Source organism: Leiobunum rupestre, chromosome 3, assembly GCF_980474605.1.
Source record: "Leiobunum rupestre chromosome 3, qqLeiRupe1.1.hap1, whole genome shotgun sequence".
NCBI classification, from domain to species: Eukaryota; Metazoa; Arthropoda; class Arachnida; order Opiliones; family Sclerosomatidae; genus Leiobunum; species Leiobunum rupestre.
This window is the reverse complement of record NC_143386.1, coordinates 14,499,305-14,621,200: the sequence shown is the minus strand read 5'-3', so window position 1 is coordinate 14,621,200 and position 121,896 is coordinate 14,499,305. Positions and strand designations below refer to the sequence as shown.

The window sequence follows — 121,896 nt, the reverse complement described above, 5'->3', positions numbered from 1 at the left end:
TTGCCTTCCGTATCCTGAAGCGACCACAGAAATCTCATAGGCAACTAGAATGCTGCCGTGTAACTGGCAAATGGACAAAACGCCGTGGCAGACGATAGCCAGTTGTCAGCCAATCAGAGCTCAAAGAGTGGTTCTGCCAAGAGTTTAACGTCACCAGAGAGAATGACGTCACCTAGCTCATTATTTTTCATTACGTTACCAAAACCGAATTTGATCATAATTCTTCAAATACGGCGCTCTCGGAGAACGACAAGTTTTCTGCAGGCATAAAGTTTTTAATTATTTTTAATATTTTTTTTTACAAAAATGCCTTCGCAGTGTTTAATTCCGTCGTGTAAAAAGCGTCGATATTCCGGTCATTTTCAAGTAATAAAGATTAGGCCTCGGCTAATAAACGGCAGGAAATCCGAAATTTAGATGTTCAGGCTAAATGTTTATGAAGCGCACCTGCAAATGAAACGGAGCTATCTTCTTCCAAATAGGTTTACAGATTCCTTATTACAAATATATTTAAGAAAACAAATATTAAATTTAATACTTTTACGATTATATTTAATGGCGTTTTCCATTGGGTGGCTCCGAGCGTGATCCGGATTTGCCTTCTACGTCATCGCTCTACCACGGAGAACTCCGCTAGGTGCTCGGAGGACTAGACTTCCAGCCCTCCCAATGGAATACGAATCTTTCTCGGAGTCACTTTGCTTAAAAATTGCTCTTTTTTGGTTGCCCCGTCCCTCGAGTTGGGGCAGCTCGGATCAATCCGCGAGGGAGCAACAGTGCCAATGGAAGACGTGCCTCCTTTTTGGAGTTGCCCTTTTGGTCCCAATGGAACACGTTTTATATTTAGGAGCGCTCCAGGGCGCTCAGAGGACTCCAATGGAAAACGCCATAAGTTATTACCCGCAAGCTGTTACGATCTCAAAATCGAAAAAAACCCAGCGAAATTCTACGGGAATTTCCCGAGCTTGGCTGTCGATTGCATCGTCTGCAATTGACTCCCGCGAGGGCGAGAGTAGCGGAACCACTCTACGGCCTCTCATTGACTGAAGGTTCAAAACGAACTGGCGATAAGCTCGGCCGTAGCCGGTAGCATTCTAGTTACCTATGAGATTTCTATGGAAACGACTGATCATTCGATCATTAGGGTGGAGTGAAAATGGCAAAAAAAATTCGAATTTTAATTAGCTAGATATGTCAAAGGGAAAGGCTCATTTCCCCTACTTGCCATTACCCCAACCACAAATGCTCCATTTCCCCAACTGTTCTTATTTCCAACCGTTCATTTCGCCAACTAGTTTTTTTAATAACATCCTACAAGTTCCCATACACATTTTCGGGCGGCGACTTAATCTGTCTATTATTTATAAGGTTCAAATTTCGAATTTGTCTGTAGCAGACGATATATAATAGGCCCAAGCTAGCGCCGTTACGCCACCTAGACTTGTTTCGGTCGCGAATTGAATTGAATATTTTTCCAAAGTCTAATATCTAGACCTGCTTTACTTTTGCTCTCAAGTAGCGGCTACAAGTAGGCTGATTTGATTTCTTTTAGGGGGAGGAGCTTTCTTTTCCAGAATAAGGGGGCTTTGGAACCACAAAAACATTATTTCTTAGGATAAATAAATACAAGCTTGCTGTAAAATTGCTACCACTATTTAGATCCTTTGAATTAAAACCCCACACAAAAATAAGCGGACACAGCCTTCATTTTTGGTAATCGTGAAATGTCGGCCGTTATAGAGTCCTTAACTATTCGAATGGTAATTTTAAATAGTCTTTGTTTTAACCATGCAAACTCATCTTAAGAAGGCTTGTTATACTTTCCAAGCTTTCTTTTATTGTATTTCAAAGTAATTTATTGTGGTAGCTTTGGGTATTTCAGTCGAAATCAAACAAATAAATTGAAAATGTCTAAAAAGGATCAAGTGTTAATATTAGAGCCGTCAAATGAACTTCATTTTAAAGGTAAAGAAATCTCTTCCTTGTTGTTTTTTATTGATAAGCCTTGGTTAAAAGCGGCTGATCTGTGCCACATCCATTTAGACTAGGCGTTAATATAATTTGAGATTTAACAGTATGGTTTTCTCGTTGCAAATATTTGTTATTAATGGAAAACTTAGTTTTTCGAATGCACTAATATTCGAATTTATAATTAGCTAGTTACTGTATTTCCATTGCTTTTGTGGGAACTAGCTACACTTGCTTATAATTGGTATTAACTGTGCCAAGTGGTGTGGTGCGGTGGATTCTGATACGTCATAAAACTATTTTTAGAAAATTGGATGCTGAATTACTATTTAACAATTTGTATTATTAAATTTTAAGAGCTATGTTAAACTTAATGAGCTATGTTAAACTTAATGTTCAACTGGGTGGTTTTAAAATATGAAAGGGTGTTTTCTCTAACTTACGTCCTTTATATTTAAGTATGATGAAAGAGCTTAAAAAAAAACTTAAAAGTTACAATTAGACATCTTGTGACAATTTACAATCATATAATCAGACTAGAACACATTCTTCCGCCTTGATTTCATTGATGGCATGCTGAGTTGATAAGATGGTTTTCATCAGTTGTAGATGATGTAGATTTGAAATTTGGTTCTGGTGTTTAATTTGTAATATTTTTAGCTTGAACCTAACTCTTTTTGGTTTTATAGCCTAGTTCTTTGTAGTGTAGACCTTGTCTTATGATGTGAGCTGCTCTCAAAATATTTCCTGAAATGGCATACACCCATATATTATTTTGTGTTAAATCATTTATCTTTGTTAAAATTTACTTCTTCAATTGAATGAATGGGTGGAGCTGCAATTCTGTTGGTTAAATTAATCAAGCCTATCTTGCAGTGTAATGATTAACTAATTATGGATACACTGCGTGTTTCATATACTGTTTAAAAGATGTATTAAAGCATTGGAAACAGATTACTTTAATGGTAATTTTTGAATTAATTCTACTTGCAAAAATTTTTTTAATAATAATTACCAGTAAATAAAAATAAAAATCTGTACCTTATTTGCTGCAGTTTGCCATGTTTGTTTCTCATTGTGGATTACATTGCTTAGTTCATGTAAGGATTAAATAACCTTACATTGGTAGCTCCTGCATGTGGATTAATTTTGTTAGGAGCCTTATTAATAAATTTCAAAGGGGCTTTTGAACAGTTTGGTGCTCAACAACCTTTACATCATTAAGTTATCAGAACGAGCCATAAAATCAGACAGAATTTCTGCGGTTTTCAATTAATGCTAACTAGAAATGAAATTCCAAATGTCACTACAAAATCTCATTACGCTTGAGGATTTGTAAATCTGGAGACCTTTGGTGTTGATGTAGGTCAACAAGGCTCCAGAAGTAAGAAGCATTTTTCACCAGAGAACCATCCTTGTTGCTTAATCCACGACGCATAGATGCCATAAATGAAATGAACAAGAGATATAGTTTTCCATTATCACTCTGTAGTTTCAAATTACACCTTAAGTGTGCCAGAATGTTATTTTTTTCATTGAGAGCTTGTTGGAAAGTAAAAAAAGAGTGTAAAGAATATGTCATAAATGTTCAAAGTTTTTGCACTCCAATGCCAGCAAGTGTGGCGTTTTATAACTCATCTCTATGCATGATTTAAGATAAGAGAGAAAATTTGCGACTAGATAAATTAACTCACAGATTAAAGAGAATGCTTCCAATTCTTAGCTTTGAAGTCGATTCTGAGACTAGCTCTCAGTAGATATTTCAAAAGGTAGGGCTGATACACTTTTGGTCTTATATTCCTTTTGGTTAAACTATTGTCCTGATAATGTCACAACAATGCGTATAAGCAAGAAACATAGAAGAAAAAAAATCTGCCTCGACGCTGTGTCAGTGTGCCATTAAAATTTCCAACTTCTCTGTCATGTTCTTCTTTTCCCCTTACATTTCACGGGCGTAACACTTAGAAAATGCGTTATTGGTTAGTTCTCCCGAATCCCTACTAGGGTCGCTAGTGTTGCGGGTACTATTAAAAAAAAAAATATTTAAATTTGAGCAATATGATTGGCTCGCTGGTATAGGGGTAAGAGGGAGGTTGGAGAATTTCAAAGATTTCAGGAAATGGTAGAAGCTAGGGGAGGGCTCTCAAGGCAGACTCTTATTCTTCTATATCTCTTGATATAAGTGTTATTTAGTGTTGATCAAACTATATTTTTGCATTAAAACCTACAATAATTTTAGTAGAATTATCATTAGCTTTCAATGCTCAAAAGGGAATCTTATTTGATTTATAATCTCACCTATTTCTTAGGTCTAGGATATAAGTGGGTGTGATAATAATAATTAATAATGTTCAGGAGTTTATGATTTACGTCTTTCGAAAGAAGTACCCAACTAGGCCATTCAGATATGTACATTGCATCATTTCTCAAAACCAGGGTGACCACACTTCCTGAATTTCCATTTCCTTCCTATAACCTCCTATAATTTGTCAATTTTCCTATTTTTTGTACTTTGCACTTTGATTTCAATGTAGTTTCTAAGTTCTATAGAACTTAGAACAGAAAGGCGTTCAAAAACAGCCCGCCTTTTACTAAAGCACTAATTTCATTGGTATTTATTTAAATTAATGTAATATTACTGTAATACATTCATATAGTCACAAAGTCTGTCATGTTTTTATATTAAATGTTGTATCATAAATTAACCAAAGTTCCTTTAAAAGCATTTGTTTTATCTTTATAAAGTTTATATTCCTATAATTTCCAATATTTACTTAGAAATTATTCCTTTAAAATGACTATGAATTTCCTATTTTATCTGTAACAAATTGGGAGGATTTCAGTTTATAAAAATCACGCTGTTTAGAGATATGGTTATTAACCGATGGAATTATATTAGAAATCAATGTATGACAGTCTTCTTCAATTTTTCTTTACCCTGATGAGTCAAAGGGGTTGAGCATGTGCAGGTATATGTTTCAAGCAAATAGCATTAGTAATTCTCTTGTAAGATATATATTATTAACTTCTATTATTAATAATAATTAACAACATTAAAAAAGCTATTTTGTAATCATATCAATAAATCTTAAAATAAATTGATTGGAGAAACTTACACGGTTCATTGTATAAATTGGAGTGTGCTGGTTCGGGAGGGATAATTTTATTGGTTAAGACAATGCAGATAAATATTTCTAAGCCCGCATGGTTCAATTTGATCATAATGAATAGTTACTCGTGCAACGAAAAAGTGTGATTCACGCTTTTCGAATTTAAAAATCCTTCCTTTTGATGGTTTTTATTTTAAAGCCAATAATTTCTATTAGCATCTTTAAAATGAAGGCTTTTTTTTTATGTTACTTGTGAAAAGTTGTAGGAGGTACTACTTTCATATCTTAAATTAGCAAATTATTCTCTAAATTAGCCCTTTCAATGGTTGACCAAGTTATTAAATTAATTTCAGTTAAGATTATTTTGATGGAACTATTGTTTATAAATCTGAGTACTAGATACCGTTAAATCTGAATGCTAGCACCATTTTAGAAGAAATTTTTTTGAACAAAATTGGGTTGACCTTTGTGAACCAGGAACTATTTGTATTTAGAGGTATTTGAGGAAGCCATCCATATTACAACATGTTTTATCAAAGGTTTTTTGTTTACGGTAAAATTTTATATTATTTATCCAAATAATCAGGGAATTTTGTTGACAAATGTTAAGGAAACTCCAGCAGATTTTATCTAATGGAATGCTCAAAGCACAAGCTCGTATTCGACTAGTACCATTAACTATGTAAAGGAAACTGTTACTAAAATTGTGTTGAGTTAATTTTTTGAAATAACAAGAAACCGTTTGTTAGTAATAGTGTTGTAAGTCGGAAAATGACCATGGCCTTTTTTCCTGTAAATTTTCCGTATTTTTCTGAAAAAAAGTGTTCATTCCATGATTAGTCTAATATATTATTTGTAAATTTAAATGCAGCGGCATTTTCGCCTAATTTTTTCGAATCTGAAAGTGAAACTAAACCTCTAGACTAGTTTAAACTGATTAACAATGTAACACTATTAATGTTTTGTAGTATGTTTACTTATATTAGACATTTTATAGCGATAAAAAGTTAAAAATATAAAAAAAATCATCAGGGTTTATTAATTTAATAAAGCTAGTATTTATTTATTTATATACATATTATAATTAGTTAATCAAATCGCTGGGGAGTGTATTTCTATATCCACTAGCTACATTCAGTACAGAGGGAATCCACAGGTAAGCTCAATATGAGCTGTTTCCCATTTGCCACTAGGTGGCGCTACCTATGCCTAATAACCTTTAGCCCACTGTCGTCTGTTAAAGTATCTGCATTCCGATTCATACACCCTAGATGTCCTAACAAATGGCTTTAGAGGTTTCGGCTCTACTTAGTGGTTTACTGGCGAGGTAATCCCAATAATTGTGGGGGTCTTCCATACAGATCGCGCTGGAGGTTGTATTCCCTTGAAGGGAATTATGCGGCTAAATTGTAAATGTTGAAACTATTGTAGTTGACTTCTTGGGCTAGAAAGGTTATAATCTGGTAATCAACAATTCGAGAAATACTTGCCTCAGCGCTCGTGACTTTGCTACTAAGTGGGGAAGATAAAAGCGAGACGGTTTCATTGAAGTGTTATAAAGATATGAGTGGAACATATTCACTTAATAGAATTAAATACTTGTATTCAATTTTAAACTAACGTTTAATAGATTGTGTTATGGCCCAAATTTTATAATCCAATGTGTGTCCAGAGATATTGGAGTAAAAAATTCACTTGTTAGTTTTAAAGTGTTGGTTGCACGAAAAATCGATAGTAATAAAAACGAATGAATGCGGGCTTGTTTTGAAGCCCAAGACGTTCTCTTTCCAAAAATGTCATTGTCGAAACAAATTTCCAAGCCTAAGTTTATTAACTTGGAGTCCGAAACTGACCTTTTTCGCTCCCCAAAATCCTGAAATTTTCGGCGATTTTCTCTCCTCCGTAGCATGAGCAATTTGGGGCAAATGAAAGCTGTAGTTTTATTGATAAAATAGAAGGAACTGAAGTGGAGGGATTCTGTTTAGTTGTAGAAGTTTTCAAACCAGAGATTTTTAATCGTAATATTAGGCTTATCATCGAAATAAAAATTGTTTTAAGAAGAATTTACAAGGAGCCTTTGGTTTCATATCGTTTTTCTACTACGTAGGCTTGTGTATGCCTATTTCAATTACTACTGCGTAGGACTTCTTCCTGGGTGTTAAATCAACCCGCTTTTAATCCCAGATGTAAAGAAATGTATTACAGACAATTGGCCAATGATACGCTTCGCATTTTCTGACGTCATGGGTGCCGAGAAGAATTTTAGAAGTCTGGAAATTCGCCGAAAAACTCCTTTTATAATAATTCATAGACCACTTAACCGATTTTGATGAAATTTTCTGTACTTGCAACCAACACTTTAAACTATTTGTGAAATCTAATTATATTGTTTGGCAATTTTTTGTATCTGGTCTTGAGGGACAACCTATAGTTCATTTTTGTGTAATCCTTTATTTATATTTCTTGTTTGTGCTCTAAAAACGTTAATTTTAAACTCATTTTAGAATCGAGGCTATTGATAAAAGTGGCAAAATGTTTGTGGGCTGACTTCATATTGTAAATTTAATTTCATATTTTTTCTTTTCAGGTACTTTCCAAACTATAGTGACTTCATATTTAAAACTGGCGAACCCCACAGATCAAAGAGTATGTTTTAAAGTAAAAACAACAGCGCCTAAGCAATATTGTGTGCGTCCAAATAGTGGTATTATTGAAGCAAAGGATTCGGTCCAAGTGGCTGGTAAGTAGCTCTTCAAAATTAATAATTGAAATTGAAGGTTTCTAAAGTGCGAGTCGTGACCCTGAAACTGGGGGATATTAATGCCGGAGCGCTGCTGGATACGACCCCAAGACCACAAACTCGTAAATGTTCCAACAGCCCTAAGATTTCTAAGTTAATAAATTAAAGTTACTTAATATAAAATAAAAAATAATTAAGCCAGTTACGTAGGTTTTGATAAATGTTGTGTTGCTTTTCACAGCACTGAAATGAAAATTTACATTCTTGTTATAGATTACCAATGTATGATATCAGCTACTTAACACACACTTAGACATCAAAACTTATTTGGGTCCATTAACCTGGCCCGCCCTAATAAGCATAACTAAAATAGCATAGCCTATCAATACGCATCCATTATGCACCATTACGCACCGTTAATTTCAAATTTAGCACCAGTGCCGTTTTCACGGAATTTATTTTTTTAAATGGGCGGGCCAGCTTAACGATAGCCCGCCCAATTTAGAATTAAAAAAACAGCCTATCAATACGCACCCATTATGCACCATTACGCACCGTTAATTTCAAATTTTGCACCAGTGCCGTTTTAACGGAATTTAATTTTTTTAATGGGCGGGCCAGCTTAACGATAGCCCGCCCAATTTAGAATTTCAAAAAAACAGCTTATCAATACGCACCCATTATGCACCATTACGCATTGTTAATTTAAAATTTTGCACCAGTGCCGTTTTGAAGGTAGTTAATTATTTAAATTAAATGGGAAGTATTTAAATTGAGACCTCCGTAAGCACGGAGATTTAGGTTGTTGGAAGACGGTTTGAAATACCTTAGAATTAAAATTAAGCGACGTTATTGCAAATTTAGGTTATATGACAATCACAGCTATTCAAAAATATAATTTTTATGAATATCGGACTTCAATTGAGAAACGGTTTGAAGACTCTTAGGCGAAAATATAAAACTACGAAAATTGGAGACCCGTAAATTACCGCGAAAGCCATACTTAAAACTAATATTTACTAATGGAACCGAAGATATAAGTCCACTGGATCCTAACCTAACCAAAAATAGTTTTTTTTTAAGTTATCGGACATAATTTTCAGTATGTCAGGCTCAGATTTCAAAATTATGAAGGGCGATCGATGCCGGTATGTGTACATTCGAACGAGTTAACATTTACCTCCCTATCCCTTTAAGCTAATTGTCCGACACGGCGGCATCGGCATCGGCTACATTGTAAGTGAAACTAGTACAAACAAATCCTTACGATTGTGTGTAAAAACCTAGGCGCAGTGTAATTTTGGGGCACTTATACCTGAAATTTCAAAAGTGGGGCCCTAAAATCAGTCCAAATGGGGGCCGTTAACAATCGTGCGCCTAATGGGAAAATCCCCACTGTGCTTAACAGAGCCGTTCGCTATTTTATGAGGAACTAAAGAGTTATAAATAGTAATCATCGGGAGCAGAAGGTTGAAAACCCCTGATCTAGACTAACAATATGAACTTGAAAAGTTGATCTGACTCGTAAAACAGTGTAGTGCAAATTTCATAAATGGTGAGTCTTAATGGTGCACAATGGGCGCGCCCTATTAACTTGGCCCGCCCGGATTCAAATTCATACATGTAAGTCTCGGCGAACCAGGGTGGGGCATAATGGGTGCCAATTGATGGGCTACTTTTAAGGCTGAAAATTTGAAATGGGCGAGCTTCATTAACTTGGCCTGCCCAATTTGAAATTCATATATCTCTGAACCCAGTGTGGTGCAAATTTCAAAAATGGTGGTGCATAATGGGTGCCAATTGATGGGCTACTTTTAAGGCTGAAAATTTGAAATGGGTGGGCTTCATTAACTTGGCCCGCCCAATTTGAAATTTATATATCTCTGAACCCAGTGTGGTACAATTTTCAAAAATGGTGGTGCATAATGATGCATAATGGGTGCCAATTGATGGGCTACTTTTAAGGCTGAAAATTTGAAATGGGCGGGCTTCATTAACTTGGCCCGCCCAATTTGAAATTTATATATCTCTGAACCCAGTGTGGTACAATTTTCAAAAATGGTGGTGCATAATGATGCATAATGGGTGCCAATTGATGGGCTACTTTCAAGCCGGAAAATTTGAAATGGGCGGGCCCATTAACTTGGCCCGCCCGGATTCAAATTCATACATGTAAGTCTCGGCGAACCAGGGTGGGGCATAATGGGTGCCAATTGATGGGCTACTTTTAAGGCTGAAAATTTGAAATGGGCGAGCTTCATTAACTTGGCCTGCCCAATTTGAAATTCATATATCTCTGAACCCAGTGTGGTGCAAATTTCAAAAATGGTGGTGCATAATGGGTGCCAATTGATGGGCTACTTTTAAGGCTGAAAATTTGAAATGGGCGAGCTTCATTAACTTGGCCTGCCCAATTTGAAATTCATATATCTCTGAACCCAGTGTGGTGCAAATTTCAAAAATGGTGGTGCATAATGGGTGCCAATTGATGGGCTACTTTTAAGGCTGAAAATTTGAAATGGGCGGGCTTCATTAACTTGGCCCGCCCAATTTGAAATTCATATATCTCTGAACCCAGTGTGGTGAAATTTAGAAAATGGTGGTGCATAATGGGTGCCAATTGATGGGCTACTTTCAAGCCGGAAAATTTGAAATGGGCGGGCCCATTAACTTGGCCCGCCCGGATTTAAATTAATACATGTAGATCTCCGAAACCAATGTGCGGCAAATTTCCTAAAAGGTGGGGCTTAATGGTGCATAATGGGTTGGTTCGCCGGTTTTTAAATATACGCCGGAAAACTAGCCTGTCACAAAGCACCCGTGGTGCAACGTTACGCACAACCTTCTTTATAATTTGCACCTTACCAGTTTCTGAGATATACGAAATACGGACTTAAATCTATATTTTATAATTTAAGATTTTTCAATGAAGAATATTTCAAAATCATTTTTTGCTAGTTTAAATATTAAAAAATGTATCTGAGGAGTATGAACTTTATTTTTCAATACGGGTGGAAATTTAAAAAATGAACTACTTCTGTATGTGGAATACTTTAACTACACCCTTACTAGTGTAAAAGTATCTTTATTAGTCAAGTAATTACCTTTTGAACTACCGAACTAAATATCACTAATTTGATAAGAACAAAATTGTAATAAAATATGAAAAAGGTTTTAATTTAATAGAATAAAGATCGTTTAGTGCGTTTTTGTTAAGCTTTAACTGGACGTTTTTTTTCGTGGCTAGTTTAATAATATAATCTATTTAAGTTGTATAAAAAAAAAGATGGACAATTGCAGTTTGATTTTCGCTACAGTCTTCTCTCTGGTTTTTCAGATCGTCATAAATCTCCCATTTGTCGTTAGGTCGATGGGCATAGCAAACATAATGTCCAGTTGTACCAGTATTGCTGCCTCCACGATAAACAATGAGTCCCCTGATTTTAAACGAAGCTTCGCTAATGGAAATATGTTTCTGAACATCCTTGAGTTGTATGGCCATGTCATCCTCGCAATCGGTTCTACTTTGAGAATGGATTGTTTGTATAAAAAATTGCGATTGTGGTGCATCGTAATTAATCGTTCGTAATCCTGGGCAGTCCGTACATTCTGTAGGTTCGCGGAACGTTTTGACAATTTTATCCTCTAAAGAATGTATTTCTGAAGCGCTACATTCTAGTAACAAAATTTGCCTCTGACGTTCTCGGTTTCTTTGGGGGCATGCCTCTTCAGAGCAAGAATTATGTTTGAGGAAACTCGACTCGTCGTTTAAAAGCTTAATGGTAAGCGAAGCCACTGACTCTTCGAATTTTAGTCTAATAATATTAAATGCAAATGGCTCAGCTTGAAATACTGTTTTAAGTATGAAAGCTCCTTCTCTATATATGTGTGCTGTGATGCCCTTGTCAAACATTTTTCCTGAAAATTGTAAAAGAACGTTGTTAGAAATCTCTGTACGCTCTTTCATAACGTCACTATCACAATAGCTAACGCAAATTAACTGCGCTAGACTATCAAATTCACAAGTGTGTGTTATAGAAAAAAGCTCCTTCTTAATATTGACCGCTTGCAGGTCCGGTCTATTACTGTTTTTCAATAGCCCAATGGGGAGATCTTGACCAGGGTTACTCCAATCGGTCCTCAAAACGTTTTGATGGGGTTCCAAGTATGAGGATCGAGGAAGCTTTTTGGAGGGAGATTTTGCCTGGTTTCGCCAATTTTCTTTTTCAAATTTCTCCGTTAGCTCTTCTCTTTCTTTGTTGCGTTTTAATATGCATAATTTGCAAATTCTCACTTCCCCGTATCCTTCAGCATCGTCTTCTAGCGGATAGCTACAGCCTATTAAAGCGTGAACTGGCACCTATTGGGGAAATTTGTACTTTAGAGAAAACAAGATTTAAGTCATTTGAGTACACACAATCCCCAGGACATTGTAAATTATAACGTATGTTAAAGAAAAATTTTATTTGAAATTCAATCACTCTGTACATAAACCGCAAAGAATATAAGAACGCTGTGCATAAAGCGCAAATAAAATCTTAACCACCCTGTACATAATTCACGAAGAATATCTTAATCACCCATAACCCTCCTGGTGTAAAAAATAAAGTGTAAGGCTAAATGGCTAATTAACTCACTTAAAATATTTTTTCCTACGCGACTGCAATCTAAGATAGATTTGGGCCAGAATTAACTATTATTCTGGTTTTCGATCAAATCGGACTAAATTTAAAAACATGCATAGATTTAAAGCTGAAAATAAGGAAAAGCAATAAAGTGGGCTAAAGTGCCACTGCTCGCACCCCTATCCCCAAAATTATAAAAATCCCGCCGAGGATATAATAATACGGTTTGGGTCCACTTGCGCAGTTATCATTTGCGCAGTTTCCATTTGCGCACTTCCAACTTCCGCAGTTTTCGTTTGCGCACGTTCCCAATTGCGCGTTTCCCATTTGCGGAATTGCTATTTGCGCAGCTCCCCATTTGAGCAGTTTGTCATTTGCGCAATTTACCATTTGCGCGCTTTTTCCCGATTGCGCAGTTTCCCGTTTGCGCGGTTTCCCCGTTAAAATGCTGCTAATACCTTAGCACCACTTTTAAAATGGCTTCTGTCGTAGGACAATATATGTCCTCTGTAGTAGAACACCTATATGAAAACGGCGCGCCCGGCTAACCTAACCGTTGCGCGCTTCGCGCGCTAGCCTTGATATAACTACCTCTATATTAAAACTATTCCGTTGAAATGGCCTCCAATATAGGACAGTAAGCGTCCTGTATTTCGTAGGAATGGCCTCTGTCATAGGACAGTTACGTCCGATGTGAGAGGCCAATACCAAGATATTTTGATAGAATTGCCTCTGTCGTAGAACACCTCCTATATGAAAACATGTGCAAATGAAAAACATGCGCAAATGATAAACCGCGCAAATGGAAAATATCTGCGCAAGTGGAAAACTGCGCTTACGGAAAAACGCGCTAATGGAAAACCGCGAAATTGCATTTGCGGAAATGGGAACTGCGCAATTGGCCCATTACCTAATAATACCTATCGATTGATATATCACTTGTCTTTGTACATACTGCGAACAATCGTGCGAACACCGCCAGCAGCGGCGGCTACACAGCTGTGGAACTTATTACATACAATTCCCTAAGGACTGTGTGTAAAACACGTTTTAAAAAAATCGTATAGTCAATATTACTTTGCAGTAAAAGCAGTGTGCTCCATTTTCGGGTGGGAAATTTCCTAAAGTGCAAGTTACACATGTATCCATTTCGATTTTATCTTTTTCAAAAGAAAATTATATTATGTAAAATTTTTTTGGTAAAGGTAAATGTTTACCAAAGGAATCCATTCTACGAATATCAGCTGTAGTCTTTGGGTTCCGTATGGGTTTCGAGTGTCGAACGGATTTCGGCTGTTTTACCATTTTCAGGTGTCATTCTGTCTTCGAATGCCGTACCGTCTTCAAGTGTCGTACCATCTTCGGGTGCCATACGGTTTTCTGCTGCTTTACCGTCTTCCAATGTAGTACGGGTCTTGTCTGTATCATAAGTTGACAATTATTTATTATGGGAAAGGAAACCAGCAACAATGTTACAAACAGGGTTCCCAGCTATTACTATTTACATATGTTAATAATTCTTAAAAGTTAACACTCCACCATAGAGCTAATCCAGTAAACGATTTATTTATTACACTACAAATTCAGATTCGGTATATTTGACTTTTTTATACCTCTCTACGTAAGAAATTTCCATGAGCCCTTCATTGAAATTAATTTGGGTTTCAGTTAATTCGTCAACTCTAATTTGAAAATACACGGTTCTTGAGATTATGGAAGTGGCTTTCAACTGACGAACTACTCCCTACGGAATTAGGGGAGTCTAAATAAATTTTCATAACTCCAGTCCATAAAGGTATCAAACGAGCCATTTTTTGAATGTCCTTGACAATTTGAGGCAAAAATTGTTGGTTCCCCGTCTTTCCAACTTCTTTTGGGTCTTTCAACTCTTCAGAAACCTCTAATTTGATATTTTCAACCTAATATTCAAAGGATGACTTTGGGTTCATTTCATTGACATCTCTCAAATCAGGGAAGTCGGTAATTGTCGGGTATTTCACCAGTGCCTATGCTTTTTCGAAGCCACTGTTTTTTCGTCTCGCATATTGTCGGCTCATGTGTCACTTCACTAAGGCCTTCTGTTTCACAGAGTGCTACGGTAAATATCGCACGAATTATCTGTTGTAGGTCTGAGAAGTCTTCGCACTGGATGGCTTGTCCTAGAGCGCATAAATAAAAGCACCGGGTGCGTTTTATTTGATGTTTCAGACTTTTGAACTGGGTCATATTTTTCATTACGTGCGCCACGTCGCACCGAACGTAGCAGCTCGGTAGTGGTTCGGAAATTTCTCTCGCATGGAAAAAGTGCGCTCCAACATTTACGTAGGTACTGGCTTAGTGAGGTACAGTCGGCCAATGCCTTTGTGACCGCATACCAAAGTGCCAGCGACATATCGGTCACAACTTCTTTTGGAGCAACGGCTCCTGACCTGACCCACATTGAGAGCCACGTGTAAATAGTCCGAATCATGACTCTCTGACCGCATGTTGCAAACAGAGCACTGCTTCTTTGCTGACGGATCATTTACTGTGACATCATTATGAAAAATATGACCGCTCTCGTTACCCCAAGGTCTCTTCAACGTTTTGACCACGCCGCCCGTCACGTCAATGGAGATTTTAAATTTCCCTGAATTTACAATAACAAAGATCTCTGATTATACTGTTAAATGGTCGAATTCCCATCATCCGATATATTGCTTCGACCGGGTTGGAACTCATTCGACTACGTTGAAGGGCCTCGTGTTTGGCGACTCTCATCACGTTTAAGGACGGAAAGTCCTTTCGTTCGACGTCGCCAAATTTAATAACATCCTGGGCTCGCAAACTCCTGTATGCTCATGGTGCAACGTTTCCTCGAACGAGTTCTTCTACAAGTTCCTCGCGAACTTCGCCGGACAAGTGTCTTTTAACGTTTTCCGAATGGGGTGCATTATATTGGCCCTTGTACTCGCATTTGACGTGTACCCTTCCGGTTAGCGGTGGTTCGTCCTCAATGACCCCCACGAATACCGAATTACACTCCTTGCATTTTCCTTTCATGCAGGCATAGACGCCCCCGGAACGATGTACGGTAGCTCTTTTGAATCCTAATTCACAAGGGAGTTTAGTGTGCTCATAAAAGTGCTGGTATATGATGTGAGTCCAAGAACCCGGTTTCAATACCGAATGAACCTTCTGACGCAATTTTCCATATAAGACGTCACAGGGTGCCATCTGAGCATATTCTTTTTCGGTGAGGGTTAATGTGATCTGGATAACTTTTCCATCGCCAATTTCTTCCTCGCTATTTAAATCAGAGGATTCGTTAGATGTTCCGTCGGATTCGGTGTCTTGAGGGTTATCATTAATTTCTTCATCGTCGTCTTCTCTATTTTTATTCATCCCCAAATCGACCCAAATTCCATACTGGTTCTTTTTGACAATAGTGTATAAGGCATCGGGAGTGAGGCCTAATCCTTCTTATTCCGCGCTAACATTTTTCCATACTTCTTTTCTTCTCCCAGTTACAACACCATTCTGATATATTTGATCCGCGTATTTTAAAATAGCTTGTTTAATCAGCTCAATTTCAGTTTCAGGTTTTTTCTGGCGCCCGACCATATTTGTTAAAGTAATTTTATAATTATGTGAGAACAAAAGACTTACTGACTTATGCACAAAGCACGAGAATATTTTAAAAAAGCAGCCATAAGCCAATTACAACGGAACTTGCACCGTAATGCTAAACATTGGTCTAAGGTCGAGCCTCGCCATCTAGTAAACGCGCTGGGGGGACGAAAAATCGAAAACAAAACTGACAGCAGCAAAAGGTTCAAGGTTCAAGGTTTTAGTTCGCCTTTCCAATTTACTTACCGCGAGCCATCCACTGGTAGTATAAAAATTAAATTGAAAAATATACAATAGGATTTATTAGGCAGATATAAACCCCATAAATATTTTACATAAGCCCAACGTAGTTGCAGTATATAGTTATACAAAAACCACTTTTTGAAATTAGAGAAAATGGTGTTTATTCTTTCAAATAGTAGAGCTATCAAGGGACATATATTAAAATTATTATACGATACTTACTTTACAAAGCAACAATCTATTAAATAAATTTTTTGATTATTTATCTGAGAATTTATATGGAATTTGGATTTATTATCCATTATCAAATAAATGGGAAAATTCCACATAAATACTCAGCATAAAAATACATAAATATTATTATTTAATAGATTTTTGCTTTGTAGAGTAAGTCTTAAATAATAAATTTAATATCTATTCCTTGATAGCTGTACTATTTAAAATAATAAACACTGTTTTTTCAGTTCAAAGAACTATTTTTGGTATAATATTTGTCCTTTTGTAAAATTGGGGCTACAATTAAAGAAAAAAATAAAATTAATAATCTATCGAAAGACTCAGTGGCGTAACTATCGTCAAGCGGCCTGGGAAAATTTGAAAGCCTTTGATGCCCTTCTCCACAATCTCGAATTATTTTCAGAACACGTGCAGCACCAGGAGTTTCGAGGTGTAGACTAATGAATAATGTCTTTCAATTGTGGCTCCACCTATATATTTCTTAAAATTAAATTTGGCAAATATGTATAAACCGAAAATACTATAATTTATTTTAAAATATTTTTTTATAATTCAAGAACCTAAAAATTAACTTTGGGAACCCTCTTCGGGGGGCCCTCAAGTCTATTTGTGGGCCCCTCAGTGGCTTTAGCCTATCTCACTTACCCCTAACGCCTCCAATGTCTTAAAGTCTACCTGCACTGTCTCCTATTTTTCACGATGCATCTCCTTATAGCACCTTCATTTTCTGTTTTTGTGGGTATGACTTAGTTTATAACATCTTTGACGTCACAGATGTTAGTTAAAGGGCCCCACCGGCGTTTGAATTTCGTCAGTTTCCCGCGCCAATTGCGGACATAGGGAAAGCTACAACACGTCGTCTGCTACCTGATTTTTTGGGTGAATTTTTCAAACACCAGTGGGGCCCTTTAAATTGGCGGCCTGGAATGTAACTCAGATTTAACTTATGAACCTATTTAGGCTACCGCAGCGCTAACCGTGAAAAAATTATTCCCTAGTCGAAATTTTTGTTTTTTACAGAATAGCGTAGATGGATTAAAAATAGTTTCACACTTTGTTATTTTGAATCATGATAAGTTAATCGGTGCCCTCTATTTTGTAATGTTTTTCTGGCTTGAAAGTAGCTCATCAATTGGCACCCATTATGCACCATTATGCACCACCATTTTTAAAATTTGCACCACACTGGGTTCAGAGATATATGAATTTCAAATTGGGTGGGCCAAGTTAATGAAGCCCGCCCATTTCAAATTTTCAGCCTTAAAAGTAGCCCATCAATTGGCACCCATTATGCACCACCATTTTTGAAATTTGCACTACACTGTTTTACGAGTCAGATCAACTTTTCAAGTTCATATTGTTAGTCTAGATCAGGGGTTTTCAACCTTGTGCTCCCGATGATTACTATTTATAACTCTTTAGTTCCTCATAAAATAGCGAACGGCTCTGTTAAGCACAGTGGCGATTTTCCCATTAGGCGCACGATTGTTAACGGCCCCCATTTGGACCGATTTTAGGGCCCCACTTTTGAATTTCAGGTATGCGCCTAGGTTTTTACACACAATCGTAAGGATTTGTTTGTACTAGTTTCACTTACCATGTAGTCGATGCCGATGCCGCCGTGTCGGACAATTAGCTTAAAGGGATAGGGAGGTAAATGTTAACTCGTTCGAATGTACACATACCGGCATCGATCGCCCTTCATATTTTTGAAATCTGAGCCTAACATACTGAAAATTATGTCCTATAACCTTAAAAAAAACTATTTTTGGTTAGGTTACAGGATCCAGCGGACATATTTTCGGTTCCATTAGTAAATATTAGTTTAAGTACGGCTTTCGCGGTAATATACGGCTCTCCAATTTTTGTAGTTTTATATTTTCACCTAAGAGTCTTCAAACCGTTTCTCAATTGAAGTCCGATATTCATAAAAGTTATATTTTTGAATAGCTGTGATTGTCATATAACCTAAATTTGCAATAACGTCGCTTAATTTTAATTCTAAGGTATTTCAAACCGTCTTCCAACAACGTAAATCTCCGTGCTTACGGAGGTCTCAATTTAAATAATTCCCACTTAATTTAAATAATTAACTACCTTCAAAATGGCACTGGTGCAAAATTTGAAATTAACGGTGCGTAATGGTGCATAATGGGTGCGTATTGATAGGCTGTTTTTTTGGAAATTCTAAATTGGGCGGGCTATCGTTAAGCTGGCCCGCCCATTTAAAAAATTAAATTCCGTTAAAATGGCACTGGTGCAAAATTTGAAATTAACGGTGCGTAATGGTGCATAATGGGTGTGTATTGATAGGCTATGTTATTTTAGTTATGCTTATTAGGGCGGTTAACTTAATGGAGCCAACTTATTTGTTATTTATGGTATGATTTTGAGACTAGTAAATGCAATACCACTAGTACTATATAATAAATATAAAATAAAATAGTGAAATTCATCTAAAAAACCCTCATCAATCCTGATAAATCATTCAATTTTCAGTGATGCTACAGCCATTTGAGTACAACCCTGATGAGAAAAATAAACACAAATTTATGGTTCAAACTATGTTCGCTCCTGAAGGGGATTTCAACCAAGACACGCTGGTATGACGTATTATTTAAATATATCACTATTTTATTAAATATAAAAAGCTAAAATTGTTACATTTTAGTGGAGAGAAGCTAATCCAGAAAGCTTCATGGATTCAAAACTTAGGTGTGTTTTTGAACCATTAACCGAATCGTCTAATCGGGTAAGTTTATTTTTCTTTCAAAATTGAAATTCTGTTTGTGAATAGTAGTTTTAAGTTGGGAGGAAATATTCATTGAACAAAAACTGTTCCTTATCATCAGTGCTTTTATTTAAATGTATATTGTAACGTAATATATTCAAGAATATTGGGTGAATGGCTCATGTTGAGACTTTAGCGTTGCTCCCAATCCCCCTTATGATCGAAGAGTAAGTTCCTTCCACTAAAAATTAAAATTATCCCGGTTCTCATTGGTTCCCTAAAACGTAAGTAATCTGATGTGATTGAAGCGCACCTTCTTGGTTGGTCTCAACAGTCATTCTCCTAACTACAAAAATACAAAGGTCTACTATGTGTAGTAAATACAAGGAAATGGGAACATTGTTAGTCTGGTAAATGGGTTTCCCTTAAATCATCACCCACGCCTCCCAAGATTATATGCTACCAGTACTTTGACAAGAAAGGCGCTAGAGCTTTGTCAGTATAAAGATAAACCAGTTTTATTTGTTGAGTAACATAAATAAATTTCGATTAATGAATAATATCATCCTGTTTCTAGAAAGGTGATGTAACAACTAATTTAATTTTAATAAAATTAAAATAGCTGTCAATTAAAATGCAAAGCTACATTTAATGAAATTTGACAATTTTACTATGGCTTAGAGATAAATTTGGTTATTTTTAAATACAGTAAAAGGTTAGTTAGTTAAAACCAACCTGACGAGTCTTCTCTAAAATATAAGTAAAATCATTATCATGCCAGTTCAAATGGTAATAGTTGGTGTAGGGAGCTGTTGGCTCGCATGGCATAAGGGCTTGCCACCACACCACGCAATATAAAACCTGGCTGTCTGAAATAAAGGCATTAAGTCACTAGCTGACTTAGACCTATGGTGCCATTGGTGGTGCCTTGGGGTATTAGCCTAACTGAATTTTATTCTTAAAATTATCAAAAGAGAGAAAGATATTTACAATAGTTCCTTTAGTGTAGCAATATTATAGTTAAAGAAAATTTTTGTTTGCCGCTAAAGTTTTTTTTTTTACAATTTCCAAAACATGTCTCGCATGTGCTCCATTGTGCTTATTCTTTTAATTCTCTTAAGATAAAATATGATTTTAAGATTTAATTTTTGTTATTTATTAATACATCCTGTTAACAAACTGAAGAAATCTGTTTTTACCTGTTTTTGACCTTGCATGTTAACGCGTTTGTTTGTTAGCTAATTTTTCCCGATAGTGGCCATCATTTATTTTAAAACATGACTTTCAATGGGAGCGGTTTAATTTGTTAAGTATTCAGGTTAACAGGAAATATCTGACCATTACCTTGTTTGTCTTGTTAAACGTCTAAGAAAAACAGTATATTCTATGTTACGCTCAATACATTCTTGGCTTAATTCATTACACCGTCATACTTCAATAGTTTATAAATATTTCTCCGATATCGAACTGGTAACTAATTGCATATATACCAATATGAGAAAAATCAACCGCTGAATGGTTTTTTAAATAATTCAGAGTAGAAATTGATAAGTTGTATTGCCATGGCCTTTAGTACCAATAAACGTTGTTCTAATCCTGCGTATATTTAATTAGAACAACATAGATCCTGCTACAGCAAATGGTGAGGAGAAAATAACACCAACAAAAGCTGTTTCAGAAACTCAACTTAAATCATCACCTAAGGTCAGTTGCAAATGTTTTAACTCTTTGCATGAATGTCAAAGGAAGCGATGACTTTCTCTGTTATAATTAATCACGCAGTTTGTGGTAATAATAAATATAACAGTATGGTACTTTTAAATTGGTTGGTTTGGTTTGTAAAATTTATGCATAACGTGTGTGTGTCATAAATACAAGTTCTTGATTGGAATTAGTTATTAACTGCATTCCGTTTTAATAAAAATATCATTTAGAAATAGTTAATATCACATTTGTAGGGCTCTAGTTAAAAGTTTTGAGATAAAATTACTGTAAAGATAGTCGGTGCTAAAAGTACAGCATTTGATTTGAGTCACAAATTACTCAATGATAGTGTGGTGCTTTTCTAATATCCTCAGTGACAGTGTGAAGGGCATAAAATTACTCAACAGATCAACAAAAAATTCGGTATGTGCAAGCCTTGATTTTTGGTTTTTGAGGCGAGTTTCAGGTATGAAAAATTTCCCTTTTCGAGTATCAACCCGAGCTTTTATGCTTAGCATAAAAAGTGGTTTTGAGTACTCGAATAATTAGGCTTAGCTCTATGAAGAGGGGTTGCAAGTACTCTATAGATTTAGTTTAGAAAGGCTCTGAATAATTGGGTTTATTAAGTAAAACATTTTTCAAAAATAAAACCAGATTTATTTTAAACTAGTATCTTCACTTTCATCACTAGGTTCTACTATCTCTTCATTAAAAGAATATTTACTACCAGAGCTTTTACGTTTATTTGAAGCCGTATTTGTGGTCTAAATTAAAAACTGTACATACAAGGGATTAAAACAAGGAAATTAATAGTGGACTGATGAACCTCCAAACAACTGACAATAAACAGCTAGGGGACCCTACATTATGCAACATGGTTTTGGTTTAGTTTTCTACGTTTAAAATCAGTGATCAATCAGAAACAACTAGGACCTCACAAAATAAGAGATCTTAAGGCGGGACCAAAGGGAATTTTTTCTAGTAGCTTTTCCATTTTTACAAGCTTGCGAGTTTTACCTTGGTAAGAATAATAGTTTTGGTACTACTTTTATGGAATTTTTCTATTTAAAAAATATTTGAGGAATAAGTAAATCATTTGTTGGTTTTTCTTTTGTACTGTTACCCCAAATACTAGGGTGATTAACTAGTTGGCCGTGAATAAATTACAATTTAAATAATTTATTTTTAGACCTGACTTTGAAATTATCCGTTTTGGAATGCACTCTAAATTGTAATTTGGTCTGTTGTAACGCAAACGGAAACAAATGATAAATTTTTAAATTTAGCAGCTGCATTTTTATGTGAAATTGATTGATATTCATTTGAAGCACTTAGTTATAAGTGTCATCAATCAAATAATGTTCAAGCAATATCCAATTTGAAAGTACCATCTGAGCCTTCAGTTAACGTGATACTGGTTCTTCTGGTTTTGAATCTATTCAACTTCACTGTTCTTGAACTAAAACCATACCACGCTTTTTGTGTTTTGTCTTTTCTCGTGTTGTGCTCTTACAGGGTCATGAGACACCAAATAATGATGAAGTTGTTTCGGTCAATAAAACACCGTCCCAGAAGTCCTCACCAAAGGTAAGGGGGCTATAGTATGACCCTTTAGGTGCAAGGGGTGTATTAGTGAAACTCTTAATTGCATTTTGTTCTAATTTGTTACTCACTATTTGTCTTGCATAGTATTTTTGTTTTGTTTGTTGCACGATTTTACAAGTAGATAACATTTGCGTTTAAAGCCTAATCTTTTTAACTAACCCCTAGTAGGCTATTAAAACTTCTGAGATAGAATAAAATAATTTAATTTAAAGCCAAACCTATGAAACTTCTTAATCATTTTCTAACTTGGCGAAAAATAGTCCATTCTAAAAAATGGTCATTGCTTTACAAACTTATCTAAAATGAAAGATGTGTCGACAAGATTTAAATATTCCATTATTTGGTATGAAATTGCTATATTTGGCAATGCTGGAAATAAAGCCCTCACCAAAAAATAAGTTGGATTTCAGTTTGTATTTAGTTGGTTTACACATTATTAGTTGATATTAACTTGGTATTAAGTAGGCTCAAGTTGTCAGCATATTTCAAGTTACTTGATGAAGGGGTAATGAGTTGTTTGCTTTTATTTGGATTAGATAATAATTTATTTTTTATTTCGAAAGATGTTATTCAGTTGGTAGGAAAATACTTCTTTTGCTAAGTTTGTAATTAGTTGGTTTTTAGTAGTCAGGAAGTTACATATTATTTTTAAGTTGTTTTTTAGATGTTCCCCTAGTAGGATTTAAGTTGGTTTTAAGTAGTTAAATGTAAATGTTGATTCTGGTTTAGTTGGAAATAAGTTGATTAATAAAGACGATTTAAGTTATTTTTTAGTAGGCATTTGTCTCAAATACAAACTGAAAACCAAGTTGAAATACAAGTTGTCGTAAGTGGTTTTCAGCCAACTTATTTTTTGGTAAGGGAGTGGTCAGATTATTATACCATAGCCAATAGTGAAAGTAAGAACCACTTAACATAAAAACTTATTGAGGTTAACGGTAATAGTTAGTGTAGGGAGCTGTTGGCTCGCTTAGCATAAAGGGCTTGCCACCACCCTCCTATGGATTGTAACCCGGCCACCTGAATTAATAGCTTTAAATGTCACTCTATGACTTAAGTGGTGCCTTGGGTATATTGACCTCCCTTACCAAAAAATAAGTTGGCTAAAAACCACTTACGACAACTTTTATTTCAATTTGGTTTTCAGTTTGTATTTGGGACAAATGCCTACTGAAAAATAACTTAAATCCTCTTAAATAATCAACTTATTTCCAACTAAACCAGAATCAACATTTACACTTAACTACTTAAAAGCAACTTAAATCCTACTTGGGAAACATCTAAAAACCAACTTAAAAATATTGAAATTTCCTGACTACTAAAAACCAACTAATTATAAACTTAGCAAAAGCAGTATTTTGCTACCAACTGAATAACAACTTATTACCCCTTCAACTTGTAAGTTGAAATATGCTGACAACTTGAGCCTACTTAATACCAAGTTAATATCAACTAATAATGTGTATACAAACTAAATACAAACTGAAATCCAACTTATTTTTTGGTAAGGGCTATCTGATTATTATTATTAATATTAACCCTAAAAAGGCAATTGTGAATAGCTTAACTTTCATAGATCTTTGTAAACCTATTAGTAAGGGTTTATTTTTTTCACTGTATTTAGAATGGTAGCATATCAATATACTTTTTGTCATATTTTCAGTAATGTTCATATAATTATTATTAATAATTAGGCCAAGAAATTGAGTGCTTTAGTACAGAGTTAGGGCTGTGCGAGTTGTGGTTTTAGGGAATCGAGTCAGTTATCGAGTATCAAATATTTTTTCATAGAGTATTCGAGTCGAGTAATATTGAAGTCAAGTCGAGTAATCAAGTACTTGATTAAGGGGAAACTTTCTCTTATTAGAGTCGAGTAACTAAAAAAAACCTGAATTAATGTTTTTAACGAGTTGGGTTATCGAGTACTTGATTAGGAGCTGGTTTTATTCAAGTAATTATAAAATTTAATTTAAATGGAGTATAAAGTAACTTTCAATGGTGAAAAATATTCCTTTAATTTAAATGAACCACAGTTTCCGCAACTTTGTAGGTACCGTTTATTGTCTCCCAAAAAGTTGTTAAAACCCCTCTTTGAACTTTGAAGCCACGAGGATAGAAAAAACTGAGGTTTGGAAAATAAAGCACTAATATTTGCGTTAAACGAACATAGTTTATTTTGTTAAATAATATTAAAACTCATATATTTACAAGCTATGTACAATAAGTTAGGGAGAACATAATTTACGAAGTTATCACTAGAAGAGCTAGTCCAGAACTGACTGATTAGACAAATAGACAAAATAAACTGCATGATGACGCCCCCTAGTGGTGGTAGGTCAAAGTGACAACGTTTACACATCACAAAAACTAATACTTGATGAGTTTAGAGAGCAGCTTATTTGAGTAATCAGGTACCCGAATATGAAATTTTTTGGTATTTAATAATCGACGAGTATTCTCCAATATATTCGAGTTCGAGTACTCGACCTCAAAAAAGGCAGAGTACTCGCACAGCCCTATACAGAGTGCTTTAGCTTATTTCCTTATTATTGGTAATTGCAGGTAGGCAGTGCAGATCGTAGGAAAATTGAAGACTTAGGGCGCTCAAAGGATGGGATTGGCGACAGCAATGATGTTGATGGCAAGGTAATTTTAAAAGGGCTATTGAAATAAAATAATACCTGTATTGGTATCAATAAGTTTTTAATCCAATATCCAGTATTAGTTCGTAAGCTCTGGCTAGAATGAATCTGTAGTGAAGCAAATCAAACTGCAAAAATTAAAAGTGTCAGTTTGTTTATAATATTAATAAATGTAACATTTTGTTTCAAGTATTGCCTTTTGTCATAAGCTTGTAAAGTGTTTCACAAGTGTGTCAGTTCGCATGTGAAATTTTTACTAAGAGCTATTTCCAGATTGACTAAACATTTTTCATTGAGTCTCAGCTTAGACATAACGCCAAATACGTAGTCTATACCATGTGGTCATAGTGAACGTATGCATGTAAATTTAAATTCTTCTTGCTAGAAGTGCTTTGTGTATGATGTCAATTCACACACGGCTATCAGTAATTATTTCAACTAACTGACACAGTTAAAGAACAAAATGATGAACTTGTGCTTTTGTTTATGCTAAATTATGACTTATTAAATGTGGTGTTGATAATCTTTGCATTTTTTGTAAAAATCCTTATTTTAAATGAAATGACACTAATCATACAATCATGGACGAACTACTGAAGGATAGTTCTAGGGCTGCTTTTCACTTCACGCTAATGGGGTTAGTTGGCGATTTTTTCACCAGGGTGTGTTGACTCAGACTTCAGGGGCAAATAAAATTTCACATCACGGAAGAATTTTCAAGTGCCTTAATTTTTTAAGCATTTTGAATTTAAGAAATTTTGTAATTTATATTTCGGTTTTGGGAATTTAAGAAATAGAAAACATTTTTTATGTGTTCTCTATCGCTATAAAGATTACCAGTGCTACGTCCTTTAAAAATGCAATGTGTCTTCATTTCAACAAGTTACCTAATCAGATGGTCATATCCAGTTAAGTCCGAGGGTTAGTGTAATAAAGATGTTCGGTGATGCTAGATTTAATCTGAAACTACATTTGTTAAATTAAATTGCAATGCTAGGCCATGTTAAAAAAAAGTAACGAATGTAAATCGCTTCAATATATACCTTTAATTAAAGAGTTGTTAATTAATGCTGGGATGATAAAATTTGTAAGTTGGCGCAAATTTCTCCTTTCAATAATTCCACACGTTACTGACGTAAAGCTCACGTGACTTAAGCCTGAAAAGACGCTTAGACACATAACATTCCTTTCTCTTTTAAGAAAAAATGCCCCAAATCACGAGTCATACTTTTTCAGTAGTGTTGTAGAAGGCTACCCGAGAAGTGTCCTTCAGTAGTTGGTCCATGCAATAATACACCATATTCCCTATTAAGCTGAAATGGTGACTTCCATTTCAATAAAATCACATTGGTTATAGGAAATATATAGCAGATTTTTGAAAACTATGGTTTAAGTTAGTAAATGTGGTAAAATATGGATTTAACAATACCATAAAAAATGTTCCTGCGTTTTTTTATTTGTAACCAAATGTCTCGGATGAATTTACGATTCAGATTCCATTTTAAATTTTTTGTCTAACTCTGCTTATTGGAAATGTTTATAACTGCATGTTTCCTAATTTTTAAACTTAATTTTTGTCACAGGAAAATTTACGGCAAAGACTGCGTGCAGCTGACACGAGCTCTGGGGCAGTACGTAGTGGACCCACCCAAAGATTGAAGGAAGAGAGTGATAGGCTCAGAGGAATGGGTAGCTCTTACGGAGATACCAAGAGCTACACTCAACAGCCCCAATCAACCTTCAGTAGCCTGCAAATTATTATTATCGTCGCAGCACTCACAATGGGAGTTTTGATTGGAAAATTCATGTTGTAAAATTAATCTAACAAAACTTAAAAACAAGCAAGAAAACAGCCTTCTTCTTTGGATTACATCCAAACAAAAATAATTCCGTTTTTCCTTGTTTTCCTTTAGATCTATCACCCAAAAAATTATCTCGTCAAATTAAAAAAAAACTTGTGTACATTGCCTACTGATTTAAAGATTTTAAATAATTTAACCTTCCTCAATCTGTCAAAATATTTTCATCACTAAAGTTTTTTGTAAGATGTGTATATAGTTACGCTCGACTTAAGTATAAAGTTGTTGAAGCAGCAGCAAAAATGGAAGTGATGTCCTTTTAGTTAATAGTTAATGAACAATCCTTTTGAATTTAATTTTTACCAAGTTTTGTAATAGGTATAAAAACAAGGTTGCGTGAAATTTAATAAAAATACTAGTAAATGGAGGGGAAGCTGAAAATTATTCCTACGAGATTGTATCTTTTAATTAACATTTTATTAGTTATAATTAAACAAAAAGTTTATTCTACCATATCCTATATAATTAATAGCTTCTAAAATCGCACACAATATGAAGTATATTTTTTGTGATGGTTCTTCAATCGAGTTAAAATCAACGGAGGCTTTACATTACTCCGAAAACTTTTGTGATGCTGTAGATTTAAAAGATATAAGCCTAAGTAAGGTTTGTACAACAAATTGCGCAAAAGATTAGGTTGTATGTTAGGTGAGGTACGAGAGAAACAAATAGATCTAGTTGAAACCCAGCTCAATAGTAAGCACTTACCAAAATTTGAAATCGGCTTGTTACACTTAGATTATAATTTTTCACTAGCAGTCACAATTTTGTTTAATGCTTTAACATAAAAGTTCCCTCATCATAACTGTTTCTTATATGGTATGTTTGCTCAGGTGTGAAAAAAGTGGTTTTCAAAAATTGGCAACAAAATTTGAAATGACTGGAGATATAAGTTAGTCACTCGTGACTTTAACCTATGTATAACTAACTTGATATATCTGTAAATTAAGAAATGTAGTAATTATAAAAAAAATATATTTAAAAGGGAACGTTGGTTTGTTATTGTAATAGTTTTAATCGTTCTGGTCATATAAAGTGTTTTTACACCAACTTTATTGTTCAGATCATAGGCTTCTAAAATAATTCAGATCTACATAAATTATCTTTTGGAATGTCAATTACTTAGTTATATAAACGATGTTTTGATGCAGTTAACAGATTGTTAATTTTTATAACGAACAATTTTTATATAATAGGTGCCTGTATTTGTTAGAATAGAACCATTTAGCTAATTAGTCCGATTACACCCCTTAGGGCTGCAGCTTAGGCATTTTCATATACACACAGAAAGATACTGATACACTGTACACTTCGTAAAATATTAGCGTTATTTCAGCTTGATGAGTAATTAACATTCCGTAAGGTATATTTTTGTAGTGGACAATTCTTTTTATTGTAGGCTTTTTAATTTGAACTCTATAGTATAAATTTCCTTAACTAAAATGCCCCCTTCGACTTTGCACTAGTTTATTTTAAAAGTCAAGTCTCTCTGGATACTCTGACAAGTCCCTCCAGTTTTTTTAATTTCGCTCGTTTTACATCATACTATGCTGCTTTTACCATTGTTTTGTACAGTGTAATTTTTCCTCGACCATGTACGCAGGAATCTTTTTTACCTTAAGAATCCTGAAAAAAAAATGTACTACTTGTACAACATTGTATGGAAGATGCATTAATAAAGTTAGAATATCTGATTTCTTTTGTTCAATTTTCACTTAGGGAACTATAGGGAAGTTCTTTTCAATTGAAATAGCACCACCTAGTGACATGTTTGGGAAATTCAACTTCCAACTAGCTGTTATTTTATGCTACTTTTTTTAAGGAGGTGCTATTCTAGAGTAGTGACGAATTGTAGTGTTTAAAACCATTAGTTTAGTTACCACATTTATGTCTGTACCAGAATGACTATCTATATGTATGGTCTAATTGGATACACATATTAAGGTTAATCAACATATTTTGGAAGTATTACTGGCAATTTCCAAAGAATACAATATGCTTTCTCTGGGTTAAGTTCTCATCCAGCCAAACTCTAAACCTATATTTTTTAATATTTTAGTTAATTCCATGTCTTTCTACAATTACGCTATTTTTCTATTTATGTGTAATTTTTATACTTTAACCATTGCAATAACTGGTTTTGATATAGATGGCAATCAAAAACTACAAAGAAAACATTTAAAAAAATTACATCTGTTATTGTGTCATGCAGATTCGTCGCTAGCCCTGCAAATTATTATTATTATTAAAAAACATGGGTTTTCACTTCATAAGTATTTGAAACCTTTAATTTCTCTATAATTTCTACAGGAAGTATTTTATATTTTTGAAAATCTCTCAAAATACAATCTAATAGAACCAAAATCACTTCTCCTACATCATAATCATATACCCTTTGAGCGCCTAATTGGTTGTTTGGTGCATTCTTCATAGAAGTAATTTGTAATATCTGGCTGTAAAAGCCAACCACCCTTACCAAAAAAATAGGTGGTCTAAGAACTATTTAAGTTTGTATTTGAGACAAATACCAACTAAAAACCTACTTAACACCAACTTAAAACCAACTAAAAACTTACTTAAAATGTTACTTAATAAAGACCACTTAAAGCCAACTTAAAACTTACTTAAAATGTTACTTAAAAAATAATATGTAATTTTCTGACCACTAAAAACCAACTAAATACCAACTTAAAGAAAAAGGCATTTTCCCACCAACTTATTACCTTTGAGCTAAGTAATTTCACAGCTACACAACATGAGAGGAAGTTTCTTCCACAGCCTGGATGGCTGCCACTTGCGGGATCATACCAATCGGATGAAGATTGTGTATGTTAGGTCCATGCCAATGACAAAGTTTTTAGCTTCTATCATCACAGTTAAATAAGACACATTTAAGATAATCTTGAGTGGTAGAATCAGTTAAATTTGTAAAGTAATTTTTTAGAATAAATTCAGGTTGAGCTTTAGTAGGTCCTGTCTGGCCTTGCTCCCTTGAGCTTTGTCGTGCCACCACCCCCCTTCCAAGGTTTAAGCCTACTTAGCCTATTGATTAATCAACCAAAACTAATAGTTCTTTTTATAAAGTAACGTTGCATTCTTGTTTAAATGTTTCTCTTACGTCAGTCTCGTACTTTTACAAATCTACGAGCACGAGCTACACTCACTAGGAATATAGCCTTTTCTGATTGGAATCAGTGATGATCCAATCTGTAGGGCATGTCAGGCTGAGGAGGAAACCGCCTCTCATGTGCTTTGTAGGTGCGATTACTACGCGGCCCAAAGATTCGGGCATCATGGTATGCATAAGCTGGAAATTTCTGATTTCTATAATATGCCGGCCAAGAGGATTCTCCGTTTTCTGTCGGATATCGGATTCTTTAAGCAAGGTTCGGGGTTGCACAATGCACCTCTGGTCAAAGTGCGCGAACGGGCATGTCTTTAGCCCTTCACCCCTTTCACTTATAATAATAATAATAATAATAGCCTTTTCTAGCACATATACAAAATACTTGTGCAAAGAATATACTAACAAAGCTGGTCTTAAGATTCAAGATTTATTAATAGTTCTGTATAATATACAACTCTTTTGAAACAGAGCGGCTCAACACCATAGTCTAAAAAACAAACACTAAATTTTTAGTAGGAACTAAATACTACAGAAATTTAAAATTAGAAAACCAAAGACAAAAACAATTATATAAATGGTGATAACTATAGTTCATACTAAAAATTCAGCCTACGACATTCAGCTTTGTATTTCTTCCAATTCGGCAAGATTATTAGCCTATTAGGACACCCTATGCGTGATTAAATCTGATTGAAATTAAATCTGTAGCTTTGACTGCCTAAAGATGAAAAATGATTTAATTTTTTATCTTGATTATTAGGACACCCTTAAAAAGAGTTCCCTGCCCCTTGTGCAAGACCACTTTTTAGTTCCACTTCCACATTGAGATATATATATATCGAAGTGGGACTATTGCTATGGATGGATTGTCGTTAAGTGTTGTGTGTTTGTTTAGTGTGGAAAGCAACGACACGGCAGATGGCGCTGCGAAAATAATTTGCAGTTTTGGCGAAACCGGGATTCGAACTCACAAACGGCCAGTCAAAAACTCCAAATAATAACGCCTTTACGCTTTCGGCCACCGGAAGCTTCCCATAATTTGTTTGGAACTTCTACTGTATTCTCGTCAGTTTTAGTGACGCGGGAGGAGTTAGCTAGTTAAGTTGTCGAAATTCTCGTCCCTTTTTCCGCCTTATTTTACGTATATTTTCGGAGTTTAAGGTCAAGTGAACCTCAAACTTCGCGTCGGGTGGTGGGCACACTCGCTTAAGATGCCTCGCTCGAATAAACGAGCTCGAAAATTTTAAATGCCCTCTTCCCCATATGTACTTATAAATGCTCTAAAAGCCCCACAATGAGATACTTATTTTCGGCAAAATTGCACTACAGCGGCCTCATGTAATTTCGTGTTTTTTTTGGTGGAGAATGTAGCACTTGACGCGTAGATTACGAAACTACTTTTTTTGGGCCGCAAATGATAATTAAATTAATTAACTTAATGTTAAAAATGTACTAATTTTAGGGAATTACCGTGCTTTTGTATTTTTGGGTGGCGGAGAATGTAGCACTTGACGCGTAGATGACGAAACTAATTTTTTTGGGCCGCAAATGATAATTAAATTAATTAACTTAATGTTAAAAATGTACTAATTTTAGGGAATTACCGTGGTTTTGTATTTTTGGGTGGCGGAGAATGTAGCACTTGACGCGTAGATTACGAAACAATTTTTTGGGCCGCAAATGATAATTAAATTAATTAACTTAATGTTAAAAATGTACTAAATGTAGGAAATTACCGTGTTTTGGTATTTTTGGGTGGCGGAGAATGTAGCACTTGACGCGTTGATTACGAAACTTTTGTTTTTGGGTCGAAAATGATAATTAAATTAACTAACTTAATGTTAAAAGTTAGTAGAGTGGAAACCTAATCAAACAGTAACAAGCCGTGGTGTAGGCGACAACCCGACGAAGATAATTACTTCCAAAACACGTAAAAGACGTTACTAAACTCCCCGTATTGGCGCCTGACGGCGCCGCGCACTCACTTCGCTCAAGCGCTGGGGGCGCGCAGCGCCTCCCCAACCCCATACTAAAAAAAGCGATGGGCCATCTATAACGCGACCTAGAGGACAGTACCAAGCCTTACGCATCAAGTATATACTTTTAATCTCAACCAGAAACAAAGTGGCCCAATAATAGAAAACACCGAGAAAATGAACAAAAACTGTAAAAGATTTGATAAAGTACGGGAATATCACTTTGTGGCCCAAAAATACAAAACGCCGAGAAAATGAACAAAAACTGTAACTGATTTTATACAAAAAGGGAATATCACGTGGAATTCATTAGGACACCGAAACTGTGTTCCCGGCGAACACACGACGGAAATAAGTACAACAAAACACGTGCAAATGCCCAAAAATTAGAAATTTAAAATTACATTAAAAAATTAATTGATCATTTGCGGCCAAAATAAAAATTACCCTCGGCATCTACGTGACAAGGTCTATCAGGCGCAACCAAAATTAATATAAAATTCAATGAAAATTAGAAATTTTTAAAATTAAAAAAATTAAGTTAAACAATTAAATAATCATTTGCGGCCAAAATAAAAATTACCCTCGACATCTACGTGACAATGTCTATCAGGCGCAACCAAAATTAATATAAAATTCAATGAAAATGAGAAATTTTTAAATTAAAAAAATTAAATTAAACAATTAAATACTCATTTGCGGCCAAAATAAAAAATACCCTCGGCATCTACGTGACAAGGTCTATCAGGCGCAACCAAAATTAATATTAAATTCAATGAAAATGAGAAATTTTTAAAATTAAAAAAATTAAGTTAAACAATTAAATAATCATTTGCGGCCAAAATAAAAAATACCCTCGACATCTACGTGACAAGGTCTATCAGGCGCAACCAAAATTAATATCAAATTCGATGAGGCCGCTGTACTACACTTCACCCTTATTTTCTTATTTAAATAAATCAACAAGAGACATTAAAAAACTTCATCACTCGTTACACCAAACAAAAGGTTCAAGACAAACTACGAGTTCAATCCACACTGACAAACTTCCTTTTGGGTAATAAAAGCAATAGAACCATAGAGAAACAATTATAAATTGAAGTCACTATCGGGAGAAGGTATTATATTATTAGGAACACGCGTACGCTTAAAAAGTTAAAGCATTGAAGACTCTATTTCCCTTCACACACTTACGTACCGCCATTATTAATTATTGGACTCCCATACTCATCCAAAAACTAGGGGCATTCAGGCATATGTAGTTTTATATTTATGAAGGTAAATTTTTATTACGATAATCTTTGCCATATACCATTCGCAAAACTTAGGTAAATTAACTTACAAGTTCACGTTAAGACTACCCGTTTATAGCTCTACCACAAATAGATCGAAATTTAAAATATAGCTTTTTGTCAAATTACCTTGCAAGTTAAGTCAAAACCAATATGCATTAATCAAGAATGAATTTATGTACTTAGAATATGGGAGACCAAAAAATCCAAAGCAGTCGGACTTGAGCTTAATTACATGCAAGGGTATCTTTTTTTTGAATTTGTGCAATAATAGGAATTTTGGTGTTTGAACCATACCCAAATGTTTGATATAAATTTCCTAAAATAAACATATTTGAATCCCAGTTTAAGAATTTCTTTAAATCATTTTTCCACTAATTTCAATAATTTAAAAAAAATTATGTTCGTCGTGTTTTGCTTACCTATTTCACCTTTGATACTTTATGTGTATCTAACGATAGGAAATCAAATTATCTCAACAGCTTATGAATTGGTTTGCCCACCCGTGTATCCTGAGGGTGGGCGGTGGCCACTCTCTAACATAGGATGGTAAATAGTATATCTAACTATAGGAAATCACATGGGCTCAACAGTTTTTATATTAGTTTGCCCACCCGGGTCTCCTGATGGTGGGCGGCATCCACCCTTTCACTTAGGGTGGCAATTTATATATCCAACGATAAGAAATCACAAAGCCTCAAAAGCTTTGTATTAGTTTGCCTACCTGTGTCTACTAAGGGTGTATGGCTTTGCCCACTCAAATACACTGATGTGGAACTAATATTACGGCCTGGGCCGAGTTGTTATTTATAAAATCAACTATTGTTCTGAAGTAAGCATGTTAACTAAGTAGGTTGAATATTTTTTCAATTTGAACAGCTACAGTAGATATATAATAAGATAATTCAGACAACACAAATTATTGCGCATTAATTTGTGTTGTTTGATTTATCTTATTAACGCAACTAGTATCTCATTTGGGGCAGTGAGCTTCCACGCTGAATTTGGTTAGCTTGAATGTTCTAGAAATATGGTTAGTATAACCTTTTTTAAAAATTGGTATGGGTTCACGTTTGCAAAAGTATTTGGTTTTTGGAAATAAGTAAAAAAACTATTATTCTAGTACTCCGATGTCATAAAACTACTATTTATATATAAGTATTTCTTGAAGTTTTATACTTTTTTCCACGGTAATAAGTAACACCAGAAGAAAATAGGGGAAGTACGTATCGGTAGCTTTGAGCCGTAGAAGTCGTCGTGTGACCCACGAAAACGCCTTTTTACGCATAATAAACCAAACTGAAAAAGTAGTTCTACTTTTGTTTTGATTCAACACGGCTATAATCGACGAAAGCAAATACGCCTTAACTCAAATAGCAGAGAATGAGAAGGGCAATATGTTACAATTGTTCAATTTAAGAAAAATGACTTTTTAAACGATGTATTCATCCGCGATTTCCCGCCAAACCGTTTTGGGGCGAAAATTCGTGAAAAGTGACGCCTTTCCAAAGCTGACTAGAAGCGTACTTCCCCCTATTTTCTTCTGGTAACACCGATGTTTGTGCATCTCGGGCTAATCTAATTCAGCCTTTAATACTCTCATTACTCTGGCGTGATGGGCAATGCCTTTTGTCTGATTTCAATTTGAAAACTTGAGAACTTTAGAACATGAATTTTACTAATTTCGCGCGTGATCTGTTACCACGAGTTATATTTTTCATTAAGCTGGTGTTGCTGTGAGCTAGGAGCAACAAACACAAGGAGAACGCGGCTAGCCTTTAAACACGCTAACGATGGGTTGTGTACGAATTTCATTGGACGAGCGTCACGAGCCTTTACGCTGAACGTGTTACGGGCGGTGGGGGAGACAATTTCCGAATTTTCCCCTTCCGACGGCAGCAGGCGCTAAAGCGTCTAGCCAATGAAAAATGTACACAAGAAAATCCATGACTTTTGACGGGTTCGTTCTCCTTGTGTGGGGTGTTGTATTTGTTGCTCCTAGCTGTGAGTCTGTGAGAGCATGGAGCATTTTTTTTGATAGACACCAGCACAAAATAACTGATTAATCAGGGGGAATACGAGGGGACAGGGGTGGGACACCCGTGGAGGAAGTATTCCGACCACCGGTTGGGGGATTGGTAGTCGTCCTCACACGGCCATCCACAAACTCTGCCTCCCAGACGCTTGGGATTACAGGAGTACGCCACTACTCCCGGCCTTCTAATGGGAGTTATAAATAAATTTCAATGGTTTCCCAGCCTCCGAAGGGTTTTTGAAGAGGGGGGTAGGAAAAAGTTGCACTTTTCTATGAGGTCATTTCTAACCTTTTTCACGTCTATGATGATTCATTCTACTAATAATTTCCGTTTTAATTTATCGAGTTCAAAGTTAGAGATAAATTTCTAGTTAAATGAGCATTTTGTCAAAATATAACGATCAGTGAGCTTTTATGGCGCCACGTGCTCCACCACGGACCGTGATTTACGTCTACTATTTATCTGCAAAAAGTATAAAACGGTGTCTGCGCATGCTCAAATATCATCTAATCCGGTGTTCCTTCCCTAGATAACTTCCAGTTTTGAAGAAGCACAGAAGAAGCTGCGACGTTTAAAAATTCCATCCCATTTATTTATCACGGTTGGTAGAAGGTTTATAGAATTCTATAAACCGTGATTTTACCATAGAAATCTCATAGGTAACTAGAATGCTGCCGCCTACGGCCGAGCTTGTCGCCAGTTCGTTTTGAAACTTAGGCCAATGAGGAGCTATTCCAAGTGCCAAAAATTGACCCCTTATCCGCGATTAATTCAATGGGGCTTATTGCTGGGAGCAGCGTTGCCAGGCAGAAATGATATTGCAAAGACAACAGAGTGTATTAAAACAGAAGTCTCGTAGCCTTCTTCAATGCAACTGGAATATTTAATATTCTTTGGTTTGTTTTAATTGTGTCAGTAATGGCTTGAATTTACGCGTATACAGATTATTTTGACCACTATGAGGTAAGTTAAATTATTTTTTTTGAATGCTTGCATTTTTGCCGTTTTATTTCCATCGAAGGGCTTTAATTAGAAAACGAAATATGATATCGCAATATAATTTTTGAAAACCAAGGCTTAATAATCAGTTTTTTAACCAATGAAGTGAAAACAGATAATTTTATGTAGAGTGGAACCGGCGACGAACTAAGAAATATTGAATATTTTTAATACTTTTGGTTATTTAATAAAAAAATTTTATTGCTGAAAATGAAAGAGCACCCATTAGTTAAAATAATAATAGTAATGTAAAACTATCTGAGAAATATGTTGTCAGAATTTATAGCCCGGTGTACCGGTAAGAAAAGAACCACACCACCGGAGGCCTATCATCAGAATGCCCTACGCCAGCGTCCACAAGCACGGACAGGTGACAAAACCAGCAAGGGTAGCAGAACCCCACTACTGATGATAAATAATATTATTTGTTCTCTTTGCCATAAGGCTAGCTCTTTTTGTATAGTTACAACTGTATTTTACGTTAATGGTTTCAATTTGTGGGGCCGGTCTAAGCAAATACTAAGTTTTAAAATAAATATTTAAATATATAAACTTGTAAAAATTTGTCTTGAAAGTTCAAAAATTTGTCTTGAAAGTTCAAAAAGTTGTCACGGAAGTTTAAAAAGTTGTCACGGAAGTTTAAAAAGTTGTCACGGAAGTTTAAAAAGTTGTCACGGAAGTTTAAAAAGTTGTCGCGGAAGTTGTTTTGATACATACATAAATATGTGTTGATACATACATAAATATGTGTTGATACATACATAAATATGTGTTGATACATACATAAATATGTGTTGATACATACATAAATATGTGTTGATACATACATAAATGTGTTGATACATACATAAATGTGTTGATACATACATAAATATGTGTTGATACATACATAAATATGTGTTGATACATACATAAATATGTGTTGATACATACATAAATATGTGTTGATACATACATAAATGTGTGTTGATACATACATAAATGTGTGTTGATACATACATAAATGTGTGTTGATACATACATAAATGTGTGTTGATACATACATAAATGTGTGTTGATACATACATAAATATGTGTTGATACATACATAAATATGTGTTGATACATACATATATGTGTGTTGATACATATATGTGTGTTGATACATACATACATGTGTGTTGATACATACATATATGTGTTGATACATACATATATGTGTTGATACATACATATATGTGTTGATACATACATATGTGTGTTGACACACACGTATGTGTTGACACACACGTATGTGTGTTGATACATACATAAATGTGTGTTGATACATACATATGTGTTGATACATACATGTGTGTTGATACATACATATGTGTTGATACATACATGTGTGTTGATACATACATGTGTGTTGATACATACATGTGTGTTGATACATACATGTGTGTTGATACACACTTATATATGTGTTGATACACACTTATATATGTGTTGATACACACTTATATATGTGTTGATACACACTTATATATGTGTTGATACACACTTATATATGTGTTGATACACACTTATATATGTGTTGATACACACTTATATATGTGTTGATACACACTTATATATGTGTTGATACACACTTATATATGTGTTGATACACACTTATATGTGTGTTGATACACACTTATATGTGTGTTGATACATACATATATGTGTGTTGATACATACATATATGTGTGTTGATACATACATATATGTGTGTTGATACACACTTATATATGTGTTGATACACACTTACATATGTGTTGATACACACTTATATGTGTGTTGATGCGTACATATATGTGTGTTGATGCGTACATATATGTGTGTTGATGCGTACATATATGTGTGTTGATGCGTACATATATGTGTGTTGATGCGTACATATATATGTGTTGATGCGTACATATATGTGTTGATGCGTACATATATGTGTGTTGATGCGTACATATATATGTGTTGATGCGTACATATATATGTGTTGATGCGTACATATATATGTGTTGATGCGTATATATATATGTGTTGATGCGTACATATATATATATGTGTGTTGATGCGTACATATATATATATGTGTGTTGATGCGTACATATATATATATGTGTGTTGATGCGTACATATATATATATATATATATATATGTGTGTTGATGCGTACATATATATATATATATGTTGATGCGTACATATATATATATATGTGTGTTGATACGTACATATATATATATATATATGTGTTGATACGTACATATATATAAGCGTTGATACGTACATATATATAAGCGTTGATACGTACATATATATACGCGTTGATACGTACATATATACGCGTTGATACGTACATATATATGCGTTGATACGTACATATATATATATACGCGTTGATACGTACATATATATATATACGCGTTGATACGTACATATATATACGCGTTGATACTTACATATATATATACGCGTTGATACGTACATATATATATATGCGTTGATACGTACATATATATATATATGCGTTGATACGTACATATATATATATACGCGTTGATACGTACATATATATATACGCGTTGATACGTACATATATATACGCGTTGATGCGTACATATATATACGCGTTGATACGTACATATATATACGCGTTGATACGTACATATATATACGCGTTGATACGTACATATATATACGCGTTGATACGTACATATATATACGCGTTGATACGTACATATATGTACGCGTTGATACGTACATATATGTACGCGTTGATATGTACATATATGTACGCGTTGATATGTACATATATGTACGCGTTGATACGTACATATATATACGCGTTGATACGTACATATATGTACGCGTTGATACGTACATATATGTACGCGTTGATACGTACATATATATGCATAATCATAAATAATAATATATTTTGTTTTTTCGGTCGCTTATAAACAAAATATATTTAGTGAGCAGAATTTAAAAGTAATAGGTGTAAAATTATGGAATAGCTTAGATAATGAGATGACAATGAATTTGTCGCTCTCTTCATTTAAAACTAAATGTAAAGAGACAGTATCTCTAATTGACTCTTGAATTTGTTGACAATAATTATTTTATTATTTATTTATTTTAGTATTTATTTTAATTTAATTTAGGACTCCTTTGTAAAACAGTTTTAACTGATTGGGAATATCCGAATAAAGCTTTTTATTATTATTATTATTATTATTAATATATGTATATATATGTGTATGTTTAAACACCCATATATATGCATGTATAAATACGTGTTTATATATATATACATATAAGTAAATTAGATTCAGTAACTGATCAGCTCTTATTTTAAATCAAAAAGTAGACTATAATTGATCACCTTAAACTGTACTATACACGCTTAACCAGAAATCAAAATTTGTTTAATCCTATTGATAAATATAATACTACCATTTTTAGTAAAGATAATGATTTGTTTATGAAGTGGAAGCTCTTAAATACGAGTATAATTCTATCTAATATGTAATTTGAATGAGAAAATTTTATGCAAATTTTTATTTTATTTAAGTAGTTATTATGGCTAATGAGATATACCTGGTATTGAGGGGATTTGTAAGGAACTAATTTTTCTACCTTGGGCATTACAGATTTATATTCAAAATTGTAAGTCATAACTGATGTAAGTAAAACTAGTTTCTAATAGGTTAATGATGAGTAATTAATCACGAGAGCGAGTGCTTCGTAAAAACAAAAGGGCTAAACAACAGATAATTAAAAATGGGTTTAGTACAATTGGAAAATATCTAAGTAATAATGGTTATCAAGTGATGAGCTAATACTTTGTGACCTTAATGCTGTATTACTAGTGGTCAGGTAGGAGGGTAGAAGCAAGCCCTTAATGGATCGCATGTTGACAGCTCTCTACACTACTGTTATTTTATTTTGTAAATATATCTAAGTTAGTTGAAATACAACAGAATCTACAGCTCTGATTTTCAAACTCTCTGCCCTTTTGAAAAGTCTTAATTCTTAAGTCAAATTCTTTATGCTCAAAAATTAATAACTAAACAAAAGTATCATCTAATCACTTTGGTCGTCGTGTATCTTGACTTAAGGAAGCGAGTTGTAATATTATTTAATCAAACTTCCTTTAAAAAGTTTTAAATCTAAAACAATTAAATTTATAACTTTGACTTCTCATAATTTAAAAAAAAAATACTTGGTTTTCCCATGTACCTAGTTTAAATTTAAATAATTCTTTTATAAAATGAAGAGACACGCATGGATTTTGTTTAACAATTTTAATTTGGTTGTAAAGGGACCTAATAACTGAGCTTTCAGCCCGTAGGCCTTCGTCAGAGTAAATGAGGTAAGAGCCACAAGATTGAAAATGTAAATACATCAAAGAAAAAAATATATAAAAAGCCATGTATTTTCACTTTTTTTATTTTTAAATTGATATTTCTTATCTATAACCCCTCAACATTTTGCATCTTCAAACCCCTTATTCAAATTCATTAATTCTTTTTTATTATTATTAATATATACAACTTCAACAAGCCTACGTTTAAAAATATTGCCTTGTTTATACAAAACAGTGGGGTCATCAAAATTTACCACACAATCATTATTTGATTTCCAAACATGAACCACAGGACCATTTTCCTTGTCACCTTATGGCCATAAAAATGCTTGTTCAGAGGAGGCTTTGTTTCACTAATATATTCAACCCCACACTTGCAAGAAACATTATACACCGCGGCATTCATATCAAGAACATCAAAATTGTTTTTTTGACAATTTTTTGAACCATGTGGATTAAATATTCTTTTTAAATTCATAAAACCCTTATTAACTGAAGTGATACCATTCTTTTTTAACAGACGCGACACTTTTTCACTGGTACCTTTGAAATATGGTTAAACCAGGACATTTCTATTTTCTTTAACATCACTAATAATTTTTAACAAAATTTTCATCTAGAATGTTATTTACAACCTTTGGGGAATAGCCTGAATCAACCAACTGTTTTTTAATAATATTTTTGTCACTAACAGGATTATCCGATATAAATTCAATCCTATGTTTTAAGGCTGTAACAACACCAATTTCAGTTTGTTTAGGGTGATGCGAGTCAAAATGTAAAAAACGATTACTATGAGTAGGTTTTTGATATAAACTAAACACTAAACTTTTACTTTCGAAATGTCTTTTCCAAGGGTAAATTTAATATCTTGATCCAGTGAATTTATGTAATTGAGAAAATAATCAATATCACCCCTATATTGTTTCTAAAAATTATAAAAATTTCATCCACGTAACAAAACCATTTTTTAATATGCCTACTATTCCTTTGGTCACTACAAACCTTCTCTTCAATAAACTCCATATACTTATTCGCTAGAATGGAGCTAGTCCAGGATTTCTGAGAGATATATTTTGTGCTGAACTTTGGCCTAAATACTAGAGAGTTTTAGTGATATTTTAATACATTGAAATGGTCTAGGTCATGTCAATTGGAGAACCTGACTATGAGGAATAGTTTGAAAGTCAGGTGTGTCCACCCTTTGAATTTCAATATGACTAGAATCAGCGCATCTTAACACCTAGTGTAATGTCTCTAATTCATAAAAACCCAGTTTTAATAGTTTTGTTCTAAGATTTCGTACCGTCATAAAACTTCACTCAACAGAAATTGTAACAGCTGGTGGCGTGGTTTGCTCATAACTTTGTTCTTATTGTTAAAACCAGTGGACAGTGGATACTCTTTTATTAAAGTTCTTTACTGGTCAATATTGTGCTAGCTAGCTTCTATTGAAAGCCCAATCATTTCAGCTAATGTAATGTTTTGCTCCCATTTATTTTATATGGCGATTTTTGTTTTGAGTCAATTTTTCTAAATAGAGAAAAGTTAATGTTTTTCTAATAATAATAATAATAATACACCAAAATTAGTTAGGAATTTGGCCGCAGTAATTTCAAAGTATTTTTTTATATTTAATTAATCTGTCACTTATGACGGCAACGTTTCCCGACATTTGGAAAACTGCAAGAGTAACGCCAATTCATAAAGGAGGAGATTTTGAAGATCCTGAAAATCTTCGACCAAGCCTCTCATTCAGTGGCGTAGATGAGAACTCAGAGCCCCCCCCCCCCGCAAAAATCTCTATGTGGCCCCCTTTTTATTTTTTTATGGTGAGGGGGGCGCCCTCCCGAAGCTCGAGGCCCCCCGCACCGCGGGCCCTGCGGACCATCAGCTACGCCTCTGCTCTCCTATAAAAACGTGTATAAATACTTGGAAGATACGAGTGTCCTGTATGTAAATCAATCAGGTTTCTGGACGGGCTACTCTGTAAATACAGCTATTTTTAATTTATATGAACAGATTATGCACCATCTAACAAATGGAGAGAATGTGATGGTTATTTTTGTAGACCTATCGAAGGTATTTGATACAGTGCAACACGATATAATCATAGATACTCTGAAAGAAAAGGGTGTTTCTGGTAATGTTTTAGAAGGGTTCATTTCTTATCTTAAGGACAGATCCCAAATAGTTGAAAATGATGGTACGGTTTAGAAGTCCCTGAAAGTCAAACATGTTGCCCCGCAAGGGAGTGTAATGGGCCCGCTTTTATTTAATGTGTATACATCTGACCTTCATTGTTATATAAAAAATGGTGTTCCAAACGAATATGCAGACTGTAGGGACCACCTATAGATGGCGATAGATTAATATATGACGTCACCATAAGTGACTAAAGGTAGTTTATATAGGGTTCCCTGGAGTAGGAAAAGAGGTAATCAAGTGAGACCACTCTTAGAAGCTAGACGTGCCCGTGCAAGAAACGAAGAACAGTAAAGGTGGAGGTATGAACTAATAAAGTGTTGAATAATAATTATATTGGCGTTTACCCTAAATTTAAATATAAGACGTGTAATCTCTCTGTAGTTTCATAATTTGCATTATTTGAAGGAGAGTTTATTACAGAAGATATCGCAATAGTAATTGCAGGTTTAAAATTAGACGAATTGGTAAAAAAGGCGAAGTTGACTTATATTGTTTAAATGAAAGCCTTAAATAGATAAAAACAAATGTGCTATTTTCGCCAAATAGAAAAATGAAAAAAGATGCCCTATGTGTTCGAACAATTTGAAATAATACGATAAAAAGAACATATTCTTTCAAATATCTTGGCCTATGGATTGACGAGAATCGTACATGGGTCACGCATGTAGATTATCTAGCAAGTAAAGTAAAGTCAAGGTTATGGCTCTTAAGACCTTTACAGAATTCTGTTAGTGTTGATATTCTTAAACTGCTGAATGTAAGCTTAATTAAGTCCCTATTTGACTACGGTAGCCTCTTTTATAATCAAGCGACCAAAACTAACTTGCAAAAACTAAACTGTGTCCTAAATGCCGCCATAAAATTAATTGCAAATAAAACAAAATATTCATCTTTAACTGGGGGTAGTGAAATAGCCCAGATAAATAGCCTGAAGTTTAATTATTTCTATAGTCTTTATCAATTTATGTGTAAAGTGAAACAAGGAAATGTTCCACCATGTGTTGCCAAATGGTACCAAACTGAAATTAAGGGACCAATTACAACGGGTTGTTTAACGAATTTTTATGTAGAAACATGCTTTACCCTTAGGAGCAAGAGTGTAATAGCCACGACTATAAAATATTGGAATCAACTCCCCACTGATTTAAAATCAGCTCAATCCTTTAGTATCTTTAAAAGTCAAATATATCTAAATATGCAGTGCTTAGAATTGTAAACTTATAATTTATTATTTATGTAATGTAACTTTATTTAACTAACTGGACCTGGACCCTTTTGTAAACAAGTTAAACTTAAAGGGGTTTCCAATAAAAAAAGCATTTTATTATTATTATTATTTTTATAACCTAGATGACGTACATAACACCCTGAGCACTCCAAAAACCTGCCCAACGTTTACGTAAAGTACACTAGATGTTTAGCTTTAGAAAATTAATTAAAACATGAGTAGTCTTGAAAATAATAGTTTAGAAATAAATATGAAAATTAAGGAATTATAAATTTTTAATGAAGTTTATATTGTTAGTTCAATATTGTTTGAATTTGGCATTGGGATGTCAAAAACTAAAGCCAAAAGATTGCATGTTAAGAAGAGATGCCCTCTTCAGCTCATGCCCTTGGACATATACTAACCGCATATTACTAACCCCTCCTAAAATAGGGCTTGCCTATTCTTCATCAATTAAGCTCTGTGATAACCACTAGCATTGTCATTAACTTATTGTCACCATATGAAACATACCAATTGTATTTTTAATTGTAAGAAACATAAGATTCATAGACATACGAATAGTACATATACTAATATACATTTCTATTGAAATTTATCTTTAATATTAACATGTGCGGCTATTGCAAGAACTTGTTATAGTGTGCTCTAACAAGCGCTCACAATATAACAATTGTTATATTGTGAGCTCTTGTTAGAGCACACTATAACAATTTCAGTTAATTGTGAATTTTTAACCCCTGTCCCTAAAATGTTTTTCTGAGGATGGCCTACAAAGATGAGTATCAAAAGCAAATATAGCAACCCACATTTGAAAGCATCGCAAAAGAGCTCCATAGTGTTAAACTCTATACCATTAAATTTAACTACTTTGATCTGGGTTAAAACATAGAATTTATAAGAAAAAGATTCTCATCCTTCTGATTTAAATGTCTGCTGGAAAACCCAGAAGGATGTATGTTAGATGTTGTGGAAACTGAACATGAACTGGTAATTTTTTTGTCTTTTTTAATATTAATAAAGTAAATTACTGTTTTAATGCCTCAAACTATTTGTGGTTAAATTAAAATCATAATCCGGTACTCTGCTAAAAAAATTTAATTTAAGAAAGTGTTAATTAACAAGTAGGTAAATTAGCAGTTAATGGAAACTAGACTTGTGAATCATCTCACCTCCTTTTGGCAAAGTGATGTTTTTCAAGGAACACTAGAATGTTTCACCAATTCTTTCATTTTTTTAATTTTGCTTAAATTGATTTAGTAGTAGTATTTATAATAATAATACTAATTTTACGCTAAGGCACCACCTTAGGCGTAAGTCATCGAGCGACTTTTAAAGCCGTTAATTCAGGTGGCCGGGTTCCAATGCGTAGGAGGGTGGTGGCAAGCCCTGAAAGCCACGCGAGCCAACAGCTCCCTACACTTAACTATTACCGATAACCTCAACAAGTTTTTATGGAAGGGGAAACCGAAGAGCTCGGGGAAAACCTCTTAAACCAGTGGGGAGAGAACTTGCAAACTCAACGCAGAAGGAGTTGTTCCGAGTTTTCACCCTGTTGCATTAAGTTGGCAAGAAAATACTTTTAAGTTTGTAATTAGTTGGTTTTTAGTAGTCTAGTTAGTGTAAAGTTGTTTTTAGGTATGGTTTTAGTTAATATTAGTTTGTTTGTCTCAAATACAACATTTTTTTGTACATGAATGATTTATTAAAAGAAGTTTTTTAGTACTTTTAATTCTGGGTGATAACATTAATCAAAATCACAAAGTGTTGCAAGATTTATGGGTGCTTAATATTATCAGAATATTTTTTATATCATATCAAACTGGAAGCCAATCCGCATATGTCCACCTGAGTAAAAGGTTCCGAGTCTGTCTCGATCTGCAATAGATACAATCTGAATTTGGTCATTATCTATGGAAATGTAAGCGTATTTTTTCACTGTGTTGCTTTTTTGTCTTCGGCATTTCTTGTGTTTTATGATGCATCCATCATAGATGCTCAGTCCCAATTTACCTTAAGCATTAATGTGCATAACTTATTTGTACCTAGAACGTATATATGTATAAGAACGTTGAACAAAAGGCATTGCTTGGGCCATGATTTAATCTCTCTCAGAATAACTCCGCCGTAAAATCCGTGTGCAGCCCGCGCTTGAACTAGAAACGGTTTTAACCTGTTGAGTGTGCTGCACCTGGTTTTTTGGGCGGAGTTATTAAATCATGGCACCAGGCGCCAATTTGATCGTTCAACGTTCTTATACATGTATACGTTCTTGGTTGTACTTAAAAATAGACAAAATTTCAATTATTCTTGACAATTGTACTCATTAATTCTGCTATAGCTATAATTTATTTTTCTCACAGCTTTTCTAACTTATGTAACTTTTCTCAGTGTAATTTTAATTTAATAACATCATTTGCAAATTATAATATCAAGAAATTATTATAATTTCCAAAAATGAATTAGCATTTTTATTTCTTTATCTCACAATAAAAATAAATAAAAAATTTTCTTCGAAAAATAATGATACATTTTTATCACTTTAGGCTTACTCATTATATCCTTGCAGAGAGCCATAGATTGTCAAAAGAATCCAACTCACAAGTTCTCAAGCTAATATCCCCAGAGAAGAACAATGTAGTTCCTTAACAGATGATTTATCTCCTGGATCACAAATTGTACAAGGTATTACTTCAATATTTCAAAACTGGGAACCTCGTATGGTGATATCTAGAATTATGGAATTAGTGTTACCAGTATTTGAGTGATAATTGCACACTTTTATTGGATAAATTAAAACATAAGTTACCTTAGTTTTCTTCGTATTACAAGGAAATTATTGTCATTAAGTAAACGTGTGACTAGGTATACTTTCCAGTTTAAATGAAAATAACAAATTAGAATTACCTACAGTTGTAAGCGGTGACGTTTTTAGTTTCAATTAACAAAAGAATCCTATTATCATAATTTGTGACTTAAAGTTGTATTCATTTTTAAAACGTCATCAACACAACTTAATTTTAAGTACTTAATTTCCTGTTAAGTAAAGTGGTATTTTACATGTTTAAACAAGCTAGATCATGTTTCACCTGCAGTGAATTTCCCCAATACTTCTGAACGTGTTTTAAATGGTGAAAGTTCTTACAAAGTTGCACACCACTCACTTGCAAATTCAACTTCTATAGATCAGATTAATTCTTTTCACAGATGAGTTTTGAATGGAAAATAGACCTTTTCATAAATTCGCTATGATTGCCCAACTTGTTCTTGAAATTGTGCAGTCAAACCTATTAACGAATTCACTCGCTCTCTTTAGTGGGAGAGTAGGGGAAGCATTGTAGAAGTGAGGAAAAAACAGTAAACAAGAAGGCCACGTTAATTTATGGAAAGGCCTATTGTGTGAAATTTACCACAATGCATTTTACAGTTGGATATATTTTAATATATATATATGTGTGAGAGTTACAAAGCTACAAAACAGTTTTAGATTTTTCAACATTTGGATGAAGTTCTTTCCACCAGGGGCACTACAGTCTTTGAGCTTTTTATTGTTTTGAAAAAACATGTTTAGATTTATAAACATGGGTATTGGGTGGCTGAGTGGTTAGCACTTTCGCCTCTCAGCAAGGGGGGCCGGGTTCGATCCCAACTTGTGGCACTGGATGAAAACTCGAAACTACTCCTTCTGTGTTGAGTTTGCAAGTTCTCTCCTAACTGGTTTAAGGGGTTTTCCCCGAGTTCTTCGGTTTCCCATTCACATAAAAATTTGTCGAGGTTAACGGTAATAGTTAGTGTAAGGAGCTGTTGGCTCGCTTGGCATGAAGGGCTTGCCACCACCCTCCTACGCATTGTAACCTGGCCACCTGTTTAAAAGGCAATATAAGTCGCTAAATGACTTGGTGATTATTATTATATTGTTCAGTAGCGGCCCTAACAAGTTTTGCGGGTGTTTGAGATCTTTTTGTATACAATCGCTTATTCGTGACAGCACGAGGTTAGGTGCGTTTTGGTCTTGTGTTCACAATTTACTGGTCCCTATCTATTGTTGAATTTCTGGTGCCCCCCTCCCCCCCTTGTTTGTAAAATCTACAAACAAGAATCATTCGCTCCATGATAAAGATCGCAATTATTTAAAACTTCAACCTACAGCTGCAGTAAGTTTTCTAATATTTTTATGGACTTAAATTGGCAAGTTTGAAATTTTTAGTGTGTAATTTCTCTTTAATGACCTACATAATATGGTATACTAAGTATACCTTGATGGGAATTAGTCTTGTGCAATTTATGTAACATTTTGGCCACAAAAATATTTAATTCTGAAGTGCTAGACACTTATTGTGTATTTAGAAAGAGAAATTGTCAAAGGTTTTCTCTTTCAGCTGGATTTTATAAGAATTTTACTCCACTCCATTTATTGCATAAATTAGGTTTATTAATGTAATTTTTTTTATCATGCTTACAGGTGTGCACAGATCCTAAAGAGTCTGACAAAGTATTTGTTTCAAATTTAATTTTTTGACTTCAATTGCAGGGGAAAATAAATTTTATTTTTAAAAAAGGTTTTTTTGTTAATATGCTATTGCTAAGCTTAAATTTTTGAAAGTCTTGGCTTCTGTTAAACCTTTAAGAAAATTATATATGTGTACACTTGGAATGTCTACACAAGGCCAGTGTAGGCCAGGTGCCTCTCATAGGAGGCATTATAATGAATTCCAGACTAATTTAAGATTAAGCATTGTCTTGAATAGAAGCAGTGCACTTACAAACTAATTTAGTCTTTTTTCATCCATAAAAAATCTTCAATTTTTGTAAATAGTCCAGCTATGTAAAGAGCATTACAAATGTTTCTAAAACTTTAGTGTGACTTCGAATTAGGGTATCTTAATTGCATTCCCTGGTAAGTTAATTTTGTTGAAAGTGTCTTACATTTTTTAACGCGACAGCAGCCAGTCAATGATTTCAGCCCCTGCCTGTTGGTCAAAATCCATTTCAACTGTATACATATATTTTTTAGTTTGACCATTTCATGTTTAATATGTAATAAAAAGGTGTATTTAACCACTGAACAGTTTAGCCTTGGTTAAGGCTTAGCGGATATGTAGTATAATCAGTGGGTACCATGATTAAGAACCTTAACATTTGTGAATAGGAATTAGTGTTATATTTATATTTATTATGTTACTCATATTGCACCCTGATACTTACCAACAACAAATGAAATGTTAGTTGAAAAATACTTAGGCATCTGAATAGGGATCGACGCTAGTACTTATCTGTGGCAGGGCTAGTCACAACCCTCTCACGTGGTTTAAAATTCCCGGTATCACTATTTAAAGGGCCTCAGGACTGTTGCAATGAAGGTTATAAAAATAGCTTAATTATTTTTATTCGTTTGCGTTATATTTTTGCTTTAAAGATTTGTCCATAGTTTCCCTTACCAAAAAATAAGTTGGCTAAAAACCACTTAGGACAACTTGTATTTCAACTTGGTTTTCAGTTTGTATTTGGGACAAATGCCTACTTAAAAATAACTTAAATCCTCTTTATTAATCAACTTATTTCCAACTAAACCAGAATCAACATTTACATTTAACTACTTAAAACCAACTTAAATCCTACTAGGGAAACATCTAAAAACCAACTTAAAAATATTATGTAATTTCCTGACTACTAAAACCCAACTAATTATAAACTTAGCAAAAGCAGCATTTTCCTACCAACTGAATAACAACTTATTACCCCTTTAATAGAAACTTGAAATATGCTGACAACTTGAGCCTCCTTAATACCAACTCAATATCAACTAATAATGTGTATACAAACTAAATACAAACTGAAATCCAACTTATTTTTTGGTAAGGGTTATCATGTTATGAAAAAAGCTTTTATTTATAAATTTAAATTGATGTTCTTTTAAGTGATTATATGTTGCATATGCCAATACTAGAATTTGGATTAATGTATATTTTTTAATAAACAGGTTAAATCTGGTATGAAAAAAACCTACGGTGCTTTTTCTGAAGAAATATAACTTGTAGTGCTCACCTTATATTTATGTTATATAATTACACTGAAAGAAGCTCTTTCCTTAAAGAATTCATTACTTACACACACTGTCTAACATTCTCGCTTAGTCAAAATTGTTAATGGTTTTTGAGTTATGGTAGTTAATGCTGTAGAGTATGAATCCAATTTTTGATTAATTTGTAAAAATACATTGTTTAAAGTGTCGGCACTATAACAACCTAGGAAACCTGCAGTTTCTAGTTGAAACTAAAATCACAACTATTTTCCCAAGTACTTATGTCATGTTTTGTAACTTGTTTCATCTATGCTATGAAGTATTTTTCCTTGAAGATTTGTGTCAAAAAGAAATGTTATGAAAATACTTGTAGCAGCTAGTAGTATAAGTTTTTGAACTTGGTTTTTGGTTCTTTATGTAATGAAAAATATATCTTTTGAATTTAGCGTCTCTGATAATTTTCTTGTATTTTTAAATTTGTAATAAAGCCTAAAGGCATGCACTGCTTGTGTTTTTCTTCAATAAATATGATAGTTCCAATAAATTTTAAACATAGTACAGTGGAAAATCCGGTAAAGATGTTACTTTGACATTGTATCGACACATTCCACCATCTGTAAAAACATTGAAGGTGAAACACTGAATATTAAGTGAAAGTAAGTAATAAGACTAATAACTTTTCTTTAGCTCTTTGCTGTATCGACTGGTATCACAAACATTTTATAATTTGTGTATAATAAAAGAGCTATTGACTGTGTAGCCACCAAACAATTTCAATGATTAATAATTTTTATGAATAAATGTCAAGTCTGACCTGTGGATCTATCCAAAGTTGCTACTCTCAAACTCCGTGAACGGAAAATGGCCGGTTGCTTACACAGAGGCGTGAACGTAGAACGATGCTATAGTGACATTCCACCCAATCGTTACCTGCTATAACTACCATCGTATTTCGTTGCTTTTAGTGTCAGGTGGTAACAAATTTAGTTCACAAAAGAACATCGAGTACTCGTTTTTTTTTACTCAAACTCGACCTCGAATAAGTAATTGGAGAATACTCGTTGATTACCGCGTACCTAAATATTGCATATTCGGGTACCCAATTACTCAAATAAACTGCTCTCTAAACACGTCGAGTATTTATTTTTCCCATCGTCGTTGCTTCAAAGTTCAAAGAGGGGTTTTTACAACTTTCTGGGGGGCAATAAACAAAGTTATGGAAACTTTGGTTCATTTAAATTAAAGGAATATTTTTCAACATTGAAAGTTACTTCATACTCCTTTTAAATTTAATTTCATAATTACTTGAATAAAACCAGCTTCTAATCAAGTACTCGATAACCTGACTCATTAAAATTATTACTCAAGGTTTTTTTAAGTTACTCAACTCGAATAAGATAAATTTTCCCCTTTATCAAGTACTCGATTACTGGACTCGAATACTCGAAAAAAAATTAACACTTGATAACCGACTCAATTGCCTGAAACCACTAATCCAACAACCCTACAAATTGCTATGTCCACACCCTGTGAAACTCCTAAATTCGGTTTTTAATGCGTTAATTTCGATATTTAATTGGCAATTAAAGGGGAATTTTTGGCATCACAAAATTCCAGCAGCTTATGAATTACTACATACGATTTTTGGATATCCATTGGATATCATAAATAAAAATGGATTTGGATGTGTTTTTTAGATATGCATGGGATATTCTATGAATGAATAATTAGTGCTTGCTGGGTAATTATAGTTTTTATTTTTACATTTATTTTATAATTTAATTTTATATATTTAATACATTTCATAACTGTTAGTATAAACTGACTCATTGGTTGCATGCAAAACTCTTACGAAATAAATATTATTTTCCGATGGTATGCTTTTCCTGATGAAATAATTTAAATTAAGCTTAATTATAGGATCACTAAAATTTGTAATTGATCCTAATTTATAATATTACTGTTTATTTTTGTTTATAATATGCTTCCGTATTTTTCAGAATATCTTAGCTATTTATCTAAATTTAACTCAAACTGAGATTAATATCGATAAAAACCCAAAATATTTAAGAAAAAAAGTAGTCTAGCCCGAACTTTTATTTTCAACTTTTAACAACAACCATACCTCTCATTGAGGTTTTACAAATAAAACTGTTCGATCCTCCAATATTTTCTTTCTTCGCGTTTTAGAGTTTTTACAAGATTTCGCTTATAGTTTCATCTCAAACCCGTAGACTAGACGTGATTTATTTAGTTTTACATTCAATATTATTAATTTTAAATCAGTTTAACCATTGGAATTCAAAATTCCCGCCAAGATTTTCATTTCGAGGGTAGCTTAAATCTGCATTTAATAGTCTTAGGATCTCTAATTACCTTTGTAAATTGGGTTAGTTGGAAATATTTTCTATCGTTTCCGTAAATCGCGAAATTTCGCCCTTTCCGATGGTAATAAATTTCTGTGGAAAATTTACAGCACTAAATAATATAAACTAAATAGTTTTTAGGCTAAAGAAGTAGAAATAAAAAATTAATCTGCTAGAAAATAGCATTTAAAAATTGGACCAACGCCTGTAATTTCGTTCTTCACGCATTGCATAGACGTGTCGAGTGAAGCTCGCTACCAGTGTTTAGCTTAGTATTGCCTTCGCTATAGGACCCCTGTAAAGGTGTTACTTTTGCCGCATTTCGCTGCTCGAGGAGAAGTTGACATACACGTACTTTCAGCGAAATTTCGCGTTTTAGGAAAACGATAGAAAGGCTTCAAACTAGCCCAATTAATTTACAATTGAACAAGTAACTGTTTATAGTTGGTATTATATTGGTAGATATAAATAATTGAAAACTAATTAACTTATAATTTAATATATAAATAACGCGTCAAGTATAATGACTACATGCGATTTATAGGTAATTGAATACCAATAAACGAAAAAGTAATTGTTACTGATTGCAAAATAGATGCTGATTGAATGTGCTTGTTATGCATTTGAAACTGCGTGTACGTAATTGATGAATTAAATATTTCGTTATTATTGTTATCATTATACTAATGATATGAAACGTAATCATTTTCCAAGATTAATTTTACACAATTCTTAATTAAATTAATAACCATTTTGGTTATAATTCCTTGATATTTTATAATTTTAATTAAAAAAATTGAACTATTTCTTTTGCAATACATATTAACAATTTATAGATGAGCTGAAATAGCCGCAGTCGTATCTATCGTTTTTCTAAAACGCGAAATTTCGCTGAAAGTACGTGTATGTCAACTTCTTCTCGAGCAGCGAAATGCGGCAAAAGTGACAACTTTACAGGGGTCCTATAGCGAAGGCAACACTAAGCTTAACACTGGTAGCGAGCTTCACTCGACACGTCTATGCAATGCGTGAAGAACGAAATTACAGGCGTTTATCCAATTTTTAATTGCAATTTTCTAGCAGTTTAATTTTTTATTTATATTTCTTTAACCTATAAACTATTTAGTTTATATTATTTAGTGCTGTAAACTAAAGGAATTGTAAATTTTCCACAGAAATTGTTACCATCGAAAAGGGCGAAATTTCGCGATTTACGGAAACGATAAAAAATGTTTCCAACTAACCCAATTTACTAAAGTAATTAGAGATCCTAAGACTTTATTAAATGCAGATTTAAGCTATCCGCGAATTTAAAATCTTGGCGGGAATTTTGAATTCCAATGGTTAAACTGCTTTAAAAAGAATAATATTGAATGTAAACTAAATAAATAACGTAATCTACTGGTTTGAGATGAAAGTATAACTGAAATTTTAAAAAAATCTAGTAAAAACTACTTTTTTTATAAATATTTTGGGTTTTTATCGATATTAATCTCAGTGTGAGTTTGATTTAGATAAATAGCTAAAAATGAAGCCAATTTAACTCGTTAATACATTTTCCCGAATTCAAATTTCCCGCTGAAATTTCAAATTTTAGGATCGCGCTTAAACTTAATTTGACGATTAAATGCTTTTCTTTGTATATAAATTTAACTACTTCATTGACGTGCCCTACAATTTCGTTTATGAATGCTAAGTTAATTTAATTTTGGCTTTAATTCCCATTTAGGGAAATCTACAATTTTTGATGATTACAGGCGGGAATTTGAAATAACTTGTTTATAAACTAACAGTATTTTTTTATATTTAGTTTTGTTTATTCGCCTTTGGGTAGTTAAAGTTAAGATATTCTGAAGAATACGGAAGCATTATAAACAAAAATAAACTCATATTATAAATGATTAGTGATCCTTAATTAAGCTTAAATTTAAATTATTTCATCAGTGTTTTTTCAAACTTCATATATTTACCTGAGCAATATGCAGTCCTTTCGGTTTTTGGTTTTTGAGTACAGGTGTATATTGGGGGAGACAGTAAATTTTCTAAGACAAAAAGAAAGATTAGAAATATGACTGTCTCCCCCAATAATCACCCAGGGACCCTATGCAAAAACCGAAAGGACTACATATTGCCCAGGTAAATGTACGAAGTTTGAAGAAACACTTTGGTGATGTGATTAACATAGTCCGATCTAATAACTACGATACATTACTTATTTTGAAACCTGGCTAAGTAACGAAAATAGTGACTCTTTGGTGGAAATTGATGGGTATAAAATAATCCGTAAAGACAGAGAAAGAAACACCTTCCAATACAACTTCACAATTGGTGTCACGTTAACAACCCAAAGGCTCCATATTGGTGTATGCTAGTAACCTTAAGTGTAAATAATGTACATATAACTGAACCTTTTGATGTTGCTGAAGCTTTTAACCATTGCAGTTTATCAATCTCTGATAACAATGAAATTATCCCTTCAATATTTCCTCAATTTAGCTTTGAAAAAGTAAACGAGAAGACTTATCATGTGTTATATCAAGAAACTAAAAAATAGTACCGCAAGAGTTACTGACGGTATCTCTGCTAAAACAATATCTCAAGTCCTGGCCACAATTATAAATCTATCTTTTGAAACAAATCGTTTCCCAAACCTATGGAAAGAAGCCAAAATAGTCCCTATCTTTAAGTCAATCTGGGAACGACGAAGATCCCAACTCTCTCTATCTCTATTACAATAGATATTATTTTTCCAGACTATATTTTAACTATCTTTAATGACGCTTGTTCGCATTACCACATGACAAGAACCGACAGGTACGGTTTCACTGTGAAAAGTAAAATGTAAAAAAATGTGCAATATTTAGAAAAACAAATATGGAATAAATTACCAACCAAACTAAAAATTATTACTAGTCTGAACTCTTTTAAAACTGAAATAGCTAATTATGTAAGAAGTATTTGATTGCCTATTTCAGGTAATTTATATTGTAATTTAATACACACGGAACCTCATTGTAAAACAGTTCTTCTTTCTGCCAAGGCAAATAAAGACATTATTATTATTATTTTGTAAGAGCTAGCCAATGATTCATAGTTTATACAAACAGTTATTAAATGTATTAAATATATAAAATTAAATTATAAAATAAATGTAAACACTAATCCCCTTCAGATGTTCTAATGATATACAAACACATCCAAATCGATTTTTAATTATGATATCCAATGGACATCCAAATATCGTGAGAAGTGATTCATAAGCTGATGGAATTTCATCTGCTAAGTAGGCGATAAATTAAATTAAATACAAAAATAATTTTGACTCCAAACCGGATGAAGGTTACCAGCAGTCTGCAGAGAATGGTGTAAAGAAAACCATATCAGAAAAAATGTATGATTTAAGGCCTTTAAAAAAGTTTTAAGAGGAAAAAATAAATACATTATTTTATAAATTTTAAATACAATTCATTTACAGGAAATAAGCCAAATGCACATTCAAACATGAATTTCTGGTATTAATGAATTGGTAGGGCTAGTTAGAGGAACATAATATACATTGTAAGGATAGGGGAAAGTAAGATAAAAACCTTTAAGAGTGGTTACCAGTGAATATACCATTAGGGGTTGGCAGATATAGTCATTGTCCAAAACAAAAAAACCACGTGGGAAAAAACTACTGTTATTTTTATAAGGGGGATCCCATATAATTTAGCGATAGGCTGGGAATAGTGTAAATACCTTAAAGAATAAGTGACTCAGGAATGTCATCAAGAGGTATAATGTCTTCAGATGAAATGGCATTCCACAACTGACGATTATATCTTGACGTGTAGTTTGAAGTAAAGCATATAGGGTTCATAATAAAAGATACGATTTAATTAAGAGAGATTAAGTTTTATTCATTGGTATAAAGTATTTACAACTGCGCGAAAACAATTTTGTCAAAGTTTTTTATTATACCATACGCTTATTTATTTTTTAAGTTTTCTATTTTATTAAATTTTTACAGTAATCATACTAAAGTAAAAATTAAAGCGTTTGTTGACAACCAAGTAAATAAAATGTTAAAACGGTGGACAATGTTATAGATATTTGGGACCTCTGGATGATGATTATTATTTCCTTGATAAATGAACTAATGTAATCTTCAAAGATCTTGATTTTAGGCATTCAGATTTGCACAGGCCATATTATTAGCTACAGCAATGGGCTTCAAATGCACCCATCTTGAAATTGAGTGTGACAAATTTTTAAACGTCCATGATACTCTATTTACCTGAAAAATAAAAAAAACTATTAGAAATCAGTAATTTCTACTTTTCTTATTTTTACCAACACACAATTTAAAAGTTTTGAATAGTTTAACAAATGAACAACTCCACCAAGATCATAATCCAGTTATATTTGCAACCCACAAAATTCTTTATCAAGTTAACATAGTTAATTCACTACCAGATGGATATGTTATGAATATCAATAGACATAATAAGGAGGTAAAAAATATTTCTTTGATTTGGTTTCTTCCTTCTGTTATGGGAATATAAGTACAGTTGGCCATGAATCATAAAATTTTTTTCATTCATGAATCTCAAAATATGCTTTATTTTTTCAGTGAAGAATTAATCTGTTTATTGATTTGTGTGTTTAATGTTCGATATTGAATATACTTGTCTAGACAAAAACCAATAGAGCGCCCTAAAACAATAAATTGTTGTAATATGAAATAATAAGATTTTTTTAAATTACAGAGAAATACCAGAATGATTCTTCCAATGTAACCTATCTATTAAAAACTTTGTATTTTTAAAAAAGGAAGGGTCTCTGTTTAGACAATATTCTTGTAGCCCACAAGCAAAATCATAAACAAGAACACGTGGACCTACAAATGAAGTCAAATATACAACATTAAAAAGCGAAAATTCAACTAGTAACAGGTAGTAGAATATTAATTATTTTGAATGCTAGAAAATGATTTCTTATAAGAAAGATTGTCTTAAACATAAGTTTGTATTTTCTGATAATTTATAGGATATAATTAGGGCATGTTGTAGTCCATGGAATTTTTTGGGGTGCACATGATATGTGAGGGTGCTGTATATGCTGAGATTTATCGTAATCCAAGCTCGTACACAGTGGGAAAAAACTTAGAAAAAGACTAAGAGTATGCTTATATTAATGGAGCACATCCTATGCATGTTAAAAGTCTAGGAAAAACAATTATTCATACAATGATAAAATCTTGTCCTCAGTATAGAAAACTGTATGTTCACCAATTCAGATTTATGCGAAGCTTGAAAACCATAACAAACGCCTGAAAGAAAAAATATGTATATAAACATTGAAGAATCTCACCTAACATTCAGCTTACACTAGTTATATCAACCTATTAAAATATATTTACTAAACATTTCATGCAATTTGGTTAGTTAAAAATGGTGCTGGCATGTATTTCAATAATAATAATTTTTTTTTCTGGGATCATAAATACAATGATGTCACCATAGGTTAAGAAATTATTGCCAAATTGTATACACATTTGTTTTTTTTTTAAACTACTATATCTGAATTTCAAACAAAAATATGAATGCAGTTTTGGATATACGGCGCTATAAGCATTACCCTAAATTATTGTATTTCCCTAAGTTCACTGTTAAAAATGTTTCAAATTTTACTATAGTATTGCAATTTAAAATTCCCTGTTAATGAGGTCAATGATTAACCCAACTTCTATAACTTGGCTATTTAGCTATTTTCTTCATGCTGTCAACATGAAAAACTTAACTCAGTTATTTTGGGAGCATGCAGCTTATAAAACTAAAATTACGATACACTATTTACTTAACACAATTACTGAAATAGCTTCAAAAATTTAAATCTTCAAAATAATGAGTATAACAAAGGAAAACATCTTTAACATGCTTGGAATAGATCGTAAATATCCCTGGCGCAAGTGTGGAATGCTTTCCGTAAAAATAGATCGTAAATATCCCTGGCGCAAGTGTGGAATGCTTTGCGGAAAAATCTTTCGAATAAGATTTGTCATTTGCTGACTTATCCACTACAAAAACTCCCCCTTTGCATTTCTTTGAGATTCCTCGAATGCATGCTAATTTATCACTGCTTTCAGCTAAATTATCTTGAGGATTTGCCAAATCTACTTCCTTTGACACATCCTGCGGGAAACAAGCTTTGGATTTGTTAGAAATAAGCGTTTTAGATTCAAAGGCATATGACTCAAAATTTTCATTCCAAATCAAGTCATGCAACACTGGACATTCCATTGCTAAAGTTTCAATTGATCAGGATGTTGCCTTATTTGCAATCCATTGTTCAATTTCTCTAACAAGTCCTAGAGTTGACTACATGGAAAAATTGCTTATACTGCCAAATCTTTAGATAGAAATTCTAAAAAGGACTTTTAGTTCTTTGGACAACACAGGTTTTCAGAATTTTCTACCATTGAAACCAGTAGGCACGCCAAAGTATTTGCAGCACCATCGGTGCTCTCAGCTTTTAACAAATGAATCCACAAGTACTATAAAATCCATCTTTGCTCTTAGAATTTACAAAGTTGTTGAATAATTTTCTGGTTCGAGGAAACTTTCGGAAGCACTGTCAGAGAACCTCTAAATGTTAAATCCTTAATAAAGTTAAATTATACTTCCAATGATTCTGTGGCACTACTAATGTTATTTAATAGGCCACACGGGCATTTGAAATTAACCATTTTCTAGAGTATGATCAGTCATATCTTCCAATTTTTTTTCAAATACTGGTGTGATCCTTAAATATCATACGAAAATAATATAATCTTGTTAGACACAACAATAGAACCAATATAAACAACAATTTATAAATAATATAAATGCAGTCTAGAGATAAATTTGTCATGATCTTTGTAATTTAACTATTCAGTTTGTTAATACCTTTTTCAAAAGATGTCTAATTACATCCTAGATTTCGGAGATTCTATAGCATTGCTTGCATTCAAGTTGCTTTATTAACATTCTTTTCAACAGGAATTTGTGTTTTAACTTCTTCACATAAGAAAAGTTAATTTACGTATGTTTATCTTTTTCGTTACAACTTCATTGTATACTTTAAAACATTACTTATGCAGATATTTCTCAACCTTGAACGCGGTATATTGCAGTTAGAAAACCCCATTTACACTTTTTACCCCTTCTTCCCATGGTATATACCTACTGCTCTCACAGGGGGCGTATATGTCTTAAACTTGAGCTTCTGGTATTATATTAAAGGGAGTATGAAGTGTTTGGAAAATTTGGAGTCGCAATTGACAAATCTTCACTCCAGTGTGGTTTTTTTTAAATGCATGGCTTGAGTTGCTTAGCTGAATCATCATCAACGACGATCCTAGAGGCGAAAACAAAATTATAGTTATTTCATGGAAAATGCTGATACCATTTTTATGGGAGTTTTAAAACCTAATAATATCCAAATACGGGAACACATGGGTTGTAATATCTAACAACTTTTTACTTTAACATATTTAACATTGGCTGCTATGAGAGGTTTTTGGCTTCTTGATTATTGGTTATAACTCTGTACCAGTATTGAGTTACCATATCAATAAAATAGGTATCAGTTAAACATCAAAATCACTTTACATTATATTACATTACCAGCAAACACTTATTAATTATAATACCTAAAATTTACTTTGGGAGTTAATAATGCTTGATCTTAAAAACAGTTGCACAGTTGAATAAATAAGATTATCTTTGGGAATTATTTTTTGACAGACTGCACAGCATTATTCAGAATATTCAATAATAATCATTCGGACAGGCCACAGATAGTTGATCATTTGTTACGACAATACACAAATTACTACTAGTTTATACAATTGGTTCATTTACAGTTTATTTTTTTTAGTCTGCATAACCAATAATATAGCTGCTACAATTACAGATACGGGTTCCAATTGCTCTTCACTGAATTCTCTAAAATGCAATTTATGCCTTTAAATAAGTCAAATAAAAATTAACTAGCTATTGTAACGTTGTATGTTATGGCTCTCAAACCTTTATAAATGTTCCCCTATATTTTTTTCTGCTGTGTTTTGCTCTCTACGCTGGGTTTTACCCAATATCTCTCAAAATCCAAAAAACTATTATCCTAATTGCTAGCTGGTATGCCCAGTCTCGTAAATTTAAAAACAGTGGGAAGACTAACATGACCCTGTATAAATTTTCTCCTATCGAAAAAAATTCTTCTTCCCTATGCCCCGCCACTTGCCTTGCCCTTTAAACTACAGCTATCTAATTTTAGGTTTCATAATGACCAGGTAAAATTGGGATAAGCCAGCTAATGTTCTTAAAATAAGTTATTTACCACTCATAGCAGATTCTAAGATTTTAAGAACCCCATTTAGAGAAGTGGCACTAAGACTAGGTTAACATTTAGTCTGATGACCTCAATCTTACATTTTGTCCATCAATAAGGTGTCATAATAAAAAAAATTACTGCTGTCATTTTATTGAAAGAGTACCTACATTCTATAATATCTTGAGTGAAATATTAACTAGGAAAAACTTGGCACATCTCGTATGGATGCAAAAGTTTGCCTTTGCCATAAACTCTGCAAATGATCTTGTTATGCTTATGCTCTCAAAATGTACCAAAATTACAATAAAGGCAGAAATGTAGCAAAAATTTGCAGTAAAACTAAAAAGTTAGTTTTTACAAACACAATTTTCATTCCATACGGATTCACCAAGCCATGCCACCATGGGTCGAAGATCCTAACAAAGTTTTTAAGACATATTTCTGTGCTTATGAAACTAATTTTGATAGGTTTTTAGGTTAAAATAATAATAATAAATTTTTAACTAATGGTTATATCAAACTGTAATCGGTGGAATAACTTAGCTTATTTAAAGGAAAAGTCCAGGTTCGGTAAAACTTGGGTCTTTTTGAAAGATCATGTTTAAATAATGACGAGAAATTAATTTATAAACGAGCGAAATTTAGCCGCCAAGCGAGCTGCCATTTTCTTTCGCCATCCCTCCGCAAGCACGCGCAGGGAACAGAGCGCTGTGATAGCGCGAACAGCGCGTGATTTAAGTCCTAAAACGTCACCGCTAAACCAAATGGCAGATCGCTTGGCGGGTAAATTTGGCTCGTTTAATAATTAAATTCTCGTCATTAAAAAAGATACAATTTTACGACTGATATTTTTGAGTATATTTAAACATGATCTTTCAAATAGATCCAAGTTTTATCCAACCTGGACTTTTCCTTTAAGTATTTTAAATAATTTAATTGTTTGTGCTCTGAGTAGAGAAGTATTCATGATTTTTGTACGGTTTTAAATGTGTTAATGAACTATTTGGATTTGAACTTTTTTCTGTGTATGATATTTGTGTTAAAGACTTTGATTTATTAATTTAATCTGGGAGCAAGTGTGAAAAAGAATGTCGATATGAAGTGATAAAGTCAAGAAAGTTTATTGCCATTTTTTATTCCTGGTTATTATTGGGGAAATTTGAAATTTTGTAACTTAAATTGTCGAAGTTAAGCCCCAAGAGGCTAGTGTAGTTAGGGTATAAATGAGTTGAGTAAATTTAGGTAAAGTTCTCAACTACGAGTACTCAAAAAAGTTTTATTATAGTCTGGTAGTAATATAGTTTAGTAATTAGTTAACTCTGAACTTCTTAATGTTGAAATTGAATCAATAATAACTTGTAATTATTATATGGTAATATTTTAAGAAAATCCAATAAAATCTAATTTTTCATTCTGAATTTGTTTCTAATCTTTGGCACTTACTCAAACAATTTGGCAATCTCAAATCAAATAAATTTTTAACGTAATGACAACAAGTGAATTGTTGTCAATTTATCGAGCAGGTTAGGCAAAATACTTCTTATTTTTAGCTCTGATTCCATAAAAGTTCAAATCAAGTAGTGAATCATTATAAAATTTAAAAGCTTATTTAACAACAGGCATAAATTTTAGATACAAACTTACTACCAGGTGCATGCAATATCTAAAAAGAGTAGAGGGAGGCTCTCTGTAGTAGATAGAAAGCTATTAAGTGAAAATCTAGCTTTCTTTGGTGACAGTAAGTTTACTATAGAAAAAAAATGACGGACATGCAAAATGGCCCTAATCATGTAAAAACTAAATAAGAAAGCATATCACATGAACATGTATAACCATCACAAAAAGTGACAAAAATTTACAATGAAATAAATTTTCATTCTACGGAAGGAAGGGTGGATTAAATATTTCCTCTTTGTTAAGCCATGCATATCATTCAATTTTACCTATGTAAGAAATTTAGAATATTCACACACTATACTATCTTAAACAAAATTAGCATCACCAACTTTATACATGGGAAAAGTTAGCATGAATACGATGCAAAGCTTTTCCAATTGTTTTTGGCCTTGTAAAGTCAACTTTGATATGCATCTTGCTTTTATGTTTTCAAAAATTAAAGGAATATATAAGAGTTTCTCTTTTAAACAAAATTAGCATCACCAACTTTATACATGGGAAAAGTTAGCATGAATACGATGCAAAGCTTTTCCAAGTGTTTTTGGCCTTGTAAAGTCAACTTTGATATGCATCTTGCTTTTATGTTTTCAAAAATTAAAGGAATATATAAGAGTTTCTCTTTAGGAAAGAAAAGTAAAAGAAAAGACAGTTAAAATGTGCACAAAAATATTTTAAATAATTTTTTTTGTGCACAATTTAACTTTCGTTGTCTTTTACTTTTCTTTACTAAATTAATTTGCACAAGTAGCTAGAATTATTAAATTAGAGTTTCTCTTTCCAGTCAACTTAAGATCTCATTAAAATGTCTTCTATTGAGATATTGTGCATAAAGGCATACCTATTATTGTGTTTGGTTTACTCTATAGGAGAAACTAATTTCGTACAATACACATTTGGTATGTGTATTATATGCAAGGTCAAAGCGGATCTAGGCCCAATGGCAAAGAAAATTAGTATATATATTTTACGCATACTTTCAGTAATATCTTTGAACAATTTATATGTCAATATAATCAATAGCTAAATTTGTATTCATTTTATTCTACAAAAAAAATCCTTTTAGCATATAAAATTATGACCAGGTTATAATTGTGGGGTGATAAATCTCTCTAGTGACAGTTATTTTTAATTTCAACACGAAACCTATTTATCTAATTTATGAGAGTAAATTTAATGCAAGTCATCCCTTACCAAAAAATAAGTGGTTTAAGAACTATTTAAGTTGGTTTTAAGTTTGTATTTGAGACAAATACCAACTAAAAACCTACTTAAAAACAACTTAACACCAACTTAAAACCAACTAAAAACTTACTTAAAATGTTACTTAATAAAGACCACTTAAAGCCAACTTAAAACTTACTTAATAAAGACCACTTAAAGCCAACTTAAAAAATAATATGTAATTTTCTGACCACTAAAAACCAACTTAAAGAAAAAGGCATTTTCCCACCAACTTAAAACCAACTTATTACCAACTTAACTAGTTTACTGAAATATGCTCACCACTTAAAACCAACTTAATATCGACTTAAATGTGAATACCAACTAAATACCAACTAAAAACCAACTAAATACCAACTTAAAGAAAAAGGCATTTTCCCACCAACTTATTACCAACTTAACTAGTTTACTGAAATATGCTCACCACTTAAAACCAACTTAATATCAACTTAAATGTGAATACCAACTAAATACCAACTAAAAACCAACTTATTTTTTGGTAAGGGATATGCAGGTTTTAATTGAGGAAATGAAAAAAAACTTTGTTAAGTTTAAATGTGGGAAAATTAATTAGAAAACTAGGGGTCCGACACATTTCAACTTGCTTTGGGGATCATCAATTATCAGCCACCTCCTTTAACACTGGATGCAAGTTCTGGTTCTCTTATTCAGGGTCACCACTGGCAAAACCCTAAAATTTTTCAATTAAAAATTGTAAATGTTAAAATTACATCGCTAAATAGGTTTCCAATATTTATTTTGAACTGCATTTTTAAAAATAAAACTCTGTTCAAAAATATAATTTGATTTAATGCAACCAACTTCTGTTTGTTTTTGGTTTTGTTTTTCATTTATGGTTCTAAAGCACCATATATTTTAAAAGCAATGGGACAATAAGAGATTATGTGTCACTAGTCTTAACATTAGTCACTAGATAATTTCACTATATCGCGAATCAAATCAATTAATAGAAATGAACTAATTTCTATTAAAAAACTCAATTCTTCAACCTATGTACCATCTTGTTATTGCGTCGTGCAAAAAGAGGTAACATATAAATTGGTAATGATACCAGTTAATGCTGTTCTTAGAATTAAAAGCACTCAAAAATTTTAATAATAAGTAAATGAATTATTAATTATGAATTCAAATAAATTTATTAATAATTAATAAGATTAAAAATATTAAAATCCAAAGTTTATAAAGGACTTCCTTAAGGATGAAGCCTCTAAATTTTTATCTCAGTGTAGCATTAACTACTATTCAGACAGTGTTTAAAAGAAGCCAAATTTTGGTAATATTTAAAAAAAATTGTAAGAATTTAATATTTAGTTGAAGGAAAGGATAGGATCCCCTTACCAAAAAATAAGTTGGTTTTTAGTTGGCTTTTAGTTGGTTTACACATTTTAGTTGATATTAAGTTGGTTTTAAGTAGGCTCAAGTTGCCAGCATATTTCAAGAAACTAGTTAAAGGGGTAATAAGTTGGTTTTAAGTAGGTTTTAAGTAGGCTGGAAAATTCTTATTTTTTCTAAGTTGGTAATTAGTTGGTTTTAAGTGGTCGGAAAATTTCATATTATTTTTAAGTTGGTTTTAAGTTGGTTTTAAGTTGGCTTTAAGTTTGTGCTTGTATCGCGAGAAGGTTTAAAATGTTTTGACGAATATTTTTCTACTAAATAACTATGCTCGTCCAAATATGCAAAGAACGTATTTATATTTCTAAGAACCTACGAGGGTACTTTGTAACGATCCGTCCAAGGGTCGCTCTTTAACAGAATATTTCGGGCACATTTCATGCTTGTGACTAGTGTTGTTCCAGCAGAGGCGTAGCGAGAGAAAATAGCGCCCGGGGTATTTCGCCGCTTTTGCACCCCCCTTAATATATAGTTTTAAAGGGAGTATGTATATGTATATTTTAGTAGTTGTTAAGTGGTTTAAAGGCCTAGGTTTGCTTCTGTCAGTCCGCCTTTATATTGACTTGCCTGCAGTGCAAATACCCTGGTGGTAGGCCACCCACTAAACATGTTGTTGTCTTTACTAAGTAAGTTTCAAGTTGGCTTTAAGTTGTCTTTATTAAGTAAGTTTTAAGTTGGTTTTAAGTAGTCTTTATTAAGCAAGTTTCAAGTTGGTTTTAAGTTGGTTTTAAGTTGCCTCCATTAAGCAAAATCAGAGTTGGTTTTAAGTCTACTTCTAGTTGGTTTTAAGTAGGTTTTAAGTAGGTTTTAAGTTGGTATTTGTCTCAAATACCAACTTAAAACCTACTTAAAACCAAGTTTAAATATTTTTTAGCCAACTTATTTTTTGGTAAGGGGAGTGACGCAGAACATAATTAAATTAGCTTTCCTGCATACAGTTTTCATTGGTGCCATTCGATAGCCCTATAGCGATGTTAGTAAGTTGGAAAAAAAATTAATAGTTAAAAGTAATTTCCAATATGACGCCTACAGATGGTTTAAGAGTTGGAAAAGTTTACTCTCAACCATGTTTACATGAGGTTTAAATTATTATATTTATTTATAATATTATTATTATGGTAATCAAAATATTATTTTATAAGTGCTGGACAACAATGTGCTAACAACAGCTAACTTATGTATTTATTATATGTATTTGTGTGAAATATATTTATGGGAATGTGGACGGCCAAAAGTTGTACAAAAGGCCGCAGTAATTGTCCATTAAATTATTTTTATTTTAAGTGACATTTTCATCTTTCAAACTTATTAATTAATTTATTTAACTGCTCTGCAGCTAACTGTAAAATTTATTAGAACTTAGGAGCTAAACATTTTTATATATGTATAAATAACGACCAAAGATATTTCATACTTGTTATATGTTATTTAAAAGGGTTAGGTTGATGACATAACTCGAGCTGATGGTCGACCATAATGAACCAATCCACTGATTTAGGGCTGCCAGATACTCAACATATTTTTCCCAATTATTACCGATTTGTATTGCGGGACAATATTATTACTGGATGAAGTAATTTAAGCTTCTTTAGTTTCACGGTTCTATACATCTCACTGAGTCTAATGCCTAACGCCGGCAAATTTTGGGTACAGTGATTTTAGAAATCCTTCAATTAATTCGAGATTTTAGCAGTGATTTCCACCCAGATTTTGAGATTTCCAAGTTAATTTTAAGATTAAGTAAAAAATCTCAATCACTAGACCAATAAGGGCTTCCACAGAGATAAAAGACAATTAACTATGTAGGATTTATCCCTTACAAGTAGGCTTCTGGTAAGATGTTAATTACTAAAAACTATGACCATTTATCAAGCTATAATCTAATTGAAGGGCAACGCTAGTGGGCTGGCCCTTACCAAAAAATAAGTTGGATTTTAGTTGGTAGTTAGTTGGTATACACATTTTAGTTGACATTAAGTTGGTTTTAAGTAGGCTCAAGTGGTTCAAATATTTCAATAAACTAGTTGAAGGGGTAATAAGTTGTTATTAAGTTGATGGGAAAATACTTTTTTCTTTAAGTTGGTAATTTTAGTGGGTTTTTAGTGGTCAGAAAATTACATATTATTTGTAAGTTGGTATTTAGTTGGTTTTAAGTTGGTATTTGGAACAAATACCAACTTAATTTCCTAGACCACTTATTTTTGGTAAGGGGCATATGTGTGCGAAATGCTAAATTTAAGGTAGATTCTACGTGGCCTCCATCAGTCCGAGTGGGCGTTAGCCTTTAAGGGACAGCAGCCCGAGGTTCTAAACCCCAATCCTTGCATGCTTTGCTTTACATTTTTATCACATTGTTTTGTAGGCCTACATCTATCCACATCCATGTTTGTGTTTTGTAACTAAAAAGCAGATAAACTTTTGCCACAAAGTATGTGAAGTGGTACTAGATAAAAATGCTATGATCCTACATTCTTAGGTACCTGAATTCATTCTTAGTTTGAGTCAAAAATGTAATTAAATAACCATGCTGGGAAAAATACTGTAATGTTACATGTTTTGCATAAAAAATAAGTTTTGAGATTGGTCAATGTCAATAGAAGAGTCTAATTGTTTCAGGGACAAGATTTATGGCATAAGTCACTGATTTAAATTACAAAGAATTGATTATTAAATCAAATAATAATTTCATGTGAAATAAATAAACCTGAATTTTTTATATTTAATTATCTACAAGGAATACAAAAACTTACTAAATGCAGTGAGTTAGTTTCAATTTTTTTTAATTAGGCGCTTTTTAGCTAGATCATGCATGTTTTATTAATATTTGATTCATTATTACAGTTGGTAATAGTTTAAAAACTATGGAAACTGGTATACCTTAGTTTTTAGTAAGAACGCGAAATTTATTTTACTCTATCTGGTCTAGCTATTGGCATAGATGCTCAATAGGGGATAGCACTGTCTTCCACTGAACTTGGTGCCCCCTATTTGGAATGCTCCCTGCTGCCCCCTTACCAAAAAATAAGTTGGATTTTAGTTGGTATTTAGTTGGTACACACATTTTTGTTGACCTTAATTTGGTTTTAAGTTGGCTAGTGGTCAGAATATTTCAATAAACTAGTTAAAGGGGTAATAAGTTTTTATTAAGTTGATGGGAAAATCCTTTTTCTTTAAGTTGGTAATTAGTTGGTTTTTAGTGGTCAGAAAATTACATATTATTTGTAAGTTGGTTTTAAGTAGTTTTTAAGTTGGTTTTAAGTAGTTTTTAAGTTGGTTTTAAGTAGTTTTTAAGTTGGTTTTAAGTAGTTTTTAAGTTGGTTTTAAGTAGTTTTTAAGTTGGTTTTAAGTAGTTTTTAAGTTGGTTTTAAGTAGTTTTTAAGTTGGTTTTAAGTAGTTTTTAAGTTGGTATTTAGTTGGTTTTAAGTTGGTATTTGTTTGAGTATGTGTTAATGAGAATGTGTGAGTATGTGTTAATGAGAATGTGTGAGTATGTGTTAATGAGAATGTGTGAGTATGTGTTAATGAGAATGTGTGAGTATGTGTATATGTGAATGCGAGTATATATGTGTATATGCTTTAGGCATATAATTATATATATAGGTATATGTGTGTGTGTGTGTGTGAGTGTTTGCATATTGAATTAAATTGATTTAATGTGCCATAAAACTGTACAGAAAGTTGCACCAGCAAGTTATAACACAGGGTGATCATATTGTAGCATATGGATTTCAAAGAGGATGTGTGCATTAAACAGTAAACTTAAGTCACATTAAAGGTATATCTCATTAGCCATAATATCAAATTAAATTAAATCATTTATAATAAAAATTTCTCATTAAAATTACATATTAGATAGAGCTTTCACTTCATAAACAAATCATTATCTTTTCTAAAAATTGTGGTATTATATTTCTCAATAGGATTAAACAAATTTTGATTTTCGGTTAAGCGTGCAGTACAGTTCAAGGTGATCAATTATAGTCTACTTTTTTATTTAAATTAAGAGATGATCATTTACTGAATCTAATTTACTTATATGTATATATGCCCCTTACCAAAAAATAAGTTGGATTTTAGTTGGTATACACATTTTAGTTGACATTAAGTTGGTTTTAAGTAGGCTCAAGTGGTTCAAATATTTCAATAAACTAGTTGAAGGGGTAATAAGTTGTTATTAAGTTGATGGGAAAATACTTTTTTGTTGGTAATTTTAGTGGGTTTTTAGTGGTCAGAAAGTTACATATTATATGTAAGTTGGTATTTAGTTGGTTTTAAGTTGGTATTTGTTCCAAATACTAACTTAAAGTATTTCCTAGACCACTTATTTTTTGGTAAGGGTGTATAAACACTTATTCATACATACATGTGTTTATACATACATATATATGCGTGTTTATATATATATTTACTTATACATGTACCTATCAACACATATATATACCCTTACCAAAAATTAAGTGGTCTAGGAACTTGGTTTTAAGTTTGTATTTGGGACAAATACCAACTAATACCATACATAAAAACAACTTATTACCAACTAAAACCATACTGCCAACTTAATATCCACTTATTACCCCTTTAACTAGTTTATTGAAAAATGCTGACAACTTAAAACCAACTTAATACCAACTAAAATGTGTATACCAACTAAATACAAACTAAAAGCCAATTTATTTTTTGGTATGGGTATATGTACCTATCAACACATATATGTACCTATCAATACTTATATATATATATATATATGTACCTATCAACACATATATATATGTACCTATCAACACACACATATATCATATGTACCTATCAACACACACATATATCATATGTACCTATCAACACACATATATCATATGTACCTATCAACACACATATATCATATGTACCTATCAACACACACATATATATATACCTATCAACACATATATATGTACGTATCAACACATATTTATGTACGTATCAACACATATTTATGTACGTATCAACACATATTTATGTACGTATCAACACATATATATGTAAGTATCAACACATATATATGTACGTATCAACACATATATGTACGTATCAACACATATATGTATGTATCAACACATATATATGTATGTATCAACACACATATATGTATGTATCAACACACATATATGTATGTATCAACACATATGTATGTATCAACACACATATATGTATGTATCAACACATATTTATGTATGTATCAACACACATTTATGTATGTATCAACACACATTTATGTATGTATCAACACACATTTATGTATGTATCAACACATATATGTGAGTATCAACACATATATATGTATGTATCAACACATATATATATGTATGTATCAACACATATATGTATGTATCAACACATATATATGTATGTATCAACACATTTATGTATGTATCAACACATTTATGTATGTATCAACACATTTATGTATGTATCAACACATTTATGTATGTATCAACACACATTTATGTATGTATCAACACATTTATGTATGTATCAACACATATTTATGTATGTATCAACACATATTTATGTATGTATCAAAACAACTTCCGTGACAACTTTTTAAACTTCCGTGACAACTTTTTGAACTTTCGTGACAACTTTTTGAACTTTCGTGACAACTTTTTGAACTTTCGTGACAACTTTTTGAACTTTCGTGACAACTTTTTGAACTTTCGTGACAACTTTTTGAACTTTCGTGACAAATTTTTGAACTTTCGTGACAAATTTTTGAACTTTCAAGACAAATTTTTGAACTTTCAAGACAAATTTTTACAAGTTTATATATTTAAATATTTATTTTAAAACTTAGTATTTGCTTAGACCGGCCCCACAAATTGAAACCATTAACGTAAAATACAGTTGTAACTATACAAAAAGAGCTAGCCTTATGGCAAAGAGAACAAATAATATTATTTCTCAGATAGTTTTACATTACTATTATTATTATAACTAATGGGTGCTCTTTCATTTTCAGCAATAAATTTTTTTTATTAAATAACCAAAAGTATTAAAAATATTCAATATTTTTTAGTTCGTCGCCGGTTCCACTCTACATAAAATTATCTGTTTTAACTTCATTGGTTAAAAAAAACTGATTATTAAGCCTTGGTTTTCAAAAATTATATTGCGATATCATATTTCGTTTTCTAATTAAAGCCCTTCGATGGAAATAAAACGGCAAAAATGCAAGCATTCAAAAAAAATAATTTAACTTGCCTCATAGTGGTCAAAATAATCTGTATACGCGTAAATTCAAGCCATTACTGACACAATTAAAACAAACCAAAGAATATTAAATATTCCAGTTGCATTGAAGAAGGCTACGAGACTTCTGTTTTAATACACTCTGTTGTCTTTGCAATATCATTTCTGCCTGGCAACGCTGCTCCCAGCAATAAGCCCCATTGAATTAATCGCGGATAAGGGGTCAATTTTTGGCACTTGGAATAGCTCCAATGAGAGGCCGTAGAGTGGTTCCGCCAAGGAGGATAATAATCCTCCTTGGTTCCGCTACTATCGCGGGAGCTAGGTGACATTAAATTCTTGGCAGAACCACTCTTTGAGCTCTGATTAGCTGAGATCTGGCTATCGTCTGCCACGGCGTTTGGTCCATTTGCCAGTTACATGGCAGCATTCTAGTTACCTGTGAGATTTCTATGGTCGCTGCAGTGGTGGATTCAGAAAAACTCAAATGGGCGCCAAATGACATTTTGAGATATAAGTGTAATAACATAAAATCAAATCACATGCAAATCTTATACGTCAAAGGTGGGGTGCCCCCCCCCCCCACTGCATCCGCCACTGTTACTTTAGCAAGCATCGGTGTCGGACTCTAGTGAATTTGGCCGACTCCTCATTTGGCCTACTCCTCATTTGGCCGACTGCTCATTTGACCGACTACTCTTCTAGCCGAAATTCAGGTCGGCCAAATGAGCAGCCCATTTGACCGACTGTTATACTATAGCCTGTCCTATACTATGTCTTTCGTGTTAGGTGGAATTATAGAACGGGCAATGTATACAAAGTATTGGCGCCTGACTTCGCTCGAGCGCTGGGGGGGGGACTGAGAAGTCGGCCAAATGGACAGTCGGCGTTACGTGTATTTTGTGGTCGGCCAAACGAAACTCTCCCCGTGGTCAAAGTTACGGACGAATCTATGGCCAACTTTAATTATGCGACGTTACATACTCTTCACAGTTCACAAAGCCATGCAATTTCAGTTAATAGAAAGTCACCTAGCCGGCAAATGCTGGAACCTTGAAATAAATAATTAATATAAATATATTTTATATCTATTTTTATATAACTTATCGATTTCCATCATAGAAATCTCATAGGTAACTAGAATGCTGCCGCCTACGGCCGAGCTTGTCGCCAGTTCGTTTTGAAACTTCAGCCAATGAGAGGCCGTAGAGTGGTTCCGCCAAGGAGGATAATAATCCTCCTCCTCGGTTCCGCTACTATCGCGGGAGCTAGGAGACGTCATTCTCTCTGGTGACATTAAATTCTTGGCAGAACCACTCTTTGAGCTCTGATTGGCTGAGATCTGGTAAACGTCTGCCACGGCGTTTGGTCCATTTGCCAGTTACACGGCAGCATTCTAGTTACCTATGAGATTTCTATGATTTCCATCTCCCATTTCACTCCCCCACGCATCAGTACTAAATAAGGGTACGGTCTGATTTCCAGCAGTGGTGAACTTCACTTCCAGATGGCTCTAAGCAAGTTGGCAGTGCTTTAAGTTAACTGATAATGCTTAACCAAGGACAGTAGATACAGGTACGAGAAAGTGTATTGGCGGCCTCTGTTGGAATAATATCACCTAAAACGACCTAAACGCAAGGAGAATTAGTTGTAAACAAAAAAAATGGCGGTCACCTAATTTTAGCGGTTCTTGACGAGGCTTAAATGTTCAAAACAAATGGGCATTTTTTTTCTTTACGCTCGTAGTTTTATTTTTAATGGTAAAAACTAGCTACAATAATACTGTCCATGGTGAACCATGTCCTAACAATGGCCGCGGTTTGTTCACATCTAACTCCCCCTGAATATGAAGACGTTTAAAATCGAATTTTCTTTTCCTGCTTTCTCGTCCCTGTATCTACTGTCCTTGGCTTAACTCTTGACACTCACATCACGTGGTTGTTTTGTCCATAGAAATCTTATACTCCTACCTAGAATGATCCGGTCTACGGGAGAACCTGACGCCAAGACATTTTGTAGCAACGACTAATGATTATATAGTCTTTGCTTAAGCTTCAGCCAATCAGCGGCCATTCATTAATAACGGCAAGCCGCTAGTGCCATACCATGGCGGTTAAAAATAGAAAAAGCTCAGACGATTCTTACAGGATCCATCCGATCCAAGCAGGGAGAATCCAAGCTCGCAGAATTCCCATAGGTTTTTGCTGGATTTTTATTTAATAATAGTGGCAAGATTGTTTTAACTTTTAGTTTTGTTTCATATTTACTTATTATAAGGAATATTTAAATGCCATTGTGAGGAAGATAAATAATATTTCGTTTAGGTTCACTTTGAAAATATTTAAGCCTAGGCCTGACATAGGCCCAACTTTTAAAATAGCCGCCAATTTTAATGGCAGTTTTAGGAGAAGCAGTGACTGAAGGTATTTAAAGGGGCTCCAAAGTTCGGTGGCAAAAAAAGAAAAAGAAAATTGAGCATGCTTTTCATTCCCCCCAACCCCTCACTTGGCCTTGGCAGAGGCGGGCAGAGTCAACCGTAAATTTCGCACTTTACTGACTTTACACACATTTTGCCACCGAACTTTGGAGCCCCTTTAAAGGTTATTTCGCATTTAAAATAAGTAATATTATATTTATGTTTCTAGAAACTTAGATAAACAAAAACCTTATGAAAGAGTAATTATATCAAGGAAAAAATACATTACACTAAAGAATGAGGTAGCAAAGTTATTTGTAGATTTTCTCCCTCTGTGTGGCCTTTTAGGTGTATTTTCTGAAATGTCTATTTCCTTTGCAAATATATATTTATAGAGAACAATTATGTGTATCTCTTATTCCTGTGATATAACTAATATAGCGATGGTTGAATGGCGACAGAATTATATTTTTTTGTACGAATAACTATTTATTAACAATGCTAAATAAAGTGTTTCTAAAAAACCGAATATTGCAGTAATTATAGTCCTGAGTAGTTGTTCCACTGGGCTCACTGAACTTCCTTAAAGGGTGTATAACCCCTCTTGTTGGGTAGGGTGCGCTTAGACTACACCGAGTAGCTTCCACAAGCCTTCCTAGCGGGGGGCAAGGAAGTAGTAGGAAAGCTTGTAGAAGCTAGTCGGTGTAGTCTAAGCTTACCCTACCAAACAAGAGGGGTTATACTCCCTTTAAGTAACTTTTACCAAATCACCAATTTGAATAGCCCGCCATTTGTTAACATTTCAAATTACCCCGAGGCCTGTACAACGACACATTATCGTCCACCGCAAATCATTTTCTACATGTGGAAATGAAGCATCGAGGAGCCATAACAACCAACAACGCAATAGTTATCCACAACGTTTGCGTATAAGAGAAAAATCTTTACGAGTAAACAAACAGTCTACCACGTCACGGCCCCCTGCACGCACTCGCTCCGCGTGCGCTCTGCTCGGGACCATGTTTAAAAACTAGTAAACTACATTAAACTCTATTGACGTGGGCCAATCAGACGATGGTTCTTAAAGGGGATCCAAAGTTCGGTGGCAAAAAAAGAAAATTGAGCATGCTTTTCATCCCCTCCCCTCCCCTCCCAACCCTTCACTCGGCCTTGGCAGAGGCGGGCAGAGTCAACCGTAGATTTCACTGACTTTACACACATTTTGCTACCGAACTTTGGAGCCCCTTTAAGGCAAAGATAATATAACTACGTACCCTACATTGGAAATCAAGCTCCTTGCACGTAACGCAGGCTCTTACTGAGTTCCCGGCGGAAGTCGGAAAAAACTGCCTCCATGGAGCTGGCAGGGCTACCGACATTATGCGACATATAGTTAAAACGTTTTAGTGAAAATTGCGCCGTGGTTTTTGACTAGCGGTTTTCAAGATACCAGATATTTTTGCGTTATATTGTTTTAAAACAATAATGGATCATGCCTGTAGCTCTAAAAATGTTTCTAAACGAAAGAAAACTAAAGGTGAGTAATATAATTTTGGGTTATCTATTGAAATTCCTTATTTCTCACCCTGCTATGGAGCCCGATTTTTCCGACTTCCGGCGCGAACTCAGTAAAAGCCTCACGAGAAAACGGGCTATCGAGAAACGCCGAGATTTCAAATCTATGGTACGACCAGAGATCCTGGCAGTTATTGAGATGCGAAACTCCCTATACCTTAAGCAAACCAGTTTTTTTCAAATTTTTGCCGATCGCAGCGACGCCTGTACGTGGGGAGTAATCGCAGAGATCCTAGGATTGTTAGCGTTGTTTACAATTTTTGCGTCTCTCGGCTTGAAACGGGCGCTTCCTTCCGGCCGAAGGGCGGCGCTGATGCTTGCATTTTTTTGTCAGGTTTTCGACGTAGTTTCGCATCTCTATAATTGCCAGGATCTCTGGTACGACGTTATATTATCTTTGTTTAAGGTGACGTAATCTAAAATCGAATTATTATTTTCAGTAACTCAAACCAAAGATAATATTATATTCTTTGGTAAGAGCCTGCATTACGTGCAAGGAGCTTGATCTCCAATCTAGGGTACGTAGTTATATTATCTTTGCTCAAACTAGATGGCAACGAGTCGTTGCCGTAATAACTCTTTGAATCGTGATTGGCTGATAATGACGAAACCTCCGAAAATGTAATTGGCCCATTTTGTATTTATACGGAATCATACTATGTTATAAGATTTCTATGCAGGGCAGGAAATAAGAAATTAAAGTTATCGGACATTTGTCCAGCGGCCCCCCTTCATTTTAAAAATTTTATCGGACATCGTCCAATAATTAAAAAAAAAATTATTTTGTAGAAAAAAACATTCCCAGTTTATTGAAAAAGTTATCGGACAAATGTCACTGTCCTTGGTCCAATCATGGGCCAAATAATGATTATTTGGCCCATGGTCCAATGACCCCCCTAAGATTTTGAAAAAAGTTATCGGACATATGCAAAATTTATCGGACAATGTCCAGTGTCCTGTGCTTATTTCATGCCCTGTTTCTATGGTTTTATCATTGTCAAATATTTGGAAAATTTGGCTTAGGGCTATTCCCGGTTTTTCTATCAAGAATACGAATACGAAAGCTATTGCTTTATTTAATTTGAAGGCCATTGAAAGGGCGTAGCGTAGTGCGGTATTTCAAGCGTAACCTCTTTACGTATTGATAAGTTGCATGAGTAAGGGAAATTTACAAGGTCTTTACCGGCTCTTTTCAACATTCGATAGTATACACGTTTTACGCGCTGTTCTCCACAGAATAAATATTTAACAAAGGTAATAATATATTGAAAGTAGGTGCAATTTTAATATATTGCTTATGTTTTTTAACCTTATTTTCAAAACGTTTTGGCTGTAGGTTCTTTCAGTCCATTAAAATAATCGAAAAAATGAGTGCTTCAAGTGGAGCACTTTTAATGAGACTCGTCTCATCGTCAGTCTCTGTTGTTGGACGAGCAGGATCCATAATTAAGGACATAATGAGAAAAGGTGAACTCGGTATTGTTCAAAAAGGCATTAATGATCTACAAACTGAAGCTGACCGATCTGTACAAAGGTGCATCATGGCATCACTCCTGAAACAATATCCAAATGTAGCCATTATTGGTGAAGAAACGCTGGAAGCTGAAGCGATACCAGATGATTGGGTGGTTACAAAATTAGATGATGGTGTTTTGGCTCATGGTTGCCCTGAAGAATTCAAAGCTGCTAATGATGAAGATTTTGTTGTTTGGGTTGATCCGTTGGATGGCACTTCAGAATACACGCAGGGCCTTTTAGATCACGTTACCATTTTAATTGGAATTGCGTACAAAGGAAAAGCCGTTGGAGGTGTAATACATCAACCTTACTATAACTACAAAGTGGAAACTGATCCGGCTAAACAAGGACGTACTATGTGGGGAGTCGTGGGAATCGGATCATTTGGAATTGATAAAGTTTCACCTCCCGCCGGAAAGAATATCGTAACTACAACAAGATCCCATTCCAATAATTTAATCAACGCTGCTGTGGATGCTTCCAATCCTGATGAAGTGTTGAGAGTTGGGGGTGCTGGTCATAAAGTTTTGCTATTGATTGAAGGAAAAGCACACGCTTACGTTTTCGCAAGCCCCGGATGCAAAAAATGGGACACTTGCGCACCTGAAGCTATTTTACACGCTTGTGGTGGCAAGCTTACTGATATGTTAGGGAATGATATTCTTTATCACAAAACAGTTGGCCATCCCAATAAGGGAGGAGTTTTGGCAACCTATGATGTGGCTATACACGATACATATTGTGCCAAAGTTCCCGAAGATGTGAAGAAAGCTTTGTCATCGTGAAGTTTATTTATGCTTAGGGTTTTATTTGGTTTAGCTGGAAGGCTTGGACCTTATCAATGGTATGAAATTTTCCAAAAAAGGTGAACTGTTAAATTTGTTACTGAGATAAGAAATATATTTTTTCATTCATTCCAAATATTTTATAAATTACTCTTATACCCTGTAATAATAATTGTATTTGTTACCGTAATTGATATTAAATAGCTTTTTTTGAAAAAATGAAATTTAAATTAACTAATAAGCATATGACAGGGTTGACACACGTCAGGGAATTTAAAAATGGACCTTAAAAGTAAGGGAATTCAATTTTATCTTGACAATTTTTGAAGCTAAATTTACTCAGATCTATGATTATCATTTAAAATTTGGGCCTTAAAAAGTCAGGGAAAATTTCTTTAAATAGTTATGGAATAGTCAGGGAATTTTTATCTGAAAATTTTGTGGCAACCCTATATAACATAATTATTTCCAGAAGTGTATCATATACCCCTTTCCAAGAAGTATTCATCTTCCCACCCTGCTAATGTTAGCTATTTGAATCTTGAACATTCCGAAGTTCCAACTGATTTTTCTAAATGCTTTTTGGAAGGATTTATATAGCGAGTTCCTAAAATTAATACCGAGAGAAAATGATTGATATTACATATTTCTGTGCAGTGACTTTATTTTATATGGTTGGGAAAATGCGGTAAATTTTTAGTCGTGATGCGGTGTACACATCCGTGGTTTGGTAAGATTGTTTTGCTCAATGGAATCTGCATCAAGTCTGCAAAGGTACATGTTTCATTTTTATGGATTGTTCACTCGTAAGAGATCTATTATTAACCTCTGTAAAAACTAAACATAAAAACTGTTTTACAGTTATGATATTAATATTTAAAAATTCTTGATAGCGTTTTATAATTTTCATCTTCAGAATGTATTTCCATTTCGATTATTTTATATTTAAAGCTATTAATATTTAATTGACGGCTTTTAAAATTCATTTTGCGCGTGAAAATACCTCTACATGTTATGGTCAAAAAAGCACTCAAAGAAGGCTGTGTGCCCAAGACATGTACCTGTAGTGTCGCGCGCTAAAACGTCATTTCAAAATGCGTCAATTGTTGAATTTTACTAAGATTATGTTTATAAACCCAACTTTTACAACCAATACATAGATGTCGCTTGCTACCCGAGGTAACTATTTACAATGGCGGGAATTTCAATAATAAAGATAAGACTTTTTTCACCTATTATTTTAGCAAAAATAATATTACATTGCATTAAATATTATTTATTTTTGAATTTAGGTTTTTATTGTGGAATAAAATGTAATTTCGAAATAAAATCCAATGAACGGTTTTCTTTCTTAAAAGTAAATACAGTTTACAGGGTGTCTTAATTTGATCGGCCCAGGCGTTTTTCTCAAAAACTACAGTTGCTAGAAATGTGAAATTATCAGGATAAAATCTCTCGGGGAGGACCCTTTTCTTTTGGAATTTTCAGAAAAATCGTGAAATTTTTCACCGTTTTGAAATTTTTATTACCTCTCCGAGGGGACTATGTCCCTTAGGAGGGGTTATACAATCACCGTGTGTGTGTGTGTGTGTGTGTGTGTGTGTGTGTGTGTGTGTGTGTGTGTGTGTGTGTGTGTGTGTGTGTGTGTGTGTGTGTGTGTGTGTGTGTGTGTGTGTGTAATGTGTACGCGTTCGCAATTTTGGTGCAAAGCGTAATCACTGCGTACGCAGTTTCTTTGATTCTAAAGTGTGGCAAAACTGCCGTGACGGTGAGCGTTAACGGATGTTAGTTGCGTTTTGCGTTGTAGTCATTTTCGTTATGTTGCAATTATAATGTTAATGTATATTGTGCATTGGTGACGTTAGTGTTTTTGTGATGTTTGTGTTGCGATTATAATGTTCATGTATATAGTGCTTTTGTGATGTTTGTGTTGCGATTGTAATGTTCATGTATATAGTGCATTTGTGAAATGTCGTGTAGTGATGTTAATGTATATTGTGCACTTGTGACGTGTTGTGTTTTAGTGATGTTTGTGTTTCGTATGTATTCTACTTTCCAACGTCCATAAGGCAGGGTTTCCACCAAATGTTCACGGTATACGTCCTATTATCAATTTGCGATTTATTGTCGCCGGCCGGGATCGAACCCGGGTCTGCTGCGCGAAGAGATTTACTCTAACACCTCAGCCACCGACGCTTGTTGAGCTTCGGTGTTTTTCAAAAACAGCTTTGGCGAATGTTTTTATGCTGTTATAAAGTTATTAGCGTCAATTTATTTTACAACATTCTATACATTGTTAAAATATATTAAACTTACAATTAATTAATTATTTTATCTTAATTTTAATCTAAATTATGAACGCGTCCAAGAATCGAACCCGGGTCCTTCATTGACTCTCAAGTGACTATAATAAAAATACAACATGTCATAGGCAAACTTTTGAAGGAAAAATAGCAATTAAAAAAAGGCCGGTAAAAGTTCAAATCTAAATTTGCTTTTTATATTTGGATGTGGATTTAATAAAATGTTAGGCCTGGGAAAGAACTTATTTTACCTCTGTTGACCTTTGTTTAATGATCCAGATAACGATTTGTTTTATTTTCCATTTTTTGATATGATTGTTTTTTTTCAGCTATTCTATTAAATTGTAAAGCAAATTTATTATTTATTATTTTTTAAACGTATTTAATTTTTCCGCGAAATAACTGATTTTTGCAGAAACATTCTATTTGGCTACTTCGTTATTTTTCCAGTTATCTAATCGACTTAAAATTTGTGATATAATTTTATTTTAGCGGCGAAGCGAATTATTAATGGTAAGATGTTTTTATTGAAGTTGGCTTGATTTTCAAGTATTTGAATTAATGCGCTGCTTGATTGCGGTGAAGAGTCACGCTGCGGCGATGATGGAGGAACTGAGCTTTGGCGTCGTTGAGCGTGGTAACGACCAGAAAAGTTGTTTGTGTGTGCTCGAAAGGTATCTTAGACTGGACGATCTCCATGGACTTGTTTCTGGGCTTGAAGATCTCGTCGGCCTTGCGAGCAGAATGGATAGATATCGACTACCAGCCAACGTTGTATCATCTTGTATTTCTCGATCAGTATCTTGGTTCCTGGTATCATGTTTAATTAGTGTTGTAAGTCGGAAAATTTTCCGGAAAATTACTGAGACCCTTTTTCCGGAAAATATTTCGTATTTTTCCGCAAAAAATTAGTTAACGATTTTCACTCGAAAATCTGCTTTGTGGCCCCGTCAAAAATGTCCCTCTGTACTCTTACAATAATAATTGATATTTTAGGCTCCTATATAAAATGATGCTATTTTACCGCGTCTAGTAATTCGGAAATAAATTATGGGACGAGTCTTGATTTGATCTTTATACAGGTCCGTTGGAAGGATAGGGAACTGAGAGGCAGTTAAAAATAGATCCTGGTATTGGTCTTTTTCATGCGGTATGTGTCACCTAGGAGCAACAAACACAAGGAGAACGCAGCTAGCCTTTAAACACGATAACGAAGGGTTGTGTACGAATTTCATTGGACGAGCGTCACGAGCCTTTACGCTGAACGTTTTATGGGCGGGGGGGAAGACAATTTCCGAATTTTCCCCTTCCGACGGCAGCAGGCGCTAAAGCGGCTAGCCAATGAAAAACGTACACAAGAAAATCCACGACTTTTGACGGGTTGCGTTCTCCTTGTGTTTGTTGCTCCTAGGTGTCACAACGTCAACTGGAAGTCTACGAGTGTTGAAATAAAATGAGCGTTAAAGATGCGGCAAGTATTTTGTAAGCGAGAAAAATACAAATACCATCTGTAGATATTTCTTTCATTAAAATTTGCTTCGTATTATATTCAACTGATAAACATGTACTGTAAAAAGGGTTAAATTCAATTGTGCATTGTTTTAGTAAATCTAACTCGCTGTTGTAACTACTTAATTTATAATATTCTGAATAAATTAAACTCGGTTGTTTCGTCTCAATAATTTAAATTAAAACTTTATACCGGGCAGGGATTGAACCGACAATACGTTTTTCGTAAATAACTCTGAATTGCGGAGACATCTTTGGGGGTCGTGTCGAGATATTATTACCACTAGGGACCATTCTTCCGAGGAGAGGTATATTTTGGCTTGCCAACTTGTTTTTTGAACAATAGGTGGTAGACGAAAATTTTCAATCAACAAGTTGTAGAGCGTACTCGAAAACCCTTAATGATATTGGTTTGGTCAAAAACGGACAATTTTTCATTGAAATAATACATCGTGAAAAAACAAGTTGGTACTACCCAAAAAGGTTTACGTCTCATGAAAAAGAAAGTTAAGGCTGTCGCACACTAACGAGGTAAGTAGTTTCCCGTACCGGCAACAGTTGCTGGTACGGTGGTACCAAAACCGGCGCTGCTATCGGCGATGTATATCGCACACTATGCGAGTAAAATATGAGGGTGAATTACCGGCGATCACGCGCTCGGACGAAATCTGTCACCCGTAGTCCGAGTTCAACTAGCCTCAACTTTTTGTCGCTCCTCTCGGAGAACCGTTCTGACGTCACGGCATACCTTATCTCTTCAACCAATAGGCGCTTCAATAAATGCTGCTCTCTTTCTCTTTCCTCCGCTACGCGCATGCGCGAGTCACTGAATTAAATAGTCGCGTGTTCATGTATTTGTAAGACTAAATTTGATAGCGCGCGCGAATTTTTTTTTTCAGGAGGCGCGTGCGAAATTGAACGAGCCCTTCTGCATTGAAATATTAAGCAGCGCACGCCTTAAAATGTAACGTTTTTACAAGTATGTCCTGACTCTCTGTATTACTACTTCTAGGAAAATCACTGAACATGGTTTTATTTAAGCGTCTATTGGGAGCAAGAAAATATTAGACAACTTTTGGGATATTTCTTTCTTTCGAAAGGGAATTATTATTTATCCGTATTCGGTCAGTAAAAACATGGCAAAAAAAGATATTATGTCCATTTTATTAGAAAACGATAGGGATGTGACCATAGATAAAATAACTTCGTATATAGATAGGAGACTTCAATGGGGCAAACTGACGCACACGAGATTGCCAGTTTGCTGTGTTCTCAAGAGCATAGAAAGTATTGAGGAATTTGAGGTCGGAGTTTTGGGAATAAATGTATTTTGCAAGGTAAATGTCTTCAAATATACCAGAAATAGCGTTTAAAACAAACTTGAAATCTTTACTGAATGCAATTTTTTTAAATTTGCTCTCAGTTCAAGAAAAAGAACTTTTAATACATATAGCTCGCTTAATCCTTTGCAATTGGGATTGCGTTACACCAAGGTTCTAGTACGGACTTCGTGTAGTGCGAACTTCACCAAATAATATGATTCGGGTGCCGCCACCAGATGTCGGCCAAAATTCTGCCGTCATTTCTTCAACATGAAGTTTCCTATCTATATACGAAGTTATTTTATCTATGGATGTGACCGATCCGACGTAATATCTTTGATAGCAAATAATTCAGTATTTTTTCTTAGTAATTCTAACAACGCAGCTTTATCAAATAAGAATGTTTCACTAAATTATATAACAGTTATAAGTCTAGAAAATCAAATTAAAACGTAATATCTACAATACGAAAAAAGAAAAATTGTAATACTAGAAACCAAAACAAACGGATGCGCAAGGACTCCCGGTCTCGTGTTTTTGTAGCAGTGCTCCCTCCTAGTGTGCGACTGCATGAAAAATTTCACCGGTATCGGCAGCAAAATTCCCCGACGCTGATAACAAAAACATTTTCCCTCCAAAAGAAGTTTTGATGCCCAGTACCAATTTCAAGATTTTTTTTTCTATAGTGTGCGACAGCCTTTAGAGAAACCCATAGAAATCTCATAGGTAACTAGAATGCTGCCGTGTAACTGGCAAATGGACCAAATGTCGTGGCAGACGATAGAGGAACCACTCTACGGCCTCTCATTGGCTGACGGTTCAAAACGAAATGGCGACAAGTTTGGCCGTAGGCAGCAGCATTCTACTTACCTATGAGATTTCTATGGAGAAACCTATCTAATTTGAAATGATCGTATGTTTGTTAAGATACAAAAAAGGACTGTTTTTAAATAATTTTTTAGAGAAAATACAATTTACATAGTAGAATTCCAGAATTCACGCGTTTTGGGGCAAGAATGTTGCCAGAAGTCCACGAAACCGTCTAATTTATGCCGACTGAATTTCCCACGTGTTTTTATTTTGCACTACTCTGTCGCTTATAGTGTGGCTCCATTTTAGTATTTAAAGAGACACAGCTTCGTTTTAAAATCATTCTCTGAACGTATTCCAGTAAAATGAAAAGATGCCTCGTTATACCTGTGAACAGCGGCCCAGGATGGTCGAATTATACTACGGAGATGGTCAACGAAATGCACGTGAAGTGAGTCGATTATTTCACATGTTGTATCCTGACATGTATCAGAATTTATAGCCCGGTGTACCGGTAAGATTTAAACCACACCAGCGGAGGTCTATCATCAGAATGCCCTACGCCAGCGTCCACAAGCCCGGACAGGTGACAAAACCAGCATGGGTAGTAGAACCCTACTACTGATAGTCGCACCCTCGACGCAAGCCGCTCAACCCAGCAGAAGGTGCAGCAATGGTTCGACCAGCACGCCACTTCTCACATAGCAGTGGGATGGAGATCGGATGCTCTAGCAACTCCGGCCGACACCCTACCTAGGAAGGTAGAGAGCCAAACCCTTTGGAAAGAGCTCCTAAAGGGGAACGACAGCAGCCCAAGTAACCCGGCACAGCTGGCATCGGAGATCCCTGTGGACTCCAAAAGGTCGGGAAACAGGGCCGCCGTGCCCGCATATGGAGGCCCACCGCCCCACAGCAGGCAACCCAATCCGCCAAGGCGGCCAGTTCGCCCGGACCCTCTCCGTTAGCCTGAGCCGAAGCTCAGTATCCAGCCCAAACCTGACTGAAGTCGGAGGTGGATATAGGACCATTTGAACGGAGTTAACATCTCCCAGTGTGCCACCGCCCTTATGGGTTACAAGAGCCGGACCCCGACTCCCCGGTAAAGCCACCAGTTATTGCACACTCCGACCCCTTTTGGGCCGTTGTATCCTGACAGTCGTCCAAATCACCACACTGTTCTCCGTGCTGTCCGTGACTTTGAAAACGACGGCATCGTGAATCACAGATTCCGCGGACCGGGCCATGACAACATCAACATGGAAGACATAGTCATCTTCTACTTGGTCGCCTACCCTCGAGCAAGCATAAGAATGGCCTGCTCTGATTTGGACTTGTCAAAGTACTACGTTTGGAGTGTCCTTGACCGTCATAACTATCACCCATTTCGTGCCACGCTCCACCAAGCACTTCACGATGGCGATCAGCGACTTCGTCTGGATTTCTGTAACTGGTTTTGTGCTATGGCCAACGGAAACGAAGATTTCCTCCGTTTGATTCTTGTGTCCGACGAGTGCTCCTTTGGGAGAGACGGCCCGTTTAACAGCCAAATAACCACGTGTGGAGTTATGAAAATCCGCACTGGGGATTTCCTCACCACAATCAGGTACAATTTCGTTTAAACGTCTGGGCAAGTCTTCCGGGCCATTTTTTCTTCCGCGTCGACTTAATGTACAGAACTACCTGGCCTTTCTACAAAATGAAGTCGCAGACGAGTTGGAAGATGTGCCATTAGTCGACGTCCCACGCCTTTGGTTCCAGCATGACGGTGCACCTGCCCACCAAGGAAGACACGTCGTGCAGTACCTTAACAACGAGTTTCTGGGCGATGGATAGGCAAGAACGGTCCAGTACGATGGCCTCCGAGGTACCCGGATTTCGCACCGCCGGACTTTTTCCTGTGGGGATTCGTCAAGGAGGAAGTGTATAAAACGCCTGTCACTAACGAAGGAGATCTACGGCAGAGAATCATCGCAGCGTTAAAACTCGTAACTCCCGAGATGGTCCGTGCTACTTACGCTCTACAACTTACTTCAATCAACAATTGTTGATTGAAGTAAGTTGTAGAGCGTACTCGAAAACCTTTAATGAAATTGGTTTGGTCAAAAACGGACAATGTTTCATTGAAATAATACGTCATTAAAAAGAACAAGTTGGTACTACCCAAAAAGGTTTGTCTACCACCTATCGTTCAAAAAATAAAAATTTCACGATTTTTCTGAAAATTCCTAAAGAAAGGGTCCTCCCCGAGAGAGTATATCCTGATAATTTCACATTTCTAGCAACTATAGTTTTTGAGAAAAACGCCTGGGCCGATCAAATTAAGACACTGTGTATACTATCTCCATAGTTTCTTTAATACGATGTAGGTAGTACCATATGTAACATAATTACTCATAAGTATGCCACTGTACCTTTATTTCGTTCAAAAATTTTCACTAACGGTTTGTTTCACCACGAACCAGTAAAAAGGTGGACTACGTTAGATTTTAAGCTTTTTATTCATCCTAGTAATTTTGGGAGTCACTCTTGGCTAGTAACATATTTATTTAAGCCAATGAAAAACCTCTAAATTCAGAAGGAATTTTTTGCGTCGGAATTTTAGTCAGCCCAATGTAGCTTTATTGAAATTTATAAACTCGCACGGTTTGTGCGGATGAAGTTAAATAATGAGTAGTTTAGAAAAATAAAAAGTTGGGGAAAATGACCAATAAGTGATCTCTTTCCGAAAATGGAACTAGTCGTCGAAGTGGGATATTCCACCAGCGTTATTAAAACCCATATCAAGCCTAGAAGAGTTAGGCATAGGCTCAAAAGAATCTGCACAGACTCCAACCTTGTAGATGCGCCATAATAGCTCACCTGAATTTCAACTATTTTTTTCAATAAACCTTCTTCTTTTATTTGACAATGCAAATTTATTTTAGAACGTGAGTCTCCGAGAACTTCATTAATTTGCAAATTAATTACATTAACAGAACTTGACACTATATTTAGTTCATTTTAGCTCCTAAGCCTTGGTTGTTCAAACCGGTTTGTTTACTAAAATAATGGCCGTCGGTTTATCAGACGTAGACGACGGCATTATCGGCATTTGAGATTCGATGACGTCAAATATTACGTAGGGTACGGATGACGCAATATCTGTGAAACAAACCGTTAGTGAAGAAATAGAGCTAGTGGCATACTTATGAGTAATTATGTTACATATGGTAGTACCTATTTGCGACGCAGAAACGAAACAAGAACCTTAGAAAGTTTGAGGAGGTTTTCAATGGGCGCCATTTTCCCGCCTATCCGCGGATGTGTACATGGCAACGGTGCAAAATACACCACTTATATTACTCCGCCTAATATATTATTACCAATAGTAGCATAAGACCCAAAAGTGTGTCAGAACGGTATAGTAGTTAATGAGAGTTTGTCGCAAAGTAAAAAAGGGAAACGAAGGCGGTCGGAAAGTACGTTATCAAAATTGAGGTACTCCAGCGCCGCCGAGTGAGGCGTTTTAGAACGTATGTCTACGGGCGAGTAAATCGAAGAGAGAAAATCCCGCCAGACTATAGACAAAATATAATGTTGCTAGTATTTTTCCAACTAGTAGGTTATGTAGTCTATAGTGTGACTAGGTCTCACTAGAAATTTTAATAGGCGCGAAGGTACAGCTGACACACTTTTGGGTCTTATGCTACTTTTGTTATTACTTATATCACATAGTTTAAAAAATAGTTATCCTTACGAAGTTCCACGGTACTATTTTCTCCTGAAACGTATTTTGAAGTATCTTTGGGCGCATATTAAGCCAGTAACCTATATTCTGAAAAGAAATTCAGCCAATTTTTGAAACGGTTAACGACATCTGGTAGAATACTTTCCGAAATCCCAAATGCATTCGCGACCGAAACCAGTCTAGGTGGCGTAACCATAGAAATCTTATAGCATATAATGATTCTGTATAAATACAAAATGGGCCAATAACATTTTCGGAGGTTTCGTCATTATCAGCCAATCACGATTCAAAGAGTGATTACGGCAACGACTCGTTGCCATCTAGTTTGAGCAAAGATAATTTAAACTCGTACCCTAGATTCGAATACTGAGAGCTTTCCAATTGACGGTTTTGTTACGAAGCGTTTACCCTTTTCCGGCACGTGACCTCAGAAAAATCGGGCTCCATCGGTTGCGGTAAGGCGCAAACCATGGAGCGAGTTTTTTCTGTGTTCCAGCGGGAAGTGGGTAAATTAAACGCTATCGGCAACGCGCGAGAGAGTGATTTTGAATCTAGGGTACGAGTTTAAATTATCTTTGGTTTGAGCAAAAATAATATAACTACGTACCCTAGATTGGAAATCAAGCTCCTTGCACGTAACGCAGGCTCTTACTGAGTTCCCGGCGGAAGTCGGAAAAAACTGCCTCCATGGAGCTGGCAGGGCTACCGACATATAGTTAAAACGTAAAGTTTTAGTGAAAATTGCGCCGTGGTTTTTGACTAGCGGTTTTCAAGATACCAGATATTTTTGCGTTATATTGTTTTAAAACAATAATGGATCATGCCTGTAGCTCTAAAAATGTTTCTAAACGAAAGAAAACTAAAGGTGAGTAATATAATCTTGGGTTATCTATTGAAATTCCTTATTTCTCACCCTGCTATGGAGCCCGATTTTTTCGACTTCCGGCGCGAACTCAGTAAAAGACTCACGAGAAAACGGGCTATCGAGAAACGCCGAGATTTCGAATCTAGGGTACGTAGTTATATTATCTTTGGTTTGAGTTACTGAAACTAATAATTCGATTTTAGATTACGTCACCTTAAGTACCAGCATTTGTTCTTTACACGTAAAGATTTTTCTCTTATAAGTTATATGCAAAAGTTTTGGATAACTATTGCGTTGTTTGTTGTTATGGCTTCTCGATGCTTCATTTCCACATGTAGTAAAGGATTTGCGGTGGACGATAATTTGTCGTTGTACCAGTGGCGGCTTAAGAAGGCTGGGTCCCCGGGGCGGCGGCAGTGTTATGTGACACCCCCCAAGACCGTTCAGAAGTTTTCACGGGTCCGTCTTCTTCAAGTTTAATCGTTCTGATTTGCACCCCCCCCCCCCTCGAGCTTCACCGATGGCACCCCTGGCTACCCTGGTACCCGGGGCGGACCGCCCTCCTCGCCCCCCCCTTACGCCGCCACTGCGTTGTACAGGTAAAAGTTTGGGTTTTCTTAAGCCTCGAGGCAATTTGAAATGTTAACAAACGGCGGGCTATTCAAATTGGTGATTTGGTAAAATTTATATCAGGCCTAGGCTTAAATATTTTCAAAGCGAACCTAAAAAGAAATCTTGTTTATCTTCCTCACAATGGCATAAATCTTACCACTATTATTTAATAAAAATCAAAAAACGTTGAAGTGGTTCATGTGAAAAAATTCCAGCAAAAACCTATGGGCTCGGATGGATCCTGTAAGAATCGTCTGAGCTTTTACTATTTTTAACCGCCATGTTATACCGCTAACGGCTTGCCGTAATCATGAATCGCCGCTGATTGGCTGAAGCTTAAGCAAAGACAATATAATCATTAGTCGTTGCTACAAAATGCCCTGACGTCAGGTTCTCGCGTAGACCGGAGTATTCTAGGTAGGAGTATAAGATTTCTATGGGCGTAACGGCGCTAGCTTCTCCGGGGTAGGGCTTATATGATCTAGCGTCTGCTCAGGGCCGGATTAACCAATAGGCCGAATAGGCCTGGGCCTAGAGCACCAAGCCTACAAGGGGCACCAAGAGGGATCGAAAAAAGAGTACAAAACTTTAATCATTTGCTTTTCACAAAATATTTTCCGGAGCAATTTTAGTAAATGCGTCCACCCCTATGAACCAAAAACGTTTGATTGTCACATTATCTGACGGACTGCCGTCTAGCCCTTGACGTCTGACGACATACTAAATCTGGCAGCAAAATGAATTTTCCTTCCATTTCTCAATTATAAATTGAAGAAGCGCCTAGCTCGCTATTGAAAGGGGGCACCAAAATTAACTTGGGCCTAGGGCCCCATAAAGTCTTAATCCGGCCCTGCGTCTGCTACTGACAAATTAAAAAGTCACCGGAACGTTTTTTCTTAATTAAACTTATTAAAATATAAGCAAATGATATGGCGAACCAAAGGGGGCGTAGCGATAGTTTTCAGTCGCAATATGCTCAAAATATTTCGAAATATAAAAATAAATTTTTTCGAACACATTAATATTTTAAAAACAGTGGTAGTTATAGGCTTTGTCGGTTTCAAACGAAAATGACACACAGCGCCTCTCATGGCGAGCTCGCACGTAACTTGGTTAAATGTTTTTCCCCACCCCATTGAAATTAATGTAAGGTAGGCGATAATAATAATAATAATATTTATTTCGCAAAGAATAAAATGCTTTGCTGGCAACCACAGAGGCAAAGCCTAATCAAGGGGGTTACCGAGACATCACAGACACAAAGTACAAAAAGTAAATAGAATAAATAATTAAAAAAACCAGTAATTAAATAAGAAACCAAGTACAGTAATTTAAAATAATCCGGAAAAAAAGGAAAACATCAATGAGAACTTAAGAATTTTGAAGCATCCAATCAGCGAAAAGAAATTCTGAAATTAGTAAACGCAACTGAGGAATAGAGTATTCGACTATTCGTTGGTCCGGATGTCAGAGGGCAACCTGTTCCAAGCTCGAGCACTGAAAGCTTCAGCCCTGATGAATCACACGAGCGTAAGAAAGTCCGAAACATCGCGTCGAACGGACAATGGCCAAAGATGTAGAATCTCAAGGTGCTTGCTATAGGGAATGTGACCCGGGTAATGTGGGCGCGGAGTAAACGTTAATTAACCTACCAAATGATATAAGAAATATTACCGTTTATATGAACTTAAATGTAACATAAAATCGCCTTGAAAAATCGTTTACCGCTTTATAACATTCATATTTTTAACGCGTCATGTAGATAATCGAAGAGCTGCTCGTCTAGGTAAAGTTTGCGTTGTCAACGCGCGTACTAGAAAGCAAAATGAGATTTTAGAAAGTAGGTTGTAATTCGGAACGATATTAATACTTTTCTCGAATTTTGTCATCAGTGAATTATAAGTATGACTTGAAATAAGTTTCAAGGTTTATTTTAAAGCTAGTTTCGTAACTTTTCATCCATTGGTTCGTTCACAATGTATCTTTAAAGTAGACGAAAATTTTAAGGCGGTGAATCTTGCCCAGTCTTAAGTCTCGGTTTAATCTACCGCGTATTTCGAAACGGAAAAAACCGAATACTATCGTTAAGATGGCGAATGCTAATTGTAATACGAAACAAATAACGAAATACGTGAAATTTTTGGCGTTAAATGGAATTTACACATAGAAAAGGTCAAGCTCTTTTGGTAGGCAATCGTATATTTAACGTTAGAGAAACAGTGAACGAAGACAGCTCAGTAGTTCAAGGGCAATGCAAACGAGAGACGTCGGTGACTAAAAAGGTCTGCGATATAACAACTAATGTAAGTAATTTAATTTTAATTGTCATATAATTTCTATAAAATATTACTTTAGGTTGTACAAGATAGAAGTATTTAAAATTCAACGGGAATCACCGCTCTCTCCCTAGATGTATATCTATAGGGATACGCGTGAACTTTGAGCCCGCCTATATCGAAAATAAAACGATAAAATATCTGTTTTTTCGGTTTTTTTTTAAAATTCATTTATTATGGAAAAATGTTAATCAAATATTTTTAATAAAAACGATTTGTTAATTTACTTTATATCATCGGTACATTTACATTACCGTCAACGGGAATTGTTAAGCGCGAACTCACCCCTAGTGGCGCTGCGCGTCAATCGCTCGTACCCATAGAAATCTCATAGGTAACTAGAATGCTGCCGTGTAACTGGCAAATGGGCCAAACGCCGTGGCAGACGATTGCCAGATCTCAGCCAATCAGAGCTCAAAGAGTGGTTCTGCCAAGAATTTAATGTCACCAGAGAGAATGAAGTCACCTATCTCCCGCTATAGTAGCGGATCCAAGGAGGATTATTATCCTCCTTGGCGGAACCACTCTACGGCGTCTCATTGGCTGAAGGTTCAAGGCGAACTGGCGTCAAGCTCGGCCGTAGGTGGTAGCATTCTAGTTACCTATGAGATTTCTATGCTCGTACCCTATTGCAAATATTTTTAAAAACAATTAAAAGCAACAATCACTTATCTATTAATTAATTTGTAAACAAAATTAAATTTGTATTAATATTTTAATACTGTATGTGATTTTAATTGTTTGACATATATTGTGCAATAAATACCATTGTTTTTAAAATTTTAATTCGTATTTTTATGTACAAGTAGCCACAATTACTTATTTATTAAGAAATTATATTTATTGGAAATTAAATACGGGGAACTGTTTTAGAATATGTTGGTGAAAATGAAATACAATATAATATAATAAAGCTAAGGTTTTTTTAATTATAATAAAATTATCATCGAAAGTTGGATATAAAAATTAATAAATTTTAAAGACTAAACTGTTTGTGGTCTTTAAAATGGTGCCAAGAGTTGCTCAAGGCAGGTAGTCATATGTCGATAATTGTCGTGTACTGACATAGATATATCTATGTGTATTGAACAAAAATTTATAATAATTAGGTTGGAGAATTTATGTCGAAATTTGGGCTATTTAATATCCGCTGGAACATGTTGAAACAGTAAAAATGACCTATAAGAGAAGGTGTTTCTGGAGGGGGAAAGTTCTCGCCCCAGCTCGGGAAGGGTAATTTTATTTTGGTCAGACCTCGTCTAGTGCTGGCATCATTTAGGGGAACTTGAAACTAGCAATGTTATTATGTCTATCTTATTTAACTTTGGCCAAAAAGATTACTTCCCGGGACAAGGTACCTTGCACTCTTCCTGTCCCGGGCTTAGTACCGCCTGTGTTAGAGGTTTCGCACTTTCCCCTCCGGAACCAGCTTATCTTCTCGAAGCTAAACCTTAGACCTCGGCAATTTTTTCGGTAAAGCGTTTAGTTATTTAAAAAAAATCTTAAAGGCCTAGTATTTCTTCTGCAAATATCCTGATGGTAGGCCAACCCGCAGAACAAGTTGTCCTACCACCAGGATATTTGCGCGGCAGGAAGAAAACTTAAAGGAAAACCGGCAGAAGAAATACTAGGCCTTTAAACTTGACGAACTAACTCAAAACCGTACTTTTGCACAATTTTTATAAATATATTTTTTTTATGAGAATAGTTAAAGACATGTAACATAATCACTCATAAGGATGCTATAAAAGCATAAAATGTTCTTTAATGAAACCTTGTCGGGATTCTCTCTTTTACAATCGTACCTCGCAATCACGATATTTTATTTCCATGGTAACCTTTTCAATTGCACCAGCATTATAAGAATTTCCCATTTTTGGGTCCACTAATTCTACGTTCTGTATGAAACAAGGTCAGAAACCACAATTCCAATTTAAACCCTTAATATTTTTATAAAAGTTGTTTAAAACTGGTGTTTAAAGTGTCACTTATTTATATTTTATAAATTATGTGTTTATTATATTATTTATAACAGTTTCAACAATTCTGAACATATAAAAATTATATTTGAATTCGTTTATTTTCAATATTTGAATTAATTAAAAGACAATGTTTCGAATCGTGCAGGCTCTTAATCACCTCTGGTTAGACACAGTTTATTTAACAATACTGGACGATGCTGAGTACTTGTCCCATCTGATGGAAGAAAACTTCTTGGCCATACTTTGAAGCTCTCTGGCGCTCTTTTAACTCATCGTTGGAAAATGGGAAAAAACAGGCATACTTCTCAACTCACCTTCTACAACTCCTTTAAATTTTTGCATAACCTTTTGAAACACCCTGTATAAAACATCTTCAAGGAAATCGCCAATAAAATATTTCCAAGAGTCAGGACCTGCAAATTACTGTTTATATTCCTATTTGAAATAAAGCAAAATTTTCAAGCGTAAAAAGAAAGTCGTGTTTTTGTTAAGCCTTAATATGTGAAAAAATAACAACAAGCACTATATAAAACAGTAACTTGCAGGTCCTGGTGCTCAGAAATATTACTTCTTGGCGATTTCCTTGATGATGAGCTATTGAAGCGTCTATTGCATATTAGAATACAGACCCCATATATCTTCCAATATTTGAATCTTCAATGAATAAATATACAATCAACGGTGCGGTTGTCTGGCAGTGGGCCTTTGCTGTTACCATTTCAGCCAGTGGTTCAATTCTAATGTTCTATGCATTGCGCTGCTTTTTACATTGTTTTGTGCAGTAGTAGGAGCCACCTCGACTCGTTTCAGTCGCTAATAAACATACAATAGAATCATGGTTATTTTACTTTTTTAAAGTTGCGCCCCCCCTCCCCCCACTAGATCTGCGCCTGATACTGGAGTGGAAAGGTTTCTGTGAACAGATTTTTCATTTTCAATGGTTAACGAGTGATTTTACAATTGAGTTTGGGCGTCAAAATACCACTTCATCTTCATGTTGAAGTGTCACAGACATAGCAATCAGAGAAGTTACGTTTATGATTTCTATGGTCACAGAATAGTTTGGATTTCGGAAATAGGGCTTGAAAAATGTTGTTTAGTAAGACCCGCTAACTAACACCGAATACGGAAGGAGGGGATGATTTACTTAAAATTCCGGCTGATTTTTTCGAATAAAAAGCAGGTAAATTACCTAGCTAGAGCCAAACACAAGTGCAATTCTGTGAGCAATATAAACCATATTACGATTTCGATGCTCGGATCGCGCTCGGATGCCTCATCTTTGACATTTTAAAACTACAGATTTATGCTCACAGAATTTCATTTCCCGAATTTAAAAATTCAAAATCGAAATCTCGTTAGCTTTCGACCGAAAACTTAATTTCAATTGTTTACAGAATAGTAGGGACCTGGTTAATTATTTCCGTAAAATATTGTGATTTTCTGTGAGTTATCACAATGTTTCGGTGTTTTACTCAAATATTTCGGTGATTTTCATTCATTTTCTTAAGTGCATTTTCAATTACATAAGTGACTGTACCCTGTCGGGTTTCGCGCGCCAAAACGTAATTTCGAGATCATTAGAAATTTAACGTTATGGTAACGGTATTTGTTGCAACTTTGACAATAACAATACATTTTTTCCGAGATTGTGGCTATTTCAGACCACGAAATGCAGCGAGTCCGGCGATAAAACGTCGGCGTAGGTGTAGCAGTGATAGGCTTAATATTGTCTAGTAACGGCCGGGGCGAGGGACAGGCCCGTCGTCCGGGGCATCGATCGGCCGACTGAACGCCGTATTTGGAGAGCGCCGTTTCCGCCATTTCAACACACACTCCGCGTTCGGAGACGCCGCCTAGTTTGAGATGGCAGGTGTACTCTCGAAGAAATAATAACGGGCCAAAAATGCTTTCGAGTCCATCAGCCGCTGATTGCCTGGGCCTTGTCACAGTCTGCTCTCGCCTCCTGCACCGATAGTCGCTCTTCGCTAATGAGAAATGGTCTGCGCGAGTGGGATGGAATTTAGGGTAGATTTCCAATGATTTTCACCACCAAACGAGCTTGAACATGGACAAGGAAATGCTACAGGTCAGTTCAAGAAGTACAGTTTCTGTTTGTGTTTATATAACACTCGTTTCTGTAAATCTCAACCACGAAAAAATAAAAATCATAATTCCTAAAGGAGATTCTAGGAGAATATCGAATTAAATTATGTTTTTTTTTCATCGAATTTGCAATACGTGCATTCCTTAAAGTAACCTATTTATAATTTATCCTGAATTTGCAAAAATTATATGTGCATGCGGGGCTAGATTCTCTATAAAGCCAAATTGTTAATATTTTGAATAAGTGCTTAGGGCCTTCAAAGCCCGCCCTGTATTCGTGGATAGTAATCCTTTTCCAAGTCCAATAGGCACTTAAATAAATCACCCTCCAAGGAAATCGCTAAGAAGTAATATTTCCGAGAGCCAGGACCCGCAAGCTATTGTTTATATAGTGCTTGTTGAAATAATGGAATCTTCTCACCTGTAAACAGAACGTCGTGTTTTTGCCAAGCCTTAATATTATGTCAAAAACGCTACCTGATTAAAAGGAAACGCTTGTTGCTGCTATAAAGGTGAAAAATTTCCGTTATTTTAACAAGCTCTATATAAACAGTGACTTGCAGGTCCTGGCTCTCGGAAATATTACTTCTAGGCTATTTCCTTGGAGGATGATAATTGGTGTTTTTATAAATTAACGTGGCCTTATTGTTTGAATGTAGCTACTACGTCACAACTTTAACTTAGGTAATATTATGTGCGCGTGCAAATCGCGCGTGTTAAAATTATTCTAATAAAGCTATGACGTAAGAGCAGCCTAAAAACAAGTTCAGCAAGCGTAGCTGAATTTATAAAAAGAACTATTTAGTAACCCGCGAAATTAAAATTAACGTTTTTTACTGGTTAAACGCTATTTAAAAATGGAATAGAAACTAAATCTATTTATCGTCTGCTAACAAGCGCTAGGTCTTGCTTCTGTTAAACATGGTGTCAGAAAGGTGAAATTCGTTCATTTACCATGAACATGGAAGTTTATATTCCCTTTAAGACGATTTTTAAACTATTAATATAAAGATAATTAAGCTTATGCAAAATGTGTTTATTTACACTCTTGACTTTAACAGGGTGTTTACTAAAAAAGATGTCTTCAAGGTCATTCAAAGTTTACCTCGATAACCAATGGATTTAGATAAATGGTTCGAATTTGAAAAGTGTGTGAATTGAAATTTCTAGTCTAAATTACTTAAACCCGATTCTAAACACCATGATTAAAAGCTTTGAAATTGGAACCATTTGTATAAATCCAATTGTTATCGAGATAAACTTTGAATGACCTTGAAGACATGGTTCAAGGTCATGGAACTTTCCATTATCAAGTTTCCCCCTGCACGTTCTGTGTCCTGAAAATTTCAAATTCCTAGATAAAACACATTTATTCTTATATATTTCGGAAAATCAGCGTAAAAAATCAGAAGAATATAGAGCTGGATACTTCTCTCGTCAGTGATATGTTATAAACTTCTGGTACTACCTCCGTTCTTTGCCACTGTTAATTTAATAGAAAGGAGTATCAAAATCCAGTATTAGGAGGTTTTGCAATCTTTGTCGATTATCGTTTTCGTATTGGTCCGCCAAATTTAAATTCAGTCAATTCGATTAGTATAAGTAACATAATGCGATAAGTATGACGCTGAACGATTTATTTTACATAATAAATGAATAATTCGGAGTTTATTGTACAGGAAATACAAAGTCTACACATTTATTGGAATAATAATTTCATAAAATGACATTTAAATTTCATAATAATTACATTTAAATTTCATAACAATTACATTTAAATATAATAATTACATTTAAATTTCGTAATAATTACATTTAAATTTCATAACAATTACATTTAAATTTCATAATAATTACATTTAAATTTCATAATAATTACATTTAAATTTCATAATAATTACATTTAAATTTCATAATAATTACATTTAAATTTCATAATAATTACATTTAAATTTCATAATAATTACATTTAAATTTCATAATAATTACATTTAAATTTCATAATAATTAAATTTAAATTTCATAAAAATTACATTTAAATTTCATAATAATTACATTTAAATTTCATAATAATTACATTTAAATTTCATAACAATTACATTTAAATTTCATAATAATTACATTTAAATTTCATAATAATTACATTTAAATTTCATAATAATTACATTTAAATTTCATAATAATTAAATTTAAATTTCATAAAAATTATATTTAAATTTCATAATAAATACATTTAAATTTCATAATAATTACATTTAAATTTCATAATAATTACATTTAAATTTTATAATAATTACATTTAAATTTCATAATAATTACATTTAAATTTCATAATAATAACATTTAAATTTCATAAAAATTACATTTAAATTTCATAATAATTACATTTAAATTTCATAATAATTACATTTAAATTTCATAATAATTACATTTAAATTTCATAATAATTACATTGAAATAACCTTTAAATTTTATAATAATTACATTTAAATTTCATAATAATTACATTGAAATTACCTTTAAATTTTATAATAATTACATTGAAATTACATTTAAATTTCATAAAAATTACATTTAAATTTCATAAAAATTACATTTAAATTTCATAAAAATTACATTTAAATTTTATAATAATTACATTGAAATAACATTTAAATTTTATAATAATTACATTGAAATAACATTTAAATTTCATAATAATTACATTGAAATTACCTTTAAATTTTATAATAATTACATTGAAATTACATTTAAATTTCATAAAAATTACATTTAAATTTCATAAAAATTACATTTAAATTTCATAAAAATTACATTTAAATTTTATAATAATTACATTGAAATAACCTTTAAATTTTATAATAATTACATTTAAATTTCATAATAATTACATTGAAATTACCTTTAAATTTTATAATAATTACATTGAAATTACATTTAAATTTCATAAAAATTACATTTAAATTTCATAAAAATTACATTTAAATTTCATAAAAATTACATTTAAATTTTATAATAATTACATTGAAATAACATTTAAATTTTATAATAATTACATTGAAATAACATTTAAATTTCATAAAAATTACATTTTAATTTCATAATAATTACATTGAAATTGCATTTAAATTTCAAAATAATTACATTTAAATTACATTTGAATTTCATAATAATTACATTTAAATTACATTTGAATTTCATAATAATTAAATTTAAATTACATTTAAATTTCAAAATAGTTATACCATGTTACTTAGGATAATATTCGAAAAAATTTTATTTATAAACTCCACACAAAACGCGTACATAAATCTCAAAATCAAAAAGTATTGTGTAATGCAAATTTTTAAATGCTTTATAAAATTTATTTTTTGTATTTAATTGATTTATTGATTGTTTCGATTATTATAATCTCCGAGCGTATATCTCTTACGAAAGAAGTAAAAGGTTTTGCATGCAAACTTTTGTGAAGAAAAAGTAGTATAGGGTCATGTATTTATTTTCTAAAACTGTTTCACTGGTTAAATATGGGATATCCACCGCTAAATATCCCTACGCCGTGTAATTTTTACATTGTAAATATTTGAGTGAGGAAAATAGACTCGGTAAATCTTGAGCCTTGATTTGGCGGTGGAATCCGCGTCGAGCCCGAGGGGCAGGTCACTTCCATTTTGGGTGCGTCTTAATCATAGTAAAATGATTAAATCAGGGTAATCGTGATTAAATCAGGGTAATTAAGATTAAAAAATTTAATCGAGATTATAAAATCTAATCACGATTGAATCAATCTAATCACAATTTAAACGTGATTTAATTATTCTAATGATGATCTAATCTGTTTAATCAGGATTTAATCATTTTAATCAGATTTAATCATTTTAATCAGATTTAATCATTTTAATCAGATTTAATCATTTTAATCAGATTTAATCATTTTAATCAGATTTAATCATTTTAATCAGATTTAATCATTTTAATCAGATTTAATCATTTTAATCAGATTTAATCATTTTAATCAGATTTAATCATTTTAATCAGATTTAATCATTTTAATCAGATTTAATCATTTTAATCAGATTTAATCAGTTTAATCAGATTTAATCATTTTAATCAGATTTAATCATTTTAATCAGATTTAATCATTTTAATCAGATTTAATCATTTTAATCAGATTTAATCATTTTAATCAGATTTAATCATTTTAATCAGATTTAATCATTTTAATCAGATTTAATCATTTTAATCAGATTTAATCATTTTAATCAGATTTAATCATTTTAATCAGATTTAATCATTTTAATCAGATTTAATCATTTTAATCAGATTTAATCATTTTAATCAGATTTAATCATTTTAATCAGATTTAATCATTTTAATCAGATTTAATCATTTTAATCAGATTTAATCATTTTAATCAGATTTAATCATTTTAATCAGATTTAATCATTTTAATCAGATTTAATCATTTTAATCAGATTTTATCATTTTAATCAGATTTAATCATTTTAATCATATTTAATCATTCAATCATGATTAAATCAGATGTAAACATTTTAACCATGATTAAACCCGATTTAAGCATTCTAATCATGATCTTATCTTTTTAATCACGATCTAATCTTTTTAATCACGATCTAATCTTTTTAATCACGATCTAATCTTTTTAATCATGATCTAATCTTTTTAATCACGATCTAATCTTTTTAACCATGATCTAATCTTTTTAATCATGATCTAATCTTTTTAATCATGATCTAATCTTTTTAATCATGATCTAATCTTTTTAATCACGATATAATCTTTTTAATCATGATCTAATCTTTTTAATCATGATATAATCTTTTTAATCATGATCTAATCTTTTTAATCATGATCTAATCTTTTTAATCATGATCTAATCTTTTTAATCACGATCTAATGTTTTAATCATGATCTACTATTTTTAATCATGATCTAATCTTTTTAATCATGATCTAATATTTTTAATCATGATCTAATCTTTTTAATTAGGATTTAATCATTTTAATCTGATTTAATCATTTAAACATAATTAAATCAGATTTAAACATTCTAAACATGATTTAAAGTGAATCGTGATTAAATCGAATTTAATCAAAGTAATCACGGTTAAATTGGATTTAATATTTCGAGGGGTGCGTCGTTAATCAAGGAAGTGACCTGCCCCTCGGTCGAGCCTTCGAAGCTACACAGGCCGCGCAGAATCGGGGCCCGATTCGAAACGAACGAGGTATACTTAACCCTCAAAATGTATAGTTATCTCCAGTGGCGTAAATAGCGCCCCCGCAGACCCCGCGGCGCGGGGGGGGGGGGGGCGAGAACTAGGGGCCCCCAAACGTTTAAGATTAAAATCGGTGCTATTTAAAGGGCCCCGAGTTGTTTTTCGCGGGGGGGTGGCCCGGAGTTCCTAGTTACGCCACTGGTTATCTCCAATTGTTACGGCTTTATAGGGGCCCGAAATTAATATTTTCCGGAGCCCGGTCAGCTTTGGGGCCCGATTCGAAACGAACGAGGTGTACTTAACCCTTAAAATGTATAGTTATCTCCAATTGTTACAGCTTTATAGGGGCCCGTGAAGCCTCGGGGCCCGATTCGAAACGAACGAGTTATACTTAACCCTTAATATTTATAGTTCCCTCCAATTGTTACAGCTTTATAGGGGCCCGTGAAGCCTCGGGGCCCGATTTGAAACGAACGAGGTATACTTAACCCTTAAAGTGTATAGTTATCTCCAATTGTTATGGCTTTATAGGGCCCCGAAATTAATATTTTTCGGAGACCGTGAAGCCCCGGGGCCTGATTCGAGACAAACGACGTATCCTTCACCCTTAAGCATTTTAAATTTCGAAGGAAATTTACGTTTCCGGTGGGTATTCGCTATCGCCACTAGGGTCGCTGTTTAAAGGTCTATTTTTACCCGTACATTTTGTACACCCTTTAAAGCAAATGTCGGCTCTATCATTGCCGCCGGTATTACGAAAAAGCCTATGTTATTAGAGATGGCCATGAATCTATCGGATTCTTCGAAAAAAGCGACTTTATTGGAGAGCGTGGTGCCATCTATAAATGGCAAAGGAAGTTAAATTCCAAATAGCCAAATGATAAAGTCGTCAGAGAGCCCCTTTTTAGAGTATATTATATTTAGACGGATTATATTCTTTTTTTTAATATTTAATCTTTTATTTTATAAATTATATAGTACAAAAATAATAATAACCAAAAAAAAACACACCCACACATACTTACGGCAGGGAGTACAAACAATCACCGAGGGAGGCGCCCGGAGGGAAAGTGTTTAGTACTGAGGCCGCATTGCCTCTCTGCACCGCGATGGCGATCCGTTGCAAAAGGAAAGTCACCGACCAATGGTCGCCTGTGACATCTTATACTTTATTTAGTGGTCTTTAACCTAAACTATACATCCCATGTAAAGAATATTGTTTAAAATTACTGTATTTTATGTCATTGATCAATTTACAAATGATCCAATCAACGCGACGGGTACCTATAAGTCCGCCTTTTGGGTAAAAATGTAGCTTAACTAACTTGTTTTGATTACGACGATAGCGGCATCTGTTGAAAAAAGAGCTACTTGACGTCGAGCCGACACTTGCTTTAAAAACAGGGTGGCTCCTCGTAAAATATTCATAAGAATTTTGTTTGTGAAAAAAAAATAAACAATACGCTTCGTGTGTAGTTTAAATTCGGGCCACAACTATCGCCGCCTACCGACCGAGTTTTAAAGTGAACTTATGAAAGCTGTCTGCCCGTTCAAAATTCTTTCTACACAACAGCTGAAATTTCAACCGAAAAACATTGAAATTCAAAAGTCGTCTTAATTCACGGATATTAAGGCAGATGGCGCTATATTTCCTAAGCTCTAAGAAAAAGTTGGGAGAGGGAGGAGGATAGATATACAAAGGCTCAGACTAAAAACCTTAAAATGCAGAGGTCGTCTGCTATTTCCTCACATATTTAGTTCGTGGGTTTCCAGGCAGATGGCACTCTATTCCCCAAGCTCGAAACCTATACCAAGAAGAAGGACTACATTAGATGAAAACTATTCAGCATCGAGAATAACATTTAATTTGAATTAAATTTCAATTCAATGTCGGAATGATAAGGGGTTGTGAGTTGTTGAAACACCTCTGGCTGGCTTTGCTATTGGCCGCCAAGCCCGCCCTGAGCGTAATTTCCTTTGGGAAATTCGTCTGCCAAAGACTCAGCAGACGGATTTCCCAAAGGAAGTGTAGTGTGGCTTAACGCTGAATTAGTAGGGTGTGGTTCCGCTTGAAATAGGCGTGTTTGGTTCTATTTTGGAAAGTGTTGTTATACAAATGAATAATTTAAATTTCATTGAAACTCATTCTCTACCAGTATTCCGAAATGATATTTATCTGATAGTAAATTGCGCGGTTATTAATGGTAATTAACGATAAGGTATATCATCCCATTTATTATTTACAAAATTAAAATTAAATCGACATTTTTCAATTACTCAAGGTAAATAATAAAGCATGAAATATTCCTTGATTTAAAAAAATATTATTCAATATTTACCTAGATGTACCTGAATTCATTCTTGATATTTACCGTTATTTTCCAGAATATCGATATTTACCATAATTTATCAAAATATCGGTATTTACCGTTATTTATCAAATATTGATATTTAATAAATTGCCAGGGGTGTACACAAAGTTTCCCTGCAATGACGATGCAACCATAGATTGCAAATATATTATTGGGCAAAGGCTTAAACAATTCAAAAAATAGTAAAAATAATACAATTTATATGACTTAATTTGAAAAATATGTCCATTCAAAGTTTGCCAAATACAAAGTTCTTCTTTTATTAATCGTTTTTTTCTTAACGAAATTTTGTTTTAAAATATTCAATACCATCGTAAAAAGATATCCGCACGATTGCCTTCAATTCCACTGAGAATAACTAACTGCATTATTCTTTGGAAATTGGGGAATATCTTCATGCGTATTATTGGATGGTAATCTTCATGCATATTATTGGGCGGTAATCTTCATGCTTATTATTGGGCGTTCATCTTCATGCGTTTTATTGGATGGTAATCTTCATGCGTATTATTGGGCTGTTATCTTCATGCTTATTATTACTCGGTAATCTTCATGCGTTTTATTGGGCGGTAATCTTCATGCGTATTAAATTTAGACTTCTTGATGCCACTAAAAACGTAATATGGTATTGACGACAGCTAAATAAAAATATAATTAGCTTATTAGCCAAAAATAATGAAATGGAAAATTTACCAACTTGGGGGTGCCCTTCGCCGAAATGAACTTTTGCCTCTCGAGGGTCTGTATTTCCCTGTATTTGGACGTATCATTTACCCTTTTTACCATAAAGGTTGAAGAGTTATGCCACGAACACCGGCGGCGGGAGTGGCGACCTAACACCTACCAGGGGATAATAGTACATTATTATTATGAAAAACTCAAAAAATTTCTAAACGTTAAGAACATTTTCAACATATTAAACGTAATCGAAAATAATTTTAGAAAATCCGAAAAATCCTAAAATCATTTTGAGTGAAAAGAAATATTTGGTAATGAGATGAGTAAAAAATTTCGAAAATCATGGCTTCGACAAAAATAATAATCTTTCATGAAATCCTCAAAAGTATAAAATTATTTTGGAAACCAAGATCAATGGGAAACGAAAGTAAAAAATAATGGAAATATTTGGTAATCAGTCAAAAATCCTATATATCTACGGTAATCAGTCAAAAATCCTATATATCTACGGTAATCAGTCAAAAATCTTGTATATCTACGGTAATCAGTCAAAAATCTTGGATATCTATGGTAATCAGTCGAAAATCCTTTATATCTATGGTAATCAGTCAAAATCTTGTATATCTATGGTAATCAGTCGAAAATCCTTTATATCTGTGGTATTCAGTCACAAATCCTAAATATCTATTGTAATCCGTCAAAAATCCTATATATCTATGGTAATCAGTCAAAAATCCTATGTATCTATGGTAATCAGTCAAAAATCCTATGTATCTATGGTAATCAGTCAAAAATCCTATATATCTATGGTAATTAGTCAAAAATCCTAAATATATATGGTAATCAGTCAAAAATCCTATAGATCTATGGTAAATAGTCAAAAATCAGGAAAATCTTTGGTAAACAGTCCAAACTCCTGATAATATTTGGTAATCAGTTAAAAATCAGGGAAATCTTTGGTAATCAGTCAAAAATTCAGGGAAATCTTTGGTAATCAGTCAAAAATCCTAAATATCTATGGTAATCAGTCAAAAATCCTATATATCTATGGTAATTAGTCAAAAATCAAGAAAATCTTTGGTAAACAGTCCAAACTCCTGATAATCCTTGGTAATCAGTTAAAAATCAGCGAAATCTTTGGTAATCAGTCCAAAATCAGCGAAATCTTTGGTAATCAGTCCAAAATCCTGAAAATCTTTGGTAATCAGTTAAAATCATCTTAGCCTGAGATGTTAGAGAGAGTAATGAAGCAGTTCAATATTCCTGGTTGAAATGAATACATTCCTGATTTCAGTAAATTAAATTTTGATTTTTTAGTTTTTTAATCCAGGTAAATGACCGTAAATCGCCTAAACGCGTACTTCCTGTTATTGGGCAATTTCGAGAGAGCAGTTCAACCTACCTTCATTTATACTAAAAATAAATTCATTTGTACAAATTTAGTTTAAGTGTATAAATACTTTTCCAATTTTTTTAATATTTAAATTATTTTTACATATTTAATTTTAAAGCTACTATCGGTTATATTATTGCCACCTGTGTTATGATAAGGCCATTGCAGGAGTGGCCCTTGTTATTAAAGATATAAATTAATCTATCCGATTCTTCGAAAGAACGTGGTGCTATCCATTTATTGACTAAGGAAGCTAAATTTTATAATTAGACAGCTTATACTCTACTTACGTCGTTAGTGGACTTTAACTTAAATTATGTATCCCATATAAAATATATTGTTAAAAATTACTATAATTTAAGTTATTGTTGAATTTTAAAACGAGTCAATCAACGCGAGGGATACTTTTATCGACTTTTATTTCCTCCGTCCCGCCTTTTGGGTTAAAATGTAGCTTAAGTATCTTGTTTTGATTTAGACGCTAGTGACATCTGTTGAAAAAAGAGCTACTTCACTTCTAGCCAACACTTGATTTATATTAATCAATTAATAATTAATATTTAAATAATTTTAAAAAATTTATTTTTTAATATATAAATAATTTTTAAAATTTATTTTTTAATATTTAAATAGTTTTTAAAATTTATTTTTAATATTTAAATAATTTTTTTAAATTTATTTTTTAAAATTTAAATAATTTTTGGAAAACTTTTACAATATTTAAATAATTTTTTGAAAACTTTTATAATATTTAAATAATTTTTTGAAAACTTTTATAATATTTAAATAATTTTTTGAAAACTTTTATAATATTTAAATAATTTTTTGAAAACTTTTATAATATTTAAATAATTTTTGAATTTTTTTAATATTTAAACAATTTTTTTAATATATTAATATTTAAAGGGAACGGTCAAGCTTTTCCAAATATCGCCTTATTTCCGTATCAAAAGATTAACAAGACGTTCAATATACTAACACGTACCTTTTTTGTCTTGAAAAAACAGCTTTTGGCCCAAAAAGTTGAAACGAAAAATAACGCCAGGTGTTTGGGTTTGAATTTTCGCAGCCATCTTAGGGGCTGCCACCAGCGCCCCTAACCCCGTATGAGCGATTTGCGAACTATCCTAACTTTTAAAGTCGCGCAATTTAGGCTTAGGTCTCTTATAACTGGAACGCGCCGCGCGCGCAAGCACCCGCTTTTACGTTGTTTTTCTGTCTCATCGACTTCTCACCAGGTGTCGCGGCGGACGCGCGCTTTTCGATTTCTCGAAATTTCTTTATTTTATTAAAAATAATGATGCGGTTTTCGCATTAAATTTTAGTTTTTAATGGGCTATAGGGCTATCGAACTGGTTAAAGCTTGACCGTTCCCCTTTAAATATTTTTTTATATTTTATTATTTAAACAATTTTTTTTAATATATTAATATTTATATAATTTTTTGGAAAATATCTGTTTTTTAATATTTAAATATTTTTTTGAGATTTATTATTTAATTTTTAAATATTTTTTGGAAAATATCTCTGTTTTTTAATATTTAAATATTTTTTTGGAAAATATCTCTGTTTTTTAATATCTAAATAATTTTTTGGAAAATATCTCTGTTTTTTAATATTTCAATATTTTTTGAAATTTATTATTTAATATTTAAATAATTTTTGAAAATTATTATTTGATATTTATTTAATTTTTGGAATCTATTTTATAGTATTTCAATATATTTTGTAATATTTAAATAATTTTTTGTAATATTTAAATAATATTTTTTAATAATAATATTAGCATTAGCGTAAAATATTTCCAATTAGTATGGCTCTTTAGGAACTATTTCACAGAGAGAGCTATTAATTTCGTGACGTCAATGCAGGGAGCCAGGAATCCATACCTCTACTTGGAATGTTTATCGCCCCAGATTTTCGTCTCGATGTCACTATGTTAAATTAACAAACAACAACGTGAGAGGGGAGCGCGCGCAGAAGGGAGTTTTTATCTCGTAGGCGGGGCCAAAGCCGTCAGAGTGATCTTACGATGCGCGATATGGTAGGATAAGCATTCCAAGTAGAGTATGGACTCCTGATGGAGCCTATCGCTCTCTAGCAAGGCGCTTTAATGAGAAGTTCGTAATGGACTCCTGATGGAGCCTATCGCTCTCTAGCAAGGCGCTTTAATGAGAAGTTCGTTATGGACTCCTGATGGAGCCTATCGCTCTCTAGCAAGGCGCTTTAATGAGAAGTTCGTTATGGACTCCTGATGGAGCCTATCGCTCTCTAGCAAGGCCCTTTAATGAGAAGTTCATTATGGACTCCTGATGGAGCCTATCGCTCTCTAGCAAGGCGCTTTAATGAGAAGTTCATTATGGACTCCTGATGGAGCCTATCGCTCTCTAGCAAGGCGCTTTAATGAGAAGTTCGTTATGAATTCTGTGTTGTAAAAATATTCTAGTAAATCATGATAATAGGAAATAGCATTCTTATGGAACCAGGGGCGTAGGAACCGGGGGGGGGGGGGGCAATGCGCCTCACTAGGATTTCGCTGGGATTGGCAAATAGTGTTATTGCCCTCTCCAAATTTGGTCAGTTGAAATCTTCAAAAGCCTCAAATTCTCATTTTAAACGAATAAATAAACTTATAGAACCTCAAATATGTTTAAATTTCAGTCTTTTCCCGCCATTTTACAAAGTAGTAAAAGGTACACATGCATTCGGAGAAGCTACTCTTCATTAAAAATTCCAAACCATTCTCCAGACCGCCTTTCGTTTCTCTTTGCCGCCTCCAACTTCTAGAATGTACACTTATGATGTTAAGTGATGTTGTTATTCAAAGTACATTTGACTCTAGTCGATTTCTGTGGAAAACACATAGTGTTTTGCAATCTTTAATCGTGACTTTTAATAAATGTATGATAAATTTTTCAGAATTGCCTTCGAGCAGCAGTGATTGCTTTGGACCCCAAATTGGCTCGAATTCTCATCGAACAAGGAGCCGATGTCAGAATATCGAATCAGGTGAGATTCAACATTATTTTTTAATTTTTACCATTATGGTCCATTCATTAATTGAGATGTTACTCCCCGATTTTTTTTTTTCAAACTGGGGGGTTCAGTAGACCATCATGTACCTTGAAAACTCCTAAAGAGAAAAGTTTCAATGACCGTTCGTTTTGCCGCACGTGGTAACCAAAAATGGTTTTCACAACTCAAGTTTAAACTTTCTCTGCGTAAAATAGAATGGCACAATCACGGTTTGCCATTTTCAAAAAATTAAAAAATTAAAATTTTTGTAAAACAACTGGGTACAATTGATAAAAATTGCTTAAAATCTATAAAAATGGGTGAAATCAATAAAACTTCGGTATAATCGTAATGATTTTCCCATGCTTTTTTACGTAGAGAAAGTTTAAGCTTGAGTTGTGAAAAATATTTTGGTTGCCACGGCAAAACGAATGGTCATTGAAACTTTTCCTTTTAGGAGCTTTCAAGGTAGATGAAGGTCTACTTAATCCCCGATTTTTTTCAAACTCGGGGATTAAGTAGAGAAACTACTCTGGATGTCTCCTTGTGAGTACACTTTCATAGAAATTATTGAAATGGAATATCAACTTTAGCTTCGACCAGCCTATAGATTTATCTTCAGGTTTTAAAACTAAGTTAAATTTCGATATTTTTCAAAAAGGACTCGCATTACTGGAAGCTAGGAGCAACAAACACTAGGAGAACAGAGCTTGCCTTTAAACACGCTAACGCAGTGTTGTGTACAACTTTCATTGGACGAGCCTTTACACTGAACGTTTTACGAAAAGGGGGGGAAGACAATTTCTGAATTTTCCCAGTTTCAACGGCAGCAGGCGCTAAAGCGTCTAACCAATGAAAAATGTACGCAAAAGAAATGCGTGACTTTTGACGGGTTGCGTTCTCCTTGGTGCTGTGTTTGTTGTTCCTAGCTGGAAGTTACTAGGCTTGATGTACCCACAAGACGATAAATCCGCCTTTTTTTCTTCTGTATTTTCTCTCGTTCTCTTTGGATCATATCTGCCAGTGTTTTTCATGAATTATTGCATAAGTAACATAATTTAAATAAGTATGGCACATTGTTTTAATGCTAATTTTCCTACCGAACCTTTTTCCGACAAGTATACACTCCGACTTGAACCGTCGAGCGCACTGAATAGTATATTTTTGTCCTTGCTAGAAGCATGATTTTATTTAAACCATGAATATTCAACTGGAATACCCAAGGTCACCTTTCTGTTATCTATAAGCAGTCAAAGCGTTAGTTCCTAAAGTGGTGCGTATGGTTAGGTTATCTTTTTTGCAGTATTTATCATGAATATATTTGATTAAAATAACGTGAACCATCCGTGTGAAATCATTTCCCGGGAATCTGCTCTCTTAAACTATATTTCCCTAAAATAACATCTTTTTCGAATTCGTTCTTATTGGCTTAAAAAGGAAACCACTCGTTTGGCGCGAAAATAGGCTTCGCCCCACGTTATCTGACTTGGAGTATTCCAATGCCAGTGAAAGATTTGAATATTCATGGGTTAAATAGATTAATGCTAGTAATATATTTCGCCTTGGACCTATTTAGACATTAGGAGGCTTTGTGTTTTTGTCGTACTTATGGAAATTATGTTACTATTGACTAAAGTAATATATTAATCTTGATAGTAATCTCGGAATGTTTATTTCGTTAGAATGGTCAATCTTTGTTGCACTTATTAGCAATCTGTGATACATCCGGTTATCAGAACAAATTGGAGGCGCAGAAAGAAATGGCGTTCGTTCTTTGCGACTTCGGCATCAACATCGACGCTGAGGATGACGTGAGTCCACTGTGTTTCACTTTTCACCGAACAAGCTTAACGTTTAAAGGCTTAGGTTTTCTTATGCCTGTCACCCTTTAAATTTACTTTCCTTCCAAACAAATACCCTGGTGGTAGGCCAACAGCAGAACACGTTGACCTACCACCATGAATGAATGAATGAATGACTTTAATACCGTCCATAAATTACAATGGTCCCTTTTTTAACAGGGAGGAGTCAATGACTCTACCGGTACAATATGGTAAAATACACTGAATAAAAATAAATAAAGAAAACAGTAAAATGTAAACAGAGATACGTTAGATGATGATATGATGAACTTATATACAATGGAAAAACTAGTGAATGAGCAGGGGCAACTCAAAAGAATCATAATCAGGCCACGAGAATTGTTCAGTTCAGTTCGAAGGTGTTTTTTGGATGCGGGCTTTATCCCACTCATACAAAATGTTTTTTGTGGAATTTATACGTTCCCAGTCCATCTCCGATGTCGAATAAAAACCAAGGCGCTCTTGGAATTCAGTGTCATTAGGACGCTCGGGATCCAATGGGAGGCGATAACTCGCGAACGCGGGGCAATGCATAACCAGGTGGTACACGTCTTGTACAGACGAGCCGCACAATAAACATCCTGGTTCGGCTCCAAAAATATCCGCGAACCGACTAGCAGTTGGTAACGCGCCGGTTCTGGCCTGAAAGTAAAGATGACTTCGTCGATCGTTATCATAAAACTGCTCCAGGTTGGGTTTGGATTTCCGCGTGTATAATTTCATGCTCTGGTGGGAATTTATGTGTTTTTGCCAGTTATCGTTCGAACGTTTTGTCACCGATGTATCAATCGCTTGGTTCCACTCCCGGAGGTTTGAGACATTTGCGCGAGAGACTGCGGACCCATACGCCCCGTCGAGGTACGTCGTCCGAGTGACCCATTTTGTTCGGAGGCCTGTGTTTCGGATGTATTGATACATAGAATGGGCAAGACGAGATTCCTCCATAAAGCGAAGGCGTCCCAGGTAGCGCAATTTACTTTTTGCTTCTCTTTCGTGAAACAAAGACCACGCCATTTCACCCTTAATAGCCGAGTTTGCAGTGATGAAATTTCCACCAACAGCCATCTTCCCAACTCCCGTCTGAGCCTGATCAAATGCTCGAATAGTATCCATCGATACGCAAATGGCCTCGTTGCAATACGTGAGTGATGGGACTGCCACTGATTTCCACAGGGTATTTGTTTGGAGGGAAAGTAAATTTAAAGGGTGACAGGCAGAAGAAAACCTAGGCCTTTAAGTCTCCGATGTTGTAATATGAGCGAAATCAATGCTACTTTAAGTGTTCCAACACTCTTATAAATTACCGTAATTTGACTTTAAAATAAAATGTGTAATTGGCCATTAATATACATAGTTATATTAAAACACACTTTACGACAAGGATACATTTAAAATGACTGGATTACTATTAAACATTTAACGGTCTATCAAATGTTGATTTTACGGTAAAATTACATTACATTTCGCAGTGATTATACCGTTAGTTTGGTGCTCTCCTACAAAAATTAATTAAATTGCTAAAGTGCTCAGTTATATTTCTTTCAATCCTTGAATATCATATAAGAAAATTACTTTAATCTCGTAAAAATACGGTTTCAATTATCCACTCACTAATGAGAAGATTAATATGTAACTTTTAGGTTTCCTTACAATATCGGAAATGTCCTAATTTCGTTTGGCACTCAAAATGGTTATTTCACACTACCAGATGAATTACAGTATTTAAGCTATACACGTAATTGATCAACTTCCAACAGAGACAAACTCTCACATTAAGAACCCATAGCTGGACTTATTCAAATGGCTTCAATGACGTAGACAAGGGGAGGGTTTCCGCGTAACTTTGGCTATACTAAATTTCACCCCGTTCTCGACCACCCTTAGGTATTTTGCCTAGTTTAAACCCCTTCCTTGAAGGATTTCTGGCTATGCCACTGATATTAGCGTCTGCTATCGACAAACATATTTTAATTGAAGTAAACTAAATACATCCCTAACATGACGTTGCATTCCAATTCTTAAACATAAAACAATTCTTGGGTACACTGTAATTAAAATATACCTCTATTAGACGACTGAAAAAATATTTTCATAAAGTGATATATTTTTAATTTTTTAAACCCTTTTATAAAAGTATTCGGCAAACCAAAAAATGGTTTAAATACAGTGACCCTGCCGTCGAATTTACAGATTTAAACCGTTCATTATTCAGGGTTCGTACACGAGCTGGAAAACCTGGAAACGTCCGGCATTTTGAGAATGTTTCAAAGAGGTCAGGGAAAAGTCAGGGAATTTGAAAATGATTCCATATGGTCAGGGAATAGTCAGGGAATTTTAAAATGGTCCAAGAAAATAAACCTGAAAATGTCAAGGAGTTTAATTCCTGAAATTTTGTACGAACCCTGTAATTTTACATCATCTACTGTTGAACTCACGAATTAGTATATTATTAGAGGCCCCTCTGACCTCGTTCCAGTTTGGCCAGTTCGAGGCGCTAGGCTTAAGCTTACTTAGCCTATTGGTTAATCTGTCATTGCACGTATTGAACAATAGTTTATAATTGATTAATTCAACGGTATTGGCAAGTTTTGAAGAAATCTATTTTACGTTTTACATTTTTATTTATTTGTTGTATTACCGTAGAAAAATAAATTTTTCTTCAATTTAACGGTAAAAAATTTTAAAATGTGGTTTAACCGTTAATTTAAGTATCAACTTTCCGTCAAATAAAAAACTATAGTTTGACCGTTGATTTTACGACGATATTTGAAACATTCATGTAGCTGTAAATTTTACAGTGATATTACCGTCCAATTATGGTAATTTCTTAAAGTGCAGGGGTCCTACATTTACCAATTTGGCGAACAGGATTTTGAATCTCAAAAAGCGATTTCAGTCATCGGAAACTGATTTTGAGATTTCACAGCACGATTTTAGTTCTCATCTTGGAAAATTTGTCATGTTCTTCACGAAACCGAACGTAGAATCACGTACTTAAATGCTTAACAAGGCTTAATGTCGACTGGGAGCCGACTCTAGATAAGCACGTCGCGATGTAAATCTCCGTTTTAAACCACACCCGTGTCCATGAGAATCATCAAAGTCTTCCTTAGAAATTCCAAGTGCATAATGTATTGGTTCCTGGTGAGACTAGCAAATAGCCATTAATAATAATTAGGGTGGTCCTTATTTTAATGGTTTTTAATGTTGAAGTCTATCTGGATGGATTTGGGAACAATCAACAAAAATTTAGAAGTAGTGCAATTAATGACTTAAAATTCCTGGTCTTCGCATTCATAAAACGCTGATAGCGAATATTATTTTGGTTATGGTATAAAAAAAATATTCCATTAAGCAGTATGCAAAATAAGTAAAATGTAAGAAAAAGCTAAGTTTCTTCTTAAATTTTTACTTCCCTGCCGCAGAACCTTTCAATGGCGTATATTTTCAAATATTAACAAATCTAAAAGAATCTTTTTTTTAAAACTAAGTTTTATTTTCGAGTACTACTATTTACATGATCATAAATATTTACCTAATAAATACAGTGTTTAAAATTGAATAACAACGTTTGAAGATGCTACATAATAAAGCTTCATACCACGTCGTGTAAAGTCTTCGAGACGCGGGCAATTTTGTCGTTAAATTTCTTCTCAACGATGTTTCTGGCCACTTGGAAGGAAGCAGCCTTTGACGCTTCCATGTCCGTAATGATCTTACGAACACTCTGGACAGCTTGGATCTTCGAATCCACCTTCGTGAAGACAGGACCAGAGGTCTTTGCCTTGTAAATTTCAGGAATGGGTTGGGTGTAGGCGGACTTAGATCCCTTGACGACCTTCATTTGGGGGATGACCACGTGATACTGTTGCAGGTTCACTTCTGGTCGGTGCACGATGAGAGTGTGGGGTACCTTGTAGACCATGGGCTTGTGCTGGACGACGGGACTGGGGATGACGAAGATGGCCTGGGGCACCCTGAAGAGGGCGGGTTTGGTCTGGACGATGGGCTTCGGAGCCTCGATGACCGGCGAAGGGATGTTGAGGATCACTCTCTTCTCCTTCAAGATATTCCCAGAGAAGCCGATGTTGGCGTGCGGAACATCGTGCACTTCCGGGGCACCTTTGGGCATCTCGACGGTTGGTTGGACGAGGGATAAGGACGGTTGAGGAATGTCGAAGACGGCAGCTGGCAATTCCATAGTCTGTTCGTGAACAGTGTTCAAGGGCGGGGCCATGTCCAAGGGCAACGGGGCTGCTATTTCGACATCATGTGGGGTTTCAACGTCGATCGATTTCTGGCCCAGAAACTGAACAACAGATTTACCTATATAAACTTGATAGAAACTAAAATTTAACTTTTATTACTCAACTTACCACAGAAAACATTGCCATGAAGATAATTGAACTGACGGTCTTGTACATTTTCACTTTATTTTGAACAATGAACTTTAAGAGAAGGAGCTTCGTTAACTTCTGATAACGTAATCTCTACATTTGGGATATTTATACTATTTCTGGGTTTTTTTATTACTTGTTTTATTTTTAAGTTAAACTTTCATTAATTTTTTCGCCTTTTTTATTATTAACTAAATAACGAAATATTGTTTTGAATAGCGAAATCCCAGCAAGAATTAAATTTTAACATAAGTAACATAATAATTTACCGTTAACTATAATTTTTCGGTTTATTTTGTGCTACTAAACACCAATGTACATTATGGACAATTTATTATAAATATTAATGAGTTGGTATTTTTTTTTTAAATCTATTGACTTGGATTCCTATCGTCTTAGTATAGTTTTTTAGCTCGCATGGACAATGCCGTTAACATGGGGCCCTTTGCAAGACCTTTACTGAAGGGGACCCTTTGAAAGGCTTATGGTTTCATCCAATTTATTAAATATTCCTTTCATTGCTGGCTAAAACTATTTATATCCAAATATAGCGGTATTAGCCTAGCTTTTCAATAACTTTCTCCAAAGGTTTCCAAAGGAGACTTAAAAACTTAAAACTTAAATGGACTAATTACATGCTTTTTCGTGACAGCGCATGGTTAGAGGTTTCGGTCTTGTGGTCACAAGCAGGAATCCATACCTCTACTTGGAATGCTTATCATGCCGTATCGCTCATGGTAAGATCACTCTGACGGCTTTGCCCCCCCGCCTACGAGAGAAAAAATGCCCTCTGCGCGCTTTCCTCTCACGTTGTTGTTTGTTTAATTAACATAGTTAAGTCAAAAAACCGTTTGCCACATCGAGACGAAAATCTGCTGCGATGATCATTCCAAGTAGAAGTATGGATTCCTGTCTGAGGGAATATCAAAATTTATCTCTTTTGAGGCAGTTCAAGCTATCCTTGCAAATTGTGAATTTCAATCAAAATAGTAGTGCTGTCAGATTCCGATTGTACTGTTCGGCTGGCTAAGAATCTCATGCCTGGCAGCACTGTTCCTCCACAAAGAAAGTGGTGGGCATTTGCGCCAGAGGAATGTTCTCCTAAACTAATAGCTAGGAGAATGCTTATAGGCACTCATTTTGACAATTGACAATTAATTTTTAATATCGACTTAGATGATTAAGTGGTTTTAGGCAATCGAGTCGTTTATCGAGTATCAAATTATTTTTCATCGAGTATTCGAATCGAGTTAAATTGAAGTGGAAACGAGTAATCGAGTACTTATTCTAAAAAAAACCTCGAATAATATTTTCAACTAGTCCGATTATCGAGTACTTGATTAGGTGCTGGTTTTATTCAAGTAAATATAAAATTTAATTTAAAAGGAGTATAAAGTAACTTTTAATGCTGAAAAATATTCCTTTAATTTAAATGAAGCACAGTTTCTACAACTCTGTAGGTACCGTTTATTGCCCCCCTATAAAGTTGTAAAAACCCCTCTTTGAACTTTGAAGCAGTGTGGATAGCAAAAACCAATAAGTACTAATTAGCATCATGGTTAAGAAAAACCTTATTAACGTAAAGAATTATACACAGGGGGCGCAATAATCTCTCCCCCTGCATATTTTTAAGCGAACTCGCTTTTTATACTTATTCAGCTGAAGTAGGGTATCAAAATAAAACTTATTGCGCGAAGACTAATACTATGCGTTGCATATTAACCGTTCGTGTATGAACGTGAGGTGGAACAGTGATGCGTGTAATTTGTTTACTACGATACTCAAGCGAATTGTGAGGTGACCAAGTCAGACCATAGTCTATTAAAGAATCTGTATTTCCTTTTTCTATACGTCTTGTTCGTGATAGAATCCACATGAAATCGTGATTGAAAGCATTTTCCATTTGACTAGAAACCCCAACCCCTTGTGTGTAGGTGGGAAGTTTTGCGCTTCGAGGTCGTACAGATTTCGGAACTGAGCGTGGAAGTACTTTCTATATTTCGTGCCTCCTCTTTAAAGTGAAATTGTTTATTTGAATCCGACGGCTCGACTTTTTGGTAAATGACCATAACTGTTTCTTACATAGTACATTGACCATCAGGAGTGTCCTCTTGGAAGTCTAAGTTGTACAAAGCGAATGATACTGTTCGTCCTAAAACAAAATTCAATAATTTACGCTCATTCCTAAATGACTCAGTTGCTCAACTCTATTCTAACAAGAGGTCCTCAAAGTGAACAAACGCTATCCTTGCCATTCACGTGACCCTTAATTGGTCAAACATTTGTACCTAGATTTAACACCTCGGTGTTGTAACGCGAACCTCTTATTATATTCGCCCACTTAATTCTTTCCCGCTCTGAGTGAGTCCACTTAATACGTACGGTTTCGTATGACCCGTCTAATGGTGAATCACCTTAAGACCTTAAATTTTTTTTGATTTCTTAAAGTGTACCCTTCGACGTTAATTTATTTAAGGTAAAGATATCATTGATTATATGTGCTTTAAATAGATACCCTATAATCGTGAGTCACTTTAAGACCTTGAATATTTTTTTTAAGTTCACCCTCTGACATTATGTTCTTTAAGGCAAAGATATCAATTATGAAATTGATATCCTACAACGAATGTATAAATTCCAAACCCGAAATGAAAGTATGTGGGGGTTCATTTTCGTGTGCCACCTTTCGATAATACTTCACGTACATACACGAACGGTGAATTTTGCTGAACATAGGGTAAGTCTTCATGCAGTGAGCTTTGATTTGATACCTTACACCATGGGGTGAAATACCAGAAGCTAGTTTGCTTGAGAACGGAGAGGAGTGGGAGGTTAATGCGCCTCTTAACTGGGAAACTTTACATAAATTAGGTTTTACGGAACCATGGTAGTAATTACTATATTTATGTTCGTACTAAATTATTTAAATATTTATGATACCTTTTTGTTTAATTATAAGCCCCTAAAAAGCTTTTGGTAGGGCAACTGCCCCTCCGACGCCCCCCCTACTAGTACAATCGATATTCGCATTCTCCTCATTTTTCTTAAAGATTTGGTATCTGCCACCATATTGTACCAATTAACAGCACACGAGAAAGTTTTTTTAAACATAACGCCACGCACTAGGGTCTCTCTGGTGTAATACGTTAGAACTTCCATGTGGGTTTCTTCGGAGCCATTCTTTTCCTTAACGAATATGAGCGCAAAACATTATTTTTTAAAATAGTTTTTATTTCACTCATGACTATTTACATGTGACATAAATATTTACAGTAATAAATACAAGGTTCTAAAATTGAATAACCAAAGTTCTACGGCCTAGTTTTAAATGTCCCCGTGTTATGTGCGGGTGACTTTGTCGTGGAATTTCTTCTCAACCAGATCTCTGGCCACTTGGAAAGAAGCCGCCTTGGATGCTTCCATGTCCGCGATCATCTTACTAAAGCCATGAACAGCTTGGATCTTGGAATCCACCTTCGTGAACACGGGAGCAGAGGTCTTAGCTTTATGAATTTCAGGGATGGGTTGGGTGTAGGTAGACTTGGAATCCTTGACGACCTTCATTTGGGGTATGACCACGTGGTACTGTTGCAGGTTCACCTCTGGTCGGTGCACGATGAGAGTGTGGGGCACCTTGTAGACCATGGGCTTGTGCTGGACCACGGGACTGGGGATGACGAAGATGGCCTGAGGCACCCTGAAGAGGGCGGGTTTAGTGTGGACGATGGGCTTCGGGGCCTCGATGACCGGCGAAGGGATGTTGAGGACCACTTTCTTCTCCTTTAAAATATTCCCAGAGAAGCCAATGTTGGCGTGGGGAACATCGTGGACTTCCGGGGCACCTTTGGGCATCTCAACTGTTGGTTGGACGAGGGATAAAGACGGTTGAGGAATGTCGAAGACTGCAGCTGGCAATTCCATAGTCTGTTCGTGAACAGTGCTCAAGGGCTGGGCCATGTCCAAGGGCAACGGGGCTGCTATTTCGACCCCATGTGGGGTTTCAACGTCGATCGATTTTTGGCCCAGAACCTGAAAACATTTATATTTTTATATTTGATTAAAATCTAACATTAAACTCCAGTTAGTTGACTTACCGCAGAAGTCATTGCCATGAAAAGAAATAAACTGACTGCCTTGTTCATCTTCGATTTACTTTGTGAGGTGTCGTTGAAGAGATAAAGCACTGATTCCGTCTGATGTGAAGAGCGTTACAGTTGGGATATTTATTCCCTTTTTGGGTTTTTTATTTTTATTTCATGTTGGTCTGAATTTTTTATTGGTTTTAAGTTAAACTTACAGGAATTTTTTCGTCTTTTTTATTACTAACGAAAAATTGTTTTACAAGAGTGATATCTTGGCAATAATTAAATGTTAACATAAGTTATTTAATAACCGTTAAATTGTTACAAAAGGTTATCCACAATTTTTTTTGCTACTAAAAACACTTTTTCTTATGTTTTCGCTCCTATCGGTGGTACATAGTAACTTCTAATGCACGGACTTTCAAATTTGAACTATTTATACTATTTCAGCTACGTAATTTTTAAATCGATAAATTAATACATATATTTTTAATATTTTTAAAGATGTGTTTACACATCTTAATTATTCAGAATGTTAAATGATTTTAAATTAAAACATTTTTGTTAGCGTCTATACTTTTAATTTTAGGAATTTTTTAGTCAAGAGCATTAATTTAATTTATTGTTTCACAATTGTTTTTATTTTAATGTTATTAGTTCTCGAATCAAGTTGGAGTACTCGATAAAAAATGTCCAGAAACTCGCCAAACTTTCGAGTTTAAAATTTGTCCAAGGATAAACTCGATAAAACTCACTAAGGAGTTTTCGTATTACCGAGTTTCAGGGCTATCCGAGCATTTGTTTAAACCAATTACTCAAACTCGAAGTCGATAAGGAATTTTTTGAAATCTCGAACTCTACTCGGTTATCAAAAGTTTATACTATAGCACACCACTACAATATAATAGAATAATGTATTATAAAAAACGTGATATTTTGGCGGCTCTGTCAACACTGCATTTAGGAATCCATGCATAAAATTTTCACCAACTCATTAATCTTTATAATAAATTGTCACTAATGTACATTAGTTATTAGTTATTAGTAGCACAAAGTTAACCGAAAATCTTTTGTTATAAGTTAATGTTTATTATGTTACTTATGTTAACATTAAATTCTTGCCGAGATTTGGCTTTTCAAAACAATTTTTCGTTATTAAGTTAGTTATGAAAAAAAATAATGTAAGTTTAACTTAAAATAAAAATAAAATGCGTAATAAAAAACCCCAGAAAGAGTATAAATATCCCAAATGTCATGCTATCAGTATCAGAAGTTATCGGAGCTCCCTCTCTTCAACTAAAATTATCAATATAAAGTGAAGATGTACAAGACCGTCTGTTCAATTCTCTTCGTGGCCATGGTTTCTGCGGTAAGTTTACTAATAGGAGTTTAATTCTAGTTTCTATCAAATTTATTGAAGTTGTGTTGGTCAGGTTCTGGGCCAGAAATCGATCGATGTAGAAACCCCTCATGGGGTCGATATAGCAGCCCCGTTGCCCTTGGACATGGCCCCGCCCTTAAACACTGTTCACGAACAGACTATGGAATTGCCAGCTGCCATCTTCGACATTCCTCAACCGTCTTTATCCCTCGTCCAACCAACAGTTGAGATGCCCAAAGGTGCCCCGGAAGTGCACGATGTTCCCCACGCCAACATCGGCTTCTCTGGGAATATCTTGAAGGAGAAGAATGTTATCCTTAACATCCCTTCGCCAGTCATCGAGGCTCCGAAGCCCATCGTCCAGACCAAACCCGCCCTCTTCAGGGTGCCCCAGGCCATCTTCGTCATCCCCAGTCCCGTGGTCCAGCACAAGCCCATGGTCTACAAAGTGCCCCACACTCTAATAGTGCACCGACCAGAAGTGAACCTGCAACAGTACCACGTGGCGATTCCCCAGATGAAGGTCGTCAAGGGATCCAAGTCCGCCTACACCCAACCCATCCCTGAAATCTATAAAACTAAGACCTCTGGTCCCATCTTCTCAAAGATGGACTCCAAGGTCCAAGCTGTCCAGGGTGTTGGTAAGATGGTCGCGGACATGGAGGCGTCCAAGGCGGCTTCTTTCGGGGTGGCCAGAGGAATGGTCGAGAAGAAATTCCACGACAAAGTCGCCCGCGTCTCGAAAACTCTCCACGGAGCTGTATGAAAGTTCATGTAGGACCTTCTAGCGTTGTTATTAGTTTTTAAACACTGTATTTATTTCCATAAATATTTATATCATGTATAAATAGATTTGTCACTCAAAATAAATTTGAAATCCTTTTATCTAATGGTATACCTTACTTTCGCTTACCGAAGCCTCCTTAAAACAGTGGACAAAACTTACGCTCAAAATTAATTAGCCTGTTTCCTTTCGGTTACTTTTAGCTATCCTGCTTGATCCGTATAAAAAACCTCACTTCTATAGGTATATTAGACAACCTCTCTACTTCTGAGCTATTTCTATATTCTTAACGTCATCATTGATTTCATGAAACATCTTGTCTCTAAGTTTTCCCACACGCAGAAAGCATTGTCATTATCCCCTAGCAATTATTCTTTAAGACCCTTTTATATTTGCTATCCCCGTGTGGGTGTAAAAGCCCAAATGTTTCTTATTAGTGTCTTATTCTTGGAAAATTATATTCTTGTTCGCGAAAGTTTTATTACCCCAACATGTGTTCGAATGGCTCTCCTCTACATACGGTGTTTTACTCGCGGTGGAACCAAATAATGGTACCACACGCGGAAACGCGTCACCGGCCGTCACCAATTTCTACTACCGACTATCAACTACTAGCTTCCACCCATTCAACTAGGCGTCGACCAATAACCTATCAACGATACACAGGCTTCTTCACACATTTATCTCTCTCCAATCATCAACCGAAGAATTTAGATCTTCCAAACTAAACTAAACCTGAAATTACAATCACGTGACATTCCTTAAGATTAAAACTAGAGTAAGCCAATTTTGACACAGAGTCCCTCAGCGTTACTGAGTGGAACTTGTAGGAAGAGTCCGGAGACGATTAGTCCCGGGTGAAGGTTATAAGGTTGAGATTGTCAACAAAGAGTACGGGCCCAGTATCAGGGAGAGTTAATAGTAGTTAATATTACAAAAGACTTTAAGAAAAAGCGAAGTAGAGTTCGTGGCTCGCGGCCGCGGACATCAGCCAACATTGCGGTACGAACGGGAGTCAGCTGGAGCCAGTCCATGTCCTAAATCACCTGACACCGACCCAGCGAACAGACTGTATTCATCTTTGGTGAGCCAAAGCCCAGAAAGGCTTTAAATTAATTTGAGAGAGAGAGAGCCCGCGTACTCTCCCACGTGATCAACGCGAAACGAATTTTATTTGCATGCCCAGTTTATTTTAGTGCCGTGTTTATTTTATCTAAGTGCTTTTATTTTTTTCAAGTGTAT

General features: G+C 34.4%; 6 protein-coding genes and 2 long non-coding RNA genes across 17 annotated transcripts in view; 5 read left to right on the top strand and 3 right to left on the bottom strand.

Annotated features, from left to right (window-relative positions):
* Positions 1-1,741: 1,741 nt before the first annotated feature.
* On the top strand, positions 1,742-28,760 carry Vap33 (VAMP-associated protein 33kDa). 4 transcript variants are annotated; one of them, XM_090167847.1, is made up of 9 exons: positions 1,742-1,760; positions 1,883-1,965; positions 7,666-7,818; positions 19,032-19,135; positions 19,204-19,284; positions 20,878-20,967; positions 22,483-22,554; positions 25,135-25,218; positions 26,798-28,760. In XM_090167847.1, exons 2-9 carry the CDS (start codon positions 1,908-1,910, stop codon positions 27,026-27,028), a joined length of 873 nt encoding a protein of 290 aa, XP_090023973.1. In that variant the 5' UTR covers positions 1,742-1,760; positions 1,883-1,907; the 3' UTR covers positions 27,029-28,760. The 4 variants fall into 4 exon arrangements, with proteins under 4 accessions (XP_090023973.1, XP_090023972.1, XP_090023975.1 ...); XM_090167846.1 differs by lacking the exon at positions 1,742-1,760 and having other exon boundaries at positions 1,778-1,965; XM_090167848.1 differs by lacking the exons at positions 1,742-1,760; positions 22,483-22,554 and having other exon boundaries at positions 1,779-1,965.
* A 7,474-nt stretch (positions 28,761-36,234) lies between these two features.
* LOC149949545 (uncharacterized) lies at positions 36,235-50,780 on the top strand. 3 transcript variants are annotated; one of them, XR_016479823.1, is made up of 3 exons: positions 36,235-36,467; positions 46,110-46,995; positions 48,773-50,281. It is a non-coding gene; the product is annotated as an uncharacterized LOC149949545 (long non-coding RNA). The 3 variants fall into 3 exon arrangements; XR_016479824.1 differs by lacking the exon at positions 36,235-36,467 and adding an exon at positions 50,291-50,780 and having other exon boundaries at positions 45,009-46,995; positions 48,773-48,869; XR_016479825.1 differs by lacking the exon at positions 36,235-36,467 and having other exon boundaries at positions 45,009-46,231; positions 46,880-46,995.
* Positions 50,781-56,609: 5,829 nt separating this feature from the next.
* On the bottom strand, positions 56,610-71,829 carry LOC149949544 (uncharacterized). 4 transcript variants are annotated; one of them, XR_016479820.1, is made up of 5 exons: positions 71,599-71,829; positions 64,542-64,639; positions 59,156-60,075; positions 57,926-58,009; positions 56,610-56,974 (listed from the first exon to the last, which is right to left on the bottom strand). It is a non-coding gene; the product is annotated as an uncharacterized LOC149949544 (long non-coding RNA). The 4 variants fall into 4 exon arrangements; XR_016479819.1 differs by having other exon boundaries at positions 64,554-64,639; XR_016479821.1 differs by having other exon boundaries at positions 59,901-60,075; positions 64,554-64,639.
* Positions 71,830-76,618: 4,789 nt separating this feature from the next.
* On the top strand, positions 76,619-78,104 carry LOC149949543 (3'(2'),5'-bisphosphate nucleotidase 1). The gene is made up of 2 exons (XM_090167845.1): positions 76,619-76,831; positions 76,914-78,104. The coding sequence occupies exon 2, from the start codon at positions 76,945-76,947 to the stop codon at positions 77,878-77,880; it is 936 nt and encodes a 311-aa protein (XP_090023971.1). The 5' UTR covers positions 76,619-76,831; positions 76,914-76,944; the 3' UTR covers positions 77,881-78,104.
* Positions 78,105-95,110: 17,006 nt separating this feature from the next.
* Positions 95,111-121,896, top strand: part of LOC149949537 (uncharacterized) — a 113,961-nt gene continuing 87,175 nt past the window's right edge. The window contains exons 1-3 of one of the 2 annotated variants that reach the window (XM_090167837.1): positions 95,111-95,435; positions 108,053-108,142; positions 109,831-109,959. In XM_090167837.1, coding sequence (XP_090023963.1) covers positions 95,415-95,435; positions 108,053-108,142; positions 109,831-109,959 — 240 coding nt within the window. In that variant the 5' untranslated portion in view covers positions 95,111-95,414. Of the gene's footprint in view, positions 95,436-108,052; positions 108,143-109,830; positions 109,960-121,896 lie in introns of those variants that run through there. The other variant, XM_090167838.1, reaches the window with a different exon arrangement.
* LOC149949542 (uncharacterized) lies at positions 113,529-114,472 on the bottom strand. The gene is made up of 2 exons (XM_090169256.1): positions 114,387-114,472; positions 113,529-114,319 (listed from the first exon to the last, which is right to left on the bottom strand). Exons 1-2 carry the CDS (start codon positions 114,432-114,434, stop codon positions 113,606-113,608), a joined length of 762 nt encoding a protein of 253 aa, XP_090025382.1. The 5' UTR covers positions 114,435-114,472; the 3' UTR covers positions 113,529-113,605.
* Positions 117,747-121,896, bottom strand: part of LOC149949539 (uncharacterized) — a 12,221-nt gene continuing 8,071 nt past the window's right edge. The window contains exon 2 of the mRNA XM_090169053.1: positions 117,747-118,436. Within this exon, the coding sequence (XP_090025179.1) occupies positions 117,747-118,436 (690 nt within the window). The remainder of the gene's footprint in view (positions 118,437-121,896) is intronic.
* LOC149949541 (uncharacterized) lies at positions 119,769-120,725 on the top strand. The gene is made up of 2 exons (XM_090169255.1): positions 119,769-119,858; positions 119,923-120,725. Exons 1-2 carry the CDS (start codon positions 119,811-119,813, stop codon positions 120,634-120,636), a joined length of 762 nt encoding a protein of 253 aa, XP_090025381.1. The 5' UTR covers positions 119,769-119,810; the 3' UTR covers positions 120,637-120,725.

Coding starts and splice junctions, on each gene's coding strand:
- LOC149949541 (XM_090169255.1), top strand. CDS start 119,811: ATGTACAAGACCGTCTGTTCAATTCTCTTCGTGGCCATGGTTTCTGCG. Junction 119,859..119,922: donor TCGTGGCCATGGTTTCTGCG/GTAAGTTTACTA, acceptor TGTGTTGGTCAG/GTTCTGGGCCAGAAATCGAT.
- LOC149949542 (XM_090169256.1), bottom strand. CDS start 114,434: ATGTACAAGACCGTCAGTTCAATTATCTTCATGGCAATGTTTTCTGTG. Junction 114,320..114,386: donor TCATGGCAATGTTTTCTGTG/GTAAGTTGAGTA, acceptor TCTGTTGTTCAG/TTTCTGGGCCAGAAATCGAT.
- Vap33 (XM_090167847.1), top strand. CDS start 1,908: ATGTCTAAAAAGGATCAAGTGTTAATATTAGAGCCGTCAAATGAACTT. Junction 19,285..20,877: donor TAACCGAATCGTCTAATCGG/GTAAGTTTATTT, acceptor ATATTTAATTAG/AACAACATAGATCCTGCTAC. Junction 20,968..22,482: donor AACTTAAATCATCACCTAAG/GTCAGTTGCAAA, acceptor GTGCTCTTACAG/GGTCATGAGACACCAAATAA.
- LOC149949543 (XM_090167845.1), top strand. CDS start 76,945: ATGAGTGCTTCAAGTGGAGCACTTTTAATGAGACTCGTCTCATCGTCA.